The sequence below is a fragment of the Zootoca vivipara genome, chromosome 9, assembly GCF_963506605.1.
Source record: "Zootoca vivipara chromosome 9, rZooViv1.1, whole genome shotgun sequence".
Taxonomy (NCBI): Eukaryota; Metazoa; Chordata; class Lepidosauria; order Squamata; family Lacertidae; genus Zootoca; species Zootoca vivipara.
This window is the reverse complement of record NC_083284.1, coordinates 28,598,993-28,716,939: the sequence shown is the minus strand read 5'-3', so window position 1 is coordinate 28,716,939 and position 117,947 is coordinate 28,598,993. Positions and strand designations below refer to the sequence as shown.

The following is a 117,947-nucleotide window of genomic DNA, read 5'->3' as shown; positions in this document are numbered from 1 at the left end:
ATGCTTGCAATTGAGGCTTAGAATATGGACAGGCTAGCCATATTTGCAGGAAGAACAACAGATAGTCTCCAAATAAGAAATTTGCTGCACAACAGTGCAATGATTTTAAAGGGGTTCATCTGGACCAGCAGAGGGACCCAGGTGGCGCTGTGGTTAAACCACTGAGCCTAGGGCTTGCTGATCAGAAGGTCGGCGGTTTGAATCCCTGCGACAGGGTGAGCTCCCGTTGCTCGGTCCCAGCTCCTGCCAACCTAGCAGTTCGAAAGCATGTCAAAATGCAAGTAGATAAATAGGAACCGCTACAGCGGGAAGGTAAACGGCGTTTCCATGTGCTGCTCTGGTTTGCCAGAAGCGGCTTTGTCATGCTGGCCACATGACCTGGAAGCTATACGCTGGCTCCCTCGGCCAATAATGCGAGATGAGCGCGCAACCCCAGAGTCGGTCACGACTGGACCTAATGGTCAGGGGTCCCTTTACCTTTACCTTTAAGTATACCTTGTAAGGAAATTTAAATGGAAGCTTCTCTCAGCACTTGGTTACTTTACCCTCTTTTTAATTTTAATTTTTGGACAAATTTTAAAGGGGTTCATCTGGACCAGCAGAGGCTCGCGTCCACCTTGACCAGGGCCTCAGCACACTGGCATTTTTGCCCAGCCACACTGTGTGCTGATATTGAACCTGGCAAATGAAGTGCTGGGAGGTTTGACAAAAAATGTTAAAAGAACTCAAGTTTGTTATTTGTTCGATATTCCTGGCAATTGACATTGTTTTGTGCATATGGCCAGTGACTGTGGTCACTGTATCACTGTTGATTTTATACTATCCTGAATCATGTATTATTGCTTACACTGTTTTCATTGTATGGTTTGACTATTTCTGTACACTTTTTGACATTTTTAAATGTAGAGCAATATGTAAATGTATATAAAAAGTATTCACTATTTATAAAAAAAACAGAAGGCACTGTTAAAACTGAAAGCATGTATTTGGAATTGTGTTTCTGGAAGAGGAAACCAAACTTTGCTTCTTAATATTTCTGAAGCTTGTGTAAAATAATCTTTAAAGTTGTCTGTCCTTCTTGGACTCTCCAGCTGTGTTCATAGCGAGGCACTCCCCTGTATTTAAAATGTCAACTTAAGCTAGGAGTTGGGAGGAAGCAGAGAATGGGTTGAAAGTTTCCTTGCTTGAATATATAGGCCTTAACACACACACACACACACACACACACACACACACACACACACACACACACCCAGAAACCAGAGCTATTAGCAGATTGCCAGTCAGAATTGTTTCCTACTTGCAAAGCAGTTCTCCATGTAGTGGGGATTATGCAGGTGGGAGGGATGAAGATTGATTCAATCTTGCTCAGTGGAGACCGAAGGAAGATGCTGACTTGTCTTCATATACATTTTTCCTGGAATCCAACCTTCCCCTTAAGATGGCTTTGTCCTAGAGGACAGAGGTACAAGAATGGTGACTAACGTAATTCTTCACAGCTGGTTACTCTAAGCACATCTAAGCTGCTGAATATTCTATCATTAAAAAGGCATCCATCCCAAAAACTTCCAAAGTTGAAACCAGCTTGGGGTATTGGTTTGAATCGGTGTGTGTCTGGCGACATCATGTGGTACCATTTGGAAAACACATTTCCCAAGGCTCATTTATAATACGGTATGTATGGCTTTTTCACATGTGTATAAGAACTGTATTGATATAACCGTAGGTTGGGCATGCAGTAGGTTGGGCATACTCAACCTGAAATAATTCAGGGAGACACTTATATAGAAGAACAGGCAAAACACCACATTTATTGAATACAGTTCAGAGAAAAAGTGTGAGAGCTCTAATACATATCTTTGTGCACTGGTGGACTTACCCTGACACACTCATACAGTAACCCATATTCTGCAGGGCTATAGTTATCAGGGATAGGTTCTCTGGCTGTTAGATGGCCAGTCTAAGAAATAATGAGATGGTAGCATTAGATTGGAGGTCTTTAAGCGGAGGCTTGACAGGCATATGTCAAGAATGCTTTGATGGTGTTTCCTGCTTGGCAGGGGGTTGGACTGGATGGCCCTTGTGGTCTCTTCCAACTCTATGATTCTATGATTCCTCATTGAGGTAGAGTAAGAGTTCTTGTTGCCTTCTGTCCTAGCTCTTGTGCTCTTTTCCCCAGCTACCAGGGGACCTGTTGTTTATGCCTTTTTCTTTTACACCTTTTGTTATTTAGGCCACAGGGTATCAGAGATGGTTTATCCATCACTGTGCTGATCCTGGGATGCGCTTGCAATCTGAGCCCACACTTTCAGAGGCCCAGCTGAGCACTTACTTATAGTTCCAAGGAGATTAGGGATCTCAGGCTCAGACGTGGCATCTTCAGCCAACTTTGTTGGAATACCAAACTTTGTGCCAAAGCTAACATTGTCTGCTGCTCTTTAGAGCTCTTTCCTAAACTGAACGTTTGGTATTCACTCACAACATTCACTACCGATTTATATTCCATTGAGGACGTTAAAGACTGGTCTGCACCTGAGGTCAATATTGTAGAAATGTAAGAAAATGTATGGAGATTCTACTTAAAAGGCTGACTGGAAGCATTAAAGGCATCTTACAAAGGGAGAACATACGTGAGTGCTTGGCATGGAAAGCGCATAAATGAGTACAATAAAAAACACTGCTAACTTATTAAAATGTCTTTAAAAACATATGTCTTGCTTTAATTGCCTTGTCTTTTCACTGCCAAGATTTCTGCATCATTATGAACATAGGAGGTTTAAAAGACAAAATGAGCCAAGCCCTTGTAGATCTGTTGTTTATAGTAAGTAAAAGAAGTGCCAGTATGTTATGCTAGCACTAGCAGCTGTTTAGTGCGTAGGCATTGTTAGATCACTGCTGCTTCTGATAAGGAAGATAAACTAGGATTGTTTGAGCCCCACAGCCCCAGCTGCACTTTGGGATCATATTTGGTGCTTCAGATTTGGTCCCTGTTTGCTTTGGATTATTTGAGGGTGGGAGGTGACCCCTAATCCAAAGCAATATTCAGAAAACTGAAGCTTTGGTCCTCCTATTGGCTTTGCATTGGGAAATCAAAATGGCAGAAGTCAGAAAAAAAGAGAAAGAGACTGCAGTATTCCTATTGGGCACAATCTTGCTACAGTTAAATCTATTAGCTCAGAGGCAAGACTGTTGCATGAGGATGATTCACATTACTTATTTTCTTAGTTTTACTCTCTTTGTATCCAATACCTTTCTATGTAAACATTGTTATGCTTGCACCACTTTTCCAAGTGGCAAGAAGTTCCGGCAAATTATCTGGGTTTGTTCTTGAATGGAAGGGGGTAATGGAAGGTTTAAAGGCATTTCGTAATTATCTACAAATATACAAAATGAGCATAGATTTGAATTCATAACAGAACAGACAGCCAAATCCACTACGTAGCAGATCTCGAGGGGCAGTCATGCATCCCCTGAAACTCCTACCTTACAGACTACCCAATTACATAGCTGTCTCATAAACTGTCCCTTTTGTTCCTACAGAGAGAACGGGGTGGGTTTCTGATGGGAATCACATCAAAGTGACTACTAACCTGGTGGAAAGCCATCATTATATATATATATATATATATATATATATATATATATATATATATATATATATATATATCAGATATTCATTTATTTACCACTTTCTTTTGCTAAAGATGTTCTTAGATTCCTTCCAACCAGTTTCCAAAATGTCCAGTTGTAATCTAGGGCTTGGAAACCAAGCTTTATGAGGAACAGTTGAGAGAAATAGGTATGTTTAGTCTGGTAAAAAAGGAGTCTGAGTGGAGAAATGGTAGCCATCTTCAAATATCTAAAGAGCCGTTACATGGAGGATGAAGCAAGTTTGTTTTCTCCTGCTCTGTAGGTGAGGACCCAAAGCAATGGCTTCAAGTTACAAAGAAAGGGGATTCCAGCCAAACATCAGGAAGAACTTTCAGGTGGTGAGGCCTGCTTGGAACAGTGGAACAGATTCCCATGTGGTGGTAGACTTCCCTTCCTTGGAGGTTTTTAAGCAGAGATTGGACGGCCACTTGTCATGGATGATTCAGATTTCTGCGTTGCAGGGGGGTGGAATAGATAATCAACTCTACAATTCATTGATTCTGTGATGCTATAATCAGTTCTAAGTACATAAATAACACAGTTAAATCTTACCAGATCACCAGTGTACTAACAAACTTATAAACCAGAATCCATTTATGTTCAGATGCAGAAATCAAAAATCAAAAGCCCACTGACGCTTCTTGATTTCAACTGGTCCACTTTGCATTGAAATATCATTAAATACAGCCTACAATTCCAGGTCAAAAGAATCTGAATTTTTAGTTGTTATTCCATGATCCACTAGAGAGCGCTGCTTATCAAAAATGCTAAATGTACAAATGTAAGGTGTCCTCTGAAGCATCACATTTCCAAAGAGCCATTCAGCAAGGACTTTAACAGATTACATTACTACTAAAATCTTGACTGATGGGGGAATCATTTTTAAACCAGGAGCATACCTAACCCAGCAGCCCACGCACCTCATGCTTCTGTTCCTACCACCCACCTTCTTGGTATGTAGGTTTTTATTCTCTTTACTAGAAACAGCGCTTACCAAAGACGACCTCTCTGTTTACTGAAAATCTGAGATACACTGTGATTCATAGGCTAAAACTGACAGAGGTAGGGAATGACATTAAGAAATCTAGACTTGTGCAGTGCTTTCATATCAGAACACTTTGTTAATTCTCCCTTCATTAGACCTGTATTTCTCCTAAGGCGAACGTGCAGGGCAAGTTGAAGGCTGCATATAGCCAAGTGTCTTGATAGTGAGAGCAGAGCATAATCGGGTCAGCTCTGAGCCTGTTTTCAGTGTAAAGGTGTAGCCACAGAAGCACTGTTGTGTTGTGCAATTAAAACTTAACTCTTAGTGGTGTCACAGTGCTGTGAAGGGGAGAAACTTAGTATCAACCTGTGCACTTCTCTAATCAGATTTATAATTTATTAATAGTGCAATCCTATGCATGTTTACGGGACGCGGGTGGCGCTGTGGGTTAAACCACAGAGCCTAGGGCTTGCCGATCAGAAGGTCGGCGGTTTGAATCCCCACGACGGGGTGAGCTCCCGTTGCTTGGTCCCTGCTCCTGCCAACCTAGCAGTTTGAAAGCACATCAAAGTGCAAGTACGGTAGATAAATAGGTACCACTCTGTCAGGAAGGTAAACAGCATTTCCGTGCGCTGCTCTGGTTCGCCAGAAGCGGCTTAGTCATGCTGGCCACATGACCTGGGAGCTGTATGCCGGCTCCCTCGGCCAATAGAGCAAGATGAGCGCTGAAACCCCAGAGTCGGTCACGACTGGACCTAATGGTCAGGGGTCCCTTTACCTTTTATGCATGTTTATTTTGGGTGGGATGCTACTTTGTGCTTGGGTGCAGCCCCAGACATATTACTGCCTTAGGCAAGGACAAGATGCCACTCCCCATTCCACGTACAGAGGCCAACTGGGCTGACAGTTGAATCATTCATCAACTTAGTGTCCTCCACTGCCCCTGAGGGTGGCAGGGCAGTTATGCAGGTGGAACACAGACCAATCAGCTCTGTTCTCTACCAGAGGCAGGCTTAGAAACTGCTGAAAGGTTGCCACAACTGCCCCTAGCATCTGCTACCTGAGGCAGTTGCCTCATTCTGCCTAATGTTAGGACTGGTTCTAGACTCTCTCTCTCTCTCTCTCTGTGTGTGTGTTTAAGACTGCAGCCTGAAAGGATACTGATGTTTCTGATTACAAGCCAGATCAAGTATTCTCTTCCACCTATTCAAGTTAGCATTGTATCTCTTGCCTGTGCAAACAAAACATTCCTTCCTTCCTTCCTTCCTTCCTTCCTTCCTTCCTTCCTTCCTAATGATCTGCAAGACAGCTGCTATATAACAAGATTTTTAAAGCGCACAATAAAACAGGCATAGAAACAATGGAGCAGCTGAGTAGAACTAATAACTAATCACAAGCTTTAAATCTGGGATGAGAGGCTGTACCATACCAGACAGTAATGGAATTACAGAGAACAGTTTCAATAGTACCTCTATAAAATTGGACCAGCAATTCTTGGGGCAGATTAAATTTCCTTAGTTGTCGCTCTTATACCACTTTAATAGTCATAGGTTCTCCCACAGCATCCTGGGAACTGTACTTTGTTAAGTGTGCCTGGAACAGTAGGTCTAACAACTCTCAGCAGCCATAACAGTCTGCAGTCCCCAAGAGTCCTTGAGGGAAGCCATCCCTGTTAAAGTGGTATGAGAGTGCTTTGGATGAAAGCTGTGCATTTGAATGCACACCCGATCTGTACCTTGATCCAGTAAGTAATATATGCATGGAAGCTTGCTTATATGCACAGATTTCCTTAGCTAGACCTGGGCAACTCTGTATGATGGGGTTTGGCTGAATCAGTAGATCTGGATATAATTAAAAGAAAGAAGCCTCAATGAAGATTTAAAAGAAGAAGAAGACAAGATGCAACAGGACAATGAGTTGCACAAGGAAGTTTGCCCCAACAACCACTCACATGGCATCGCAGTAAAGGTATCAGTACATTTACAAGGCATTAACTTTAGTGCTTAAATATACCAATAATGGAGAAGGGCAGGATCGGGCACAGGACAAGAAACAGATGCACCATAGTAGCATTTATTGGAATAAATCACATTAACACCAGATGCTGCAGTTTAAGGTTCCAGTTATAATTCATGTTCATAAAGTAGCATGGCCTCATTAATATTTAACTGTGTGACTGCAGGGGAATAGATTAGCTGCACAGAGCACCTTACAAGCTGTGGCATTTAAGTGCTTTGACACTGAAAGCAAATAAAATATTTGCAGAAATCAGTTTCCTTAAGAAATAGGAGTGTCAAACGATATGTAAAAACAGAAATAGCATGGATTGAATATACACTCTGCGACAAAAAGAGGAGAGTATGCTGATGGAGATAACAGGAAGTCCAAAGATAAAATTTACTTTCTTTTCTTTTCTTTTTTTCTTTTTTTCTCCTTTCCCTTTTTTTCTCTGGGAAAGGAGGATTAGAAATACGATACGAAAAATTGTAACAAACAAACATAAATGTATATGTATGTATATGTATATGTATATGTATACAAGCATGAAGAACAATGTTCAGGTTTGGTGATGGGGAAAAATGAATAAATATCATTTAAAAAAAAGCAAATAAAATAACTGATTCTTCTGCATTATCGTGCTACAAGGGAAGTAAGTGACCCCAAACCACAAAAATGTACAGCTTCCCTTACTGTTTGACTAATTCTTCCTCTGAACAAATTATAACATTTACCGTGTTGGAAGATATGGGGATTTCCTTTGCTTAAAAGCCTTATGCTGAACCACTGACGCAGGCTGAGGTTGTGCTTTATAATAAGACAAATGAAAGAGGGGCTTTTAGCAATAGCAAACACCCCCCCTAGGGAAATATTTAAATATCAGGGCAAATTGGAAGGCAAATTGGGGGCATTTAATGTAGCCCAACAACCACTCAAGCTGAAGCAATTCTTGTGTAGCCTTCTTTCTTTCTTTTTTTAATGCATTCATGTGCATCTTGTGAGATGCTTAGAATTTTGTGATCCACATACCGTATTAAGAGTCCACTTAAGACACATGATCCCTGAATTCTGTGGCTCATACTGGTTATACAATAGACATTTTGAAGGAATTCAAAAAATATTTATTTTAATCTGATAATGTTGTTGGTAATAGTAACGGCTGCTACATTTAGATTACTTTCCTGCCATTCACCATGAGGTTCCAGGAAGAGTTACAGCAATTTAAAAATACAATGACATGTAATTGCTTTTGCTTTAGTTCTGACTGAATTTTCACCAACGCTATGGGAACAATAACTTGGAAGTTTCTTCTGTGGAAGGCCCAGGGAACAGTATCAGAGCAGTTCAAAAGCACAATAATATTCTTTTATGTTCCTATGCACCTTTGAGGGAATTTGCACAGAGGTTTCCCCAATAGATTGTGCCGATAAAAAAGAGGATAGATCAGAATCTACTGGCACAACACTGACTAATGTGCAGGGAGATCGGCCGGGGCGTTCTGTCTCCCAATTGTTTTAACACAAGGAAGAAAATAGCAGCCCGAATATACATTCGATTGCTGAAATGGGGTAACCAGGAATGGATTTTTGTTTGGAAGGACTGTGAGCTTAGCTCAGCTCAGCATCACATTTATTACTTCTAAGTGTATGGCCCCTTTCAGTCTTATTTTTTGTGTGTGAGAGAGTTTTTTTCTGCAGCATGTCACTGATACAATAACAGTACATTAGTGATGGATTTATTCTGGACCATCCACACACCATTCTTCTTTATTAGTAGTTCTGTGGTGCTTCCCCAATGTTACCATATTATTGCTGTCTGGAGGCACACATTTTCGCTATAGTGCAACAAAAGTAGGGCAGGACCCCCCACCGCACCGCTAGGAACGTCTGTGCTCTGAAAAGTTACAGGATTTCAACTGGAAACTATGGGGCATGAGCCTGCTGCAAGTAAAGCAGTGTGATTGCCCTGAAACTTTTGCTGGTGCAAATAGTGTTGAAATGGTGGTCATGTGAACTGTCCTCATAACATCATGAGTACCAACCATGATGAGTGCACAATAAATGGGGACATCTATGTCTTTTACCACCTGCCTTCTGGTGGTGGGTGTCAGACCTTTAGTAAAACACAAAAGGAATTCCACAAGCCTGAAATCTGCTCTCCTCTAGATTGTTGCCTTAGATGTGGCTTTAGGACACAATTTTCAATCCAGCCATATTTCCTAGTGCCTATGAGGTGTCCTTTTTTAAAAGAAACTCTTCCCAATGAGAGGTGGGGAACAAAATGAGAAAAGAGATTGCTGGCGAGAGTTGGGAGAAAGTTTTTCTCTGTCCTGTTTAGTATTAGTGTGTTAAATTAGTTCGGTTTTATTGCATTGATTTACTGATGTGCCTTATTTTGTTCTTAGCTTGTATGTATTCTGATAGGCTACTGTAATAGAAAAGAAAAAAGAAAACAATAGATATGCTTTTTGCTTTCCACACTCAGTCATAGGTTTTTTCCTCATTAAATCATAAATTATTTCACATTTCAATACCCCCAAAGGCATTAATACTGAGCTTTTGGTAAACCACAAGTGTTATTTAAATATACAGCACAATCCTACAAACTCAGAAGCAATGCAGGTTATGTTAATGCAGTACCCAGAATACTAGTTTGGTGAGTTAATTTTTTGCTGTTGGAGTAAGCATTTGCCTCACTGGGCAGGTTATTGTTTTTATATATGGCAGACTCTTATTTTATTTGCTGAATCCTATTCTTTTGCTGCTGTTATTTTATTTCTTCTATGGGATGGTTTTGTTTTTCATTGTCGTAAGCCACCCTGAGTGATGCAAATGCTTTGGAAGGGCAAGGAAAACATTTACTAAACAAACAATGAAATGAAATTTCCTTAATTAGCAGGCAGCCCTGAGACTCATGGGAAGATAACGAGATTATTCTGTTTCCTATCCCAGGTGTTAACTTTCTTTAAGATCGTTTGTGTGGACAGATGTGTGCCTGGGATACAGTTAGATTCTATCTTGACAAATAGAGAGTGTCATATATGCAATATATAATGTTAATGGACATAAATAATTATTTTATGGATTTATAGGTGATGGAAGAATAATATATAGCCCTGCTGTATCCTTTCAAAACCCCAAATGCTTGTAAATAAGTGAGTCTCATGCTGTCCAAAGCATGATGAATCACTGTTTCTACAAACCATAGCAAAATTATTCATTTTAACACCCTTTCCCCCTCTGCTTCAACAGTCTTTGTTTTTCCTGCCTATTCCCCTGTGCTTAAGAACTATATCTCTACATAATTTTATGAGTACAAATCCAAAGATCAGATGGGTGCCATTCCCATTAAACAGGAATCATGTGCGTTAAGAATCACAGCCGGAGATCAAGAGTGATTCTGTTTTTATAGTCTTCTCAAGTGAAAAACAGGAAAGACACCTAAGGAACTCCTTTACCCAGATATACTGGATTTTATAAGTGAGAAGGAGATGTGCTGGAAAGGGTTTTACCAGATTTTACAGATTGGCTACATATAGCCAATGTGGTGCTGTCCAGATGATGGACTCTCAAAATCTTCCATCATTGGCCATGTAGTCTGGGGCTGATGAGTGTTGTAGCCCCACATCTGGAGGGCACAATGTTGGCTACCCCTGAGTTATTCAGTGACTAACATTGCAATCCTATCATAAAATTACACCCACTGGCCAAGAATAGGACCACTAATAAATCTCCTTGCACCCATAGAATATAAAGATACAGCATGGTTAGAGTTATGTCAGCAAAGTTATATTGTTTAACAGATATTACATTATACAGGCACAATAGCTATGCAGGTGTGCAGCAGGCAAGGGAGAAAATGGCTGGAGTTTGGGACATGGCATTTGAAGGCACAGACATTGCCCGGCTCATAAGGGTCTCGTCATGAATAAGTATTCCTGAAACACCTTCATTACTAGCAACTGTGGTATGGTGTGGTCTAGGGGGCTAGAGTATTTCAGCTCTTGAGCAGGCATCCCCAAACATCGGCCCTCCAGATGTTTTGGACTACAATTCCCACCTTCCCCAACCACTGGTCCTGTTAGCTAGGGATCATGGGAGTTGTAGGCTAAAACATCTGGAGGGCCGCAATTTGGGGATGCCTGCTCTTGAGCTTTCAAATGCTGGAAATTACACAGGTCTTTGGCTCTTGTTACTGAGTTTAGTTGCCCTGGCTTGCTTTATTATACCTTGCCTGAGGTATAAACAACTCAGGTCCCAAATATCTGAAAGACTTCCTTCTTTTGACCCTCTCAGATTGAATACAGAAACTGGGCTGGGGGAACAACCCAGGAAAGGACATTGTCTGTGGCAGCCCCTAAGCTGAGGAACTCCCTCCCCAAAGAATTGTGCATCAAACTTTCATTATACAGATTTTGAACTGTTTTTCATGTATTTTAAATTGCTGAAACAGGTCCTGGGACCTTAGGGTGAATGTTGAGTAATTGATAATGGTGATAACAATGATGATATTGGTTTATTTTTATTATTATTTCTTGAAGCAGGAAGAAACATTATTGTTCTGTGTGCAGGCAGTTGGATGATATTTTATTTAAAACATTTCCCCTCTCTGATTTTTGGTTGACATAAGGTCAATAACCAACAGAGCAGGATAATACTATATATAATGTATATCTACTGCAAACTGTTAAAAACTTTCAGAAGAAAATGTCAGTTTCTGGAACATTTTAAGTGCATAACTTCATCTATATTGAAAGGTACAAAGGGATTTAGTCACAACTGCTGACACTGTAACAGCAAGAGCCTTAACACCTATTGACTGAGCTGATGTGATGTTCTAGAACATTCTGTCTAATGAGGGAAATTGTCAGTCTTTGAACCTTCATAGCATTCCAGGCTTTGTGAATCAAAGTAAATATTCAAAGGCTGAGGGAAAATGTAAAGGGAATGACAGGACAGTTGAGTGAAGCTAGCAGGCAGTATTCTTAAAAACAGAAACACAAAAGGTGATGGAACAGACGTCTGAGGGAAAGGATGACAGACCTGACTGAGAGTTTAAAAGGACGGGCTAATGAGTGGGGTTGGTTGCTGTGGAAAAACCAAGGAAAGAAAATGTATGCTGTTGACAAGAAACAATGAAAAAAGGTTGTAAATCTGGGGGAGCAAAAGAAAGTGCAGAAATTACAGGGGCACAAGCAGAGACCTGAAGAAACAATGGTGGGAGAGTCCAAAATTAAAGCGAGGTTGGCCTGTAGCTTCACAAAAAAAGGTCTATGGGCTGAAGGCAGGGAATGGAGAAGGAAGTTGTGATATTGTGGGTGCTAGGGTTCAATTTAATAGTTAATACAGTAGTTTAATAGTTCTGAGGCCTAGTCAGTGCCTGTTGTTGCCTTGCTACAGTTGCGGAAGACTGGAAAGCACTGCTGTGCATGAGAATCCTGCTCAGTTCTTTCATGTTCTCCTGTTACCCTGAGCAACAGGAGTCTCCTTCAGGAGTTACTCTCCACACATTTCAAGATTGTGTGTGAAGAGAGGGCACTGCATGGACCTAGACCTGTCCCGTTATCTGAAGGGGAATTTGGCTTAATGTGCGTAGGCTCCTCCATGCAACGGAGAACCTAAATTGCACCGTGTTGCTGATTTTGTGGAGAAGCCTGTGTGCATTCAGGTAAACGTGCATTCCAAGTGTGCATAGGTTCACCCTTAATACCTTCTGCCCAACACGTGAAGGTCTTAGAGTGGAGCTGGCAGGTATGGGGATATTGTGGGTGGAGCCAGGTGCGTCTTTTCCTTCCTCATCATTGCAAGAAGGCAATGGGGGTGGGCAATCCTATCCATTTTAGCTTTTCACAGTTTCTCATTTTTCCATTTTTTATTTCAATTTTCTACATTTCCAGTTGATTTTTTAAAAAATATTCAGCATTCTAGTGAAAATTCTCCCTAATATACATGTTTTTGTATGCAATTTTCCCTCAATATACACATTTTTCAAAGCAGTTTCCTGTAATATAAGGCATTTTTCTTATTTTCACTAATATATGCATTATATGCTTTTTATGCCCACTTTACCTCTGTATATGCATTTTTGTTCATTTTAAGCAATGTTGGAGAGGTACATTTCAAAATTCAGAGAAGTGCAAATTTTGAAAAATGGCTTTGTTTTGGCTCACATATTGTTTTGGGAAGTGTGAATTTGTCTTTAAATGCAAACTGAATTGAATTTCCCCCCCATCCTAAATGATGAATAAAACTATATGTAATGAACCCCCTCCCCTTTCTGTGCACCTGCTGGTGGGGACTAGAGACAATAAAACCCTAAGAAAATGAAGAGGGAGTGTATAATATATCATAAACTACATACCCGTCAACATTTCTCCATGAAAATAGGGGCATAACTAGCAAAGAAAGGCTGATAAAGAAGGCTGATCACTGAAGAATTGATGCTTTTGAATTATGGTGCTGGAGGAGACTCTTGAGAGTCCCATGGACTGCAAGAAGATCAAACCTATCCATTCTTAAGGAAATCAGCCCTGAGTGCTCACTGGAAGGACAGATCGTGAAGCTGAGGCTCCAATACTTTGGCCACCTCATGAGAAGAGAAGAATCCCTGGAAAAGACCTTGATGATGGGAAAGATGGAGGGCACTAGGAGAAGGGGACGACAGAGGACGAGATGGTTGGACAGTGTTCTCGAAGCTACGAACATGAGTTTGACCAAACTGCAGGAGGCAGTGCAAGACAGGAGTGCCTGGCGTGCTCTGGTCCATGGGGTCACGAAGAGTCGGACACGACTAAACGACTAAACAACAACAACAACAACTAGCAAACTGGGGGAGGGGGGTGGGGGAAGACCCTGTTCTGTATTAGTTTGGTGACTAACCCTTCAGTGAAGCATGTTAAATTGAAACAGAAACTAGGACTTGGTCATGCCTGGCTAGTAGTACTCAAGTGCAACAGGAGGGCAAGAGATGCTCCACCTTTTTTCTGGAAGGACTGCTGTGACTGAAAGACATGGAAACATCAAAGCTTTCTATACCCCCCACCCAGTATCTCCAACCAGGCAAGCAAGAGGCATTGGCACAGTTCAAAGATACATTCCAGCCAGGTAAAAGCACTCAAGGATGGTGAAGGCGTGGCCTGAGAAGAGCAGCAGAGCCTGGGAGACACCTGAGGGCTGGTTATAAAGGTTCCTCACTCCTTTCTTTAGGACCATCTCCATGTCTATCTATGAGTCCCATAGAAATGAGCTGTGAAGCTTATTATTGGCAGGAGCAACTCTCTATAACAACTTGAAGCATATTACCACATGGCACAATACTGCATCATGCAAGTCACTGCAGCAGCTTGATCTGCAGCAAGTACTTGACAATAATTGCTTTCATTCACCTGCTGACTTCTGCATATCAAAGGCTCAGAGGCTAGCCAAGCAGGGCTTTTTTTTGGGGGGGGTGAGGTGGGGTTGCCAGTTAGCACACCAGAGATCATAGAATCGAAGTTGGGAGGGGTTCCAAGGGTCATCTAGTCCAGCCCATGCAATGCTAAAGCATCCATGCAACCTAAAGCATCCATGGCAGATGGCTATCCAACCTCTGTTTAAAAACCTCCAAGGAAGGAGAGTCCACCGCCACCACCTGTTGTGGGAGTCTGCTCCACTGCTGGACAGCTCTTACTGTCAGAAAGTTTTTTTTAAAAAAATGTTTAGTCATCATCTTATTTATTATTTTCAACCTCTCTTGCAAGCCTGAGCTCATTCTGAGCTTTAGCCAGCCTGACTCCCCCCCTGCAACTGCTGGCTACTCAGGTGTACTCCTTTGTGGTTTTCCCCTTTCTTCTATTTCTTATACATGCCCTTCTTAACTCTCAAGTTCATCTGTAAGCTCTTTATGCAGCCACACCTGTTTCCTTAGATGCCTCCTACTTTTCTTTCTTGTTGGTAGTGTCCGCTGCATTTGGGCCTTCAGTATTTCTCATAATAATAATAATAATAATAATAATTTTTTATTTATACCCCGCCCTCCCCAGTCAAAACCAGGTTCAGGGCGGCCAACACCAATAAAATTACAATAAGACATAAAAGAAAAGAAAACAATTAATTAAAATACAGATTAAAATACGATATTAAAATTTAAAATTTAAAATGCAGCCTCATTTTAAGTAGTCCATAAATCAAAACCCTGAGGGAGGAAAACACAGGGGTCAGACTGAATCCAACCCAAAGGCCAGGTGGAACAGCTCTGTCTTGCAGGCCCTGCGGAAATATGACAAATCCCGCAGAGCCCTGGTCTCCTGTGAAAGAGCATTCCACCAAGTCGGGGCCAGTACTGAAAAGGCCCTGGCCCTAGTTGAGACCAATCTATCCACCTTATGGCTCGGAATCTCCAGAATGTTGTTATTTGTGGACCTTAAGGTCCTCCGTGGGGCATACCAGGATAGGCGGTCCTGTAGGTCCGAGGGCCCTAAGCCGCATAGGGCTTTAAAGGTCAAAACCATCCTTCTTGGAATCGCTTCTCATTGAGTATTTCTGACCAGGGGTGTAGGAAGGGGTACGTAGGGGGCGGTCCGCCCCGAGTGCTACTCAGGGGGGGGGGTGACAAATGATCCCTGCCTCCTCCCAGCTGTAGAGCGGCCAAGGGCATGTGCAGAGTCCGTATGGGCTGCCGCTCTCGCATGCTGTCCATATAGGTGTCCGTACGGGCTGCTGCTCTTGCGCGCCCTCCGCACGGGATGCCGCACATGCGCAGTCTATACAGGATGTCACTCACCCGGCAGCCTGTATGGCTGTTGCACATGCACAATCCATAGGGGCTGCCACTTGCACGGTGGCTGTACGGGCTGCCGCACATGCGCAGTCCTTACGGGATGCCCCGCCCTGGGTGCCGGAGAGGGTTCCTCCGCCACTGTTTCTGACTACGGGATCACACCCAGTAGCTTCTTCAGCTTGTCGAAATTGGCCCACACAGGGATTGAACACACAATCTTGGCATTGTTAGCACCACGCTGTCATAGTCCAGTGCCCATCAGCCTCAGGCAGCACAATCAATGTCCAGGGACAATGGGAGTTGCAGTCCAGGAACATCTGAAAGTCCACAGGTTTCTCCTTCCCTGTCCTACATTCTCACCTGAGATGGAACAGGCTTGAAAGGCTAACCTACAAAAAATAATGGCAGCTTTCAGTAACGAAGAATATAAAGCTAATAACTTATACTGAAAAAGCATCCCTTCCCCCCATATTAAAGATATACGCTTCTTCAGTTCTGAAAATGACTGCAAATTGATCTAGGATTGCAGGTTTTTAAGTATGCAATAAAACATGGGTGCACAGAGAAGTTACAGCTGTGGCCTTGGGCTACTAAGGAAAGTTATTTGCTTGTTCTGATGATTTGTCTTCTTAAATGGTCTCCTGGACACAGTGTGCTTTTTTTGTTTTTTATGTAAGTAGCTTCTCAATGTTGGCATTGGCTATTGACAAACTGGATTGACCTTTAGCTGCCAGTCAGGGCTGGCTCTAGGCTGGGTGGCGTGGGGTGCTGGGTTGGAAGGGGGGCGCTGCGCGGCAAAGCCACACGGAAACCACCAACCGCGGGAAGAAACGGGGCGGGGGCGCCGGAGCGATCTGTGCACCATGGCACCAGGACCTGCTTAAGACGGCCCTGCTGCCAGTTGATTACATTTTTGTTTTAGGATAATGGAGTGTCAGTGTATTTTAAAGTTACTGTTATCTACCATCTGTTTTTATTTTCCTTTTATCTGCTATATCCCCACCCTTTATTGTATTAATTTTTTGTGCCTAATTTTTGTATTTTTTTAATATATTTTCAGCCACCATGGGTGAAAGAGTAGTCTGTAAGAGCAAGGTAAAAATGCTTGCAAATAAAAGATGCCTGTTAAGAAGTATATTGTACACTGCCCACTGAGAAACAGGAGATCCTTTTTCTTGAATAATGGATCTCTTTCTAGATTACCCACCCCCCCACCCACCCCCCAATGTCCAAAAGTGTGGTGTCAAAGCTTTTGCTTTATTATATTCCCAGAGAGAAATCTTCAAACCCGCTCAAGGTAGAAAAAAATATCTTTTTCTCCAAGTTCCTTCCTGGAAGATATAGTTCTCAAACTGGTTTTAACTCTAGTTCCAGATAAATGAGTAAATATCTGTGTTACTTTCCAGTTTCCCTCTCTTCCTCATAGAGGATTCCCCCACTCCCATTGCAACATGTCAACTGCTAATTAACAGCATGATCCTAGACAGTTCTACTCAGAATTAAATCCCATTAAGCTCGCTGGGGTTTACTCCCAGATAAATGTCCATAGCATTGCAGCCTAACCCATTTACAAGGCACTTGGGAGCAATTATTGTAAGCTGTTGTCTTCAAAATTATATTAAATTTTCTCTAACTCATTTCCTTATTATTCCCCAATGGAAATTCCTAAACAAACATGTCTTCAGTGGACAGTAAAACAATTTGGATGGCAGAAATCCAATTTTTGCTCTGTCTCTCTCTAAGTGGCTTGGTTATGTATGAGAAATAATGTAATGCTTTATTGTCCAATTAGTTTGTTCTGTGTAACAAAAGTGTGGCGATATGTAGCGAAGTACTGTACAAAGGAAACCTGTTAGAGAGCTCATATTTTCCTCCCACAACTTGAGGATTTCCCTTCTCCGTTCTGCTCTTAAAGGCAGCTCCACTTCCTTCCTGACTTCTTTGTTGGGTAGGGTGGTCTCTTAGTTTTGCTGTGAGGGAAAGGTCATCTGTTTCATAATGAATAACCACTTACAGGTATTGTGGAACAGTTTGACCCTTGAAACTCATTGAGTAATAATTCAGTGGCTTGATCAAAGCCTATTTCTGCTTTCCTTTTTGCACCTCTTCTTTTGTAAATGCTTCACACAGGCTTTAGAGCCCTGAAGGGTGTGCGTCACCTAACAAAGCAATCCAACATGTCTACTCAGAGATTGGAAATTATAAGGATCTCATATTACACAATGCAGTGGTGATCAAATATTCATGAAGTGGTTCTTATGAGTGTGTTTATTTCACTTATTATCACTGAGTGACATTTCTGTAATTGATCCAGGTATTTTGCAGGTTAGCCTCTATCATGACTGGACATGGTTTTATTAACCACGAACTGAAAAAACAACAACACACACACGCATAAAGAAGAAAAATAGTAACCCACCCATACCCAGTTCCTACCAGTAGTTCAAAAGCTACCAACCACCCTGTACTTTTCCCTTCAGAAACTTTAAAATAAACTGTCAAGTGCTGCCTATAGTGTCATATCATGGGTGTTGAAAAGCCTATGTGAATGAATGGTAGAATACAGTAGAAATTGGAGTTCTTGGTAAAGTCCAGAAATAAACAGTAAATTGCAAGAACTCGGGCCAGAAGAAAAATGGAGGCAAACAGACTTGGTACACTCTGACCTGTGAATCTTTGCTGACGAAGAATTGTCGAAACAGGGCCTTGTCCTGATTTTTTTTCTGGAATTTATTTTTATTTGCCTACTATACTGGGATTGATTCCTACTTGAACTCTTCAACACACAAATAAAACCTTGTGAAGATGTATTTGAAATCCATTTTTCTTCTGGCCCCGAGTTCTTGCAATTTACTGTTTATTTCTGAATGGTAGAATACAGCATTTAGACAAATCATTAATCAGATGAAACCCAGCATCGTGTTCATTCCACGAAATGAGAGTGTGACTTATTCAACTTTACAGTAAACAGTGCCACTTCAAGATCAATATTTGTGTACCATACCATTTCTGGACTGGGGGCGTTGATGCAACCTTTTTCCATGGCAGGGGACTCTCCCACGGTGTTCCCTCCACTTGACGTGGGAGTAATGTTTTGCTTCTGTTCCACAGTAGGCTGAAGAACGAGAGGGAATCCTCTGTGCTCTTTCGTTTTGAGTACTTTCAGTTTGAACTATGTAGGTTGTGCTGTGCAATATGATTAAGCGGTCTTTCAACTGTGGATATTTTAGAAATGGATTTCCCTGAACGTGACCTTTTGAGATATATATGTATCTCATCGAAGCACTTTGTCCTGTGATTAAGGCTGTGGTCAATGTATCGTAGCACCAGTGAGTATCTTGACTATGGTGAGTACTTGGAAGATTTCTTTTTTCTTTACTTCAGTTCTGCTTAGATACATAGTTTAGCTCCAATCAAAACCTTTTATATTCAAGTTTTTAAATAATTGCTTTGAAAATATATGTACCTTTACAAAAATTCCTTACCAAAAAAATAAATAAATAAAATTCTTCCATGCATCATTTTCTGATCATTGGTTGGTCCTGATAAGGTATTATTTCGTTTTGTTTGTGAGTTAGTTATTAGCTAGATTTTCAGTTTCTTCTCTTTTTTCCTTTTAGACCTATGTATGAATATGGTCAAGGAATATCAGCAGATATGCATCTCTGTACCGTGTTTCTCATATTATAAGACACGTCTTATATTTATTTTTTCCTCAAAAAAACACACTATGGCTTATTTTCAAGGGATGTCTTATTTTTTTCCTCCTCCTTCTGCCGTGGCCGGCATTGCTGCTGCGCCTATCACTATGTCTTATTTTCGGGGTATGGCTTATATTCCTTGAATGCTTAAAAATCCTGCTATGGCTTATTTTATGGGTATGTCTTAAAATATGAGAAACAGGGTAGAAGCTGTAGTGTAGACAGTTTTTAAGATCAAACAAAACTTAGTATAAAGATTACCCCAAACCTATAAACCATAATCAAATACATAGTTAGGTGCACTTGTTGTTAAATCCTATGCATATCTACTCTGAAGTAGTTCCAGTTCTATAGGCCTTTACTTAAGACTTAAGACCAACTGTGTTCAGAAAATTGTAGCTTCGCTCTGTAATTGGATTATGGCCATTAACTTGGAAGGTATTTGCACACATATAAACAGAATTGACTTCAAAGAAAGTGTGCTTAAAATTGCACCATAAAACATGTATAAGACCTGCTGGAGATGAGTTAGGAGGATAAGCAAGCTGACTATATTTTGTTCAATAAACCATCACACTAGTAAAAAATCAGTTGAGCCCCTAGGTTTTAATTAGCTGAAATCCAAACAGTTCAGATTGTTTGTTGACTGAGGCCCTTCATTTGTTGCTTTTAAACAAATAACAATAATGGTTTATTATTAATTATAATATAGTAATAATTTCAGTACTGTAATGTGGTTTTTGTTTTTGGTTGCTACACTTATTAGGTAGTATGTAATTTTAAAAAACTTTGTGCTGGATTTTTTGGCTAAATTGTGTGGCATTTCTCATGTCATATTCTTAGGGAAGTCAGCTGTCATTTCTTGTTGTCTGCTTGATAAAAAGATTTCAAACGTAGTTTTCATTACTTCACCAGAAAATAGTTTTAAACTTTTGCAAATTTTAACATACCTAAAATTACATGTGAGGCAAGGACTATCCTGGGTTTGATTTTCATGCTAATTGTATTTCACGGACTGGTCTGAGAACTTCACAAACAGTATATCAGTAATCTTTACTAACAATAATTAAGGTATGTATGTAGAATTATGCCCATATAATAATGTGGGGTGATGCTGAGTGGCTTGCTTTATACCTAGCTGGAGAAGGAGGCAGAATTCGAATGGGGAACTTTCTGATTATTTTAGCCAGTGTGCTGCACAAGCACACACATCCCCTTATCCTGCATATGCCCCACTTGACCACTTGGATCTGTGGAACTCACAGGGAACTGCCACATAATACTACTTCTGCATTTGTAATAAAATGCTATATTTACCGCGGCAGCACCAAACTCCGGAACTCCCTGCCTATTGGCATCAACCACGTTCCTTTACTGTATTCTTTTCATGCCTGCATAAAACATTTTGTATGTGATAGGCAACACTATCCAGACATGTAGAATGCTGGTGTGTAATATAATCTCTATTTTGCGTATGTAGAATGCTGGTGTGTAATATAATCTCTATTTTGCGTACTGTTTATTTTCACTGTCTTTTGAATGCTTTTTCAATATCTCATTTTAACTGTGTTTTATCAATCATATTATTAATATTATTATTATTATTATTCACTTTCAATCAAGCAGTATGTAAATGCTGCAAAATAAAAACAAAACAAAGTGATTTTCAAAACATTAAAATAGCAAGGTGTGCAAATATACAGTGATTCCAGGGCCATTCCAGAGTGGGGTCCAAGGCAAATCACACTGTGTACCTCCCCATGCATTCACCACCACCACCACCCGCATCTCTACTATCCCTCATCCTTTTCATGGCAATGGTGATTACAGCAACTTACTTTTTGTTGTGTTATTTTTGAGCATGCACACAACTTTAGTAATTCTGGCCTCTGTTCTCCCTCTTCTTTACCTTTTGTGCACTGCTTTAGCAAAGCCAGTTCCACCTCTCTCTATGGCTTGATCTAGGAAGAAAGGCAGTGGAGGGCCTCATCATGTGGGTGGGAGGCAGCATGGCACAGATCCCAAGGTGGCTGCCGCTATTTGCATCCCCAGGAATGGATGGGGATGGAGGGGCAAAGGGTTCTCTCACTCAGTGCAGTACAAAATCATGTCACAAGAAGGTAAAAAAAGATTACAACTGCATTATCCCCACACCACACATTTTTAATTCCAGTCGCTTTCATCACTGTTTTGATTGAGAAGTGGTGCAATTTAATGTGGATTTGCACTAAACTTTCAAAGTAACATTCTTCATTGGGGGCAAGACGGTGTTCACATCAAATGCGCCAGTAGGATAATCAAGACCAAACAAGATGTACTTTAGACATGCACAAGGAGACTTTTAAAGCAGAACCCTCTGTAGAAGAGTTATTTTAGCTTGAAAAGTATACATCTTGCTAACAATCTTGTGATCTAGCTGTTTATCATTCTCTTGTGATTGTGGCAGTAGCATGATTGTCTTTTTGTCTTCTTCTTTGACATTTAAAGTCCTGCAAAAAACCTTGGGGGGGGGGAACAATTTCTTTCTAACATTAGCACTAATCTCAGCTTGCTCACCAGGGCAAGAAAGTGTGAGCACTGGCTGCCGATTAGTTTCTGGACCCAATTCAAAGTTCCGGTTTTGACCTATACTAAATGGCTCAAGGACTGCCTCTCCCTATGTGAATCAACACAGAGCCTGCAATCATCATTGGGGGCCCTTCTTCATTTCCCCCCCTCCCCCAGTGAGAAGTCCGAAGGGTGGCAACACAAGAATGGGCCTTTTCTGTGGTGGCTCCCCATTTGTGGAATACACTCCCTGGAGAGGCTCGCTTGGTACAAGCATTATATATCGTTAGGCACCAGGCCTTGGGCAAATTTAACAATATATGAACTTTTAAACTGTGTTTAGGGGGGTAGTGCTTCTGTTTATTACTATGTTAGATATTTTTGTGGTTTTTATTGTAAACCACCATGTGATTCTCAGATGAAAGGCAATATAGAAAATAAGTAAGTAAGTAAGTAAACCCTCTCCCCTCTTTTTTAATTATTAGAATGAACAGCAAGACTCTTGGAAGTTTCTTGATATGCATACCGGTCATCCATCGGATTCAGAAAGGTATTAACAGTTCTACACATTTTACTTTGCTTTTTGGTGAAGACTTGTGACATCTCAAATAAGCTGAAACTGCTCTATTTTTGTTAAATAGAAATCATTCTATTATGGCTCAATCTGGCAAAAAATTCTAAAGCCTGAACTATCAGATGTTGGTGAAACTAGATTAACTGCAACAGGTGCCAAGAAGTGGATGGATTCTGCATGATTTATCAATGAAATAAAAGAAAAACAAAACTAATGTAAGGGTGTGATTGAAAGACACCAGTTCCTGATTTATCAGCTTCTGAGACTGCAGTGCACAAAGCACATGTGCCAGTGTACTTAATCCTGTCTGTTCACATTTGAAGTGACATGTAGCCTGATCCCGGGCAAGTTTTCTTGGTGTTAGCCTCCACTGATCTCAGTGGGATTTTATTCCAAAATAGCTTTGTTCATCAGATTATATATTTGAGGTGCATGGGCATGTGAACCAATTGTCAAGGTGACTTCATAGCAGGGGGTTCCTCATTTGATTCAAATCACTAACACAGAAGCACTTCTTAGATCACTTTTGGGTTTTTCCTCCATCTTAGTTTCCCATTATCTGTGAACAGATTCTCTTCCCTGACTGCTTTCATCATATATGGAGATCTGAAGCAGCTCTAATTTGCTTGTTTAAATGTTTGCATTTGTGATTTGATTTTTCCACTCTCCTGAATACGTAACACCTCGTTGGCATGGCAAAATTCAGCCCCTATCAGTTAGCACCTCTCAAGAAGACTTTCAGGAAACAATCAAAATTCGTTTTGTAGCTTAAGATGAGAGCAAGAGGTAATTGTTTTGGTTGGGCACAGTTGTTTCTGACTGGCTTATTCACCGTGAATTATGACTATTTTAGCCATAATGGTCATAATTATGTAGAACAGATCATAAACAAGGCAAGAGATTATGTTTATTTATGTTTATTATTTTATTAGAATGATTTACCTTGCCTTTTTGCTAATATGGCCGTCAAGGCACTAACCACCACATTATTAATTTTAAAAATATACAATAAAAAATAAATAAATAAGAGAGGCAACATTCATGTTATTGTGAAATTATCATCCCTGCTGGAAATACGAAATGTCACTCTGATGCTCAATTTAGTTAGGTGGTGTTGTGAACATGTGCCCTGCCTCTAAAGCAGGCATCCCCAAACTTCGGCCCTCCAGATGTTTTGGACTACAATTCCCATCATCCTTGACCACTGGTTGTGTTAGCTAGGGATCATGGGAGTTGTAGGCCAAAACATCTGGAGGGCCGCAGTTTGGGGATGCCTGCTCTAAAGTATCATCAGAAAGAAGAAAACTGTTCTAGATTGCATTGCCTTAAGTTGTGATGGAGATATAAACTCACTCCTAGTACTGTACAATTATAATATAGCCATTTATTTATTTATTTAAAATCTAGAAAAATATTTTTAAAAAATGGTATTTCAGAACTCCAGGAATAAATATCCATTTTTAAAATATATATATATATAAAAGCTAGAAAAATATTTAAAAATGGTATTTCAGAATAAACTCAACATATTCCAGCAAAGGTCAGCCAGAGAAGATTAAAAATAGCTTCTAAACTGAGAAAAACAAGAGAGATCAAGAAGGAAGAGTCCTTGCAGACCACAATGCAGGAATCCCCCTACTGTGGTGTGAACTGTCAATCACCACTCCGATAGAATCTTCAGATAAAGGTCAAGGCTTAGACTGCATACACATTCTCATTAACTCTGCATTCATTGCACTTCACTGCTGTTTTGGGGAAGCAGCGCACACAGGACACTAGCCGCCATCTATATTAATCCTGTGTATTCTAGCCTGTCATCTCTTATGATCTCCCAGCCTCAAAGTAGTCCAATGTAGTCCTTTCTTGCTCTTCTATGCATAGCTCCTTTAGACGGCAGGAGCCACAGCAGCTATAGCAACAGTAGGCATGTACTGAGCAAATGTGCACAAATGAAGGCTATTCCTCTTGGCTGAAAAGCTCTCAGTGCCCCCCCCCTTTTAAAAAATAATTTTTATTGAATTTTATAGAACAACAACAAACAAAACACAACACACACACAAAACATAAACAGTGCAGCTCTCAGTGTTTCAGAATTCAATACACCTTGGTTATTTGTCACTGTCCCCAGGCCACAGCGGGGGGGGGGAGCTCTTTGGCTACTACTGTTATCATATTATTATTATTATTATTATTATTATTATTATTATTATTATTATTGAAATTTCTATAGCACCTTTCATTTGAGGATCACAGGGCAGTTTAGATGATAAAAACCACAAAAAACATAGTAACAAACAAAAGCAATAGCCCCTTCCCCACAGTTTAAAAGGCGATAGATTGTTTAATTAGCTAAAGGCCTGTGAGAGGAGGCATGTTTTTGCCTGGTGCCTAAAGAAATGTAATGAAGGCACCAAGAAGGCTTCCCTGGGGAGAGCATCCCAAAAACAGGGAGCCACCACAGAAAAGGCTTGTTCTTGTGTTGCCACCCTCCAGACCATTTGTGGTGAAGGCACACGAAAAAAGGTTTCAAATGATGATTGCAGGGTCCAGGTAGGTTCATATGGAGAGAGGTGGTCCCTGAGGTATTGTGGTCCTGGGCTGTTTAAGGCTTTATAGGTCAAAACTGGAACTTTGGATTGGGCCTGGAAACTAACTGGCAGCTAGTACATCTGGGCCAGGATTGGTGCTATATATTCTAACTGGCAATGAAATAGGCCACTGAATTCTGCCCCAGCTGAGTTTTCTGAACCATCCGCAGCCCCACGTATAACACATTGCAGTAATCTACTAACCTAGAAGTTACCAGGGCATAGATAACAGAACTTAGGCTATGGAAACCATATTTTTCCATGAAAAGCATGTCATATGGTTCTTGAAAATTAAGCAGAAGCTGTTAAGAAACAATTGGTTCAGTCCATATTAACAGCACTGTTCCATTCCAAATGTATCATTTCACAGCTAAACAGCTGCTGGCGATTAACTGTTCTTTAAAAGGATCATTCCTTTTTTCATAAGGGGAACAGAAGCATGGAGGCGTTTATAGGGTTGAATCAGGATTGAACGAAACACTTATTTTCTCTTTGTTGTGCAGATCACATTCTTAATTGTCGTGCTCACCCTACTTCTCCAAGCAGTGAGAAGTTCTAGGGGTGGAAGCTTTTGGACATTTGCAATATTTGCACTTGTTTACGGATATACAGGTTGAGCCTAGGTGGAGGAACACAGCCTAGATGCTTTGATATCCAGCCAAAGGCTACTAAAACAGTTAGCACCCCAAAATGCTGTTAGCTTACAGCAATACAGCTCTCTGCCTTTATCCGCCTCTCTCAAACTCCAGTCTGTTTCCCTCCAGACAGGCTGAGTACACACAATAATTTAAAGCACATCTCGTGTTTAAGAATTGTGGTAACTGTATTTCACCCCTCTCAGAGCTACAATTCACAGCACCCTTAATAAAATACAGTTCACAGGATTCTTATTGTGTGGGAGGGGGTGGGTTTTAAATGTATGAAGTGTTCACAGCCATAGAAGCACCTTGTCCCCTCTCCCTGGCTGGATTTGAAGCAGGGGACCTGGATCAGCCATCTTCTCTGACCATCACCTAGCTTCTTGGGTCATTTTAGCTTCCATGGAGACACATCACAGGATTATCAACAATATTAGGTCAGTTCTATGAAAATCAGTAACACAAACACCATAGCTGCCAAGTTTTCCCTTTTCTCGCGAGGAAGCCTATTCAGCATAAGGGAAAATCCCTTTAAAAAAGGGATAACTTGGCAGCTATGAAACACAACTTTTATCTGCTGCTCTAGTAGGCAGGAGTAGACCTAGGATGTGTACACATTTAAAGCACATTCCTTCCCTGCCGCAATTATTGGCACTGTAGTTTAAGTCTGACAGAGTTACAATTCCTAGAAACCCTCAAGAAGCTACGGTGTCCAGAATTCTTAGATGGAGAGAATGTACTTAGAATGTGCTTTAAAGCAGTGTTTCTCAACCTTTTTTGGGCCACGGCACACTTGTTCCATGAAAAAAATCATGAGGCACACCAACTCTGTGCCGCCCTATATTGACATAATTATGACTGTAAGAAACACTTGCCTGGTTTTGGGACGGCTGGGAGCAGGACAGCAGCCAGAGCAGCGGCGGCTCCCCGTCGCCCCTGGGCACGTCCAGCCCGCCGGGTGGCCAGCAAGGAGAAGGAGGAGCGGCGCCTGGTGAATCTGGCCTGGGCGGCACTGCGGCGGCAGGAGACGCCGACAGATCCTGCCCCGAGGAGCCCTTGCGTGGGTCAGGTATGTTCCTCCACCGCCGAGGGGAGAGGAAGAGGACGGTCTGCCGGAATGACCTTGAGCGATTCTCTCGGTGTCTCCGGGAAGGCGGGCGGAGCCGCAGCTGCAGAGACGAGTCGCTAGGGAAGGAGGGAGGGAGCTGCAGGGGCCGGATGTCCCTGCTCTGCAATGGAACTGCCGCTGGATATGAATGCGGGGCGGGGGTGCGCGGAGGAGAAAGCAGCTTTTCTGGGTTTTAAATAAACCCGCCTCGCGTCGCGTCGTGACCCGGCCGGCTTCCTTTCCGGCGGGTCAGTGTTTATTATTGGCGGCCGCCAGGCACGTCACAATACAAATCGCCCTTCCCGTCGCCGCACGCCGCGGCACACTAGCCAGCATCTCGCAGCACAGTACTGTGCCGCGGAACAGCGGTTGAGAAACGCTGCTTTAAAGGTATAGTAGGATGTAGCCCTAAAGGGCTTACATTACAGGAGGGTTGTTTTGGGCTGAATACTAGGAGCAAGCTATTGATGGAAAGAGCAGTCCAACATTGAAAGCAACCACCTAGGGAGGTGGCAGGTGAGCTTTCTGCTACTGGATGGCTTCAAGCAGGCTGAATAGCCATCTGTTGAGGAAGCTCTAGTTCTGGATTTCCTGTTTCAAACAAGGGGTTGGACTAGAATGGTTTACAATCCTGCAAGGCAGGCAACCACAAATCTGTTTTGTTCTATGTCCCACCACCTCTGCCACCACTGTAATAACAGCTTCAAGAATCCTTTGCCTGAAATGCCCACCCACAGTGACAAAAGCATGTGTCAGGCCCCTTGTCTCTGGAATTAATTTCCTCTCAAGATGAGACACAGGGTGAGTAAAGCTGTATGCCCTCTTTAGAAGGCCTTGTTCATCATTAAACCTTGTGGTACTTCATGACTGAGCTGATCACAAGGATGGCACAGAACAAGTCTTTCCCATTTCTTATTTGAACAGAGTTGTCTCTATGCAACCAAGCTCCATTTTATACCCCAACCTTTTCTCCAGAGTGCTTAAGATGGTATATACAGTCTACCTCCATTTTGTCTTCCCAGGTACCATGGCAGAAAAGTGGGTATTGAGAGCAGTGGTCAGATTCTAGAAGGAGATGCTAGGGCTCATTCTCTCATGTGGAAACCCTTTACCCTTTATCCTAGGCATGTAGGAGCTCTGCATATTTACCCAGTGGTAAAGTAACTCAATGGTTACTGTGGATTTTATAATTTGTTGGAAGCTGCCCAGAGTGCTTTATTACTATTACTACTACTGTACTACTACTACTACTACTACTACACCCCTCCCTATACTGTATTCTTACTTAATATGTTCCAAAATTAAAACCTTGCTTTGAAACTTGATATTGAAGCTGACCCCAGATGAGTCATGTCACCAGTTAAGTCCTGGCAGGGGGCACAGTCCAAATACAGTTAGCAACCATTCTCTACATTAAGGATGTTTTCAAAATTAAGTGGTGGGGAGAAATCTATGAAGATAACTTAGTCCATTGCACTTCAAATCATGGGTAGGTTATGGTTATGATTACAATTACAATTAGGCTGTGTTCCCCAAATTAAGGTGGGTTGTGTTAGTAGTAGTAGTAGTAGTAGCAGCACTATACTCAGCTTGTTCCTATTTGTTTCTGGGAGGAGGAGAAAGCCAGAGAGAAAACAAGGGTGGGGGACGAGAGAGAGAGATTGAGAGAGAGAGAGAGAGAGAGAGAGAGGTGACTCATATTGTTAAATATATTTTTTTAAAAAGGGCAATTTTTTTCAGTTTGGGACTTAAGGTGGGTGGAAGTCTATTGGCTTTAACTTGCACGATTTTCTGCACTCAGCAGTCTTCACAGATGAACTTAGGTTGTATGGATAGCTAAATATAAAGATTCTATTTTGCCATTAATCTGCAGGGAAATGTCATTTTCTTTGGTTCATTCACACAGCTGCACCTTTGAGGTGTAGTACAGTAGTTTGAAATGTAACTTCAGTTACGCACCCCTTGGATACTCTTGCCACTTCTCTTGTAATATTGCTGCAAACTCTTCTTATCTCAGTGCAGATCTGAGATTTAGATTCCAGGTCATACGTTTCTCCGTGCAGGTAAGCACACACTCAGGTGGAGGTAGGGCTGCACCTGGATGCCTGCCTTTGCCTGAAGTGATGATGTCAGGTTGTAACAGTATTACTCAGGTGGAGGTTGCAACTTTAATAAGCAGCCACTGTGGGAAATCACCTTCCTGGAGTGGAACTGTGTACACACTGTGACGTGTATATTTTATAAAATGGGCAAACTTCTTAAATCAGATTTATAATATTTTCAGCGAATAAAAATCTGTATCACTCCTGGCAATAACATTTCCTGTTAATTTCTTATTGATAGCCCATGTACATATCTGGCAGCAGTAGCAGTGGCCTGCGTTGTTTTATTGCTTGTTGTGCTGGCTTTTCTAAGCAGCTGAGAGCTAAGACTCATGACCTCCCAGATGATGTAAGAAACTGGTCACTTGTCTTCTGCGCCATTGCCAGAACAACCTCAAATTCACTTGCAGACGAGTCACTGAAGAGATTTCTAATATATTTGCAAGTACATGTCCAAGTAAACCCATCAGTCTCAGTGAAACATTCATCTGTATATGATTGCACTGGATTGCACCTTTACTATCTCTGACCTACACAGGCTGCCATGGCTCTTCCACTGCATCTGCCGAAAAGCACCATGTGGCAGGCAGGCAGGCAGGCAGGCAGGCAGGCAGGCAGGCAGGCAGGCAGGCAGGCAGGCAGGCAGGCAGGCAGGCTTTCCCCTGCATTTGTGACACAGTCACAGGGACTTAGAGTGCTCCAAGATGTCCACTCAGTACTGTAAATGTTGAGACCTTGCAAATGGGTCAGTTGCAATATTTAAATTTTTTCTTAACTTTTCATGTTTCTCTCAGACAAGGGCACATAGCAACCTAGGAAACTGTCTTATTCCAACTCAGTCTGTTGTTCCATCTAGCTCTGTATTGTCTACAGGGTTGGTGCTACGATTAGGCCAAATAGGCAGCCACCTATGATGCAGACCTCAGACGAGTGCAGTACCGACCTTTGAGGAGTCCAGTTTTATACAGATTAGTTTTTTGTTATATCATAAATGTATGATAATAATTTACTTTTATTGTATATTTTGAAAAAGTTGTACAGTGGAACCTCGGTTTACGACTACCTACATTTATGAAAACCTCCGTTTACGAATGCCACGGACCCGGAAGTGTTTACATCCGGGTTCCGCGGCGTCAGATGCGCAGACGCGATCTGTGCAGCTCGCGCATGCACAGAAGGAATCTGCGCAGCGCACATGTGCGCAGACGCTCTCTATCGGTGCTTCGTGCATGCACAGAAGCAAACCTTCGGCGAGCGAATACCTCGGCAGAACGGATTGTGTTCACAAACCGAGGTACCACTGTAGACTCTACACTGTGCACTAGAATTTTTTTGAGGGGTGTGTGTGTGTGTGTGTGTGTATGTGTATGTGTGCAAGTAGTTAGCCTTGCCCGGGGCACAGAATAGCCTGGCACCAGCACTGACTGTCTACATTGATTGGCAGTGGCTCCTACATTGCAGGGGGTTGGATTACATGATCCACAGGGTACCTTCCAACTCCTCGATTCTATGATTCTTCAGGGTTTCAGGCAGGAAGTATGTCCCAGACCTGCCCGGAAAAGGTGGAGATGGAATTTAAAAATCCAGATTAAATGAGTGAAAAATGCAAGCTGGTATTCTGATGTCAATTGTGCTATATGGATTTTCCAAAAACCTGTATGAATGAGGACTATTGATCCCATCCGGAAACATCTGAACATGCAGATAAGCATGCATAAGATTGGGATGTTAGAAAAAAAAAACAGACTTGTTTGGTTTTGGGGTGACAATCACTTCCAAAGTTCCTCTCTTTCGTGGCTGATTTTTCCAAAATAGAAAGTCCTATGTAGTTTTGTTCCACCCACCCCTGTAATCCCAGTGTTTGAAACCAATGGTTGCATTACAAGCACAAAGTAAGAGGTGAAGCTTACTGTAATAACTGCATTTGAGAGACATTTCACCTATAAATTTTTGACTAGTCATGCAGCTGTTACAAGCAGAGGAGCCCAGCTAGAAAAAAGTTGCAACTCAAATAGTGCACAATTGTCCAAAGGCTTTTAAGAAATATTTTCAATTGCACTGAAAGTCAGGCCTTTAAAAAAGAATATGTTCTCATATCCCCAGACAGAAACCATCTTTGAATTTTTTTTGATGAATATAGAGTTTGGTTATCTAGTCACAAACATAATGAAGCAGAAATCTGCTCACAGCAATTGAGAGGCAAATACTTTTGTTTTTTAATTCATCTTAGAATGTCTTTAAATAATAGTTTGGTTGCTTAGGTAAAGTGCTTTCCTGACTAAATTGTGAGTGCCCTCTAGACTTTAAAAATAAGTACTGCAGTATTGTTTTTACATATACAGTGGTACCTCTGGTTACAAACTTAATTCGTTCCGGAGGTCCGTTCTTAACCTGAAACCATTTTTTACCTGAGGTACCACTTTAGCTAATGGGGCCTCCCATTGCCACTGCACGATTTCTGTTCTCATCCTGAGGTAAAATTCTTAACCTGAGGTACTATTTCCAAGTTAGTGGAGTCTGTAACCCGAAGTGTTTGTAATCCGAGGTGTTTGTAACACAAGGTGTTTGTAACCCGAGGAACCACTGTACATTTAATTAAAGAAAACTTAGAGACTAAGAACAGCTTCACACATGTTCTGTTACTTGCCCAGAAAATGTTTCTGCATAGCTAACAGTATAAAATATATATGCCTGGTAGTCAGCTGTGGCTATCTATATGTAGGTTTTGTGTTGTTTCCTACAAGGAAGTAACTTCCCTGCAGAAAAAAAGTGTTATCTGAATTGATCTTAACTGGTTTACTGAAACACTGGAATTGTGCAAGCAACTGTAGTTTTCTTAGAAAGCTTTTTTACAAAAGCTTTTTAGGTAACTTTTTCCCCCAACTGACCTTCCAGGGCTGATATTTTTTAGGTGGGTGATGGCCTGAATTATGTTCTTTTGTACTTTTTTTTTAAATGGGAGAGTTGCAGAGTACTGGTTATAAGGTTTTTTTTTTTAAAAAAAATGTATTCTCCTTATGTTTATGATTTATTTATTTTTAGCTTAAGTCACTTTGGACATTTGCCCAGAAAAGCAGCTTTAAAATATTTCAAATTGTAATTAAAAATGTTTTGCATGTCTAGATCACTGTAAAAAAAGAGGTCTCCGGGACAGCAGCACATAGGCAGCAGTAGTGGTTCTAACAGATCCATTGCTCTGTAAGGCATATCTTTAGATCACCCATCACAAATATTTTACGCGCCAGAGGTTTGGACGACAGCTGCAGCCAGCATAGTAGGATTTTCTCCTATTTTTGTTCCATGTTAGAGAACTGTGTTGAAGCCATTGTGCCCCACACATTGTTTTGCTGGTGGTTCTGACACTCTTCAAAAAGTTCAGGACTGTCTGGTAAAGGAAATGATTTACATGTATATTTGCTAAGGCAGAAGTCCTTAAAATGCTACCTGGAGAAGGAAAGGAACGTTTCCTGGTTGAGAAGGTGTTACGCAATTCAAACCTTTACAAGGCAGAGTGGGAATTTCCTGGATTACACCTGTTAAATTAAGTAATCAGGAAAGTAAATGAAGTGTCATTCCTACTTGCAGACTGGACTCCAATCTCCTTTATCGAGAAAGCCTTTTTAATCGTTCTTTCAGATTGGATGAAAAAGTTATTAGCTGCACATCCCCTCCCCAGGAGTGATCACATGAAATGACATGGCCCTTTAAAATGCTGGCCTTCCTCTATGGCATTTGCCCTGTCCTCTAGACTTCAGCAGTATGGCAATCTCATAACTTGTCCTTTCTTCAGTCTTTGTTGGTGCAATTTATGTGCCCTACCCCAAATCTCTCCTCTTTGTTACTCATTGTTTTTATCAGGGAACGTCCATATATTCATAGTGGAGATGTTTGCTCCTGTTAAAAGATAGGTGGGCATGCACAGTTTTGAGGCATTGGCCTGTTGTTTATTTTGCTTTGTTTTGCCAAATTACGTGTATTTTGTTTTAGGCTACCGGCAGGCCTGTCCTTTTAAGGTAGGGTACTGAACCTAGACAGCATCTTAAAAAGCAGAGACATCACCTTGCCTACAAAGGTCCGTATAGTTAAAGCTATGGTTTCCCCAGTAGTGATGTATGGAAGTGAGAGCTGGACCATAAAGAAGGCTGATCGCCGAAGAATTGATGCTTTTGAATTATGGTGTTGGAGGAGACTCTTGAGAGTCCCATGGAGATCAAAACTATCAATTCTGAAGGAAATCAGCCCTGAGTGCTCACTGGAAGGACAGATCGTGAAGCTGAGGCTCCAATACTTTGGCCACCTCATGAGAAGAGAAGACTCCCTGGAAAAGACCCTGATGCTGGGAAAGATTGAGGGCACTAGGAGAAGGGGACGACAGAGGGACGAGATGGTTGGACAGTGTTCTCGAAGCTACGAACATGAGTTTGACCAAACTGCGGGAGGCAGTGGAAGATAGGAGTGCCTGGCGTGCTATGGTCCATGGGGTCACGAAGAGTTGGACACGACTAAACAACAACAACAACAAACAACAACAACAGAACCTATAAAAACCTAGAAGAATAAACAAGTGGAGCCTGCAACAAAATATTGTTGTATATTCTCTTACCTCCTAAGAATGGTACGTACTCTCGTTGAGGATTCCCCCCAAATTGAGCATTCCAAACACATACACATGGCACAGCATTCCACAATGGTTGTTTCTCTATTGATACACAATGGCTCCTGAACATTCTGTTTTCATTGGGCTATCTCTGGGGGTGGGGATCCCCTTAAGGTTGTTAAAACTTCAATATGTTATGATTTGTTTATGTCATGATTTGTTTATGTTATAATTAATATGTTTTCCCCTTTTTTATTTGTATTTGTTTATTTGTATTTTATGAAATTAAATAAAGATATTTTTAATTAAAAAAAATAAAACTTCAGACTTCGAGGTTTCTCATGCCACCCTTGTTTTTAAATATATTGACTCAATTTCTGTTGTCATTAAATATTATATCTATTTCAGTCTGTCTATTCGAAATGAAATGAAATGAAATAGGACACACCAAACTGGGTGAAAACAAATTCAACTCATTCATATTATATCAGAAATAATACAACACTCCTGTAATGTAGATCAGTATTATTGTACCCACATTGCAGATCAAGAACTGAGGCTAGAAGCAGCTTGGCTATGGCTACCAAATTATTTATTTACTACATTTACATCCTGCCTTTCCTTGATGGAGCTCAAAGCAGCATGATTCCTCACCCTCCATTTTATCCTCAAATCAACTACATAATGGAAGCTCATCTGAGAGGCTCAATTTCACCTCCCAAGCTTCATGGCTGAGTGGGGATTTGAACCTGGGTTGCCCTGGCCCTGGTCCTAGTCCAACACTCTAACCACTACACCAGAATTACTGGAGCAAGATTTGAGGAATCAGAAACTTCCCTGCCATTTCATTGCCCTAGCCATTTCATTGCATAAGCTCCTGTGTCCCCATTCTACCTACAGGTTGGAAATAATCAGGGATTGCTTATTTTAAAAATCCATATAGGATTAAGGTGCCAGTCTACAAATTGTGCTCACTCATCATGTAAACAATGTTCAGTTCAGTTCTATCTCATCTGAGCGACTGCTTTCATATTTTAACCTCTGACTGCTTCCAAATGTCACCAGGCCTACTTAATGCAGCACAGTACATGATACTGTGCAGTAGAATTACATTTTGTGCATTAGGCATGCTGACAAGCTGGGTGAAGTTGAACCACATGCTTCTGATGGACATGGATGAGAGAGTAGCGACGATGACTGTACTCCTGGCGCATGTTGAGAGTCATGCAAAAATCCTAATTAACGAATAAAAAAGCGAGTCACAAAACATATAATCTCTGAGATCTTAAAACATATGTTTCTGAAGTTTATCTTGCAATTTATTTTTGCAGTGTTCCCAGGCATGCAATTCTATTAGTCAAGTTAAGTTAAAACCGTAGGTGAGTGCCATATCTCTCTTTGTGTGATTGAGCTGTAACTTTCATGACAGAGAGGTATTCACAGTGCACTGCCCGTGAATTGCAATCCATTGCACAAAGCGTTGGCTACAGAAAGCCAGGTTCAAATCTTTTCCTCTAATCTGAATTTTATTTTGTCACCTTCCTCAACCTTTCAGGTATGAAGCAGTCCCAGGTGATGGGAAGGGATTGGATTGGTTTCCCCCTTTTCCTCCTATAGCCACATTCTACAGATTGCCTTGCTTTTCCTCTGTAGCCACATCCAGCTTTTTAGACTCTGGTACTTGGTACATGCCAGACTGTAGTTTTACTGGTCATACCACAATTGTCAGTTGAGCACAATCTAATATTTCACTTAATAATACATGCTTAAAATTACACTGCCCTCTTAATTTTTACCCATATGAGCTGGGTAAATTTGTACTCTGAACTAGTTTGATAAAAAAACTTCAGTGATATCCCCTGAAAATAATTAGCACATTGATTGGGGGATAATTTAGTTGCACTCATTTAGAAGAAGCAACTTCATGCCAACAGCCTCCACAAATCTCCTCACTGTGCTTCAGTTCTTCCTAGGGTTTCCAATTAAGGTGGGGAAGATTTTAAAAGCCTGGTTTCTTTTCTCTCAAACATAGGTGAACAGAAAATTTTGGGGCTGGTTTCTGCCTCTAGACTTCCATCTCATAAAACTGATTGAAACTTTGGTTTTACTCCTTGCTCCATTGGTGGTCCTGTCATGGATTGTGTCCCAGGTTCCAGATATTTTGTTAATAATTTCAAGAGCCAGCAACACCAGCTGCTTCCATAGCCATCTCTTTCAAAACTATTTCATAGCAAATCAGTTTGCACGTACAGAAGCTGGAAAGCAGTTCTTATCCAAGTGTGTGTGTATATACCTGTGTGTATATTTAGCAAAATTTTAACAGAAAAATACACCAAATCAGAAAACTTACAATACTTATATATGTTTATTCATTTTAGTGGATATTTTAATATACATTTTAACATTTTAATTCAGTTTAGTAATAGTTTATATCCATTTTAAAAACAAAAGCATTCATGATACCGTCATACCTCGGTTTACAACCGCCTCGGTTTACAAACACCGCGGACCCATCTGGAATGGATTAATTCACTTTCCATTACTTTCAATGGGAAAGTTTGCTTCAGGTTAAGTACGCTTCAGTTTAAGTGTCCAGAGAAGTGGACACGGAGCAATGGATTCAAACTACAAGAAAGAAGATTCCACCTGAACATTAGGAAGAACCCTGACAGTAAGAGCTGTTCGGCAGTGGAATTTGCTACCAAGGAGTGTGGTGGAGTCTCCTTCTTTGGAGGTCTTTAAGCAGAGGCTTGACAGGCATATGTCAGGAATGCTTTGATGGTGTTTCCTGCTTGGCAGGGGGTTGGACTGGATGGCCCTTGTGGTCTCTTCCAACTCTATGATTTTAAGTACTCTGCAGACCGTTTGGAACGGATTAATCCACTTTCCATTACTTTCAATGGGAAAGTTCGCTTTAGGTTAAGTACGCTTTAGGTTAAGTACAGACTTCCAGAACCAATTACACTCATACTTCGGGTTAAGTACGCTTCAGTTTAAGTACTCCGCGGACTGCCTGGAACAGATTAATCCACTTTACATTACTTTCAATGGAAAAGTTCACTTCAGGTTAAGTACAGACTTCCGGAACCAATTGTGTTTGTAAACCGAGGTACCGCTGTATTGCATATCTTTGGCTATGTCCTTAGTCATAAGGCCAGGAAGGAGCTTTTAGTCTTTCCTTCCCCTTGTTCTCTTTTTATAAACCCCAATTTACGGTGAGCTTTACAGAGTTGCTTTTCTTTTACCTAGCAGATTAGCTTTGGGGAGCTTGATGAAAATCCAAAAAACAGATTTAGCAAGTAGCATTTCTATACTTGATGCATATTTGTCAGTTTTAAAAGATAAAGTGTTTTTTCCTCTTCCTTAACTAGATGCGACAGCAGAGAGCTTGATGAGGAAATAAGGATTCTGATAGGGAAGAGTGGTGCTTGGGAGTCCTGTAAGAAGCTGGAGAGCAGCTCACATCCCCTGAACGTAAGCAACTTTCTTTCCACTTTGTCATTCTTGACAAACTCCTGTTAATCATCACGACTTATCCTGTGCAGTTGTATACAACTTCCTTTATTGCTTATATGATGGGAACAAACACTTCCTTATATCTCCTCTCTGTAGTTGCTTCCTGATTTTAGGGGAAACACTTGTATGAAATGTCATTACTTTTCTAGACTTTAAGCCATTGTGACCACATCAGTGCTTTCCCATGGGGCAGTGATACATCAGTTTTATGCTACTCATTTGCCTATGATCCAAAGCCAGAGATTCAAAATTAACAAAGCAGTGTCAGTCACTGATGGCAAGATTGTTATCCCATTGGTATTTCATATTTTTAGGAATGGTGGCAATGCTGGGTCATCATTTCTCTCCCTCCCTTCTGTGGCAGACAGGAAGGTAGGTCTCAGGTGTGGCTTGGAGTTCTTCTTGGAATAAAGGTTATTCATCTTGGCACTCTGGCTGAATAGGTGATGCAGTTGTTGGTCTCATCCCTGCAGAAGTATGGGTGGATCGCATGGATCATGTGTGGTACCCTGATTTTTATCAGCCCCAGCCAGCTTGGGAGATGTAAACCAGTAACATCTGAAGCTGCATGGGTTCCCCTTCTCTGTCTTAGACACATAAATACAGTCATACCTCGGTTTAAATACACTTTGGTTTGAGTACTTTCAGTTTAAGTACTCCATAGACCCATCTGGAACGGATTAATCCACTTTCCATTACTTTCAATGGGAAAGTTCACTTCAGGTTAAGTCATAGCTGCCAAGTTTCCCCTTTTCTCACAAGGAAGCCTATTCAGCATAAGTGAATTTCCCTTAAAAAAAGGGATAACTTGGCAGCTATGGAAAAATTCCTTCAGTAGCACCTTAAAGACCAACTAAGTTTATACTTTGGTATGAGCTTTCGTGTGCATGCAGCTATGGGTTAAGTATGCTTGGCAGCTATGGGTTAAGTATGCTTCAGGTTAAGTACAGACTTCTGTGTACTTAAACCGAGGTACCACTGTAACACCACATGCTCATGTATTCCTGCCTCTCACCCAGAAGAAAAAGAGCCCAGTGGTTCCAGAAACTTGAAAAACCGACACATGGAGCATGTATGATATTTTGGATAAGAAGCAACATACAGTATTGCTAGGAGAAAGTACTTTTTAAAAATCATGGCACTTTCCCTTAAAGATCTTCAAGGCAACACAATTACTGTACTAAAATGCTGTTACATACTTGACTTAGGTTATTTGAACATTTCACAATGTTACATTTCTCATGTCTCTTCTCAATGGTTGTCAGGTAACTCTTTTTGAATGGAATTGTATAAGAGAAGGGAAAACAGCAGCCATTCTGCCCAGAGAGCATTCATTAGTATTCCACTCAAACTTTTAAGATACAATTTTAATATTGCTGTTCATGCCACTGTTGGGATCATTTTGCTTTTAAGTTTATGCTTTATTTACATCTGAATTATTTTCTCTTTCTGCTAATATTTGTATTCTTGTAAATAATTTTAGAACTATGATTACAGGGTAGAAATATTAAATTACAAGCACCAGTGCCACAGTTTAGTAGCTGTCCCTCCCTTTGCCAAGAAGACTTGTTAAATCTTCCCCTTCATTTTTCAGTTCACTGGGTGCCGTTCATGCTTCCTTAATCCTTCCTTTCCAACTGGGGAACCAGCAAGGGTTGCCTCAAATCTATCAGTATTTTGCAGGAAAAAGTCAACTGCATACCATAAATTTAAGTTTGAGCAGTTAAAGTGGATTAAAATGCTCTGTTGTCCTAGGACAACAAATCCGCTTTAATAATAATAATAATAATAATAATAATAATAATAATAACAACAACAACGCATGACATTATTATTATTTGTCATTATGAAAGTGACTGGGAAATGTACTAAGTGTGGGATGTACCAAGATGCAAGGGAAGGCATGCAAATATTTCACAAGAAAATCAGGATTAATAACCTCCCCTGCAAACAAATTAGAATAAATACTCAATAAAGACTGGACATAGTCTAATCTGTGCATAAACTTAGTGGAAGCAAATCAGGATGGAAGCTTAATAAAGAGGTCATTTGAGAGAGAGCCCTAGGATCAGGCAGCCCTGGGTTCAAATCTCAACTCAACCATGAAGCTCGCTAAGTGAACAAACCTAAGCCAGCCCTTATCTCTCATCAATCTTTGAGAATTATCATCCCTTATCATCAATATTTGAGAATTGTGAGCTTCGGTAGTCTTGTTAAGCTTTTACACATGAACCTTAGAGTCCGCCCCCTGAGGAAACCATTCCTACGGGGAAGAAGCTAGCTGCCTGTCGGATGAGATAAGAACGCATGGGAAGAGATAAGACCGCATGATACATCATAGCACTTTATTATCGGACTTGATTATTGCACTTTATACTGGACTTTTAAGACTTTGAGCATGAGATTTTGTACACATTTTTGAATCTCTTTGTATATGTGAAGGTTGTTGGTGCATATACATTTAAATATTTGCACTTCACAGTTTTTTAACTTTTCATTGTTTAGCCCTGATCTCTCAGCTCAACCTTATAGGATTGTTGTGAAGGGCAAAGTGTCCTGAAGTTTGGGATAAAATGGATTAGATAAATGCTCGGCCCTTTTTGTACTGCCACAGCTTTGCTTTAGTTTATTCCCCAACCCTCGCCCCCATTTCTTTGCCTTTAATACATGGCTTGGAGAGGAGAGATTCAGCTCTTTTTGTTTGTTTGTTTGCTTGCTTCATTTCTATGAATTGATGTCATGACCCACCTTGGGGGTTGAAATGTGGGACATAAATATTTAGATAAAGAAATGAATAATTGTTCCTTGATTCCCTTCTGTATCTATTTACCCCTGACTGCTATTGATGCAGCTGGGTCGCTTCTTATCCCTCTGGTGGTACAAAGTGGTTGATGTTGCCATCTTCTGTTTAATTTAAGTGTTCTTTTTAAATTAAAGGCAAATTTTAATGTGCTTCACTCTAAAAAGAAACAATGTTTATATTTAAGGCAAAGACATATACACATGAAGTAAACAAGCAGACAAGCTTTTACATAAGAACATAAGAAGACTTGCTGGATCAGGCCAATGGCCTAATCCAAAATGTTTTCACCTAAAATACATATTTTAGCCTATATTATGAATTTTTGTGTTCATCTAAACCTAAAATATGTATTTTTTATACAGTGCACATGTTTAAAAATGGTTTTATTGTGACATAATATTCAGGAAGTATGACAAATGAAGGATAGCTGTGTTCCAGATTGCATATTAATCTAGGATATATAAATTGGGCCAGTTATATGCTGAACATCCTCAGGCATCTCTTTAAACTCAGAAGGAACTGAAAATTGCACATTTAGTCCTCAGATATTAAAAAAGCAGGAAAGATTAGAGTGAAGAAATGTGAAGTATAAACTGAAATGCAAAATAGGTGGGGAGGGGGAGAATATAATCCAGTGAATATATATATGGGGGAAAGTGTTTAATAGATTGCAAAAATGTGCTATGCCCTGTGTGCTTGAAGTTCACTTAGATCAGATTTCATATAGCAACACGTTTCCTATCTGCTTCAGAAAAAATTAACAACATATCATATTTTGGGGGTGGGGGTGGGGGAACAAAACAAAACAAAACCTGTACTGCCTTCTGTCTGTACAAAAATACCTGGCTGCCTTCAATTTCCCTCAGAAGGCAAGTGACTCACACAATTTGCTACATGTTTTTGAGGGTGGGATCTGGAGTGTTTATCTGAGTCTTCTTGATTTTCTTCTGAGGTGCTTTTTCGCAAACCCATTTGGGAGCGCAGTGGGTCTGCATGCCTTTCTATAATGTTTACAATTTCCGAAGCAGAGAATTCAGATGACATCCCATAAACTGACATCTTGTAACCCAAAGGCTCTTTCAAAGCTGTTTTCAGGACTTATGTGTAAACAAATTCCCTCTGCTTCCTTCCCCCTTTTTTATACAAACCAGGAGATCTTCACAGGGAAAATAAAACTAGGCTTAAAAGATACCACATGACTGTGATCTGCTGTGAGAAGCTAATGAGACTGTGAACATCTGCTTCATGCACCAGTAATTGCATCTGTAATGGTTTTTCATTACAGTGTGTTGCTATATCCCAGTCCTTTCTTGGGGCGTAGTGATCTTAATCATCCTTAAGTTAAGCCCATTGTATAACTTGAAGAGAAGATTCCGCTATTAATCCTTATGAGAACAAGATAAATGCTGTGAGCTTTGTTTCCCTTCAAGACATACACAAGCAAACTCTATTGGAAAGTTCCTCTAATAGAAAAGCACATTTGTTCTCATATTATATTTGATTCCTGACACATGCTGTTAAGGCTTTTCATGTATCTTACTTGTGTGTGTACATGGAACCTTAGAAACATTAGATGATATATCTTGAAACTTTAGAAGATAACAATGTACAGGCTGATATACCTCCCCACATCCATAAGGATATGGTTGCATCCAAAGCAGGCCAAAAACATAATTTCTTTCCCAAGAGTTTCTTGTATCCTCTTAGTCCAGTAGAAGATCTGGATGGACCAGCTTTCAATGAGAATATTCTAGAATCCTGGGGCTCCTCCAGATGACCTTGATTCATCTTGATTTGCTTGCACACATTGTACATGGGGATTATGCAATGCCCACCCTTTATTGAACCTTCATCCTGGTCCACTTGCGCATATGTTATATGTCTTCCCATCAGTCAGTCATTTATCCTACTCTTTTAAATGCATTTTACCTTTCCTTAACTACAAAAAATGCAATTTTTAAAACAGCTGATATGCTGCACTAGTCAACCTTCATCCACTTGAATTGCACACACATTTTTTGGTAGGCGATTGCATCCCTCCCACAAAATACTGACAGTTGAGAGGCGACCCTGGCAAGGACGAATTACTGGTTTGATTCTAAACAGTTCAAGAAATGCACCTTTTTGGCACTATGCGCCAGCAACTTAAGATGCCTAGAAATATGATGGGTAAAGTTAACACCAACGTAACTGTTGAAACCATGTCCAGAAAGAGCCTTAGAAGCTGGCCACTGAATTTGAAGCTGAGCAGTTGACAGTGAGCCAGGGGACATGGTAGGGTGCTGTTTTAAGCTTGTTGGGTTTCCTTTGGGAAACTTAAATGTCATTTGTGAGCCACTAGATGGCCATCTCTCTTCCAAGCTGGGGGGGGGGGGCAGGGTCAACCTCTCACATTTGCTTCAAATGATCAACATGTTTCATTTCAGTACTGCTTTAGAACAAGGGTATGCAATAGTCAGCTATAAAAATGCAGATTCTTCATAAGAAAGGAATACAGCCCAAGGAAGAGAAAGACTTGAGAAATCCTGGAAATGGAAGGGATGCAATGCAAAAATGATAATGAAAGGCAGAGCCCAGCTTGTAGAGATGAAAGGAGACAGAGAAGAACTTGGGCGCCCATATGAAAAGTGTCTGAAGATCATGGGTTTTGCTTGGAACATAGTGTCTGTACTTTAGGAAGGAATCTTAAAAGGGAACATAAATTGTAAAATGAGTTCTCTGAATACTTTGATGTGGTTGGTTGTGTTTCATATGAATTTGGTCAGAGAGGGTGGAAATGTCCTCCAAGGTCAATGATCTGAAAACTGCCAGAAGAAGATTTATGAAGGTTTTCAACTATATTGAGCACTGCTTGAGTTGCCATTCCACATCCTTGTGTACTCATAGAAAGAGCCAAAAATAAAATGTAAAAAGGTTATTTGGGTAATGTGCAGCAGTGATATAGTTATTATTTATGTTCTTAACAGAGTGGAAACTATTCTGGCTCAAATGGAAAAAAAAACAATTCTTCAGCTTTTTTTTTTAAAGGAAAGATATCACTGCAACTAGGGATAGGCAAATCTGTCAATTTTGTTTCTTAATTTTTCCAGTCTTAAGTTCAGTTTTCAACATTTCCATTTTGCAAATTTCTTTCAAAACAAATCTCATGAAAATTTCTCAGCATTTTTGTGTGAAATTTTTGTTACACATTGCCCAATATGCTCACTTTTTTGCAAGGCAGTTTCCCCTAATATAATGCATTTTTTATTTTATTTTCACCAATATCCACATTTGATTTCCTTCCCACCCCTGGTATCACTGAAAGTTCATCTTTCATCCATTGTGCCCAGTGGCCTGGTGTTGTTGTTATTGAATTCTAGGTTGGTACATAATAAGGGCATGTTGCTCCATGATGCGGGTCTGTATAACTGAGACCTGGTTGGGGGAGCTGGGTGGACCAGACCTGGATGAACCAGACCACAGTTCTTCTGTACCTGGGTACTCTCTGCAACACCAGTCCAGTCCAGAGCTGAGCAGACCAGAGGGGCACCTTCCTCATATCTCTTATTTTCAGTGCAACTTCCTACAAAATGCCAGGGAAGGTTAAATAATACATTTTTAGTCACTCCAATACTGTAAATGCTGCTGCTGCTGCAGGAAAACAATGGCAAATATTCTGAGATATTCTGTGTCTGCAAATTAAGATGGAGGAAATAATGTTAGACCTACGTTATAGGGTCATGGTAAACATTAAAGAAATAATAGATGTGGAAATACTTTGAGAATTCAGGAAAAGTATTAAATGAATACTAAGATAAAAGATAAAGGTAAAGGACCCCTGGACAGTTAAGACTGGTCAAAGGCAACTATGGGGTGTGGTGCTCATCTTGCTTAAGGCTGAGGGAGCCGACGTTTGTCCACAGACAGATTTCTGGGTCATGTGGTCAGCGTGACAAAACTGCTTCTGACGGTTTATACAAATACTGTAAAGTTGAAGAAGCACTTTGAGCATTAGTTTGCATTTTAATTTGATCTGCCATTGCTGTTCCAGTGATTCCATGCCGCCACTCCTCCTTTCTGAGTAAAGAGCATTACTGCACTTCATTGCAAACGTTTACATATTTTTACCTTATATGTCCAGTCTTCCTGCTTTGTTTCCTAAGGTGGACTTTCCTGTCATGCATTGTCTGGATAGCATGAACATGCTTTTTTCCTTTCTTTCACCAACTCTCATTCTTGACATACTCTGCAATCTTCCTTGACATACTTTGCAAGCCATCGCACATACTGACTAAATCACATCTGATTTGTAATTGTTTTAGTTAAGCTAACTAACATGGAAGTCCATGGTGCATGTGCCATTTTTCACAGCTTTGTTTCATTATTTTGGCTTAGAGGGTGATAAATGTAGATTTTATGGGGATTCCTCAGATACTTTCTTATGCAGAGATGATAAGAAAAGACCTAAAATCCAGTACATACTTTTCCCGGGCAAACTTTGTGTTGAAGCGTTGGGTATAAAAGTTTTGAATGAATGAATGAATTCATGTGCAGTCCACAATGCTTATTACTCAATTCACACTTTTGACAACCCACCCACCTTCAGCAATGTGCAATTTTAAATGTGTGAATAACTATATATACTTTGCAATATAACACGCCCACGAAAGAGGTTTCTGTTCACGCTATACCATAGTTGTAAAAGTATTACCACAGCTTTCTTTATCTGTATTCTACCTTTTAAGTTTCCTGTCTGTTAAACCTACCTAGGTAACAGTAGGGAGTAACCAACACTGACTTTCAATCCAAAATCTATATCAGGGCAACCAAATTAGGCGAACCAAAATGCCACAAAACACTGTGCAAACATTCAAATTCCCCAGAGCCCTTTATCAAGCTATATGGCAAAAAGGAGGAAAGATGCAGCTGGGAGAGGAAGAGGGGGAAATATGTTGGTGGGTGGTGAAGACATGGAGTCTGCATTTAAACACGATCTAAGGATCCCAGCTCCTGCCAACCTAGCAGTTCGAAAGCACGTCAAAATGCAAGTAGATAAATAGGAACTGCTACAGCGGGAAGGTAAACGGCGTTTCCATGTGCTGCTCTGGTTTGCCAGAAGCGGCTTTGTCATGCTGGCCACATGACCTGGAAGCTGTACGCCGGCTCCCTCGGCCAATAATGCGAGATGAGCGCGCAACCCCAGAGTCGGTCACAACTGGACCTAATGGTCAGGGGTCCCTTTACCTTTTAAGGATGTAGCAGACACTCTGGTGAGGGTGAGGGTTTATAAACTACAGTGCCCAGAATTCTGTGAAGGAAAGAAAGTGATTCAAATGTGCTTTAAAGGTATAGTGTGTAAACAGCCTGGGTTAGGTGCTATGTACGGTAGGTTTCAGGTCGTATCCAAGGCTGCCATGAAGAAGGAACATACAATGATTTGAAAATGTAGAATTTGACTGTGATGTAACTGAGGTAACCTGAGCCAGACAAGGATACTAAAAGTGATGGGTGTTTGTGCTGAGTAATAGCCAAAATGTATAGGACTGAATGTGGGCCAACCAAAACTGGGGGAAATTCATTCTTGAATATTTAAAAGTTTAATGTTGCTATGATTTGAACTGCACTTACTGGAAGTTCCGACTTATACATTAGTTTCTAAAGAATGGTAAAATCGCTGTTTATTCATTAAGTTGTCATGCAGATGTCTGGGATTCAGCTGCAGAAAAGTCCATTATTTCATCAATACAGTAACCAAATGAGTGGGCATGTTGCCCATAAAGGTGTGGCATTTCTCAAAGCATGGTTTACATTTTAATATATTATATGTTGGTGCTTTAAAATAATGCATGATAATTGAGAACATCAGACATTTTGAAAAATTATCAATATTCAATACCAAACTCATATATTTTCAAGCTCCATTCATTTTTGATAGATCATTTTTGCCCTCCACCAAGTTTTTGATGTTGTTATCATTAATTTATTTATGAATTACCTTTTACCTGCGTCCCAGGTGATTTACAGATATACCATAAAAACAGCTATATTGCAAGTATATCCTGTATTTTTAAGTAGAAAGAAAACAAAAGGCAGTTTAAAAAAATAGAAAATAAACACCTAGAACAAACACCTTTTCACCCTGGTGGAAAAACTTGTTGAAAATACCTTCATTTGTTTGTGTCTGGTAGGAAACAATTTTGCCCCAGTGGGCCTGATCCTTATCTCTTTTCCCTGCCATGGGCCAACTCTGACATCACACCCTGAACCTACCAATCATGATTTCCCTACCCCACCCCAGTAGATTTAAGGCTTTATACTTCTTTTGAATCCTCTGATTCCCACCCTCTACGCCTGCAAAAACAACAACAGGAAAAGGCCAACTTAACTAAAACCCAGAACTTTCTAATTACTTTAACTATTATATGTGACTTGAAATTGTTGTCAATCACTTGCTACTAGTGTAATTAGAAAATCACAATTCTGTAATATTCAGTCTTAATAGGAACACACACCTTGATTCATTTCCTTGTGAACTCACTACTTTGGTGTAGGGTTTGGCCTGTTTGTCCAATATGGAGAGATGAAGGGCACTGTTGGCATTTGATGGCATACACAATGTTAGATGAGCCATCAGAGAAACCAGTAGGAGAATACGTCAATCTCCCAGGACATTCTATACAAGATCTCAAAGTAGCTGTCTTATTACAAAAGAATTTCAGAAATAGTCTGGACAGAGAAGTTGCTGAATTGCAACTTATTACCAAACTTAAAACCATGGAGAGACCTGGTCTGAATAGAGACATTGGATTCTTATCTCATTATACAGTGGTACCTTGCAAGAGGAACGCCTCGCGCAGTGGAAAAATCGCAAGACGAAAGCGTTTTGCGATTTTTTAAAAGACTTCTTCGCAAGAAGAAGTAGCCGCTGGCCCTCAGTCTGGCCCGGGTGGGCAGCGCAGCCGGCAGCAGGCCTCGTCCGTGCCTCCCCACCACCGCATGCCCACTTCGCCCCTTTCCACAGCGGCCACTCCCACCAGCCGGCTGGCGCCGCTTACCTTGAGAACTCCGCCATCGCGACCGGGGGTGACGTCCACGGCCCCCGCTTCTGCCTCCTGTGGTGGCACGGCACTCATTGCCTCAGCCTTGGCCTCCTCGGCGGTCATGGCGGCCTCCGCAGCTCCTCCCCGGTGGGCTGTCAGGCAAGCACGGGCTGCTTCTCTCCCTTGGCGATCCGGCAGGAGCAGCAGCGGGGCTCACCAGACAGCCCTTGGTGGCAACAGCGGCGGCGCCTGAAGGAGCAAAGGCTGCGGCGGGAGGAGACCCCTGCTGGCCCTCCTCCTGCTTCCCCCTCCCCAGAGCCTTAAAAACTTCCGGCTGCGGCGGGTGAGTTGGCGCCTTTTTTGGCGCTTTTTTTTTTTGCCCATGTTGTTGTTTAGTCGTTTAGTCGTGTCCGACTCTTCGTGACCCCATGGACCATAGCACGCCAGGCACTCCTGTCTTGCACTGCCTCCCGCAGTTTGGTCAAACTCATGTTCGTAGCTTCGAGAACACTGTCCAACCATCTTGTCCTCTGTCGTCCCCTTCTCCTAGTGCCCTCAATCTTTCCCAACATCAGGGTCTTTTCCAAGGATTCTTCTCTTCTCATGAGGTGGCCAAAGTATTGGAGCCTCAGCTTCACAATCTGTCCTTCCAGGGAGCACTCAGGGCTGATTTCCTTAAGAATGGATAGGTTTGATCTTCTTGCAGTCCATGGGACTCTCAAGAGTCTCCTCCAGCACCATAATTCAAAAGCATCAATTCTTCGGCGATCAGCCTTCTTTATGGTCCAGCTCTCACTTCCATACATCACTACTGGGAAAACCATAGCTTTAACTATACGGACCTTTGTCGGCAAAGTGATGTCTCTGCTTTTTAAGATGCTGTCTAGGTTTGTCATTGCTTTTCTCCCAAGAAGCAGGCGTCTTTTAATTTCGTGACTGCTGTCACCATCTGCAGTGATCAAGGAGCCCAAGAAAGTAAAATCTCTCACTGCCTCCATTTCTTCCCCTTCTATTTGCCAGGAGGTGATGGGACCAGTGGCCATGATCTTGGTTTTTTTGATGTTGAGCTTCAGACCATATTTTGCGCTCTCCTCTTTCACCCTCATTAAAAGGTTCTTTAATTCCTCCTCACTTTCTGCCATCAAGGTTGTGTCATCTGCATATCTGAGGTTGTTGATATTTCTTCCGGCAATCTTAATTCCGGCTTGGGATTCATCTAGTCCAGCCTTTCGCATGATGAATTCTGCATATAAGTTAAATAAGCAGGGAGACAATATACAACCTTGTCGTACTCCTTTCCCAATTTTGAACCAATCAGTTGTTCCATATCCAGTTCTAACTGTAGCTTCTTGTCCCACATAGAGATTTCTCAGGAGACAGATGAGGTGATCAGGCACTCCCATTTCTTTAAGAACTTGCCATAGTTTGCTGTGGTCGACACAGTCAAAGGCTTTTGCATAGTCAATGAAGCAGAAGTAGACGTTTTTCTGGAACTCTCTAGCTTTCTCCATAATCCAGCGCATGTTTGCTATTTGGTCTCTGGTTCCTCTGCCCTTTCGAAATCCAGCTTGCACTTCTGGGAGTTCTCGGTCCACATACTGCCTAAGCCTGCCTTGTAGAATTTTAAGCATAACCTTGCTAGCGTGTGAAATGAGCGCAATTGTGCGGTAGTTGGAGCATTCTTTGGCACTGCCCTTCTTTGGAATTGGGATGTAGACTGATCTTCTCCAATCCTCTGGCCATTGCTGAGTTTTCCAAACTTGCTGGCATATTGGGTGTAGCACCTTAACAGCATCATCTTTTAAAATTTTAAATAGTTCAGCTGGAATATCATCACTTCCACTGGCCTTGTTATTAGCAATGCTTTCTAAGGCCCATTTGACTTCACTCTCCAAGATGTCTGGCTCAAGGTCAGCAACCACACTACCTGGGGTGTATGAGACCTCCATATCTTTCTGGTATAATTCCTCTGTGTATTCTTGCCACCTCTTCTTGATGTCTTCTGCTTCTGTTAGGTCCTTACCACTTTTGTCCTTGATTATGGTAATCTTTGTACAAAATGTTCCTTTCATATCTCCAATTTTCTTGAACAGATCTCTGGTTTTCCCCATTCTATTGTTTTCCTCTATTTCTTTGCATTGCTCATTTAAGAAGACCCTCTTGTCTCTCCTTGCTGTTTTTTGGAAATCTGCATTCAGTTTCCTGTATCTTTCCCTATCTCCCTTGCATTTTGCTTGCCTCCTCTCCTCCGCTATTTGTAAGGCCTCGTTGGATAGCCATTTTGCTTTCTTGCATTTCCTTTTCCTTGGGATGGTTTTCGTTGCTGCCTCCTGTATAATGTTACGAGCCTCCATCCATAGTTCTTCAGGCACTCTGTCCACCAAATCTAAATCCTTAAACCTGTTCCTCACTTCCACTGTGTATTCATAAGGGATTTGATTCAGATTGTATCTTACTGGCCCAGTGGTTTTTCCTACTTTCTTCAGTTTAAGCTGGAATTTTGCTATAAGAAGCTGATGATCTGAGTTACAGTCAGCTCCAGGTCTTGTTTTTGCTGACTGTATAGAGCTTCTCCATCTTTGGCTGCAGAGAATATAATCAATCTGATTTCGATGCTGCCCATTTGGTGATATCCATGTGTAGAGTCGTCTCTTGTGTTGTTGGAAGAGAGTGTTTGTGATGACCAGCTTGTTCTCTTGACAGAACTCTATTAGCCTTTGCCCTGCTTCATTTTGAACTCCAAGGCCAAACTTGCCAGTTGTTCCTTTTATCTCTTGATTCCCTACTTTAGCATTCCAATCCCCTGTAATGAGAAGAACATCCTTCTTTGGTGTCATTTCTAGAAGTTGTTGTAGGTCTTCATAGAATTGGTCAATTTCACTTTCTTCAGCACCGGTAGTTGGTGCATAAACTTGGATTACTGTGATGTTAAAAGGTCTGCCTTGGATTCGTATCGAGATCATTCTGTCATTTTTGAGATTGCATCCCATTACAGCTTTTGCCACTCTTTTGTTGACTATGAGGGCCACTCCATTTCTGCTACAGGATTCTTGCCCACAGTAGTAGATATGATAGTCACCCGAACTGAATTCGCCCATTCCCTTCCATTTTAGTTCACTGATGCCCAGGATGTCGATATTTATTCTTGTCATCTCATTTTTGACCACATCCAGCTTACCTCCACTCATGGTTCTTACATTCCAGGTTCCTATGCAATATTTTTCTTTACAGCATCGGACTTTCCTTTCGCTTCCAGGCATATCCGCAACTGAGTGTCCTTTCGGCTTTGGCCCAGCCGCTTCATCAGCTCTGAATCTACTTGTACTTGTCCTCCGCTCTTCCTCAGTAGCATGTTGGACGCCTTCCGACCTGAGGGGCTCATCTTCCAGCGTCATAACTTTTATATGCCTGTTGTCTTTGTCCATGGAGTTTTCTTGGCAGGGATACTGGAGTGGCTTGCCAGTTCCTTCTCCAGGTGGATCACGTTTAGTCAAAACTCTCCACTATGACCTGTCCAACTTGGGTGGCCCTGCATGGCATAGCTCATAGCTTCTCTGAGTTATTCAAGCCCCTTCGCCACGACAAGGCATTGATCCATGAAGGGGTTTTTTTTTTTGCCCATAGGAACGCATTAATTAAATTTCAATGCATTCCTATGGGAAACTGCGCTTCGCAAGATGAAATTTCCGCAATACAAAATGACTCGTGGAATGAATTAATTTCGTCTTGTGAGGTACCACTGTATATGATAAAGCTTTTTTAGCCATCTCACCCCTTGCTTTTCCCTGTAAGACCAATTGCAATCGTTAACAGTCGCCAACAGGTTTACCACACCTATCAGTCAATCACCCATCCCCACCACCCTTCTGAGTAATACCCCTCCCACTATATATAAGGGTCTGGTGACTTCTGTTTCAGTGTATCTGAAGAAGTGTGCATGCACACGAAAGCTCATACCAATGACAAACCTAATTGGTCTCTAAGGTGCTACTGGAAGGATTTTTTTAAAAAAATTGTTTCACTACTTTATTACTTTGTTACTAGCCAACAAGTATTTGAAGAGGCAGAATATGTTTAGGTTTGTTTAACTGCGACAATAAAAATTCACACCCAGTTTGTATAGGTTTTGTGCTACCTGGTACATATTGTTCTTTATGCTGGACATTTCCTTCCCGATTGTTTTCAGAAGCATTGCTCATATTTTACATGAAACATGACTCACTTATTTCCCTGTCATGGGCAAATATACAGTATGTCTTAACATCCCATCTGAAAAGTTCTCTGAACGTGCAAGGACATATGGAGGGGAGGGGGAGAGAGATCCAATAGGAAATGCTTATCAGTGGCAGGCGGGAGGGGTGTGTGACCTAGTCAGTTTACTCCCCCTTTCTTGTCTGTACAGCTTCCCCTCCCAGAGAACAGCTGGGCGACAACAAGGAAGCTGCAGTTTACATACCACATGAAACAGCCGGCTATCTTTTCACCTGAATCATAGGCTACATAACTTGAGACATTTTGGGAAGCCCCCTATTCTGTGAAGGATTCAAATACAAGTTCCATCACTTGCTGTATTCCGCATCACAGAGAGAAAGAAATGGATGCGTTTTCTGTGATGCTTTTGTGAAGTGTTGGTGGTCTTCTGCTTGTCTTGAATTAATTCTCCCACACAACGTATGTGACTTATTTTCCTTCATCTGCTTTAAAGGCCTTTAGTGAACACAACACCCGACAGATGCAGGTGGACATGGAGGATGAGAAGAGAACTTCAAGCAGCCTGTCACAGGTAAAGGAGTGCACTGGCTGGACATATGTGTCTGTGGCAATTGGACTTTTCATTTTGTGCTAGGACCAGTAATATTTTATCTTATATCAGGCTGTAATTGTTGCAGTACTCTAATGTAGAGGGTACTGTCTTAAAGGCACCCCGATTTCTCTGCTTCTTTGTCACATATGTAGAACTTTTTCATCTTCCTGCTATGAAAAGATGCACAAGCTTCTGCTACAATAAGTTTAAAAATAATAATAAACTATTGACAAACAACAAAATCAAAAGGGCTTCTTTCTTTATTTTTTTAAAGGTTGTTCTTTGTTAATGTAAGATATAAAAAGTATCTAATACTATATATCTATTATTGCTGTGCACTCTCGAAACTTATATTCTGGTAGTTTGCTTAAGTTACATTTTTCAGGGGGCTCCTAATTCACACCGAAACAGTACCTAATAGACATATGTTTTCTTTTCTTTTCATAGGATATATTGACAAAGAAGATGCCAGTAGGTGCACTGGAACAACAGATTATATCATTGGAAAAACAGAGGCAAGAGGTAATTTTTAAGCATTGTTTTGGACAAGCTGATGCCCTGCAATGGGTTGTTCACTTGGAGTTTTGGGTTGTAAATTCATTGTTGTAAATGCACATTAATCTTTCTGGAGGAAGTAGTGGCTAATCTTGGTTCTCCTATGCATGAATTGCATCATGCATGTGGTTGAAAATTGTGTGCATAATTATGGTTCATGTTTATATGTCCATGTAAAATGTATCAGGTATAGATGCCATAATAAAACCTAGTCTTTGAAGCAGCTTTGCTAGGCTTTCCCTACGCATTATGACCAATAGGTCTGGCCTCACGTGTTGACAAAAAAGATTTTGGAATCAAGGTGGCATATATCCACCTGTACAGTTGTCTATTTGAAGTAGCCATCTATTTGAAGTATTGTGTGGTCCAAGCCTGGTTTAAATATAGAGACTTAAGAAGGAAATTGTGCCTTGAAGTTGCCTATTGACATCACCTAAAAGGCAGAATGAGCAGGCACACAGTTCACTAGGTTACAATATCCCCACTATGATGTATTGTAATGTATTTCTGTTGATCTTTTCCCTCTAAATTTTCATGTATACATATAAATTAGTACCGTATATGCAAATGTTATGCAAATCTATGGCCTCTTTTGCCCTTTTTCTTGGTAGTGTGTTGTAAGGGGCTATCTGTCGGGAATGCTTACATGATAAATAAGGATGGGAAAGAAGCACGTTTCATGCTGCTGTGAACTAAGTGAACTTTCAGAGCTGTGAGGGAAGTCTGCTCATCTTAGAAATCCCTGCAGGAAGTTTTGTGTTTTAACATTTGCATTTCCACAGCATTAAGCCTCAGTCAGCTTCCACTCCCCATTCCTCTTGCCCTAGCATTCATACCTATGATTTATATATCATACAAGGCAAACGGGATAAAATCTTATTGTAAATGTTTTGAACGGTAATACAAAACAGCTGTAAGTAGTGTAGTTAAGAGGTTGGAAGCAGATATAATCAATAAAACCTTAAATGACCTGAGGCTTCCATGCTTTAGGAGCCACATTCTTTCAATGACTCTTGCATATCTCAGGAAATACCAGTGTTGGGGAAGAAGGCCCTGTAGGTCACAGCTCACAGCAGCTTTGAAACTTCCCACATTTAAGAATCTACCAAAGTCCTGTCCTCTGTTTCTTCTGAAATGTTTTCTCTCATGATGGCTGATTGAGCATTATTTTACTTACATTTGGTTATATTAAAATTTAAAATATTTACGTTTTATCACTATCCCTGTTCTGAGAAGCAGGAAATAAGGCAAATGAAATCTCTAAAATAATATGCCAGTTCCAAGATTAAAATATAAAACCACTGCACGTTTCACACTTGTGAGAATAAATAATGTACCTAACACAATTAGTTAATAATTTCAGCTGCTGGCAGTGAACCATCAATGGGATCAGCAGTTCAGGCGAATGAAACAGCAGTATGGAAAAAAGGTAAATTTCTATTTAAGTGTGACAGAAGTGGAGGCTACCTTTCTATACTTTTAATTTGTTTTTGTTTTTGTCTTGTCTCATTTTTAAGAAGGGGAAGGTAGAGTACAGAAAGGGTGGGCAAGGAACAAAAACATATACTGATTTTGAAAACCTAGCAAGTGCATCCGATGTAGGTTTGAGGTGATGCAATCTTTTGCAGATTACGAGTCTACCGCTCTTAACCACTATACCACAGGTTAGGGCAGGCATCGGCAAAGTCCGTCCCTCCAAATGTTTGGGACTACAATTCCCATCATCCCTGACCACTGATCCTGTTAGCTAGGGAGGATGGGAATTGTAGTCCCAAACATCTGGAGGGCTGGAGTTTGCCTATGCCTAGTTAGGTAGTGAAATTCAGAGATGGCTGGCACTGTTTACCATTAATTGTGGTGGTCTTCCTCCCCCACTCCCTTTGCTACTGCATGTGCACCTTCAGCATATAATGAAAACTATGGTGAAGATGCCGGATGCATTTTTGGTGAGGTGTGAGTTTTACAATTTAGGGACTGCCGCAGTGCCTCCACCGCCCTGAGCTTCTGCTGATCTTAACACCCAAGAGGATCTCCAGATGGATTTGGTGTTGCCCTGGAGCACTGTGGGGTAAAAGATGGTGGCTACTACAGTAAAATGGCCACGCCAAATGATTCTAGGTTCAGGTAGTTTGGAGAAAAGAAAGTGGCAATGGGACCTATGGAAGAAGAGAACTAGTCTTGAAGCTGTTGCCAAAGGTAATGGAAATGAGAAGAGCATGATACTGCGGTTAAGGCTGAGCTGTCCCGTGCTCTTCTATTTCCCACCCCAAAATGTTTGCTGCTTATGAATGGGGTTGTGAGCTCAGGAGGTTATCTGGTCTTTGCTCTAGTCCTTTGTTTAAGTTGGGTAAAGCTGAGGTCTGGGTCTGAAAAGGTTAGTGTTTTAGAACATAATAATAATAATAAGAAGAAGAAGAAGAAGAAGAAGAAGAAGAAGTTGTGATCTAGCACTTGGTAACTTGGTTCCCAAGTTACAGGGAACCAGGCAGAGGGCCTTCTTGGTAGTGGTGCCTGCCCTGTAGAACGCCCTCCCATCAGATGTCAAAGAGAAAAACAGTTACCAGATTTTTAGAAGACATCTGAAGGCAGCCCTGTTTAGGGAGGCTTTCAATGTTTAATAGATTATTGTATTTTATTTTTATGTTGAAAGCCGCCCAGGGTGGCTAGGGAAACCCAGCCAGATGGGTGGGGTATAAATAATAATAATAATAATAATAATAATAATAATAATAATAATAATAATAATAGCAAGTTTTAAAAGTACTTTGCACACAGCCTTTCAATACAGTGGTACCTCAGTTTACAACCACAATTGGTTCCGGAAGTCTGTACTTAACCTGAAGCATACTTAACCTGAAGCGAACTTTCCCATTGAAAGTAATGTAAAGTGGATTAATCCGTTCCAGACGGGTCTGTGGAGTACTCAACCTGAAGCGTACTTAACCCGAAGTATGAGTGTAATTGGTTCTGGAAGTCTGTACTTAAACTGAAGCGTACTTAACCTGAAGCAAACTTTCCCATTGAAAGTAATGGAAAGTGAATTAATCCATTCCAGATGGGTCCGCGGTGTTTGTAAACCGAGGTGGTTGTAAACCGAGGTATGACTGTGATCTGTATAACAGTCCTGTAAGGTTGGCTAGTATTAACCTTATATAACCAATAGGAATGTGGGTCAGTGGCTGAAGATTAGAATCAGCAACTTGACTTTTTCATTTTTAGTTACCTGAAGTAAGATTTAGATCAGGGATTTCCCCTCATGCAGCACAGCTAACTATTATACCTGTTCTATATAGGTTTATCATTCCCCATGGGACAGCTCATCACAAGCTTCAGAGGCCCAGCAGCTTTTGAATTCTAAATCTCATAAGCTTAGTCATACATCTTTGTCCTGAAATGTATTTTACAGCATGCGGCAGTCCCTGCATTCCCCCCACATTGACCATTGTGTTGCCCAGCCGCTGCTTCCTGGTGAAAGAAAGGGATCTATCTTACTTCAATTATCCTTGTGTCACATTGCAGGTCACAGATGTGAAAGCACAACTGGAAACAATGCAGAAGAGTGTGAAGGAACTGGAAAAAGAAAGGCACCAAATGCAGCAGGAGTGTAGAAGGCTGGAAGCCCTGGCTACAAACAACCTCCTACAGGAAATGGTAGGAAACGGTTGTTTTACTCTCAACACGGTGGGGGTGGGGATTTCAGTATTCATTGGTCTAGTTACAAGTTGTGTTTGCAGTTCAAAAATGACTGAGCCCTATAGTAGTAGAAAGGTTATCTAGCTTACAGTTTGTGTTACTCTTAGACAAAGAAAAAGAGAACAAATGCTTCTATAGATGTTATATATGCATTTATATATATGCAGCTATTCTCATTCATGAGAATGAGGAAAAATCCATACCCACTGCCTTTCTTCGGGAGAAGAAAATGCTAAGGAGTAAACCCTACACAAGTCTGGAGTGGAGTCCCTAAGGCAGTTGGATGGTGTTTTGTATGCCTTCTTTTGGCAATTCCTGCAGCCAAGCTGGTGACAAATGCATTGCCCTGTTTTCCTTTGGACCTCATCAGCACATACATTGCCCAGGCTTGCACCCCAGAGAGGTCACTTTGGTGCTGCCAATGCAGCAAAAACAATTCAGGAGAAAGCAGTTAAAAGTCTCTGCAGCCACAGCAGGTGCTGTGATTCTCCAGAGGTTTGACTTCATCCCTGGAGGAGCACTCCATTGCCTCTCAAGAAAGAAAAATGCCAACAGCAATGCATTTATATATGTTGAGCTATCACTTGGGTTCAGTTTCAACCAACTCTTTAATAACAGGAGCTTTGCAATCTCACAGATTCCCCCCCCTCAATGTTTTCTAAGTAGCATAGGACCAAACAGATGAAGGCTTTTGTAGGTCAATATCAGAGAGCTGTTGTGCTCATGTCCTGCTTATGTGCTTCCCATAAGCATGTGCAAACAGAATGCTGCACTAGATGGACCTTTGGTCTGATCCAACAGGGTTCTCCATAACTCCCCAAGGGCCATAAATTCAGAAATATGTGAAATTAAAATATTAGAATGTAAGAAAATCTAATTCGCATGCTAGTTTTGACTAACTAGAGGCAGAAAAAGCATTTGCAATGGAGAAGCCACGTATATCGGTGGCCTTAGGAGGGACCATGGTCCATTGATGTACACACTTTCTATATGGAAGGTTCCAGATTTAGTCTCTGTTATTTCAAGTGTGGTCTGAAGGCACATGAGACCATCTCCTTGCGGAAGCTAAGCAGGTCTGGGTCTAGTCAGTGTCTTGTAAAGGTGACATGGGAATCACATGTGTGTTAGCTTGGGTTGCACAATGAAAGAAAAACAGAAAATAAATGTAAGAAAATAAATCAAGTTGCACATGATGGGAAAGGACCTTTGCCTGAGACCCCGAAAAGCCACTATTGGCCAAAGTTGGCAATACTGGGCTATATGGACAAATCATCTAACTTCATCTAGATGTATCTTCCTCTTTTCTGGTTTTCAAAAACAAATTATTAATCTATTTTCTAGCAGACGACTGGTCTTTCAGACAGAGTGAAACTACCCTTTTCCTTACAGAATCTGGCACGTTTGATGTTAGGCAGGTATCACTGGAGTGACTAAGACTGTTAATTTCATTTATTTATAGCTCTTGACCTCGGAAGTCAGTTGACTTTAGAGAAAACTGAAGTATTCCGTTTACATTTCAAGTTGGAGAAAGTCTTAGGCTAAGCTGTCATTGAAGCACAGCCAGTTTTACCATTAGGCAAAATGTGGGGTCCACCCTCAAGCAGCTGATTTTTGGTGTCATGAAGGGGCAGACAATTGGGGAAGAGCCACTTTTGAGATTCACCCATAGCTTTTCATGCTGTGTTTTTACTTCCTCTTGTCTGGACTTTGTGTCTGGAATTGTTCTTGTTTTAATTATGTTGTAACCTACCCTGGAATCATATGATGAAGGGCGGCCAGAAATATTTCAAATAAATCTGGGGGGATCTCCTCCTGCTTTGTCCCCCCCCCCAGTAAGTGCTGTCTGCCTTGAAACTGTAGGGTGGAACAAATTCAAGATAAAATACAATTAAATCCCCTTCCTAAGATGTCATTGCTTTGGCTGGGGATTGTGGGGCTACTCTAGTGCTACAGCCATGACCTCTGCTGCCTCCTCGACAGACACATCGTCCAACAACAAGGCCTTCAGGGTGGTATTTATAGATGTGAAGGGGTAAGCTCTATATTTCTTCAGCTACCTCATGTAGTTTTATGACCTATATGTGCCACATGAGAGCCCAAAAGGTAGTCAATAGAATTTCATCAGACTCTGGGATGAGCTATCCATCAGTTTTGCTGCTATTTTCTTCCCGAGAAGTTTGGCATACTTCCTTGGAATAATAATAAAAAAATACAGCACATCTGTCAGACCAAAAAAAATTGCAACCATCTGCACTTTATCAACAATCTATGTGTTTTTACATTCCAGAGAGACAAAAAAATACTAAAGTAAGAGAATAGACTTCTGAAAGAAGAAACGTCCTTAGCAAATACAAAAAAGATTCATTATGAATGTGAAATAAGTTGGCTTAACAAAGTAAGGATATTCTTGTTTCAGAATATTTATCTCTTTGCTTTGAAATCTTTACCTGCTCAGGTAAAGACGTTTATCCATTTGGCAGCTATTGATTGTAAAGTTGGTAAGCATTCTTTTTGTCACCTGCTGCACTAATAGCTTCTGAGAACACAAGGTAATAAATTACACAAGAACATTATTTTCAAAGAGCATGCTTAAGGTGGCTGTCTTTATTTTAACAGAAACACAGCCATGCAGGGTCCCGATCCTTATTATGTTGCTGGTCCAGATTGGGGGCTAGACCAGTACCCCACTGAAAATGATCCCTAATGCTATTTGCTCCCCCAGCTGCTGTTTGTAGCAAGTAGCACCTTCAGTGGCAAATAGCAGCTGTGCATTTGCATATGAGATTTTAAAGGAGAAACCAGGTCAGGAAGGGGGGGGTTGGTATGGGGAAACATGTTTGAACCGAGCTTGTAGTTTGTCCCCCCTTCACTCTAGGTGACGTGAAGACTATTATAACAACAACCTACATTATTGCATGTTTACTCTGAGGAAACACCATTTGTGTTGCACTTGATGTGAATGCTGGGGAACACAAACAGGAGAGAGCTGTTGTGCTAATGCATTTGCTTGTGGGTTCCCATGGACATCTGGTTGGCTTCTGTGAGACAGAATGCTGAACTTAAGTTTTGAGGAGATGGGGAAGCTCCAAAATGCAACTCTCCAGCCCTCTATATCTGACTCTTGGGACACTGTCCATATCATGTCTCGTCTCTCCAAGCCACACTTCTCTCTGGCTATGCTCCACTCTCTCCTCGTGTCCTTGTGCCTGACTGGATTGTTTCCTTGAATTGTACTCACCTTGATGGGGGATGGAGAGATGTAAGGTGTGTTTGTGTGTGTGGAAACCTGTGGCTTCTGTGTGGCTGGAATGTAGCCTACTGAACGAAGGTAGGTGTGAGGGACAGGGGATATCGCGAAGTCCCTCCCCTCCTGAGTTCAAGCCCATCCCCGAGCACAGGGGAAAGCAGAGAGAGTTCCGATGCCAGTGGGGAAGCAGGAAGTCGTGTCCGAGGCTCAGGCAAGGTAGAGGAGCCAGGGTCCCAGGTGGGACAGGAAGGGGCGAATAAGGGGGGAGACCCATCCCCCCAACTCCGGAATTACGCAGAAAGAGGAGGGGAAAGAGGATGGGTCTGCCAAAGCTTTTGTGTTGGAGAAAGACGCGCCAAAAGCCATTCGGAGGTTCTGAAACCGACTGACCACATCACTCCGTGTAAATAGCAATGACTTCAGCACTGTAAATACGCAGCACCAATAAAAGAATAAAATGCAGAGCTGCGTAGCGTCGTTACTCTGAAGTAGCCCACTCCGGCCACTGTGACAGCAACCTCCGAATCCTTTTTGGGCTACTTTGGAGTTGCCGGGATGAGCGTGTCAGAGGCGGAGAGATGGCGGCAGATCGCGGAGCAAGCCCAGCAAGAACTGCAGCAGCTGTCGCTGCAGGCGCAGGGGGAATTGAAGGCAGCTAAAGAAGAGACTAAGAAGGTCCAGGACGACCGGCTACAACTTGCGGAACAGGTGAGAGCGCTACAGGAAAGAGAGCAGGAATTAAGGGCGGTGGCGGTAGACCTCCAAAACAAGCTGGATGCAGAGAAAAACAAGGCGGGAGGGGCACCGCAAGTCCAAGTGCTGCCAGGAAGGAGAGCCGGGACCCTAGTAAGCAAGTTCAATGGAGACCCGAGGGAATATCAGGGCTTTGAGACTGAGATTGTGTATGCTCTTGAGCTGCACCACGATGAGTTCCCTGATGATGAGCACAGGGTAGCGTTTATTGTGGAGCACCTTACCGGGGCAGCCAGGGAGTGGCTAAGACTGTTAATCGCAACAAAGAATCCTTGCATGAAGAATGTCAAACTATTTCTAGAAGGTTTGAAAACGATGTATTCGTCCGATAGTCATATGGACCAGACTAAGGAGGAACTTCATAATTTACGCCAAGGAAATATGACAGTTCGCGCGTATTGGGCGAAATTCACCATGCTGGTGCACAGATTGGGGTGGGAACTAGAGTCACCCCCAATGCAAGCGGCGTTCTACTTGGGGTTGCATGAGGAGGTGAAGGATGAGCTCTCGAGAGGTCCAAAGCCCAGTAATATGGATCAGCTGAGCAAAGCGGCTCTGGCGGTGGGGGTGAGACAGGAATCCCGGTGGAGCGACAAGCAAGCAACGCGCGCAAAGCGGGCTTGGTTCCCACGGTCGCAGGAGAAGCCACTCCCCCAACAACCCTTTCAAGCCACGCCTGGGGCCAGCCAGGACCAGGAACCCATGCAGATTGATAGCGCGCGCGCGCGGGCTTTTCAAACCCCAGCGGCGCCAAGACGCAAGGAGGGAAGGGGTGGGAATTGCTTTCTCTGCAACTCCCCCCAGCATCTCGTCAGAGACTGCCCTCATCGCAGAGAGTGGCAAGGAAAGGCGGGAACGGTTGTGCCCTCCCCCACTGAAGCAGCACCACAGCAGGGAAACGGGAAAGCCTGGCTGCAGGAGACAAGGGGCAGCAGCCAGGCACAGTCAGCAGACAACAGCCCCAGCCCACCCACCCGCACAGAGAGGAGCAGAGCCAGCCCACCCCTCCCAGAGCAGGAGTGGTTCTAGAAGTGACGCTCACGCTCCCAAATGGCTATCCCCTGACGGTCCTCGCCCTAATTGACAGTGGGGCGTCAGCGAACTTCTTCTCGAGGAACTTTGCAGAACAGCACCAGATCCAGCTTCTGCAGCTGGATTTTCCTCTGCACGTGGCAACCATTGACGGCAGAGAGTTGCTGGGAGGGGCCATCACCCATCAACCCCCCCCATGAGAATGACGGTGGGAAGGCACTCAGAGACACTGGCATTCAACGTCACCACCATCTCAGACCCCCCCCATCGTCTTGGGCATGAGCTGGCTGGCGCGCCACGACCCCTCCATCAGTTGGCACCAGAGATGCATCACTTTTGGATCGGACTTTTGCCTGGAACACTGCATGCAGCACCAACCAGGGGAGGGGCCTCCAATAGCCACGGTGGCCACCATGCACATCAAAGGGGGTGAGGCGATACCCAAGCCGTACTGGGACCTGCAGGAGGTCTTCAGCGAAGCGGAGTCCGACCACCTACCCCCACACAGGCCTTTTGACTGCCAGATCAACCTGGTGCCAGGGGCAACTATACCCCCAGCCAAGCTGTACGCCATGTCAGACCAGGAACTGGAGGATCTGCGCGCTTTCATCGACAAGAACCTCAAGCGGGGGTTCATCAGAGAAAGCAAGGCAGCAGGGGGCAGCCCGGTCTTCTGGGTGGACAAGAAAGACACGCAACAGCGCCGTCTTGTGGTGGATTTTAGACGGCTGAATTCAGTGACAGAGCCAGTGGCTTTCCCCATGCCCAGAGTGGACGATCTCCTGACAGCGGCACGCAGGGGCAAGATTTTCACCAAGCTAGACCTGAGGGGGGCGTACAACTTGATCAGGATCCGGGAAGGCGATGAATGGAAAACCACGATGTTCACGCCTCTGGGCTCTTTTGAATATCTGGTGATGCCCTTCGGGTTGCAAGGGGGCTCAGCATGCTTCCAGGCCTTCATGCACCACGTCCTGGGGTCCCTCCTCTTCAGGAAATGCTTGGTCTTCCTGGATGACATCCTTATCTATTCCGATGACCCAGTGCAGCATGTGAAAGATGTCAGGGAGGTGTTGCAGCGCCTGAAGGAGAACCACCTGTATGTGAAGCTGGAGAAGTGCAAGTTTCACACCAAGGAGGTGGACTTCCTGGGCTACAAGCTGTCAGACAAGGGGCTGGCGATGGACAAGGACAAGGTGCAGGCCATCCTGGACTGGCACAGCCCCAGGACGCGCAAAGATGCCCAACGCCTACTAGGCTTCGCCAACTTCTACAGGAAGTTCATCAAGAACTTCTCTCGCGTTACGGCTCCCATCACTGACTGCCTGAGAGGCATGCAGAAGTTCAGGTGGACACCAGAGGCGCAAGCAGCGTTCGAAAGCCTCAAGAGGGTGTTCGCCTCAGACCAGAACCTGTTCCACGTGGTTCAGGACGCGCCCCTACGCGTGGAGACAGATGCTTCTGATAAAGCTGTGGGCGCCATTCTGTTGCAACTGGACGCCAACAGAGAGTGGAGACCCTGTGCCTTCTTCTCCAGGAAGTTGACCCAGCCAGAGCGAAACTACACGGTGTTTGATCGGGAACTTCTTGCGATCCACGCTGCGTTCCAGCACTGGAGACACTTCCTGGTGGGCGCCAGGCACCCCATCCAGGTGTGCACAGACCACAAGAACCTGGAGTTCTGGAGAACGGCCAGGGTGCTCAACCAGCGGCAGATACGGTGGGCAGAGTTCTTCTCGAACTTCAACTTCTCCATACACTACATCCCGGGAGAGCAGAATGTCAGGGCGGATGCCCTATCCCGCAAGCCAGAGTACATGGAGGAGGAGGCGCCACCGGCACCCAGGCACATTTTCCCCCCGTCAGCATGGTCCTGCGGAGCAGCAGTGGTGAGCGAGGCAGAACTCACAGCACTGACGGCAGCGGATGAATTTGCCAACCGCATCTTCAGAGAACTGAGAGGGGGGGGAGCACGCAAAAGACTTTGCAGAACGCAGGGGGCTGCTTTTCTACAAGGGTGCACTGTACCTGCCCACCACCCAGCTTCGACGTACGGTCCTCAAGCAGATGCACGACAACCCAAAGGCGGGTCATTTTGGGAGGGACAAGACCACACACTTAGTCATGAGACACTTCTGGTGGCCGGGGGTGCGGGAAGATGTTTGAGACTATGTACGGGGCTGTGACACCTGCCAGCGGGCAAAGGTGGTCAGAGCAGCGCCACCGGGATTGCTGGAGCCCTTAGCCACGCCACACAGGCCGTGGGAAGTGGTGTCCATGGACTTTATCACAGATCTGCCTTCTTCCAGGGGCAAGACCGCAGTGTTGGTGGTGGTGGACCTCATGTCCAAAATGTGCCACTTTATACCGTGTGCCAGGGCGGTCTCTGCAGAAGAGACAGCCAAACTGTTTGTGGATCACGTATTCAGACTGCATGGATTACCTTTAAGGGTTATTTCGGATCGTGGCCGCCAATTTGTTTCCAGGTTCTGGAGGCGGCTCATGAACCTCCTGCAGGTGGAGGTCAGCTTGTCGACGGCTCGGCACCCGCAGACCAATGGACAGGCAGAGAGGGTCAACGCCATTCTGCAGCAGTACCTGAGATGCTACGTCAGCCAGAGGCAAACGGACTGGGTGGATCGCCTGCCACTGGCAGAATTTGCCTACAATAATGCAGTGCACGTCTCCACAGGGGTGTCGCCCTTTAAGGCCAACTACGGGCGCGACCTCAGATCTTTCCCGGAGAGGGAGGGGGAGGAGGAGGAGGAGGGCCCGCAGGCAGAGGATTGGGCAGAGGAGCTGGAGACGGTGCACCAGCAGCTCAGAGAACACATGGAGAGGGCCAAGGAAGCGTACAAAAAGGGGGCAGATCGCCACAGGCGACCGGGGGAGGTCATCAGGGTGGGGGACAAGGTTTGGTTGTCCTCGGAGGGCCTTCCCACCAGAGGGAGGTGCAAGAAGCTGGCACCCAGAAGGTTGGGCCCTTTCACGGTCACGCAGCAGGTAAACCCGGTGGCATACAGGCTGGCACTGCCAGAGGACATGAGGGTGCATCCAGTGTTTCATAGATCGCTGCTGTCGCCGTACAGGGAAAGCAGCAGGCTCCGAGACAGCGAACAAACCCCCGAGGGAGGGGGGCAGAGGGAAGGCAGGGAGCAACTCAATGAGGCCACGGCCATCCTTGATTCACGGAGAGGGGTGGGGGGCCTGGAGTACCTCATGGCATGGGAGGATGCTCCACCGTCCCAGAATGAATGGGTCCCAGCCACTCAGATACAGGAGGAATTCCTGGTAGAAGAATTTCACGCCCTCTTTCCCCACAGACCCAAGCCCTGGCACATGGAAAGGGAGGGGGAGGGGGAGGAAGCACGGGAGAGCAGTTCACCATGGCGCTGGGAAGCGGAGTTTGAGGAACCAGAGGATGAGGTATGGGTGTCACCGAGATCCACCCAGTCAGAGGAAGGAGCAGATTGGCAGAACATTTTTACCCCTACCAGCTCTGATGCCACGGACTTTTTGGGATTCCCGTCCTCCCAGGCGGAAGGGGGGGGGCTCGCAGGACTGGGGGGAGGTGTTCACACCAACGGGCTCGGAAAGCACTGAGTTCTTAGGCTTCCAGTCGTCACCGACACCTGGGGGGGACCTGGGGAGGGGTGAAGGAGAGCTTGGGAGGGGGGTGGATGTGAGGGACAGGGGATATCGCGAAGTCCCTCCCCTCCTGAGTTCAAGCCCATCCCCGAGCACAGGGGAAAGCAGAGAGAGTTCCGATGCCAGTGGGGAAGCAGGAAGTCGTGTCCGAGGCTCAGGCAAGGTAGAGGAGCCAGGGTCCCAGGTGGGACAGGAAGGGGCGAATAAGGGGGGAGACCCATCCCCCCAACTCCGGAATTACGCAGAAAGAGGAGGGGAAAGAGGATGGGTCTGCCAAAGCTTTTGTGTTGGAGAAAGACGCGCCAAAAGCCATTCGGAGGTTCTGAAACCGACTGACCACATCACTCCGTGTAAATAGCAATGACTTCAGCACTGTAAATACGCAGCACCAATAAAAGAATAAAATGCAGAGCTGCGTAGCGTCGTTACTCTGAAGTAGCCCACTCCGGCCACTGTGACAGTAGGAGTCATGCCCATCCACTTTTGGCTCTGGCCCTGACCACCCCTGGCATGCAGTCACTGGAAGGGAATGTGGTCCCTGAGCTGCAAGATGTTCTCAGCCCCTGAGAGAGGCTGATCCATATGATCTTTTTGATGTTCTAACTGATCTTGCATGATGCAACAAATGCTGTAAATATCATAGAAATGGGGAATCTGTGGCCTTCCAGACATTGCCGCCTATTGTGGCTGTTTGGTAAAGTGCAACTAAATCCCCTTAGCTCCTACTTTTTATGTTTACTTTCTGAATGCCACAAATTCTGATTTATAGTTTATATCATATCATATCTACTAAGAGTCATCTCAGTTCTCTGAACTGCCGTCCTTATGCAATCAAATGGTGGTGCGCTCACACAAGAGATAGATACACAAGAGATAGATACAGATACTTTTTTTAAGCCCAAAGGGAAGAGGAATGTGGGGTGACTGCTGAAAGGGTGAAAACAAACAGAAAACTAGGGCATGGCGAGGGAATAAATAATATGGACTGGAATTTTGAACAGGAACACTCAATGCTGCAACATTTTGTTACAAGACCCCCATGTATGTTATAGTTTATCTGTACTTTTTTGCCTTGTACTCAAGAGGCTGTGTGCCAAAATGATGGTCTCCCCCTGCCGGTGTCTCTTCCTCCCTTTCTCATGTACAAGAGAAATGGGATAATGTATGTCTCTCTTGATTATTTGGGGAATATGGCCCGGATCCAAATCTCCGCATCTTTAAGCAGCTGGAACTAGGTGTACGTAACCCACTTAGATACTCGGAACACCAAGAAGAAGTTGTTTGGGGAAGGGAAAGCAGGAATAATAAATCCAGTGCCCCTCCCTGGTCTTGAAACTATGATAGGCAGAATTAAAGTATTCAACAGGGGCTATGCATCACACTCCAGTTCTTGGAGCAGGGAAAGGAAAATCATACAAGCAGCAGCTGTTTGTACATGCAGATCCACACCGAGCTTCTGCACACAAACCAGCCCTGGCTGGATACTCCAGGTATATAGCCAGCTTCAAAAATGTTGCAAAAGAAGAATACTGTAGAAGGCAATTGCTGGAGAGGCATAAAGCATATTTCCATCAAGAGGCTACATAAAGCAATGAGGGTATTTCCTTTTAACCATATCTCCTGGTAAACCACGAACACTTCCTGAGGAAACACATTTCTCTGAAAAATAGTTCTATCTAGCTTTAAGCTAAGCGTCAAAACACAAAACTTCAAGCATGAAAAATACACTGTCATTAAAATAAAAATGTTAGCTCTGGTCCACTTGAATCCTGCAATTAATTACAGGTGGAGAAACAAAATGAAATGTCATAGGCTAGCATGCAAATAAATATTGACTTTCAAGAAGCTTATTGTTGTTATTTACAACCCAAGATTTTTGAGTCATGACATAAATTGTGAGAATCTGAGGGTGGCAAAACTGCCAACAGTATTTTTCATTGCACACTAGTGGAAAGTTATAGAAAACACCTCAGCATTTACAGCTTAAATGCCTCCTCACCACCCAGATGTTTACCTATGGTTTTAACTTTCATGATATCTTGAATTGAGAAGTAATTGGGAACTACCAGTGTAGTGGAGCAGTATGGTGGAGATGCCCTACCCTCAATGGCATTGTTGCAGCTTACTTGGATAGGGCAGGAAATTTATTTAATTTTAATATCCTGCCTTTACTCCAAGGAGCTCAAGGTGGCAAACATAGTTCTCCTCCTTCCCATTTAATCGTCGCAAGAAGACTAAGAGCAAAGTCGGCCCAAGGTCACCCAGTGAGCATCATGGTTGGGTGGGGATTCAAACCCTGGTCTCCAGTTTCCTGGTTCAGTACTCTAACCTTTACATCACAGTGACTGACTAAAGAAGTGCTATAGGAACTTACAGGTAGGTAGCCGTGTTGGTCTGCCATACAAAACAAAACAAAACAAAAATCCTTCCAGTAGCACCTTAGAGACCAACTAAGTTTGTTATTGGTATGAGCTTTCATGTGCATGCACTGGAGTGATTTTTTAAATTTTGTTTTATAGGAACAAATGATGCAAGAATCTGTAGGGCAACTGATACATTTACAACACAATGCTATACATGTCTGTTTATATGTACTTCCTGGAAAGTTTATATGTACTTCCTGCTGTGCAATCCTGTGCACACTTACCTGGTCCACTGATTCCCAAATAGATGTCCAGGATTGTGCTGAAAGAATGACATGTTTCAAATGCAAGGAGACTTAACATATGGCAAAAGAGAGATCTGGAAGTGGGGGAAACAGCTCTCATCATGAAGAAAAAATGACATAAGGTCATCTTTGGATAAGAGAGCCTTGAATACAGCACGCAAACGTATTGTCATCCCCACAGGTGTAAGCCACATGGTAACAAGAAAAGCCAAATGAGATCTCGTGCACATTTATTGCATGGTTAACAAAACATATTGAAGTCAGGTTACGATTTGGAACCAATTAGAGGGACTCTTAAATGTAAATGCACTTTGAGTTTGTTAGAATGTAAGGGTTTTTTTTGCCTTAGTTCCATTCCTCATCTAATTTGTGCTTAGTTACAATAATATGTCTAATTTAAAGCTATCAGTTTTTAAGTTATTTCTAATTTTGAGGAATTAGATAGATAGGACTGCATTGCGTTGGCATCCGTCTGTCTCAAGAGGCAATGGAGTATATACCCAGGGGTGAAGTTAAACTGCTGTGTTAGCAGCACTGGAGCAACCTCTCCAGGGCACAAAAGCCTGGGCAGTGTGTATGGAGGCCCTGGGCTGCCCAAATGACAAGACCCTGCTCTCAGCCTCACTGATGTGGTCAAAAGGAAAATAGAGCAATATGTTTGGCACCAGTTTAGCTGCAGGAATTGCTTGGAGGAGGCATACAAGGCGCCATCCACTCCAGGTTTGTGTAGGGTTTACCCCTCAGTCTTTTCTTCTTCTGAAGATAGCCTGCAAGGCTTCAGATCAGTTTCCCTTCTCCTAGATGGGCTACCTTTCTAAGTTGATGAGCCTCACCTGCCCAGCTAGGACTAGAAGTTTGGTTTTCTGATAACTTAGAGCACAATCCTAACCATGTCCACTCAGAAGTCCTGTGTGTTCAATGGGCTTACACCTAAGGAAGTGGGGTTGGGATTGCAGTCTGAATAGTACTGTTGTCTAATGTGATTTTAATGATATAATATGCTGGCCATATGTATGTAAGAGTTATTTCCTTTTATAGTTGCTATAAAGAATTACACAGTGTTCTATTTATCAGTTAAAGCCAGCATATCAGGGGCAGGTGTATGTACTTCACAATCCTAAGTAGTGATGGAGGAGAAATTCAATTCAGTTCAAATTTAAAGCCATATCTTTAGTCAAAACTGCATAGAAGGGTGTGCTTAGTAGGAGAAATTCTCACGAAAGTGTTTCTCAACCTTCTCAGTAGAGGGTGCAATCCCAAACACACTTACTGGGAGGAAAGTCCCATTGAACACAGTGGGACTTGCATGTAGGTAAACCACCATAGGACTACCTTGTTGTGTGGGCTCCACTGCCATGGCCAGCCCAACCACAATAAAGGGCTCTGCAGGTGAACATGCTTAAATTCTAATTTAAGTTGAATGCAGCCTGGTGAGAGTCTCTGGACTGTGGCAATAATACTAATCTAGCACTAAGTTTTTTTTAAAAAAAAAGCTAGAAAATGAGGTATTTGACTCCCTCAAAAAACTAGTAGACATGGTTCCCCCCCCCCAAGAATCCTGGGAAATATAGCTCTGTGAGGAGTAAACTACACTTCCCGGAATTCTTTGGGGGAAGCCATAGATATTAAAGTGGCATAAAGGTGCCTTAAATATGCTACCACCTTTAGGTTGGGCTAATGGGACTGAGGGGGGCATTGATCCCACTGATGCACACATATCTTTGCTGTGTGTGTTGGGGATGTTGGAAGCTGCCACTTTATTCAAGACCGTAATATTATTTTCTCTTCAGGTGTCTTTGCACCTCCAAGGAATGGAGAACTCCTCCTGTAATGCAGATTCCCCAACCTTTACTAGGGATTATAAATATGTTAGTTAGAAAGGCTAATGAAGATTGTACTGCTTAAAAAGCAATGATTTTTATGAGGTGAACTCCATGTGTAAAGTACAGTACTTTTCTTTTCTTTTCTTCCTTTTTGGCTACAGGCGCTTCAGGATGCCCTGAAAAATCAAAGTGCCCCCTTGCCTGTGGCTCCTGTAAATGCCCAGGAGGTGAACTGCAACCATGAAGAGATGAAAATGCAAGTGGAAGTTCTCAGGCAACAGGTATGAATGGATTGCATATGAACCTGAGCAGTAGTGTTGTAATTCATTTAATTCTAAAGGTAGAAATCCTGGGTTTTAACATGAACATGTAATTCCGCATACATTCATGTGCATGAATTCCACGGTGAGCTCAGAACCATTATAAATGAAGGTTGACATTTTCAGTATAAAGTCTGGTTTTCAGATGTAGTACTACCATTTATACTAGAAAACCTCAATAACAAACAGCCAGATCAGCTCACACATGCTCCCCAATCGGTTGATGTATATTTACGTTTTGTTTTCATACTGCTATTTTAGTTGCAATACTCCTACTCAACTCACCTATCAAAAGCCACTGATGGGAGTTGATAATCAACAAGCCACAAGCCCTTTTCCCATTTTTGTGAGACTATACGTTGCTCATGAATCATGTTCGTCTTAGTGCAAGGCTTTTCTTTAGTTCAATATCCTAAGTGGACAGATAAATTAAAAACATATAAAGTGTCCCCAACTGGCTCAAATAAACTCCATTATCTGTGGAACGGAAGATTGATTTAATCAGTGTTGCAGAGCCTCAGGAAAAGATGTGCTGCTACCTTCTCCACCCCCCTTTCCTTTTAAGACAGGAACCCATCCGTTTAAAATTATGTTGCTTTCCCGTTAACCTTAGGTTTAAAGTCTGTCATTCTGGACACTGTTAGAGTCAGTTGCTGAAATACAAATGTGTAGGATGGGAAGGCCCGTGGACTAAAATACTTGTTTCTGTCACGTTTGAAGGGCTGAGCCAGATTTTACTCTCACGTAATGCATGCCACATGTGGAAGGGTAAAACATTGAATTTGATTGTTCAATAATGGATTGTACACACAATAAAACAGAGGATATCATTCCCTCCCCCCTTCCCCCTATACTTCAGAGGGCACTTAAATCTAGAGTCTTTTTTTCTTTTTTGTATCATTTCATTTTATGCATCCGTTGAGACGCTGTGGAGTTCACACTGCATATTGGAGGACAGAAGGTTCCAATTCCATGTTAGAAGGACATTTTGCACTACCTCCTTTAGTTTTCTAAGCCTCCTTCATGTCTTATAAACTTGCAGTAATTATAATAAGGGTTGTGGGGATGATATAATAAGGGGAAGCAACAGCAGGGCCCATGGACTTATCATATCTCTTTGTATGGAAAGGGTAGGAGAGGTCACAACATTCCCCAAGACTCAAAAATAGAGGAAGCTTAGCCAAACACAAAGGACTCCACTCTTTCCCAAAGAAAACCAGGATGGCAGCCAGCTGTGGGGGGAAAAGCAGATAGTGTATGTATGCCCACTGGCTGATCAGTATCAACTGAACATCTAGAGCAGATTATCTACTTGCTTTATGGCTTCACCAGCCCTGAATTGCTTCCACACTGTAGTCATTTATTTGTTCAATTATTACAAATAATTTGAGAAGTTATTGCCAATGTGATTTATACAATGTTTTCCCTGTTACCCTCACCTCTTTTTAAATACCAGGTTGGTGGTGATCTTAAAACAAAGCAGAAGCTGTGATGCAATTGCATCTCTATTCCTGAGCAGGAATGCTATTCTAGGGAGTAGGTTCGGTTAAAGCAAATGCTTCTGGATAAACGTGTTTTTGATCTCCCTTTGAGGCTGCATTAACACATCAGTAGTGCCTGACTACTTTTCCATCTGCTGTGGGGAGAAGACACTGCAGGACTGCTGACAGGAGTATACAGTCCTGTGTGGAACTACAGTTCTAATACTGCTTCCAGAATTAATGTGGAAGAACCATGAATCAGCAGCGCCAAGGAGTCCTAAGCTACATCAATACTATACTTTTAAAGCAATACACAGCACAAATTTCCCCTCTCAAAGAATCCTGGGAATTGTATTTTGTTAAGGGTGCTGGGAATGGTAGCTCTGTAAGGGATGCACAGCCTCTGTTTTGTCGTTGAAATTCAGAATTGACTAACTTTGGCTTTAAGGTTCTGAAAGTGGTATTTCTAAATTCTTGGATTATGAGCACATCAAATAGAATTCCCTGGGAATGTGGTTGTTCCTAATGATTTTTAATTGAAGTCTTCCTGACTTCTCATGCACTAGCTGCCAGTGATTTGCTCCTTACAAGTACATACTCATGGGGGGAAATATCATGACTGATGCAAGCCTATCCAGACGCATAGACATTGACATCTTTTTTGTTTACTGCTGATTTTAATTATTATTATTTTTAAACAGTTCTTGGCACAAACAGAGCAGCTGCTCTAAGAAAGTTTTTTGAGGGAGGAATAGGGAGGGTGCTGGACCAGGCATCAGACTTGTTGTAGACCTTTTAACCACCCCCAAATAAATTCAGACAAGACTCAAATTTTTGGTTTAGTTTTTGGCAGAATTTAGGCCACAACTTTATTGATTACAATCAAATGAGTGGTTGCATAGGCTCTGGTTTGACTAGCTCCCTGCACCGTTGCAGGCAGCACTGACCCAGGGCACACCATAGGTCAGCCTTGGGTGAAACACCCGGCACAGTGGAAAGCGGGGTCAAGCCAGTCCACCAGCCAGATGTCCCCCTGAACTCCGGCTTAGGGCACAACCCCTCTCAGGGTTGACCAACCAATGAGTCCCTGGATTCCTTTAATGGAATATCCATCGCATAGGGATGGCCAGACCGTTCTGCCACCCCTATCACCTGAACCAGAGCCTATCTGCAACCTTACAAGTTGTGACAATTTGCTACGTGGCAGGCGAAACCCAAATGGCACCAGCCAATCTGCCAAGTGGGGAAAATTCCTGCCATGCCCCTGTCCCAATGACAGACGACACATGACAGCATAGCAAGGTCATGCGTGCAAGCCCTAAATATAGGGAGAGGTAGGCAGGTGTTCCGATGCACTGGCCCCAAAGAGGAAGCTCAGGGACACGTTCATGGGCTTAAATAGAGGTTCCTTGGTAGAATTTAGTTGGCATCCCATTGGTCTAATTGCACCCAGCATCAAGGGACCTCCAATAGGGTGTTGTGGCCATTCAAACATTCCCACCCACAACACAGGGTTTGGTTGCCAGGCCACACTGCAACACGTGACCTATTGTTAGGGAGGACCCAATTTACTGGAACTTCAGCAATAGCTATGTGGGAAAGATGCAACAGACAGAATCAAAGAACAGGGTGACTCCTAGTGAAGTCTAAGCATAGGAGTTTGTTTTCAGTACTAAACCAGAAATGAGCTGGACCCACAATCCTTTAACAAACAAATCCACATCTGGCTAGCTTTCTTCATTTCAGCAGCCTAATTTGAGTGGAAAAAGTAAATTTCTTGTTAAATAATTAGGTGTTAGAAACCCTTGCCAATCTACTGCAAATGACCCAAGGATAAAACAATCTAGTTCCAATCTATGGTATCTTTTGCCCACCTCTGCCCTGGACTGTCTCAGAGATTGCCACCTAAGGTGGTGTAGCTTAACACAGTGTATAAAGTGAGTGTGTAATCTGATAAATTGCCAGCAATTGTGTCAAGCCACAGTCAAGCCATAATCATACATTTTGTAAAATATTTGCCACAGTTGGGCATGGATAGTTTTTTGAAAATAGAATCTCATTCTCCAATGTGCTGCTGTTCTTGTTCCATCCAGAGTTGTTTAAAAGCCTGTGTTAAGTAGAATTTATAGGAAAAAAACAAATTGAAGCCAGAAATCCCTATAATCTTTCTGTGATTGTTAATTGTTATTAATTATGTGATTATGGATTCTTTGATTATTAATTCTTATATCCACACCAAATATAAAAATCATGTAAAATTCTGTGAACCGCCCTGAAACCTCCGGGTATAGGGTGGTATATAAATTCAATAAATAAATTAGAGGAGAAGGTTTGTGAGAACAAATAACTTTTTTTAATTACCAAAATGTCAAAACCCACCATGACATTTCCTTTTAAAGCATTTTTCATGTAAATGGATAGACTTGCCTATTTTGTACCTTTTATAAAATTAAGATTTGGGGCATTACCTCTACTGAATAGATATTACATTATCCTCATTTGTAGGTTCAGATTTATGAAGAAGACTTTAAAAAGGAAAGATCTGATAGAGAGAGACTTAACGAAGAAAAAGAAGCACTGCTGAGAATTAATGAGAGAATACAGTTTCAGTTGGACACCCTAAATTCACAGGTATGAATAAAAACAAATGTAATCATTGCCAAAACATGTGCATTTTCTTCTTATTTTCTCGCTTTCCATTCAACCCAATTCTGGCTTCCATTCTATTTTAGCTTCCGTTAATTGACACAGATTTTATATGAGGTCACCATCTGGGATGAAATCATTCTGGAGTAATGTTGGTTATGAAATGAGGAATAATTTGAAACCCACACCCTGAACGCACACAAATCACACACTAACTAAATGGAGTGACTTGTGACAAATGCAGTGGCTCATCAAATATTTTGTAGCAAGCACCAAAGTTCTTTTTTTGACCTCTTGCTTCAGATCCCAGATAGTTTCAAGGGAATTAAGCAGAATAACATTTTCTGGCTATTCTGTATGATTTCTGCAACTAAGGCTGCATCTTATATATGCTCGCCTAAGCTCTATTTGCATACAACGGAGAAAGCAATTTCTTCAGGTATCCTGGAGAAAGCAATTTCTTCAGGTATCCTGAAGAAATTTACTATATAAATATCACATAGGATTGCTCCGCTAATCATCTGCATCTAAAGAGCTATAAGTGACAGTCAACCCGTGAATAGATTTCGGAAGACTAAGTTCAAATCCTTGTTCTGCTAGGATCTCATCAGGTTAGGCCCTTGTATCCTGGAAGTGCTAGAGAGGAAACATGATAAGCTGAATTTGAATCCTGGCAAGATGGGGGCACTGTGGATGAGTGGTCTCTGTGCCCAAGAAATCAGTCAATTGCCTGTGCCCAACAGGATGGCACTCCTCCTGAAGGAACAGGTATAAAGGTTGGGTGTGCTTCTGGATCCAGCTCTGACACTGGAGGGCCAGGTAACATCAGTGGCTAGAAGTGCCCTTTGCCAGCTCTGACTTATGCGGCAGCTACAACTGTTCCTGGACCAGGAGAGCTTGACCACATCAGTCCAGGCATTATTGACAAAATAGAATTACTGCAATGTATTTTATGTGGGGCTTCCCTTGCACTTGCTCTGGAAGTTAGTGCCAAATGCTGGCAGAAGTGAGACCTATTCTGCATATTACACCTCTGCTCAGAGATCAGCACTGAGCAACCATTGGCTACTGGGCCAAGTTCAAGGTGTTACTATTAATATATAAAGCCCTTAACAGCTGGGGACCAGTTTATTTGCAGGATCACCTTACCCATGGGCGCCTGTTCAGTCACTTCCGTCTGCAAAACTGTCACTGTTACAAATGCCACCCAATTACCTTTAATGTGGCAGCAACTGCCCTTTGGAACTCCCTGTCTATTGAAATAAGACGGGCACCTTCACAGTATTCTTTTTGGTGCCTTCTTAAAACATTTTTGTTTAGGTAAGCCTTGACAGTTTGCATTTCTTAGTGCAGAAATTATTGATCTGATGTGTAGAGATCTTTCCTATTCTACTTAATTCAAGAGGGTTCTGGAAGCTTCTCTGTGTGAAAGAGACAAGCAGAAGCTTTATGATGTTTAGGTTACACCTTCAGAAAATCTGGCTTAAATTGGCTCTGTTATCTTTTCTGTCAAGGTCATGCTGACTATAAAAGTAGGGCCAGAAGGAGCCTGGGTTTCACTTTGTCCTTCTGCCTCTCCTTCCTTCTGGTGTAGAGTTCTGTACATAGTATGTATAGTTTAGTCTTATTATAAGTTATTGTAAGTTTAAGTTAAGCCTGTTGCAACTGGATTTCTTATGAACAGTGCCAATCCTGAATCTATTGTATTTGTGACCATTGTGCTCATTTGCCTTCAGTAGCAGTAAAGCTCTGCTGGATGAAATACAATAGCCTGTGGTCTATTGGGAATCCTTGTTGTTGTTGTTGTTGTTTAGTCATTCAGTCGTGTCCGACTCTTCGTGACCCCATGGACCAGAGCACGCCAGGCACTCCTGTCTTCCACTGCCTCCCGCAGTTTGGTCAAACTCATGTTCGTAGCTTCGAGAACACTGTCCAACCATCTCATCTCATGTTGTCCCCTTCTCCTAGTGCCCTCCATCTTTCCCAACATCAGGGTCTTTTCCAGGGAGTCTTCTCTTCTCATGAGGTGGCCAAAGTGGTTCCACTCTGTTATTTTCTACCTCCATCTGGCATCCCTGCTCATTAAGCATTTTATCCTTCTGCAGCCATGGTGCCTTCCTATAAAATCAGAACATTACATTATCGTTGTGTATATCGTATGGTGTGATTTGACATGCTTAACTGTTATATAAGTAATACATAAATGCAGTTATCAGGTTTGTTTGGGGCTCTGCTGGTCAACTTTTCTTGCAGGAATCGGAAAGGAAAGATCAAAATGTAATTTCTCACTTGTCAGGTGTTGGAATGATGCAAAGAAGCTTAATATGGGACCATAGAGCGAACAACAAAATCTTATTGGCCAATTCTGTGAACTAACACAGGATACCCGGCCAATGCTTGTGCAACTATTTCCTAGAACTATTTGTAAAGGAGACCCATGGCATTACTGGGCAGCTTGTGCTATGATTTAACTGCCCTTTAAGTTTAGATCCCCCCCCCCAAATATTTAGCCTAATCTTCATCAAGTGAATTCAGACCGGACTGTAAGAATAAATATGTTGTCAACCACAACTTCAGCTGCTGGCAATGGCTGGTATAATTTGTGCCCCCCCACAATATCCTTCTCATGAATGAGGGCTTTGGCTTTAACAAGGAAGAGACGTCCTGTTGACCTGACCCAAAACAATTTCCCTCACTGTTTCCCTCACCGTTGACTTTGGAGCATAAAAGAATTGTCGCCTAATGAACCTGTTAACTTAGCTCACCAAGCTTCCACAAGGGGGCATGAGAGTTCTTGATTTCAGCAATTGATTTTTGATAACATACCGTGCTTCTATGCATACATGCATGCACTTTTTCAGTATGCAATTAATTTCCCCTACACAGGTTAAAGACTGCCAGGAAGAAAGGGAACTACTTGAGAAGAAAGTAAAGCAACAGGTGTGTGTTGTACTTCAGATATTGTTTTTTCTAGGAGGCTCAAACGACACACAGTACATGCTACTTTCAATCCAACCAAACTAATTTTGCTAATGTGATGAACAAAGAATTATTCTACAGGACTCAGTGCATGCCATGATTTTGTGCAAATACAAAGTGCAAAACATGGTCCTAAATTGCAGCTAATATTTTTTTTTTTGAAGATTAAAGGTTCCAGCTAATTTGGCTGCTTTGACCAAATTGCATGTTAAGTGGACAATATCTGGTGAAATCTCTAAGCTAATGGTGGACTCCATACAATTTCCAGTAGCCCAGGGAAGGGCCTTATCCCTCGCTGTGACCATCCAAAACAGATTATGTTGATTAAGCAAATTTATGCAAATTTTTTTGTGCCTAATTCATCCAGGTTAGATTCCCCCCCCCTTTTGTTGTGCTAAATTTTAATGCTTCATAGTGTATCAGGCTGTAGTCCCACTACTGGCAAACTTGTTATCAGTCTTGTGTAGCTTACTGTATATTCCTGCGTATAAGACTACTTTTTAACCCAGGAAAATCTTCTCAAAAGTCGGGGGTCATCTTATATGCCAGGTCGTATTTCTTATACAGCGAGTATATACCAAACTCTATATTTTAACTGGAAAAGTTGGGGGTCGTCTTATACACCAGAATAGACGGTACTTAGAACTAAGGGTGCAACTACCAGAATGGAAAGGCACCAGCTACCAGTTGGACATTGCAGTATTAAACCAGGAGTACAGGAAATACTAAGATGTTACTGTTTTAATGGGGAAGTATTCATTCATTCATTCATTCATTCATTCATTCAATCAATCAATCAATCAATCAATCATTCATTCAATGTTTGTACTGTATAGGCAAGAGACCTCCAAGCACTTACAGAAAAACATGGCTTTCCACATCAGATGTTTGTTCCTGCATGTTTTAGTTGCAGGAACTGTGGGTTACTTCACCCATACCATGAACCTCAAATAAGGTTGGCTTCGTGCAGCATTCACAGAAAGCAGCAGTGCCCAGTAAGTAATACTTCTGTCAGCCTCCATTTCACAAAACAGAAATCAACATTGTACAACCACAAATGCAAGGATTCTGCAGGAGTAGAATAATGTGTGCATTGTAAAATGTAAATACTCGCCTCTCTTTCTTGCCTTGTCATTTTGATTTTTCTCTTTTGATTTTTCTCAAATAACTGTTTTTGTAACTCTTAATGTACATATTCCCATCATCTTTCAAATAGCTCACATCTCCTGCTGAGTTGGTTTTTTAAAAAAAACACCCTCCATTTTTTCTCTCTGACCAGAACAAAATATATTTTACTGCATTCTTGGTATGCTTTAGGGCCCAATTCCAAGTAATAATCTTTAAAACTATTAATGAGTTGGGGGCCACACTGGTTGAAGGATCATCTTCACCTGTACAAACCTGCCTGTCCTTTGAGATCAGCCCCTGAGGACCTGCTTGTGTGTGCTTCAGTGAGCGCTATAGGGTTGACCCCACATCAATTTGTGGAATTCTATCCTAACTGAGACCCCATCAATTCAGGTCTTCAAATGGGCTCTGAATAACTTTGCTTCGAGTTGTTTTATCTTGGACTGATAACTGGGTTTTGCTGTTTATAAACCGATTGTTCATTTGCCGGAAATAGTTTTAGTTATTTTTATACGCTGGCACCTAAGGTAATGTTAGCAAAAGTAGCATTGTAACTCACAAGCTGTCACCATGTATAATAACTCTAGCAGTTGTACACCACCTTGTGCAAGGGCAAGACACACATTAGATTCGACAGCTACACTGTGCTGAGATTGAGGCTACTGCTAGGGGTATAATGGTTGTGCAAACGGGTTGCCACAATTGCATTCCTTCACATTATGATGAAGAATGCAACATGGATGGAGTTGGCATAATCTTATTTCTCCAGGACAATCTCTTGCATAAACCACCATGGAAGTGAATAGAACCTGCCAAGGACCACACATACTTAAGCTTAGATAAAGCAAGGAAAGAGCCATACATAAGCAGAGCTTTCATTTAAGTATTTTCCCTCCTGTTTCTCTTCTCTTATATGAGCTTGTGGGGGGAAGGAGTTTCTCACTAAAGTTTAAAACTGAGGCCCAATTAATTTTGGCCGCTGTCCTAGAGCTTTCACCATCTGGGTTTCTAGCTGTGCAGTGCATCCTGGGGGTTTATAAATTTTGCCTTCCTTTAGAAGACCGCTGGAAGGGTGGAGTCCTTTGCTGATTGGTTGTTTTGAAATCTATTCCCAAGTTCTTTTGTGATTGTTTTCTTATATAAGTGTAGCTGGCTCCAGCAGGTTTTTTTTTTTAAAAAAAAATAATAATTCCCAAGCTATTTGTCATCAAATGTGAAAGGTGTTAGAATTGAGTGAGTGTGTAGATTCAGCGTATGGAATATAGTACAGATACTTCGTTTTATTTTGACTTTCTACTCCTTTCCCCCCCCTAACTCACATTTACTGTTTACTTTTCAATCATCCGAGAAATCTTTTGTTTAGTCTGATTGTGAATCATGTCTCTTTATCCTTTGGAATACTTTCAAGATCATAATTGTGAAAAATTATGTTAACTGCCTTGCAGTAGTGTTCACACATTGTTCTTTGGGTCTCTGAGAATACATCATATGTTTGTAGTTGAGTATGGCTTATTTTACTAGGGAGCGTTTTGCATGTTTAATTGAATATTTATCCCGTCCATGCCCTGATGTCTTTGGGTAGAGGCTTAAAATAAAAAGTTAAGAGATAATATATTTAATATAATTTATAATACAAACTAAGTTAGTCCATTGGGCCATCTAGCCTGGCTCTGTTATATGATACCCTTTTTAAAATTAAGTTTCAGGTGCTTGTGTAACATGGTTTATTTGATAGCAAGCTGCTGGAATTCAGTGGTTCCCCATGAGGTGTAACCACTTCTCCATGCCAGTGTAAACAAAAAGCAAGGTTGGATTTGACTCCATTTTTTTCTCCTTGTAAAACATCTCAATAAGGTCTCCTCCAGACAACCTGTTTATTGAGCATTTATTCTGGGAAAAGGTGTGATTTGTTTAAATTATGGCTTGTCCAAAGAGATATCAAACTTTGGTTTCTGGCTTGTTTAGATATCCATAGTTAAAATTAACTGTGATTCCCTCCCAGTTCCCAGATGAAATGACAACCTGCAGGTATTTTAACATGGAAGCTGATGCTTCTGATCTTCCCATTGTGAGTGTGCTGGAGAAATGGGAAGAAGGCTTGTGCACATAATAAGATGCTATGCTTTAGCATTGCATATGAACCAGGTCATAAAACTCCCAAACACTTAACTATTACATCAACAACCCAGTTACATTAACCATTATATCTGCAGCAGTGCTACCTAATTGTGGTTACTTCTCCATCCAGGAACTGAAACTGTTGTGACGTGGGGTTTGTGATTTCAGCTCTCTTGACAAAACATGCTGGAGACAGTTCTCTAGTAACAGCTCTTTATTAAAGTGAACAAGACTGAAGACTGAGGAGAGGAAAGCTACATTTATAGGGACAGGGGACTAGCTAGGAAGGGATACATTTTGGAGGGAACAATATCAAGCAATCACAGTGCTGCCTTTTGGAGGAAACCAATAAGACAGAGGATCCAAATACAGCAGCTTAAATGAACCAATAGTAGCTGTACCCTCTGGAACCAAAAGGCAGTTACTTTATCCTAATGCAAATACAGACAATAATAATACAGATATAAAATCCTTTGACTCAATACACAACACCCCTCCCCCCCTAGTGAGCACAGCAGACGTAATCCCTCAGGTACTGTGGGGTCCTACAACTTCTACCTGATCTCCTGACAACAGGTGTTGCAGGTTCTGGATTGGGTGTTACCTGTGGTGGAGGGGCTGCTATAGGGGTTTCATCAGGAACAGATGGAGTCCCAGACATCTCAGGGTCCCCGACCTGTACCTCGTCATCATGAGGACTAGCAGACCCTGGTTCATTTGCTGAAGCCCCTGGAGACTGTACCTCTGGACCATTTTCACTCTGGTCTTGCAGCTGTGGGTCATTAGCCAGGGATGAATTATCTGACTCCTCCCTGCTGAGCACCCGGCGCCTCAGCTGATCTATATGTCTCTTCCAAACTTGCCCATTTTCCAAGGTCACATAATAGGACACAGGTCCACTAGCCCGGGTGATCACACCGGCCACCCACCGCGGACCTCGTGAATAGTTCCTCACCCAGACCAGATCTTCAGGGGCGAGATACCTTGTTGTGTCAGTCTCAGCCTGGGGGGTTGCTCTTGAATTACGGTTTGGCATTTTATCTGGGTGGACATAATCCAGCACCGTTACCAGTCTTCTACCTAAGAGCAGCTCGGCTGGCGACTTGCCCGTCGCAGTACACGGCGTCGCATGCTGCAAAAATAACATTCGCGCAATGCGAGCTGACCAGTTACCCTCCATTAAGCGCGCAATGGATTCTTTGGCTGTTCTTACCATGCGCTCAGCCTGCCCATTGGAGGATGGGTGAAAGGGCGCGGATGTGACCCCTCTTATAAAGTTATCAGCCAAGAATGCCCTGAATTCTTGGGATACAAAAGCTGCCCCATTATCTGATACAATGGTCTCAGGTAACCCGTGGGTAGCAAACAGCTGCCTCAACACCTTGATTACGGCAGCTGATGCCATGCTAGGGACCATCGCCACTTCTAACCATTTGGAATATGCATCAACGATAACCAAAAAGACCTTCCCTTGGAATGGCCCAGCAAAATCTATGTGCAGCCGGCTCCAGGGAGTCCTGGACTGCTCCCACCAGTGGACTGGTGCTCTGGCCACTTCTGGCCGCACCTCTTGGCATGCCTTGCATGTTCGTACCCATTGTTCTATGTTCTGGTCCATTCCAGGCCACCACACATAACATCGGGCTAGCGACTTCATCCTGACCATTCCCGGGTGTCCCATGTGAAGCGTCTCAAGAACCCTGTTTCTCAGTGGTGCTGGGATTATCACCCTATCTCCCCATAGGAGACAACCCTTATGCATGGACAATTCGTGCTGCCTTGTCGCATAAGGCCTGAATTTTTCTTCATGCGGACCACCTGGCCACCCCCTCCCCACCCAAGTGAGCACACGGGAGAGAACAGCATCTTTCCTAGTTTTCTCAGCTATATCCGTAGCTGTTACAGGAGCCCCCGGAAGTGTTTCTAGCATCATAATGTGCTCCGCCGGAGCAGGATCCTCATTGCTCCCGCCAGGAAGGGGCAATCGACTCAGCGCATCAGCATGGCACAACTGTTTCCCCGGCACATGGGTCAAGGTGTACTGGAACCCATTCAGGAATATTGACCAACGCAACATTCTGGGGGAGAGAATTTGTGGCGTTTGTTTGTTTGGGTTGAACAACCCTAACAGTGGTTTGTGGTCCGTTTCAATGGAGAAATGGCGACCGTACAAATAATCATAGAACCTTTTGATTCCGGACACAATAGCCAGTGCCTCTTTATCAATTTGAGCATAGTTGCGCTCTGTGGGCGACAACGTACGGGAATAGAAAGAGATGGGCTTTTCCGACCCATCCGGTTCCCTATGACTCAGCACAGCCCCCAGACCGTATTGAGAGGCATCACATGCCAGGACCAGCGGCTTTGACTCATCATAATGAGCAAGGACGCTCCTGCTACTCAGCATTCCTCGCAAGGAGTCAAAAGCCTTCTGCTGCTCCCGCCCCCATCGCCACACATTCTTTTTCTGCAATAGTCTATGTAATGGTTCAGCTACCGAAGCTTTCTGGGGTAAGAACGAATGATAAAAGTTAATAAGTCCCAGGAATGACTGCAACTCCGTCTTGTTCTGTGGTCGTGGTGCCTCGATGATGGCCTTAATCTTAGCATCTGTGGGGTGGATGCCTGATGCATCAATTTTAAACCCCAAGAAATCCACAGTTGGCACCCCAAAACTGCATTTTTCTTTTTTCAGTTGCAACCCCACCTCCTTGAACTTGAGCAACACTGCACGGACACGCGCAACCAGTTCCTGTGGGTCTTTTCCAGCAATCAAAACATCATCAAAAAATGGCAAGACCCCCGGCAGACCTCTTAACAGGCGTTCCATGAGCCCTTGAAAAATCCCTGGGGCCACACAAACTCCGAACTGTAATCTGTTAACTCTGAACGCCCCTTTATGTGTGACAATAGTCTGTGCTTCCGCTGATTGTGGGGTTACTGGCAGCTGTTGGTAAGCTTGTGCCAGGTCAATTTTGGCGAACACCTTGCCCCCAGCCAGTTTAGCCAACAGATGTGATACGACTGGAATGGGGTATGAGTTTCCCCTGAGTGCCTTATTGATAGTACATTTGTAATCTGCACATATCCTGACTTCCCCATTTGCTTTAAGGGGTGTGACGATTGGAGTCTCCCACTTAGCAGAGTCCACGGGTGAGAGAACTCCCTGCTTGACCAATTTATCCAGCTCTGCCTCGATCTTGGGTTGCAGTGCAAATGGCACTCGCCTTGGTTTGAGTCGGATTGGAGCCACCCCGGGGTCCAACTCGAAGTCAACTGGGGGCCCTTTATAACAACCCAGTTTTCCATTAAAGAGACCAGCAAATTCCTTGCATAATACCTCACTCATCTCAGGGCAGGTTTGGATTGAATTAAGCCCTGAGATACTCAGTCCCAGGGCAGGGAACCAGTCAGTGCCCAGGAGACTGGGGCGACTGCCCTTCGCAATCACCAGTTTGAGTACAGCCTGTTTGTCCCGGAACTGTACTCTCACGGCACACATTCCCATAACATGGATGCGGCCTGCTGAGTACGACTGCAAGGTTGCCGGAAAGGGCTCCAGAGGGGGCAACTTACCCCTGGGGAAGAATGTCTTCGCGGTCTGGTCCGACACGATGGTGAATGCGGATCCGGAGTCCACCTCCATGTCGCACTGCTGACCCTCAATCTTCACCTTGACGTGTGCCTTGCCTTGCGCTGGAAACTGCACGGCCCTCCCGTTGATCTCCGTTACGTAGTGGCAGTCCTTTAGAAAACGAGTTGCTGTGGGCGGTCTGCGATGCTCCAGTCTAGGTGCTCCTGTCGCTCCCGACGCCGCCGATCTACAGACCCTGGCGATGTGACCCGTCTTTCCGCACGTCCGGCAGATAGCATCCCTGAAACGACAACTCTTCCTTTCATGGTTTCCGCCACAACCTGGGCAACTGCCTCGGCGATCTCTGTGCACTGTGCAGGCCTGACGCACCGACTCGACCCCACGGACTGGGCTCTGGCTCGGAGTAGCCTCTAGCTCGTCCATGGCATGCGCAACTTCTATCTGTGGCTTAGTGGCCTTGCGACTGGCATCAAGCTCCTCTCTTTCATAATTCTCCGTGGCGGTGGCCTCTTTCAAGGCTGAAGCAAGGGTAACCTCTTCTTTAGCCACGATGCGTCTTCTGGCTTTCTTGCTGCTCAGACCACCAATAAACCGATCCAGGAGAGTCTCTTCCAGATTTTGGAAGCCGCAGTGCTGAGCGAGCTTCCGGAGTTCAGCCAGAAATGTGGATACAGACTCCCCAGCATGCTGCTGCCTCTTATGGAACTCCATCCGCCGGGCCATCTTGGTCTCAGTAGGCGCCAAGTGGCTTGTTAGGCAGGCAAGAATATCTTTGAGAGATGTCTCACTCAGCTTCGCTGGAGCAAGTAATGCCTTGGCCAGCTTGAAGGTCTCGGGCCCACAGTAGCTCAGGAATGTGGCCCTTCTTTTGCTGGCATCGGTGATCCCTTGAGCCACTGCAAAGAACTCGAAGCGTTCGACGTAGTCTTCCCAGGTGTGGGGCTCTGATGGCTGGAAGGGCTCCAATACCCTTGGACTCTCCATTGTCCTAGCGGGCAGGGTCGTCTTCTCAGCTGGCCAGTGAGTCTTGTTCTCAGCTGCAATCCGGACTCTGAGGCAGGGTTGTGTTTAACCGCTCCTCAGCATTCCGGATCCCATCCTCGTCGCCAGTTGTTGTGACGTGGGGTTTGTGATTTCAGCTCTCTTGACAAAACATGCTGGAGACAGTTCTCTAGTAACAGCTCTTTATTAAAGTGAACAAGACTGAAGACTGAGGAGAGGAAAGCTACATTTATAGGGACAGGGGACTAGCTAGGAAGGGATACATTTTGGAGGGAACAATATCAAGCAATCACAGTGTTGCCTTTTGGAGGAAACCAATAAGACAGAGGATCCAAATACAGCAGCTTAAATGAACCAATAGTAGCTGTACCCTCTGGAACCAAAAGGCAGTTACTTTATCCTAATGCAAATACAGACAATAATAATACAGATATAAAATCCTTTGACTCAATACACAACAGAAACCATATTTAAAACATTGTTTCCTGTTCTGGAGACCTCGCCCTCTATAACCACAAAAATAACACCACTGCAGGTGTAATAGTTTACAATAGTTAGAACCTAAGGGGGAAATGGTGCTCCATAATAGAGAGAGGTGGGCCTTTTGTGGCCTGCTCTTGATTGTCTAACCATGGTTAAGCAACCAGAAATGTTCCGCCTACCCAATCTCAAAAGAAGGAGAAGCTTTGTGTGTGGAATGCACTGGAGTCCTGCATCAAGCTTTGGTGACGTAAGCATCAACATAGGGTTTCCTTGGCCTGTGAACTAGAGAAGAGCAGGGTGATTTACAATTTGGATTAAATGATTTCGATAAGGAAGTGTAGAGGAAGGATCAGCTGCAATAATGACTTTCTTCTGTAAACAGATCAAGAATATTAAAAATATAATCCCAATAACAGTTTTCCATTCTTTTTTCAGACGCTCAGTATAGCAGGAGGAGGGAACCTGTGGCCCTCCAAATATTGTTGGACCACCAACTCTCGTTTTAAAAATAAATAAAAATTTATTTATTCTATACAGCCCTCTACCCACACGCCATCAGCCCTAGTCAGCATGGCCATTGGGATGATAGTAATTTATTCAGCAGCATCTAGAGGCTTGCAGGTCCCCAATCCTTGAACTACTGGAGAGCTAAGGTGACATTTCAATGGGCATGCTGTATTATTCTTTTTTAATTTTGAAAATCTGCCTTGCAAAAATTATTCCAGTTTTGTAATTAGGAGCTGTCAAAGTCTATAAGAATTTGATTGAAACGTTGCATGTTTTTGTAAAAAGCATTTTTTTCTTACAATAATATCCTCCCCCCCCCCAAAAAATCATTTTAAAGTTCAAATGCTGACGTGCTGCCATTAGAGTGGAAGATTAGAATTCTGTTTTGTGAGGTCACCAGGGTTTTAAAAGAATCCTAGCAAACTGTGAGCAAGTTCCCTTTGGAACACGTTCACCTGTCATGTTGATGCACACCAGGTTTCTCTTAGCCTCTTAACAGCTGACATTGGCTGTAGTTAGAGACCTAACTGTTTATGATAGAATCAGGTGCATTCCATCTCACCCTGTCTTCTCCTGCTCTTTTTCAAGGTTCACGAGGCTCTCGGAAATCTGGTTTGTTAATGTTAATAAAGTTTGTTTTGATTTGTGGGATCTAGGAGGTTTCACACAACTCTTTAATATTGTGCTCACCCATCCAAAAGACACAGCAATAAAAAGGGGAAAAAACAGCTGAATAACTTAATCAGAAAAAAAATTATTTGATCAAAATAAGAAGGAGATTTTGGGGGTAAATTACTTTGGTATGACTAATGAAAGGCTTCACAGTATAATTATATTTACCATGCTGCTATTCTTTTGTTTGAAGTGTCTATGAAGTCCATATTGCTGTAATAATGTTTTATTGTTCTGCGCAGCCAGACTATCAATGGTATGTTCCCAACCGGTTTCCGCCAGATGTGCCGCACAAGGCAAATGGTAAGGCAACAGCTGTACTGAACACACTTTTTAAGAGTTTCTTTTTAATGGAGTCTCTCTCTCTCTCTCTCTCTCTCTCTCTCTCTCTCTCTCTCTCTCTCTCTCTCTCTCTCTCTCTCTCTCTCATCGGTAGTAAACTTTCATAAGTAACCAGTGTGTGATTTGTTTACAGCTCTATTTTGTACAACTGCAATACATGCATGCAGCCAAGGCTGTGGATTCTAAATATAATGCATTTGTGTACAGTTTTTGGTATTGCCAAAACTACTTTAAACCATCTAACATGCCTTAAAGAATCATATAAATCTCTTACTGAACACCTAAGAAAAATGAAGGATATTGGAATTGAAGTGCTCCATTCATAACTTGGTTGACAGTTGAGCAAATGGTGTGTCTAATCTATGGTCTCTAAGGAGCTCAGTCTAGCCACCGTGGGGCTTTCCTACAGCCAGTAGAGAGGACAGTGACTGACGTCAAAGCTAGCTAAGACTTTGCTACCGTAACACTGCCACCATTCTGTCTTCACACCAAATAAGTTCAAAGGCCATGCAAGATAATTATTAGTCCACACACCTCAACTCTTCTGGTTTAAGGGACCCACAGATGACGTCATATCTGAGGGTCCCCCAAAATCCTGGAGAAACGATTTCCAATATATCTTACCCAATTCTATTTGTTGCATTCTCAAGTGCGTAGCTGGTTCAGCCTCAGCTCAACCCTATAGAATAAGGAACATGTTTTCCTTAGAAACACAAAGCATTTTGGCTTCTCTTAGGCTAAGCTGAAGCTCCTGGGCAACTTAATTTGTTTGTTTGCTTGTCAAGTAATTGTACAATTAGTTCTGAAGCATTTGCACACTATCTTAATACATTTTCCTCTCTGTTTGCACATTCCTTTCCTACTCTTTCCTGTTTGTTGTAAACACCCCTGGAGAAGGAAAATGTTTTTGTTTCAGAGGCTGTATGGTAGGGGTGGACAGAAGTAGAATTTGGTACACCAATAAACCCTTGGCCACTTTATGGTGGGCCAGTTAACACTTGGTGGTCTATGCTGGCTGTTTGCCTTAATAAACATTGACTGACTGAATGCTTGGTGGTTGCTGGGATGCTTGCAAAGAATACTGAATTAGGTGGAGTTTGATCTTATACAGGAACCACTTATATTATAATAATAATGATAATAATAATAATAATAATAATAATAATAATAATAATAATAATTTATTTATACCCCGCCCATCTGGCTGAGTTTCCCCAGCCACTCTGGGCGGCTTGCAACAGAACATTAAAATGCAATAATCTATTAAACATTAAAAGCTTCCCTAAACAGGGCTGCCTTCAGATGTTTTCTAAAAGTCTTAAACAAGAATTCAGGCTCTTTCAACATGGAGTATTAACAGGTAAAATGGGCTAGTTGCGCATTAACTGATAAAATATCCTAATCAGCATGGATTCCAGGTTCAAATGGAGCGGGGTATGTGGCATGGCACATGAGCAAGATTGTTCCAGTGGACTCTCCCCATAACAGGCCACCACCTGCTCACTACTGCTCATTTGCATGCCAGTCCTTCTTTACTTGGTATTGCCTCCCAGCAAAGCAAGCCCTACCATTTGGAGCAAGGTGGCAGCTGCATTAGGCAACTGTTGGTCCATACAGTTAAAAGTAGAACATGCTAGACTGATAGTAACCCACCTCTTCTGTGAGTGTGAAGGACATATTTTGCTATCCCTCATCTTATCAGAACAGGAAGAAATGCAGGAAGCATAAGCAACTGTCATGGGCAGGACAAATGGATTTGCAGTTTGGGACATTTGTAGGCTTGTTGGGATCATACTAAACTAGTTGTGGGGTGGGAGTCTATCAGAGTCACTTAAGTCTGAGAATTGCAAAAGTAGGTTCTGTACTAGAAGGCGCAAGAGGCATTTATTTTGAGTTGCTTATAGGACAGCAAACGGGGAGAGAAGATGGGATTAGAGCCATGCACAATTTTGTACTGCAGACATTAGATAGCCTTGGGATTGCCAGATCTCTCACTTTGATAATGGAAATCCAATTGTGAAGACTGCATGGCTAAAACATGCTGGAGTGATTCCTTATAGAGGCACAGACTGTCATTGAAAGGATATCGGTGCAATACCCCAACGTGTAGATGGTTAGAAAGTGAAATTTTATGCACTTCCAAACCCTTCTGTGACCTTGTGCAAATGTATTTTGATGAGTCCCACTTGCTCAGAATTTTACAACAGTCCCTTGCAGATTGTTTCACAAATGAAGCATGAGATATCCAGAAAACTGCCTGTTGTTCTTAGAACTAAAGCTCCTTACAAGCCATGAATTGGTTAGCCATAAGATTGCCTGGTAAGCTCTCCATATGAAAACTCTGCAGCCCTTATAAGTACTTAATAACTTGAGAGCGTAAAGCTTAGCCTTGCTGAGCCAGCTAACCTAGGAGATCAAGTTGGCTGGCTGCATGCATTGAAGCCTTTAAGTGCTTAAAAGCTTCAGTTTATAAAGTTGTTGTGGTTTGGGGGGCCAGCTGTCCCCGGGGAAACACATGATGACTTTGACAAGGAAAAGCAATCTTCAGCTTTGGGAAAAGGCATTTGGAAAAGTGCATGGAATTTCCTTTGACCTTTTGATTTGTTTACATGTTCAATCTGCAAATGAGAGCCTGAAGAAAGGGGAGAAAATCTTGGAATAAGTGACCAAGTAAATAAGTGTACATATAGAAGGGTAGTTATTGTCGAATCTGTAATCCTAATGCATGCATGTTTTTCACATCAGTGGCAGCAAAATGGCAACTTGTATATCCTCCCTCCCCCAATTTAATCCAGATTTGCCCTGTCCATGAAAAACCCAGTATTTTAAAACAACAATACTCTGTTGCCAGAAAGCCATTTGCAATACACGAACAATCCATTATATTAAGCCTCCCTTTGAAAGCCCCCTTAGAATTGTTATCTCTGGCATACAGGGATGAACCAAGTTGTGGACAATCCAAAGGAGTGAGGAAAAGGATTTAGTAGACGTAAACAAGGAGTTCTGATTTGGAAAGGGGAACAACCTAGATTCAGTAACCTTTCAGGGCCACAATACACTCAACTTTTCACTTAGTATTTAAAATAGTTCATTGGAAATTACATTAGCAGGTGCAGAGGATGAGCAGGACCAGAACATTCCTTTTCTCCCCTACTGTAGTCTCACTCCCTACCCCTTGACGCTGCTATTAGTTTCTGAGAGGATGGTTTCACTGGTACCATTTGAATTTTCCTCCTGGAGGAATTACTATTATTTATTTATTATTACTTATTAAATTTTTATACCATCCTTCATCCAAAGATATCAGGGCAGTTCACAGCATAAAAATACAAAACAAAACCAGAAAATACATAACAAGAACAAAACAAACCAATAATCCCCCCCCCCGCGCGACATATTTAAAAGGACATAGAAGAGGAAAGTTTTCACTGGACATCTAAAGATGTATAATGAAGGTTCCAGCTGAATCTCCCTAGAGAGTGCATGCACACGAAAGCTCATACCAAAATAAAAACTTAGTTGGTCTTTAAGGTGCTACTGAAGGAATTTTTTTATTTCCCTAGAGAGAGCATTCCACAAATGGGGAGCAACTGCAGAAAAGGCCTGTTCTTATGTTACCACTCTTTGGACCTCTCATGGAGGAATCACAAGAAAGGCCTCAGGTGGCTATTATTATCCTGGGATAGCTCAGCTGGTAGAGCATGAGACTCTTAATCTCAGGGCCATGGGTTCAAGTCCTAAACTGTGCCAAAGATTCCTGCATTGCAAGGGGTTGGACTAGATGACCCTTGTGATCCCTTCCAGCTCTACAGTTTTATGATTCTATTATGATTGCAGAGTCCAGGTTAGTGTATACAGGATGATTCTCACAGTATTATCAGCTTTGGGGTAGGTGAATTTCACTGGGAATAAGTTGGGAAGGAAAGGTTTAACCCCACAAGGTCTCATGCCATTACACCCCTCCTCACACACTCCTCTTATGCAATACAAAGAAAACTTCTTGCACTTGGCAAACCACAGTTTCCTGTTGCAACTGAACTTGGAAACTGTTTAATATTGGACTACAGACTACAATATGAAGCCAGCAGCTGATCCCAATGTATGAAAAGAGGCAACGTGTTGCCTACTGTCAGTAATTAATTTTACTTGGGCTTGCATGATTTTCAAAAGTTTGTTCTTAAATCCTTTTTGAAAGAAGCATCTGAATGCTCATATGCAGCATATTGGTAGTAAATGCTGCATGAGTGAATAATGCAGCAGTTCTTTCCCCTCTTCACAACAGTTTAAATCAAATTTAATCCCCATCTCTACTGCCCTCCTTGACCAGTATAATAACTGAGGCGTCTAAACTCGGGTTTTGATGCATATTCTGTTTTCTTAACAGAAGCACACAACGAGGCAGACTTCAAAAAATTGCTAGGAATATGAGGAACATGATTTGAAAGAAGTGTGTCTCTGTGTTATCCATGCATGTATCAAGGTTTATTACTGTTCCAATTGATGTGGCTAAAGAGGTCTTTTGACTCTGCACTACTCATTTGGGAAGGGAGAGGCAGCACAACTCAGATCAGGATGGTGGCTAGAGAGGCAGGAACAGTCAAGCTAAGGTTTCATTTTAAGATATTATCAGTAGTTATCCATGTACTCAGCTCATGGCCCACTCGAAACAAGTGTTTTAATAAGATCCAGAAATTAAATACACACCCTCCCAGCAGAAAGTGTAGGAGTGAGCATTAGCTGTCTCCAGCTTTTGGCTATGGAGACAATTTAACAACCACTTTAAAGTTTTTTTTTTTTTAAGCACCATTATTTCCTCCTCTTCTCTAATGATGCATGTTATCCACTTACTGCCCTTCACATATGCAGGATATTAACTCAAAGGCATTTCCATGGCTTTGGGTAGCGTACGGTGTCATGCTATGGGGGCTCTTTTAAGGCATGCTGATGAATGCAAGCCATAAAACTGCTCTCCCTGGTCCGTTCCCTTTATCTTCCTCCTGCCTTCCTACTTTAGGCTACTGCGTCATAAAGAGACAACCCCAGGCACATCCTGGTGGCTAGGATGTGGGGGACAGGGTGTCTGTGTCACTCCCTTCTGATCCCTACAGCCTAGACAGTCTTTGCACACAGCTGCTGCTAGGGAACTGGCTGCCTTCCATAGCAATCATGGGAGTGTCTGGACATTGTATATTATTCCATTCTTTTACTATTTTTTTTATTAGCATATACTGTAGTAGGGTGTTCTTATTCACCACGCAGGGTTAGGGGAGAGATTTTGAAAAGGAAATCTAGATATGTTGAAAGAGGTTTCCCCACTTGTTGCCTTCCACCTTTCCTGCAACGGTGTGTGAAATAAAGGCTGCATACATGCTGCACATATGTAGTACATGGCTTCATGTGAAGTACAGTTCTGGGACTTGTAGTGTGCTACCCACAAAGCTACAGTTCTCAGCACCCTTGACAAGCTATGGTTCCCAGGATTCTCTGGGGCAAGTGTTGTGCTTTAAATGTGTGCTGCCTATGCAGCTGAAAAATAGAGAAATGTGGAGAAAGATCTATGGGATCTGTTTGTGGGTGAGAGATGTGGGTTCAAACAAAGGGCAAGAGGATACTGGTATCACAAGTGTGGTTTCTGAGTCATGCTTACTTATACATCTCACCCACTCTTTCCTTGGCCCGTATTATCCTTCCTGCACATATATTTTGGTGGGTACAAGATCTAAAAGTTAACTGACTTTCTTTTAGTCTAGCTAGTGATCACCCTTCCTTGACAATGGCTTCCCTTTTTTTAGGGGGGGGGGAGACAAAGGATTCAGGAACAAAGGACAAGAGAATTCCAACTAGTGTTATGAGTATCAGCTTATTTTGGCAGGTGGGATAGTATGATTTCCTTTCTTTTCCAACTGTGCAAAATTGACGAGACAGCTTAAAAATTGGGCTGGAGCTTTCCCCTGAACCTACTTTTAATAAAAAAAAATTCTCTGGGAAAGAGGTTTTATTGCTCAGGGCTTTCTTTGCATACTTGTGATTCTGGCAAGCAATGTCAGTTTTGCTTCCAAAAGTCCATTTAGTGGGGGGCGTACAATAAGATCGGTTCCCCCAGCACTTATATTTGGGAACCACAGTTATTCCATGAAAACCTTAATTCAATGACTGGGTGTCTTATTGCTAAATATTTGACTATGTGTCATTTTATTATTATTTAAGGCTAGTATATAGCTCACAGTGCGCAGATGAAGGGATACCACTAATCTCTCCTCTAAACACATCTTTTCAAGGGCGTTAGTGACTTATTTTGCCTATACAAGCCTAGTGAGTTAGGAGTGGGATTACAAATGGGGAAAATCAGAAGAGCTAAGGAGCAGTTCTGATGTTGCAAAAATATTTCAAGTTCGTAGCGGGACCTTTAAAGTTCACTCCAGCTGTCTTCTTACCAGATAACTTTGGTTCCATAGCTGGACTACATAATATAATATACATGCGCACATATTGATTTCTGCAGGTGAATTCTGATTCAAAATTCAGTTAAAGAATTTTAATTTTCTTTTGTCAAGTTGAGGTGAAGAATGGAAGATCAACATAAGCCAACAGGATCTTCCTTCAAAATAATTATAGTGCATCCAAGAAGAGCCAATAAAGTTTGATCACAGGGCACTAAATCTGATCACATATTTTATTGTTGAGCCATGGCAGGGTCTACATGTGTCCTAGTGCAACTGCAGAAACCATCACTGATGTATTGGTTACAGGTGGGTAACTGTGTAAAAAAATGATGTATTGGTGCAAGAGAAAAGTCACAATGTAGTATAGGAAGGATATTCAGGATATGAAAGCAAAAAAGAAGGGGTGGGAGGATTGCCCATAGACCATCATAGTGTTGGTGCAAATTTGTGGCAGGGATTAAAGAGATTTCAAAGGCCACATTGGATGCCTCTGATAAAGCGCAAAACTTTCAGTTAAAGATAAAGCACAAAACTTTCAGCACATCTGCTATTGAAGTTAGGTTGCCTGAAAGCTGGTGAGGCTCTTTGTACATTATCTAACCTACAACAATAGAGTCGCAATGCACTCCTATGTTACCCTCCTGATTTTCATTAAACTTAGCTGGGACTAATTAGTTTTCTAGTCTCATTAAGCACAGCCTCCCAGCAGCTTCTGTAAAAAGAATCAAGATGAATGCCAAGCTCCTAATAGACAGTGGAGGGAGACTTGATCTATCCCTTGACATCATTAGTTATGATGGCAGCTTTCATTATGCTGTGGCCATAGTAGAGCTACGTCCTCCATACTGATTTATTGCTGTACATTGAACCAGAAGTGGGTGAAAGGTACCTCAAAAAAGAGCCAACATCAAATTTCAGGGGCATATGCATAAAGTCACTGTGGTTTGAAAATAGTCTCTTACTTGGTAGCACCCAGGGATGGCATTATTGTTAGGCAGAGAGGGGCCGGTAGACTCGTAATCTGGGGAACTGGGTTCCCGTCTCCGCTCCTCCACATGCAGCTGCTGGGTGACCTTGGGCTAGTCACACTTCTCTAAAGTCTCTCAGCCCCCCTCACCTCACAGAGTGTTTGTTGTGGGGGAGGAAGGGAAAGGAGAATGTTAGCCACTTTGAGACTCCTTCGGGTAGTGATAAAGCAGAATATCAAATCCAAACTCAGGCAGCATATGCTAGAGCAGTGTTTCTCAACCAGTGTGCCTCCAGATGTTTCGGGACTACAACTCCCATCATCCCTAGCTAGCAAGACCAGTGGTCAGGAATGATGGGAGTTGTAGTCCCAAAACATCTGGAGGCACACTGGTTGAGAAACACTGTGCTAGAGGGTGAGAACGTGTTAGAAGATAGGCCACACAGCTCTATGTGTCTTGCCTTGCACTCCCTCAGCTTGCCTGTTGCTGTCAGGTACTGCTGTCTCATCACCACTGAGCTGCCAGTCTGGTCAGTTTTCTGCATGTGGAATGGAAAGAAGGTGCCACCTTGTTCTACCCCCTGTACAAAGGGTAGACACACTTCTTGCTTAGCCACCAGGTTTTAATCCAAACAAAGATTAGGCATTGGCCTTAGCTTTGCACACTGCTTTTCTTGGCCATCACTCTCCTCATGGTGTTAGGGGCAAAGGCAGCTGTCTGTGGGATATCCTTGACTTTGGATGTCCCCAGGGCATGAGGGCATGTGACGTTGTCTGCTTCCTTGAAGCTAAAGCAAGTCTTGGTCTGGCCCATACCTGGATGAGAGACCACCTTTAATACCATTATGGAAAAAGAGGTGGGATATAAATATAAATAAATAAAACGAAAGATAGTTCAATGTAATGGGGTAAGTAGATTTTCAGATAAACTCAGGAACTATCTCCCAGCTCAGGTTTCCATTTCTGCCTGAGGTAGCCATCCAGAGCCAGAGAGGAATTGCACATGCCCTGATCTCACACTTTATCTCCTCCTAGATACAATTCCAGAGCCAAGAAACCCATGATCCACACCCTTTGAATCAAAATAGTTTAAAAACAACCATTAGTGAATGAGATAAACAACACAAAAAAGGCTTGCTTTATACTTAAATCCATTATCTTTTCCACTGCTAAATCTACTTTTATTCTACCCATGTGTTTGAAACTGTACTTCCTTGAATACCACACTTTTTTGCATTCAAAAATAGCTTTGATGTTACAGTCATAGTTTTGCTGAAGGAAGTGCCCCCAAAAGGAAGCTCAACAATAAAAAAATAACAACAGTACCCCCAGTTTAAACAGTAGTATGGTTTCAGAAATGCATCCTTTGGAATTGAATGTTCTAAGATTTATTATTTTCCTGTTTAACAGTTAATGGTCAAGGTGAATGTAAAAAGTTTCAAGTATAATGATTATCTGGTATGAGACTCAGGATGCCTAGGGAAGATATCAAAGCATCTTTATACGAACATGTCTTTCTCTGGTTTGCATTGAAATTGCATATGGCATTGGTAATCCTGGTATTCTAGTAATATACTTCAAATTCCCAGATGTTAATGGGCTGTATTTTCCCCCGTTGATTTCATGAGGCATTCATTTAACATATGGAAAGTCTTTGCCTTCTCATCCATTATCTGGAGAGGGGATACAAAATTAGTTCCATGCTATTTGTTCACTAATATAGATGCCACAACCTTGAAAGAGTTGAAGTTGTGAGTGTTTGATTTGTTTAACCTTTTAAATTGAAACAGTTGCAATTGCTGCTTAAGTAAAGACTAGCCTTTCCCCCATCTTTCTCTCATCTGTTTCTGACTTTGCCAGTGTTCCAAATGTATCTGGATCTGAGGACAGCAACAAAGATTTGTTGCAGCTAGAGATAGATCAAATGTCAATTTTGTCCGTCGCGCCCCCCCCCCCCAGTTTTTTTGGTAGGATCACTTTTAAATGTGAATTGAATTGAATATTTAAATTCTTCTCTCCTCCATAGTTGAAGCCTGATCCTAATATCCTAAACATTTTTTTTCAAGCAAGTCCCACTGAATTCAATGAGCCGTACTTCATGGTAGATATGTTTAGCATGGGAGCTGTACCTTCACTTCCAGCTGTGGTCATGTGCAATTCTCCCTTCCAAGTCCTACTCTCTTAAAGATACTTCAAAATAAGCCAGTACCAACTGGGTTCAAGAAACTCTGAGGGCCAAGGAATCCATATATGCAATACTCTAGTCTTCAGCTGTCTTTAACTAAATGAGGGCTGTGCCATTAATGCTCAGAATGCAGCCGTAGGAACAATTTTGCTTTTCAGGACTTGGTTTTAAACCTGAAGCAATAAAGGCAAGAGGGACTCTTGAGTATTTGCAAAATGCATTTCTCTCATCATTAAATAACTGGTGGCTCTCTCTATACTAGGGGCACATGCAACTCAATCACCTTTACATTTCTGTTAACTCAGGAAGGTTGCCTCACTACTTTAGATGAAAAGCCATTTTTCAATCCTCCTGGTTCTTTCCTCACTCACAGTGTGCTTCCCCTTCTGTCTCTGTGTCACCAGTGGATTCTCTGTACCCATTTCTCTTTTAACCTTTCTTCTTTTGTGCTCTCCCTTTCTTAAAAAAACATTATCATTATCTTTCTTCTTCCTCTGTACTCCATAGAGCTCACCGTGTCTTCGGTCACGTCCAGATGTCATGTTTATTGAGCATTTATTGCCATTTGTTTGTGGGGAGTATATACGTTGTTGCATCAAGCCATTGATATCCCACATTTTTCAATGCTCTCCCACCACCCAATTCCTTATTGCAAAAAGTTCAATTCTGGGGGAAAGTGGGAGGATTTTTGCACAAGAGTGCCAAATCAACTTCAATTGTGCAACCTAAATTTGCTGGTATGTTTTTTGAATCCTATCCCAAAATAGTGACAGTCTGGAAGTGTTATTTATCTCTCCCATGTGTTGTGCTTGTGTTTCCTCCCCCACACCCCATCTGCTCCCCTCCCCTCCCCTCTACACAATCACTTTCTCTCTTTACTCCCTGCAGCACCATGCTTCTCTCTGCACCACAATCTACATTGCCCCTCTGTTTTCTCTTTCCGTATCCCATACTTTACTTCTCTATCCCATAGAACCCCTCTTTCAGCTCCACCTTTCCGTTCCTTGTCTCTTTTGTGTCTGGCCCCTGCATCTGTACTGCTCCTTTCCCAGTTCAGCAGCAATGGCACATAAGGTGTCTACTTAACCATCTACAAAATGAACGAAGTCTTCAGAATGCAAGTGAGCAAGTCATGCAATGTGACCAGTGGTCTGTTTGCAACAGCCTAGAGCAGTGTTTCTCAACTTTGGGTCTCCAGCTGTTTTGGGACTACAACTTCCATCATCCTTAGCTAGCAGGACCAGTGGCCGGGGATGGTGGGAGTTGTAGTACAAAAACAGCTGGGGGCCCAAGGTTGAGAAACACTGGCCTAGAGGAATTAGTTAAATGCCTCTGGACAGGACGAGCAACGTGGATGTACAGTATTGATTCAGTCATTACCGGTATCCCATTCCAATTCCCATTTTGAATGTGGTTTGGATAGGGCAGGCCTTAGGTTTTGTTTGTATGCTAAGCTGGCACTGGAAAACACATACTTTTGTAACTGTTATTCACCTAAAAATTCCTTTTCTGCCTCTGTCAATAGAAGCCTGGCAAACTGCCACCAATGGCTTGCATTGCACAGATCCATTTTGCTTGTGTGACATTCATTTATGGCAGTGTTTCCTCATACTTGGCTGATTTAAGCAGCCAAAAGATGTGAAATAAATGGACAATCCAACCAGGATTATGCAAGAGATTTCTGAGTTTCTAGCACAGGATTAACTCTGCTCCCAACTCTCTAATGTATCAGAAACTGAGAAGGTTGGGGGGGGGGGATGAAGGCACCAGTACAAGAAGCCTATTTGGCATGTAAGACTGTTGGAGTTTTTCTGAAGAAACTGGTCACTTGACTCAAGATGCTTTGGGCCTTAAACTAACCGATATGCTCCTTTTTGAGACTTTGCTTTTTCATTCTCATGTACTATAAGTCCATATTAACTTGCACAACACCAGTGACAACGAACCTGCCTCAGGACTAGGTAGGTTTCAACAGGGTTGTGCCAAGTGTTCACTTAGGAATATTTCAGGGTGAAGTGTGCAATTGTGGACATAGGCAAAGTGTCTCTGAATTCCCTTTCAATTAACTATTTGCTACCCAAACTTTGGGGGTTGTTTCTTGGTGGGCTGCTGCTTCAGTGTTATATGTGTTCTTTTCTTTCCTGGGAATATGAACCCAGCCAGCCAGTCATGTAGAATCCATGATAACCATGTCACCAGTCAATTTTGGTTATATGTACAAGGAAGCCAAATCAGAATGAGAAGAAACAGAATGTTTCCTACCTTCACTCCAAAGGATTGAACACTTTGGTCCCTTTTTGCAGCATCCCTATTTTAATTTTTTTGATTATATTTTATTAATCTGCATGAACAAAAACAAATTATTAAAGTATTGGGGGGAATAAATTTTTAAAAAACTAAAATAAAGGAATGAATTCACACCAGTGGAAATGGCACCCTTCTTGGCTCAGCCCTAGATAGTGATTGTGCAGAGTATTAATTGGTCTATTAATTCTCCTTCTCCTTGTAATAATATAAATTCAGTTGATGCAGCATTTTTGGGTTGAAAATGGATGGAATACATTATATCTCCTATACATTTTATAAGAAGACATGATGTACACATACCTCAAAGGAAAAATGAATATGTTTCTTCAGCTGATTAAAGTATAACCTTTTTCAGATTGCAATGCTTGGTTGCTTATTCTGCTTGGAGTGCAACATATATCATTGTGGCTGTAAATCCACATGTTGAGCAGCAAGCTTATATAGATGTAACATTCTGGAGATGTAAACTGTTCTCATGGGCAAAACCAGGACTCCTTGAAATATTTCACGTTTTTCATTTAATCTTTTGCTTCCATGAGAGGTAAAGACACCACTGCCATGTTTACAGTAGCATCTTAGACGAATTCTTAGGAAAGGATTTATATTTTATACTAGCAATATCACAGGGAAATTGCCTATAATAATGAGGTGGGGCGACTAAGAATATCATCAGGTTGAATCAAGTTCTTGTGACAGGTTCTTCTAAACAGAAATTAACCTAATCCAGAAAGTCAGTGGGTTGGATCCAAGTTACATCAGTTGGATGTAGGTCCCACTGAAATCAGTGGAACAATTTTAGTCATGACTTAAGTCCCACTGGTATCAATGAGAAATAAGTACAACTAAGGAAACTGCCTTATACTGAGTCACACCATTGGAACATCAAGCTTAGTATTGCCTACGCTGGCTGGTAGCATCTCTCCAGATTTTAATGGGAATAAGTGTGACTGACTTAGTCTGGATTCGAGCCAATTTGTCCTTGTTTCTCTTTTTGGTTTATTTTAGAATATTAATGATTCCTGTTGTTGTTGTTGTTGTTGTTGTTGTTGCTGTTGTAGCATAATATTAGTTTATTGATATTTTTTAGTCCTGGAAAAAAAAATCAGCTCAGGGTATACTTACTAAGACAGTGAAGCTGGAGAACTAAAGGTGTCTAATTTTCTTTCACATATGTATCCATTTATTTATAGATGCCTCCTCAGAAAACGAAGGTCCCCACTTGTACCATACAAAGAGAAAGAACCGAAGCAAAGACAAAGAGCCATCCTGACATCACCTTGTAACCACCGTTACATTTTCATGTCCTATTGCACTCTGTTTTATATGATATACCATTATATAACATACACACAATGGGAGATTTCTATGACTGTGGCAAAGAGACAGATTCACTTCCAGCTATAGTTGTTGTTGTGGAAAGACTTCCTCCCTCATCCCTTTCTTTTAAAATAGACTGTACCAAACAAGTTGCAACTGTTCAATTATAAATAAATGTCTGAAGGGTTTTAGGAAATGTGCAAGTGAGTGGTGTTATGGTGGTTTCAAGGCAAAACGTCTGTATGTGGATCAAGGGGAGGGGAATCCTGTCCTTACCTTTGGGCACCAGAGGAGCTGTGAGGTATTGCAAGCAGAGTTGTGCATATAAAATGGGGCTAATGGGATGTTTGTCCTATCCACATGGAGCTTACTGTGTAGTCTATAACCCTGCATTTGATCAGGGTTGACTGTAGTAACCCCCTCACTTCACCGTCACTCAGTGCCTAAAAGTAAAGCAAGTGGGGGTTCTTTTTTCTCTGTCACCCTCTATGTTTTAGATATGCTTTAATTGTCAGATTCCTGCCCTGAGCTAGGGAGTCAGAGCAGATGACCTTTAAACTTCCTACTCACTGTAAGATTCTACGGCCACCACATGGCAATCCAGCATTTTTGTGAGCAACCTGCCTCACTGGCTGCTGCAGCAAATGTTTGTATTTGGTTTTACTGCTATTGGGTTGGGCTGCGTTTCAGTCCCCATTTTTAGTTTAAGAATCATCTCGTCGTCATTCTGAAAGTGCATCGCTTTGAGTACGTTAGTCTGCTAAACTGGCCTGCACAGTGTGTGTGATCCACCACTTCAAACGTAGCCAACCAGACATGCACTGTTGCTTTGCTGGAGGATTAACAGTCTCTGTACTTAGGCAACCCTTTGCAGACAGAAGAACAAATGTGTTTCATGGAAGTCCTGCTGGGCCACCTTAGAGGGTGATTGGGCAGCAATTGATTTGGTGGGTCAGTAGCAATCCATCAACCGTTTATTATAGTCAGTAGTCACGTTGGGCTGTATTGATTGTGACAATGCTTGCTGTCTCCTCTAGCCAAATCTTCAGAACAGTCTAATCCATATCAGTATAGCTACTGGTAAGGTTCAATATTGCAACCTAAATACCCAATAACACCTTGTCTTCTATTGCCAGAATTAAAATTTATGGTAAAAAAAAAGAGAACAACAACAACAAACAACCCACATGCATCCTGAACTTGCTTGCATTTACACTGAATGCAGATGGAAATCTGAATGTATGATATAGAATTAAAACCATATTGGTGATATATGTGTAAATGAAATATTTCTAGAATTACTGTAATATTTTGAGCTGAAGATTAAGGCCAGAACAGAGTTTGGCAAGTTTAACCCCTACAATGGTTTAAATGTGATTTAAGCACACAAGACTGGGTCAGCAGCTCGGCTTTGCTTTACCCACTTTAATAACATTAATCATAATTTCCCTTGAAATACAATTTGAGAACAAATGTAATGCACCTAAATGTAATTGCATTTTAAAATGTGAAAGAAATAAGCATGACAGATGTTTGAGGAAATACTGCAGATTTTAATCTGCTTATGGCATTACCTTTTCTTCTCCTAATGGGGTAGTCCTTGCAGGATTCTATCAGAGCTTAGACTTCTAGCGTAGTTGGTCTCAGGCACTGTATCGGCCAGATAGTCATTGGACCATCTTACCAAATGAGGAATTTTTCTATGTCTGTATCTAACTTTATGCAGCAATATCCTTCTGGACTCCACCAACCGCCCTATAGTAGACTTAGAATCATAGAATCATAGAGTTGGAAGAGACCACAAGGGCCATCCAGTCCAACCCCCTGCCAAGCAGGAAACACCATCAAAGCATTCCTGACAGATGGCAGTCAAGCCTCCGCTTAAAGACCTCCAAAGAAGGAGACTCCGCCACACTCCTTGGCAGCAAATTCCACTGTCGAACAGCTCTTACTGTCAGGACTTGTCCAGTTGTGGAAGACACATCTACAGTACTTTCCTACAGTGGTACCTTGGGTTAAGAACTTGGGTTAAGAATTCGTTCTGGAGGTCCGTTCTTAACCTGAAACTGTTGTTAACCTGAGGTACCACTTTAGCTAATGGGGCCTCCCACTGCTGCCGCACCGCTGCCAAGGAGTGTTCAAGTGCCAAGCGATTTCTGTTCTCATCCTGAAGCAAAGTTCTTAACCCGAGGTACTATTTCTGGCTTAGCGGAGTCTGTAACCTGAAGCGTCTGTAACCCGAGGTACCACTATACTGGACATAATTGCCACTTTATTTTTATTTTTTTAAGTCATTTGTATTCCAGTTAATGGATGGAGTTTGTAGCATTAAAAGAATAATCTTAAAGGATTAGGTGTGTTAAGTATTTGAGCCACAATGGAATACAATTCATGGTTAGGGATTTCTTTGCAATTAAACAAATTCCCTCAACAGCTTCATTTTTACATTCATTTATCAAGGAGACAAATCACCCTGACCTTATCACACCGTATAATGGAACCTGTACAACAAGCCTTAAAACTTACAATTCTCCAGAGTATTTTTTTTTTTTAAAAAAATGTATTTGTGGAACTCAAAACCACATTGTACTTTCAGCCATGAGAGAATAATGTGAATTCCCTCTAAAGGAAGATGGGAAAGATTGGTCTCTATGCATGGGTTGGAAGTTGGATTAAATAGTCACTATAGCAGCAGATAATTTAACTAGCAGGCAGTGTAACTGTGCTATTCCTGATTAGTGATTTGGCTAATAAGGGTGAGATCATGGAAAATGCTAATGCAGCGCCTTAGGAAAATCCAATTATAATGTAACCTAATTCAATTCAGGCTCTCAGCAGGTGACCAGTGTTTGTGGGAAGAGCACCCCAGACTCAGGATTGTCGTGAATACACCAAACAGACAGGCCTCTGTGTATCCAATGTTAGAGCCAACAAACCCCATTTCATTCCTTTCAACACTTCAGCTCAACTAATTATGAGGGTTTCGTCTTCCATTTGTGAAGCTTAACTCATTATCATTAGGGTTCATGAAAACAGAGATGAATATATGCCAGCTACTTGGAGTAACTAGGGGAGGGGAGGAGAAATGCAGGCATATTGCAGCCTCAGGGTGCTTTTCTTTTCTTAGTGTCAGCACCTGCCTTTTAATGTTTTGCTGCCAAACATCTGACCCAGCAAATATTTAGTCACCTAAATCCTAGTGAGACAAATTGTGAGAAACTGGTGAGGTTGAAGACATCAATGGGTTTGGAGGGGAGAGCTCCCCCCCACACCCCTCCATTATGGAATAATGCATTAATTATATGTAATTTTAGCTCTACAGCTAAAGTAATGTAGCCAGAGCAGAACATGTATAAGGACTTCTTAGAGGAAAGGTATAGCTTAGTGGCAGAGCATCAGCCAAATTGAACCCCTGGCATCTCCAAGGTGGGCTGGGAAGGACCCCTGCCTAAAACCTTGGAGAGCTGATGCCAAGTCAGTGTGTATGATACTGAGCAAGAAGGTGGCTTCCTACTTTCCTATACAGTGGTACCTCTACTTACGAATAACTCTACTTACGAATGTTTCTACTTACGAATGGAGCTCCATCCGCCATCTTGGATGCGGTTTAGATAGGATTTTTTCTACTTACGAATTTTTAGATAGAGTTGCTTCTACTTACGAATTTTTTCTCCCAATGCATTCCTATGGGATTCGACTTACAATTTTTTCGACTTACGAATGTGTGTTCGGAACGCATTAAATTCGTAAGTAGAGGTACCACTGTATTTGCCTATCCTGGTACCCTCCAGACTACAACTGGTGGGAGTTTCTGTCCACAACATCTGGAGGGCACTAGGTTGTCAAAGGTTGCATTAATGAATACAGTTTGCCATGTTAGTGTTTGTTTGTTTTTAAAGATAGCAAACTCTCTTTTTTAAAGTAACTGTACACCAAACATAATAGGTCATTTCTAGTGGCTGCGGGAACACTTTTAGCAATTAAGAATCCAGTTTTGACCTTCTTTTATAAATTTATAGCAACTCCGTCTATATGGTTGCATCCAATGGTGTCTCTCCACTGCGTAAATAATTTTTGATCTAGCAGTCTCCCATACCACCTCTTACCTTGTGCTGAGAGGTCCTCCAGACACCTAGAGGTGTGGGGTTCAGGAGAGATGGGCATCTGCAAAAACTGCCTCCTTCCCAATTTCACTGATGGAAACCTTTGGAGGATCAAAGCGCCTTGTGTCAGTGGAGGCACAACTTTAGTCACCAGACTCCTTGGCCACACCCACACCATGCATTTAGAGCACTTTAACAGTCATGGCTTCTGCCAAATAAGCCTGGAAACTGTAGTTTACCCCTCAGCAGAGCTACAATTCTCAACACCCTTAAACTACATTCCCCAGTCGAAACAAAATAAAAAAATTCCTTCCAGCAGCACCTTAAAGACCAACTAAGTTGCATGCACATGAAAGCTCATACCAAAATAAAAACTTAGTTGGTCTTTAAGGTGCTGCTGGAATGAATTTTTTTATTTTGTTTCGACTACGTCAGACCAACACGGCTACCTACCTGTAACTACATTCCCCAGGATTCTTTGGAAAAAGCCAGGTATGGTTTCCATAGTTATGGTGAGGATGTGACCTTAATTCAACAGACATCACTAACATCACAAAGTCTTCTTAATAAATAAATCCTTTTCCCAATATGAACCAATGGCTTGCTGGTCGACTCTTCCCCTTTACAGCATCCATTGCCTGCTCTGGGCTGCTGTCACCTGCTCTATAAACAGGGAACCCACAGGTGCTCCTGCTTTCAGGGCCAAGAGACCACATTGTGAAACATGAAATCAGTAAGGGAGGGGGTGGGGAATGATGTGATTCTAGCTGTTTTTATATTTGCTCCTGGCTAAGGGTGTGAACAAGTATAATTTGTGGTAAAGCACCTTTTATTTATGAATGCTGTCTGTTGCATTATGAAATAAAGTTATGAGGTACTGAAAATATGGACCAGGTTTCTCAAATGCTTCCAATTGCTCTCTTACTAGGTATTGTAAAAAGTGATTGTGCTGGTGTCATTTTCTCCAGCTAGTAGGGGAGGCAGATTTTGGAAGCATGCTGATGTGCATTTTGCTCTGACATTAGAATAACCTGCTTAATATGGCAGGAAATATTGTTGAAAGAAAGGTATATTTTTTAAAAAAACTCAACACCCAAACTATAACAATATAAACAAAAAGTAGCAATTACAGTGGTGTCTATAAAAATGTCTGGGCTAGTGGCCTATTGCAGAAACAGACCCCCACCCCCATTCCTGATGTCTTGATGTTAAATCCAAAATGTTCACTTGTTGTTATTTGCCCATACAGTGGTTACCTTCAAGGGCCCAGATCTGTTGTTGTTTAGTCATGTCTGACTCTTTGTGACCCCATGAACCAGAGCACGCCAGGCACTCCTGTCTTCCACTGATTCCCACAGTTTGGTCAAACTCATGTTAGTAGCTTTGAGAACACTGTCCAGCCATCTCATCCTCTGTCGTCCCCTTCTCCTTGTGCCCTCCATCTTTCCCAACATCAGGGTCTTTTCCAAGGAGTCTTCTCTTCTCATGAGGTGGCCAAAGTATCGGAGCCTCAGCTTCACAATCTGTCCTTCCAGGGAGCACTCAGCTCACTTCAGAATGGATAGGTTTGATCTTCTTGCAGTCCATGGGACTCTCAAGAGTCTCCTCCAGCATCATAATTCAAAAGCATCAATTCTTTGGTGATCAGCCTTCTTTATGGTCCAACTCTCACTTCCATACATCACTACTGGGAAAACCATACCTTTAACTATACAGACCTTGGTCGGCAAGGTGATGCCTCTGCTTTTTAAGATGCTGTCTAGGTTTGTTATTGCTTTTTATTTATAAATTCAGTGAGTTTTTCATAAAAGATACCTTAGAAATTATAATATTTTTTGAAAACCAAGCACCAGTGGCCTCTCTTCTTGGTGATGTAGCTGTTGAGTGCAAAGATAAAGGTTCTCCAAAACCAAACACTGATGAAAACCTTATAGATTTGAATTATTTGCCTATATCTGGAGGTAATGGAACATGAGAACTGGACCTTCTTTGAATTTTGCAATGTTGAGTAATGTGTAGAGAAATGCATACATTGTGGCAAGTGTGCAGATATTAGGAAAATTCTTTTAAAGTGCAAACCGATGTGCAAATATGGGAAACTGAACTTAAGACATAAAAGAAATTCAAAACTGAGAGAAACAGTAATTGGAAGATTTGCCATCCCTACATTAGATGCAAAGACCCACATTTAACATTATGTGTAACTTTGCTCTAAGTTTGTTACAGGACTGCAAACTAAACTGGCCAGAACACTCATCTGCATTACAAAAGCCTCTCTTCCACTTTTTATTTTCTAGTGAACAATGATCAGGTGATAGGACACTATGTATGACGGAGGTCCATGGGTGAAAACACTCAGGAAAGCCTATGTAAGAATTTACTAACTTTTTTTTTGTTATAAAACCACTAGATGGAGGTGTTGTTTTAAATGATGCTGTCTAAATGAACTGCTGGAACTTTCAGGCTGGGTTCTCAGAGAACATGTCTCTCTCTGTATATGGAACTCAGCAGTTTTTGATCACTTGTCTGTGATGTCGGTTTTCTGCAGACCTCGCTGCTTACTTTAAAGTTTAGGGTCTGAAAAAATAAATACTTTGTCACACTCTTAAGTGACATTTTCAAACTTTCTTGATCCTTTAATCTCTATTTTGTATGGGTTTCAGTTTTGCTGAATGTTTCCAGAGGTCATTTTTTTTCATTGAAAGCCCCCCCCTTCTTTATGCATCACAGATGTAAAGGAGTTAAAAACACCTTAATTATGAAAGTTGACAGAAGTCAGACCGCTTGCTTAATGGGTGAGAGAGGAAAATGTATAATTTGCAGGGAGGGCAAAGCCCTCAGCCTTAAACCTGCAGCGTCTGACAGAAAGCTAATAAAACCTTCAAGTGTGGCAAAGAAAACAAGGTTTAGAGCTGAATGACTTTTAGGCCTGCCTGTCAGCTTTTTCCACAAATGCTGACACACCACGGACACCATATATCTTTCGAAGTTCCCTGTTGGTGTATACTTTCTCGTACAACTAGTTTTTCCCTCCTCTGAAACTCCTATTTCAGACCCCATTTGTAGCCTATGTAACTATACAAACATGTTAATGTATCATAAACTTATTTAAACGTGCCTAACAATATCCATTTAATCTCTATGCTATCTAAGGCTTTGGGGGCCCTGTTGATATTGAAATCAGAGAGGCACCTACAATTCTCATGGTCATTTCCACAAGTGTTTTTACAAAATTAACTTGATTTGGTGTCCATCATTTCTTCTGTATTTTGGGAACTTTTATTTTAATCATTTTTATTGATTTTCCAATATAAACAGCCAATTAACATATCCATCGAATTATAATCATAACTCAATTAAAATCAATAAACTAAAATAAAAAAACAACCAAATTATTAATTATTAATTTTTCCGGGCTTCCCATAGTCTGGACCTCAAAGTACATCTCCAATATCTTTGTTCTATTATTATTAAAGATTTTCTTGAGTTACAAAAATATGTGCAACGTCTCTTGTAACATCTTTACGAATCAGTTTCATTTGTTGAGACATTGGGAAGAAAACTGCCTTCCTCTTCTTGTTCTCATATTTTCCACATTCCGATCTTAATGCTTTAAAGTTCTTCGCCCCTGGCTATGCAATTCTCAATCATGTCAGAAATCATATATCCCTTCATCCATCGAGTACAGCTTTATTGTGTGTGTGTGTGTGTGTGTGTGTGTGTGTGTGTGTGTGTGTGTGTATTCAACTGTCTATTTGCCAGTACAGCTTTTCCTGACTTAATTCCAATCTGGGCTGTTGTCCAAGTCTATCGTTTGAAGTTTAATGATGCAGCAACTCCCAAGTTGTTAAAATATTCCAATCCAGGCTGTTGTCCAAGCCTGTCATTTAAAATTTAATGACGTGGTAACTTCCACATTGTTAAGTTGTTACTGATTTCCCATCTTTAATTTTTTTTAAAAAATTGATTTTTATTGATTTTCACATACAGCATATTACATAATCAAACATTTTGTCTCATTACATTTATTATCTTTACAATTTGTCTGTAATTCTCAGATAGAAATTCAACTTAATATTGAAAAACTTAAACTTCAAACCTAAAATTACCAAAATTACCAAAATCAACTTCCACATTACTTTCCTCTGCTATTTTTAAATTCATATGTCTAGTTACACGGTATAACATTCCTTATAGTTTCAGTCTATTTTCGTCTTTCTTCATATCATTATTAAACCTTGATCATCTTTCTTTTGTTCCTATATCCTCTTACTTCCTCCGTGTGTGTGTGTGTGTGTGTGTGTGTGTGTGTGTATTTGTTTACTTTTTTGCTATACATTGTATTTGTATATTCTATCTGTATATATTTCTAATTTGTTCTAATCTTTAATTTTTAAGCATACTGTTTACAATGTAAATGAACTGTATTCCACAGATATAAGTCATTTGGCAATCGATCAGCTTTCCCGGAGCCCACACAGTCCCCCCCCTCTGGGCCCTAGAAGGGGGGTTGCTAGACATCCATTTAGCCTTCTTTCTCACTCATAATGAAGAAATTCTGCAAACAGGTGCACTGTATGTTATCCCAAATTGTTGTCTCAAGTCATTATAAAGTCAGCTAGCAAATATTTTCCACTTCCCTCGAAAAAGGGAGGAATTCTCATTTTTCCGTGCTGCATCATATTAACAAGTGCCATCTTGTTTCTTCTTTTATCTTTATCAAGTCTTTCAAGTCTAAGTAAAGCTGCGCAAAATTGAATACTTAATTATAAATAGAGGTCCATCTGTACTTTTCAAAAAAAGAGAAAGGTTGCTTAATAAGGCTTGGCATAGAAAAACAATTTTAGGTATTGAGAAGAAGAAAAAAGAACGTACCAATCACCTCCGTAATCCAAACACCATGAGGAGAATCTCTTTGAAGTCTGAGCTTAAAGACAGGGACTGTGCAGTTCTGCAGGTTTTTTTCTCAGTCTTCTTCGGTCCAGACTATGTCTTTTTATTGTCCAAATCTAATTATTTTATCAAACAGATATTTCTGGCTATGAGAGTGACTTTGGAGAGTGCCAGCCATGTCGTGCTCTGGGACCCAGCGTCCTGCCACTTGCACCTTGATGCAAGCTGACAATCTCGAACGGTCAGCGGGTCTATGAGACAGTCCTCCCCCACCATGGGGAGACTGCCAGGGCTAATTACCCCCATATCAACCCTAATTTACTCGCACGGCTGAGGTGCAATCATGTGGGAGTCAGCCATTTCTCACCACCGGAAACAGGAAGCCAGGAACTTATAATTTTACTATGTTTTCTTTATTTCATTGCACACCACCATGATACTTTTGAGTGAATTGGTGATTCATAATTATTCTTATAACAGCTTACCCAAGATAACTGCAATTATCAACATGGGTGGTATGGCTAGAAAAATCCCACTCAGTGAAGATCAGAAAATAATACTAGTAAACAGCCTGACCCTTCTACTTATTAACAAACACCTGTATACCACATTAAATACAAAGCTGAAAACGCAAATGTTATAAAAGTTTCTTTTCCTAAAAACAGGCTCTTCTAAGTTTCTTTCAGCCATTACAGGCAATCTCAGTGTTTGTGGCATTTGACACAAAAGTGAAATTATCATGTGAAAAATCTGCAAAAAGAAATCAAAATAACAGTGCTTCAGTTCCCTGATGGAATGATGCAATGCAAGTCAGCACCTCGGAGAGATATTAAAGGGTGCTGCCATCTGGTAAACTCAGTAACAAACACAAGGGCTTCAAAGGGTCTTGCTGGTCACCCGTTGTGCGTGCGACACTCTGTTTTTCATTTGTATGTTTCTTGCTAACTTTAGCTTGTCAAGAAGTTCACATTGCATGTTATCCGTAATTAAGGCTGTATTTTGTTCTCAGGATCTACAGACTTTCTGTGAAAATCTACTCAGTTAAGGTATGGCCTTTCTCTTTCTTAAGGAAATGCCAATTTTGACAGTGAAAATGTTAAAATGTATCTTGCAAAAGCTGTGTTGCATTTGTTGTAACATTTTTAATTTGGAATCCTGGCTGTGTTTATCCACCCTTCTAACAAAACCTAAGGTCACTATTCGGCTCAGCTGCACTTTTCTTTCATCCCGTGATATGCAATGGCCTTTCAACAAGGCTAAATGTATATGTATTTGAACATTCCTGCCCACTCAGGAGTCCGTTAATGCTGTCAGTTTTGAAAATGCAGGTCTCAGACTTGGAAGGGTGTGAAATCTAACTCCAGGCTACTCTTTCACCCTGTCAAGGATAACAAGGGGCAGCATTAATTATCCCGTTTTCCATACGGTGTCCAAGTTGGCAGCATTATCCAATGTTCTGTGCCTGTCATGCAGTTCCAGATCCAATGCTGGAAATTAGACATTTCCCCTCAGAAGTGTTAGATGCAGAAACTTAGTCTTAGGAATCAGGTGCACAGGTGCCCTTTTGCACACGTGGTTCCCAGTACATCAGAAGTTCCATCTTTGTAGACAGACTAAGTATGAAACAAACAATCTGGTAGAACTACTGTACAGGAGGAACCATAACTCTGTGGCAGATACACAACACTATGCTTTGCATGCATAGTGCAAGAACTTCCTGACAGTAAGAGCTGTTAGGCAGTGGAATTTGCTACCAAGGAGTGTGGTGGAGTCTCCTTCTTTGGAGGTCTTTAAGCAGAGGCTTGACAGCCATATGTCAAGAATGCTTTGACGGTGTTTCCTGCTTGGCAGGGGGTTGGACTGGATGGCCCTTGTGGTCTCTTCCAACTCTATGATTCTATGATTCTATGCAGAGCATCCCAGGAAAGTTCTGGGAAGAAAGATCTCTGCCTAATACTTTGAAGACCTAGTGCCTATCAGAATAGACAATACTGGCTAGATCGACCAGTGGTCCAACACTAGTATCACCCAGTTTTATATTGTTGTGAGTTGGGGGAAGAAAGTCGGCTACATGCTGAGATCCTTCTAACCCCTGGATCCAGCCAGTGTGAAAATATACGACAGGTTAGTTTCCTAGTGAGGTGATCGCCAGTGGAGATGGGCCATTAAGGGGAACAAAGTAAGTGGATCCGTGTGAAATGGTAAATGGGCATGGCCCCCTCCCTCAACTCACAGACAGATAGAAGGACAAAGCTGGAGTTGAGAGTAGAGAGTTTGCAAACCAAGTTAGACAGAATGATGTTTGGCTTCTGTTCAGATCCAAGGCTGTGGCTATGGAAGAAGCAAGGCTCTCTTGGCATGTTAATGCTGGGAACCCCTCCATCACAGGCTCAGGTTGTATATATGTGTAAATAAGCCACATATCATGAAGACACTGCATTCTGAAGGAAAAACAAACCCTGAGCATCATCATCATCATCATCATCATTTTAATTGTATGTCACCTTTCCATAGTTGAAACTATGCTCAAGGTGGCTTACAACATGGCAAGATTTACATAATTACAAACATAACAGAAATCAGAAACAATAAAAAGTACACATCAGAGAGTACACAACCAAGTGGAAACAATTTCCACGTAAATCGTAAGAGCTAAAACTAAAGATACAACAGTAATATCAATAACAGCAACAGCTCTCTCAACCTCCCATAAACAATACTCCAGCCCAAGAATCTGTTCAACAGCTTCAGCTTTTGTAGCTGGAGTCAGTCAACACTCCACTCTCCCAGGCCAGATAGGAAAGGGGCAGCAAGGCAGGCTGCAGGTCTTCCAGGGCTCACAGCCAAGATGGTCTCATTTAAAACAACACAGATATAAAAAAGTTCCTAGAGTAAGCACCTGGAACCCCTGGAATCTCACACCGCTTGGAGACTGGGGTGGCGTGCAACAATATATTAATCATAGCTGGCTCCCCTTGGGCACAGCAGAAAGGTAGGGCCAGGGGATAGAAACAGGAGCCTGTCTGTTGAACTTAATGTCCATTTGTAACAACAGTAGGCTAAATGTATAACACCCCAAAAGAAACAATAAATGCCTGTCTGGTTTTGTACCACCTCAAAAGTACCACAGCTACTGGGTCATAGTTTAAGAGATGGTATAGATATATGGTGGCAGCAGTAAGAAGGTTTCAAAATAAATGTACCATGGTGGAAGTGGGATTCAAACAGAAACCGCTCCACACACTTGGTGAATCAGCAGCGGTAAAAAGAATCTGGTTTTCCTCATAGAAAGTGGGGTAGCTCACCTCATACATACTAAAATAACATAAAAGAGCTAAAACATTGCAGCAGATTGAAATGAATCTGGATAAATGCAAACTCAAAAATGTATTTTTATTATTTGCTAACAAGTACTATGTCATACTTTTGTTCCCTGTGCCTTTTTTGTCAGTTCTACACGCTGCATACATGAATTTGCACCACATAAAATTAGTTCTTAACGCCTTACTTTGCCAGATTGCTTAGGTGTGCAAAATGAAACTTCCTGCTTGTAATTTTATTCACACAAACCATGGGCGTACCCAGGATCAAAACTAGGGGGGGGGCAAGGGGAGGGGCCAAGGCACAGAAGGGGAGGGGCCACAAAGTGGGCGGGAACGGCGAACTCGCGCTCCGCCGGGCTGTGCCCCTCCCTAGAAGCAGGGCTGGTGGGCGGAGGCGGAGCCCAGCCCAGCGGAGCGCGAGTTCGGCGTTCCCGCCCACCGCGCCGCGCTCCCTGGTTCCCCGCCGCGCTTGGCCTTGCCTGAGGGCGCACCGGGGAGCTGGAGGGAGGGTGCCGCGCAGCGCGGCGGGAATGGCGAACTCGCGCTCCGCCGGGCTGTGCTCCGCCTCTGCCCACCAGCCCTGCTTCTAGAGTAGGGCAGCTGCCCTAACTTGCCCCGTGGTGGGTACGCCCTTGACACAAACAAAGGTGATCCACATAAGGAATTGCTATAAGAGAACAGAATCTAGCACAATGCTATTATACATGTGCACATACACAAAAAGAAATATATGTGTTTTAAATTCAACTTACCTTGACTATTTCACGGTGCTGTTGAAGCTCTGAACACTAGGAATGATTTTGCTTTTCAGGACTTGGTTCTAAGCCTGCAGCAATAAAGCCAAGAGGGTATATTGGGCATTTGCAGAAAGTATTTCTCTCATCATTAAATAACCGGTGGCTGTCCCTATACTAGGGCAGCACATAAATCACTGCCTCAACCCCTAAGAGTTGGTGCCTATGTGGACTAGTGTTATGTGTGAACCCAGAACTCAAATTTAACCATGGTTTATTTGGCCATCGCACCCCAGGTGCTCATGGTTTGCTTGATCATCCGTGGAACAACTTAATTTGTCACTTGCTAAACATGATTTAGCCAGGGCCAGCCCAATACATGTTGCTGCTTGATAAGGACAAAATGGCACCCTCTCTCAATTCCACTGCTAGAAGCCGACTGAGCATTCTTCTCACTAATGATGGACTAGCATCCACCAGCACACCTGACAAAGCAGGCCAGGTTCAGGGGCTCAGGAAAGGAATGTGACAACTGAAGGGAACAGCTGGGCACCCAGGAGGAAGAGCTTAGAGGCTGCTACCGCTACTCCAAGTGTCAACCACCTGTTGCTGTTGCCTCACTATCCCTCATAGTTAGGGCCAGCCCTAAGCTAAGTATTATTATATGTGAACCAAGTCTTTTCACTCATCAGGTTGAAAACAGTGCCCTGTCCTTGACCTAGGTAATGCTGCTGCTTCTCAAGAGCACTGGCTAGCCAGCCAGAATTGTATAGAACAATTCCCAGCCAGAGCAGTTGCTATTGCATGCAAGTAAACTATGTCGGCACATACATGCATATTGAGTCTTCATGTGTTTGTGGTGACCTCATGTGTCATGTAGAGCAGATGTTTCTGCTGTGAATAGTGTGTACTGTGAACAAAAATGCTTGCCTCCTGCCGTTCCTTGTAGATCCCTTCTTCCTTGAAGAGGGACACAGGCGCCAATGCCACATTGCATGAAATGTGTGCGTGTGTTGATCTCCTCACAGCTGCTGTGCAGATGATCCAGCCAGCCCAGAACAGAAATGGAGCCTCTTTCCCTCTCATGAGGACATTTGTCAGGTGTTTAAACAACCATGCTTGCACCCATTAAATAGCACATTCAAGAACAGGAAGGAGCCAGAAGGGAGCAATTCCCACGAGAAAACCAGCACAGGGCCCTGATCTGGATGTATTTCAAGCAGGACGACCATGGCTACTTTTTCTCCAAAATAGAAGCAGCCAGGTTAAGCAGGCTTGTTTGAACCGCAGGCAAGTGATCACCTGGAAAGAAGTGTTGTTAGGTGAAGTAGTGGTCCCTGAAAGATAAAACGGAAGCAATTCTGGAGGATTCTATTCAGGCGAAACATTTTGAAGGATATTTGACAATATTTGTTTTACTGTATTGGTCCGCACCCGCAAATAAGCCACACTTTTAAAATTGAAAGGGGGGGGAGAAAAAAAGACAATACCCAGGCTGCTTCCTGGAGGGGAGCCATGCCGCTTTGCCGACGGCATAAGGTCACAAATATAGGCCACACTTTAACTTTTCACAAATTTGGGGGGGGGGAGTGTGGCTTATATTCGGGCCAATAAGGTATATATTTCAGGGCAGCCCCAGCATGAAAACAAAACTCAAGGGCCACATAACACTGCAAGGAACAGCCCCCTCCCCAATACATTCTATTTAATTCCAAAAAGTGACGGGACTACCAGGATGTCCAAATAATTTTGCCAGTTACTAATGGGGAAGTAGAGTTCACAAGGAAGCCATACATTCAGCGGCACTTTGCTTTCAGATTTCTTTAGGGAAAAGATTCAGTTTGAGGTATTATGCACATTTTCAGAAACAAGTGATGTGGGATTTTTATTTTTTATTTTGTGTAAAGATCACATGACAATTTCACTCAGGTCAGATCAGATTAAGTGTGTGTGCCACTTTCAAAAGTACTGGTACATCTTTCTACCCAATAGGGAGCCCATCTTATATCTGACAAACTCTCTTAATTTTTTAGAGACATTCCTACTTGCAATTTCTCTGGGAGGAGCTTAACTCTTAAGCCATTTCATTGTCAGATAAACAAGCTATTGCCCTATCCATGACATGTACCCTGGAGTTGGATTTAGTCCCTATGAATTTAGTGAAACTTCTTAATGTACATACAGAGGTACTGCAGCATGGCTACAACCCTCCCTATATGCACATACTTGGAAATGTCCCATTGAAATCAGTGGGGTCTATTTCTGAGTAAGCATGTGTAGGTTCTGGCTGTGAAAGTGGTTTCAAGCCATCTTTAAATAACCCCAAACAACACAGTTTTAATCTCCCCCCTCCCCCTTTCTCCCCACAACAGGGTATAATTAGAACTTCAGAAATTGTGTTTGTAGCAAGGAAAGGGAACCCTGTTTCTCATTATTTTGCACATGCAGCTTTTGGATTTTTACTGTAAAGCCATTCATCTTTGATCTAATTTTATAACATCATAATCAGATTTGGCAGACTAAAACAAATGCTAGCACTTTTCAATAGTAATGCGACAAACTCTCCTGTTTAAAATAAAAATCATCAAGGTTACAGGAATATGATATCACTACAGCAAGGGCTGGCCTTGTGTCCAACAAAAAGAAGGAGTGTTTACCATGCAAAGACTGCATTTATTAAGTATTAATACAGATTGGCTGCAAATAAATAAGAGTTATTAATTACATTTAAGATAAGGAAAGACAAGTGGAACCTGCAACAAAATGTGGTAGCATATAGTCACCTCTTCATAAGACCGCTCCTTACTCAGGGTCCCTTCCTGACAACCAGTCATGCACTCCTCCAAAGTTCAGTGGTACCTTGGGTTACAGACGCTTCAGGTTACAGATGCTTCAGGTTACAGACTCTGCTAACCCAGAAATAGTACCTCAGGTTAAGAACTTTGCTTCAGGATGAGAACAGAAATCGCAGCACGGCAGCAGCGAGAGGCCCCATTAGCTAAAGTGGTACCTCAGGTTAAGAAGAGTTTCTGGTTATGGACAGACCTCAAGAACGAATTTAATTATTAACCTGAGGTACCACTGTACTAGAAGCTGTTAAGGAGGAGGGCATTCTGTTCCCCTCTCCACAATATGCTTTTGCCCAAGTTACAGTCAACAGTCTGCAGCTCATCATTCACCTACCCATAGCTTTCTTGGTGTTTTGGATTACCACTCCCATCAGCCCCAGAAGGTAAGGTAAAGGTAAAGGACCTCTGGATGGTTAAGTTCAGCCAAAGTTGACTAATAGGTTGCAGCGCTCATCTCGCTTTCAGGCCAAGGGAACCTGCGTTTGTCCACAGACAGCTTTCTGGGTCATGTGGCCAGCATGACTAGACCACTTCTGGAACAATGATGGAACACCGTGACAGAAGCCAGAGCACACAGAAATCCTGTTTACCTTACCTACTTATATACGTGCATTGGCATGCTTTCAGACTGCTAGGTCAGCAGGAGCTGGGACAGAGGATTCAAACTGCCAACTTTCTGACTGGCAAGCTGAAGAGGCTCAGTGGTTTAGACCACAGCACCACCTGTGCCCCCCCCATACAGGAGGGTTGTTGTTATGAAGTGGGCTTAAATGTAAAGAAGCAGGTGAGAAAGAAACAGGTCAGATTGAAACTCTGGATGCACGAAGGGTTTGTTTGCACGCCAATAACCAGTGGGCATGATCTCAGATGAAGGTACCAACTACCTTTTCTGATATGTTTGTAGGTACTGCAGCAAAAATTAGTTCTGAGGAGGAATTTTATGTGTGAGACAGATGAGATGGTGTTGTGGAGTTGTGGATATTTTCAATTAGCAGTTCTTTAGAAGGAAAAGTTCCCAAGATTATAATCTTCTAATTAGCCAGTGTTCTTAAATTGTTTCAGGCTGCTCTTGCTGTGGTGGCTTGTTTGATTTTATTTTCCACAGGAGCAACAACAGACTGGTTCTTTTCTGGTAAGAGACATCTTGAGGAATTCCCCATCTGTGGCTTTTTCTCATACTAAAACTTGCAAATACTTGTTTAGGTTCCAAAGGAGCCTTGGTGCATTTTGAATGTTATAGGCAGTGACATTTGTGCTGTGCTATATGTACATAACAAAAATCTGGAACATTCATTAAAGGTGCATTGGATCAAATACTTCACAATGAATTGGGTTTTTTAATGAATAGTGCCTTTTCCCTGCTTCTATAAAGCCAAAACAGATTACCATTTGTTTTTATTTAATTGATATTGTTATTAGGACACTCAGAACTTTTACTCTCCTTGTCATTATAAATGATAGCATGAATAAAACAAAACAAATGTGATATAATGACCAATACACATATAGCCTGAGCTGTGGTGCCATCTGATTTGCTATAACACAGAGACCAACCTTGTTTGCTAAGCAAGACATTCATCTGGGGGACGTGGGGAGAGACATGAAAGAGCTGTGTGTAAAATGGTTTTGATTTTAGACATGGGCCTTGTGACATAATTTCTACTTACTATTCCTTGTTTGAATGGATGTGCACTCCAAAACTTGTGCAACTGCTTGCACACACTAGAATTATCTCCTTTTGTCAACATTTGTCCCAACAAAAACTAACCCCCTGAAAATTTACTGTAAAAGTAACCAGATTTAAAACCCCACACCCACATTTTTTTTAAAAAATTATTTACTAATTGGCTTTCATGATTTGCATGTAAACCAAGGGGCATGGTATCAAGACATCAAGCAAAATCCATCTGGAAATTCTCCTGCACTTGCGTTTCACAAGGACCTGCATGTTTCCAAATAGATTCTGCCTTAGTAAGTGTAATTCAATGCTAAAGCTGGTGGCCAGTCCTGTAAGACTTGCAGCCTGATCCTTTACTTAGAAGGAAGTTCCATTGCTTTCAGGTATGTATGAATATTGACGACTGTTGCTTTTGGGTGGTTGCCAAGTTGCCACATGGAGATTATGCACAGCTGTAAATAAGGCAAGCACTTTTTTCCACTCTACTTTTAATTCTACTTACTACGCTAGTACCGCTGTCCATCCTTCCCTACTTCATGAAAAAAAGCAGGGGTGCAGATATGCTGGAGATTATTCAAGAAACTCAAAAATAAGCCCAAAGGTACAGTGGCCTGATAGGCACAGATGGTGCTTAACATATTGATAAATATATACAGATACGTAATTTTAAAAATGTGTTTTATGCCATATTTCTTTTTATATTCTAACTCTTCTTTTTAAACTTTCAGAATCAGAAGAGTGGCATTGTAATCCTTTAAAGCTTAAGGTTTGGTCTGTAAATTGTTAGGGGAGGAATGTTGAAAATTATTATTGTTGTTAATAATTAAATTTCTATCAGCCCTTCTTCCCAGGGCAGAAAACACCACAGTACTACTGAAGCAGAAAACAATAAAATTGCATCACACAATGCAGTTGTATCAAAAATTATACGACATGCTAATTTCCTAGCTACTTCTCCAAGTGGATTTCAAAATGTAGTAAAGCTAAGAACATGTAATGCCAGAAGTGTGTACACTGTGTGGGGAGGGGAGGGGAAGGGAGAATAAGTGAAACTGTGAGGGTGGTTTC

General features: G+C 42.2%; 2 protein-coding genes across 2 annotated transcripts; one reads left to right on the top strand and one right to left on the bottom strand.

Annotated features, from left to right (window-relative positions):
* Positions 1 to 34,668: 34,668 nt before the first annotated feature.
* On the top strand, positions 34,669 to 103,682 carry TNIP3 (TNFAIP3 interacting protein 3). Its single transcript, XM_035112547.2, is given in 13 exon segments — positions 34,669 to 34,679; positions 36,618 to 36,720; positions 51,290 to 51,367; positions 51,836 to 51,910; positions 53,307 to 53,372; positions 55,463 to 55,594; positions 57,924 to 58,031; positions 68,969 to 69,088; positions 73,114 to 73,239; positions 76,141 to 76,194; positions 77,070 to 77,228; positions 85,981 to 86,041; positions 99,173 to 103,682. Coding segments are annotated over 13 exon segments (1,173 nt in total). The 3' UTR covers positions 99,253 to 103,682.
* On the bottom strand, positions 78,737 to 84,534 carry LOC132592667 (uncharacterized protein K02A2.6-like). Its single transcript, XM_060279104.1, has 2 exons — positions 80,308 to 84,534; positions 78,737 to 78,834 (listed from the first exon to the last, which is right to left on the bottom strand). The coding sequence occupies exons 1-2, from the start codon at positions 84,056 to 84,058 to the stop codon at positions 78,737 to 78,739; spliced, it is 3,849 nt and encodes a 1,282-aa protein (XP_060135087.1). The 5' UTR covers positions 84,059 to 84,534.
* Positions 103,683 to 117,947: the final 14,265 nt, after the last annotated feature.

What these genes read in the sequence shown, in the direction of transcription:
- LOC132592667 (XM_060279104.1), bottom strand. Translation starts at nt 84,058, where the DNA reads ATGGAGAGTCCAAGGGTATTGGAGCCCTTCCAGCCATCAGAGCCCCAC. An exon ending in ACATATAGATCAGCTGAGGC is followed by an intron (nt 78,835 to 80,307) that starts GCCGGGTGCTCA and finishes ATGTATTCTCAG; the next exon opens with AGACCCAAAGAACAATGTGT.